At 39.7% G+C, this 128,594-nt stretch overlaps 1 pseudogene; it reads left to right on the top strand.

Moving 5' to 3' along the window:
• The first annotated feature begins 9,971 nt into the window (after nt 1–9,971).
• On the top strand, nt 9,972–111,773 carry LOC141508670 (protein arginine N-methyltransferase 1 pseudogene; annotated as a pseudogene).
• The last annotated feature ends 16,821 nt before the right edge of the window (nt 111,774–128,594 follow it).

Here is a 128,594-nt window from a genome sequence, read left to right as displayed (position 1 = left end):
GGATGCATTCACCAAGGTGGTAGTAAATTGCCTTTGGTATTTGGGAAGAATATGACTACTCATTGTAGAGGTTAGATTCCTGCTCTGGTGGATGATATAGCCTAATATCACAGAATTTAGAGCTAACCAGGATCTTAGAGATCCTCTAGTCTAGCCCTTGATTTTGCTGATAAATCCAGACAGGGGAGGTAATATGCCTGAGACCACAAAGATAAGTCACAGTGCTAGAATTCAAGTCTGGGTGAAAAACTCCAAATTCAATGCTCTACCAACCATTGCCACCTTAGAGATTTCTTCCAACTCTTATGATAATTTTCCTAAAGGGAATTTCTAAATATTGAAATATATGGTGATGTTGGTGGGAGAGAGCTAATAAAAGTAGTGGCTTTTTTTACAGTCTTCATTACCCCATGAGATCATTATGATTTAGTTCAATTCGATTTTTTTTGTTTGTTTTTTGTTTTTAGGCTTTTTGCAAGGCAATGGGGTTAAGTGGCTTGCCCAAGACCACACAGCTAGGTAATTATAAAGTGGCTAAAGCTGGATTTGAAGTCAGGTACTCCTGACTCCAGGGCTGGTGCTCTATCCACTGCGCCACCTAGCTGCCCCCATTCAATTCAACTTCACCAACAGTTGGAGTACAAAACTGTTCAATCTTTTATCTCAGTTTCTTGAGCTATAAAATGGGGATAATATGATCCAAGGCTCCATGATACAGTGAATAGAAAGCAGGTCCCAGAGAGAAGATCTGGTTCCCCACCTCTAATCCATCCTAGTTGGAGTGATTTTGACAAGTCACTTAACTGGGAACTCTCCAGGGCCCTCTGGAAGATTCTAGGTTGCAGAGAAGGTGCTGACCGTCAATGGGAATACTACTACATGTATGTGTTCCCTATATCAATAAAATCATTCTCCCACTACTTATCCCTGCTTATTGTATAGAGTTGTGAGGGAAAAAAACATGCAATGATCTAGAAATCTAGCCATTCTTGGCAGATTCTTTAAAATGACAGTTCCATAATCGATCTCAGTAATCTAGTCTTAGAGAGTAGGTCAGGAGTTAATTTATTAGGAGATCACATTTTCAGGAAGGAACTTTAGAGACCACTGAGTTCAACCTTTACATATTACATATGGGGAGACTGAAGCATTTTTGCCCAGAGTCACATGATTATTACCAGAGTGAAACTTGAACCCACTCTGAACTTGGCTTGGTCTCAATAACCAATTAAGCAGATCTTGAACCCAGGTCTCCCAGATAATAAGAACAATCTCAAAAAGAATCATGGATCTTGGCTAGAAAAGACCTCCAAGGTCTGATCCAAGGGATTAGACACAGACTAAGTGTGGGACACACTGTTGGACAAGCACAAACAAGACTGCTCCAAAGTCACTTAGAGATTAAATTTCAGAACCAGAATTTGAACCCAGTTCCTCTGACTTTGGATCCAATACTCAATATGCTCTTCCATATCCTCACATTAATCATGTCTTTATTGTTACCTGCTTGATGATTATGGATAATGATAGTTAGGATTAGTCCTTCAATGAAACATAGTAGACTTTACTCGGGTTTTCCATACTCTTTGTTTTCAGGATTGTCCAGTGAGAGGAGTCTGGATCGGTCTTTTTCTATTCACCTCTATTTTATTGGTTGTTGTCTTCCTTCTTCCTTTCCTCTGCCTCTTTTCATCTTGTAGATGTGAGGGAATCTGGAAAGGGGAGGAGGAGATGGGGCCCTTACCAAGAAGTAAGTGGGGGAAAAGGATCAATGGAAATCTGAAGCAGTCCAAATGGGGCTGCCTAGTAAACACTTCCTTAAATGATAAACTGGCAGAGCAGGAAAGAGATACAACTACAGAAATCTCTCTAAGGGAGAGCTTTTCCTGGAGGTATCATCATATCTATCAACCCAGAAATGAAGCTGTTTTGAACAAGTACTTCTTAGGGGCGGTGGATAAGAACTTCAACAGTCTTCAGTACCTTAAAGTTCCAGTGTTGAGTTTTCTTTGGGAGGGGAGGGGGGACATAGAGGGAAGGGAGGTAGAATATAGGGAGGGCAACTTTATTTTTGTTTTTCAAACCTTTGAATATCTGGCATGTCTCTTGTCTGATGATAGCTGTAATAATCCCTTGCATTTTTATGACATGTTTAACTTTTCAAAATGCTTTTATATCCATTATCTCTTGTGATCCTCAAAATACCCCCTCCCCAGGGAAGCAGCTAGGGCAGTGATTATTATCCCCATTTGGCAGATGGAAAATAGAAACACAGGCCAGTAAATGACAGACCTGAGACTAGAACCCATGTCTTCTAGAGTTCATTTTCACTAGACCCCAATCAACTATTTGCCTAGACATTTATGTTCACAGCAACAAAGTGGTTTATGCAGTCAGAATCTGTCTCTGCAAATTTTAAGGTTTATATTGGATAGACAATTTTTGTTGTTTTAGTTATTTCTAGTATCTGACTCTTTGTAGCCTTTTTTGTGGTTTTCTTGGCAAAGATTCTGAAGTGGTTTGCCATTAGCTTCTCCAGCTCATGTTAAGGATAAGGAACTGAAATAAACAGGGTTGAATGACCAACTCAGGGTCTCACAGCTAGTAAGTATTTAAGGACAGATTTAAACTCAGGCCCTCTTGACTTCTGGCTTGGTACTCGACCCACTTTGCCTCCTAGCTGCCCCAACAGAAGGATGATAATACAGAGATGAATGTGAATGAATTTAAGTTTTGTTCTCTATCTGGGACAGGATTTTTTTCAAATTATCAGTTAAAGACAGTATGGTATAATGGTCAGGATGCTGTGCTTGGACTCCAGAAGACTGGGAGCAAATTCTATCCAGAAGACTGGGAGCAAATTCTGTCTATGATAAGCATTAGCAGTGAACTCAGAGCAAGTTGCTTAATCTCTAGGATTTATCTAATAAGTCATGGATAGGTTACCTCATATATTTGAAGGAAGGAGTTACCATATTTTGAGGGCCAGATGAAACTATAGCTCCTTCCAGTATTTACAGAGAGATTAGAGGCTAAGTGTTTCATAAAACAATAAGAATGTCATGCAACAGCATATAGCAAAAAGGACTGGAAGTGATAGGTCATAGAATCACAAAATCCAAGAGCTGAAAAGATCCTCTTGGGTGATCTGGTCCAACCTATATCTGACCAGACATCCTTTATGCAACCTGACCAACAAGTGACCATATTTCTCATGAAAACTTTCAAATAAGGGGAAGCCTACTACCTCTCAAGGTACTTCATTTCACAGGGGTCTGGCATATAGCATGTGCTTAGTAAATGATTGATTGATTGATGGGATGGAACTAATTGTCGAAAAGTTTTTACTCTCTTCCAAACTTTCCAATTTCTATGAAGAAGACCACTATCACTTTGGCATCATCCTAGATTTTTCTCATTCCACAAATTCAATCTGTTTTCAAGTCTTAACATTTTTGCTTTCACAACATATCTTTTCACTCATGCAGCAGCTACCCTAGTGCTAGGTCTCATGACCTCACAACTGGATGCTAAATTAGTGGACTGGCTGTTGTCTCTGATTTGAGCAACTTAAGCTTACTCCAAGCTCTCCTCTTCTGTTACCAAAGAGATTTTCCTAAAGTGATTATCTGATCACGCCATTCTTACCTCCCAACTCAATAAACCTAGATAGTGCCCTATTACTTCTGAGATCAAATAAAAATCCTCTGACGATTAAAGTTTTTCCTCCCTTTATTTAAAAAAAAACTTGTTTGTTATATTTTGAATTTCCCATTGTGTTCCTCCCACCCCCCAACCCCACATTAGAGAGGGCCAACAGTGATATATATGTATATGTGCAGCCATACAATACATACTTCCATATAGCAATTCTTTCTTTATATGTGGGTTCCATCTCCATAAGTCCTTCATAGTCAATTTGCATGTTCATGTTACTCAGAATACCTCAATAATTCAGAGTTACTCTTTGAACAATATTGCTGTCACTGTTGACATTATTCTCTTGGTTATGCTCATTTTATTTTGCCCATCCTTACTGACAAGTTTTCTTAATACTTTATTCTTCCCAACTTTGCTGTTTTTTGGTCATGGTATTCCATCTTCCAATTCCATGCCCCCTTTTACTCCTCATTCCTGGTATACTCTCTCTTCTCACCTCTACCTTCTTTCTCTCTTTGCTTCCTTCAAGATTCATCCATTCAGACCTCAGAACTTAACTCAAACAGGAATCTATGTTGTGAGTTATGCAATAAAGGACATTGAGTTACATAATAGACAATCTATTCTACCCTAGGTTTAGAAGGGTCTTTTCTAATCTTCCTAGATGCTCAGATTCCTTGCCTCCTAATTCCACTTTATATATCTTGCACTTAATGGTTATTTGGATAGTGTCTCCCCTATTAGAATGTAATTTCCTTGTTTTTGTCTTTCTTAGTACCTCCTGTGCTTAAATAGGGTCTGATACATAGTAGATGTTTAATAAATATTTATTGACTGATTGACTTATACCAAGCCTAAATCTACTTTTTTCAAATTTCCCCTATTCCTTATCTCTTTGCTCTTAGTACTGTTTTCTAGGGATTAGAAAAACATTTAAAACCTCTCAAATATTTTCAGCCAGCTAACACATCCTGCCCCATCCAGGTAGCTTCTTTTTCAGACTCTAAAGTTTCTCAGTTTCTTCAAGTATTCCTTGTAAAGCGTAGTAGATAGCCTCCCTTACATAGCTCTGTATTTGCTCAAGCTTGTCTCCAACCTCTTTGAATATAGTACCCAGAACTGAGATTCAGATGAAGTCTAACCATGTTAGAGGACAACAGTACTCTTACTTATCTTATTCTGGACACTAAGTCACTCTCAACTCAGCCCAGGGACATTCATTATTTTATCTGATTTTTTATTGTCAAAGTACACTGTTAACTCATACTGAGGTTGCTATTCATTAAAACCCCTGAATCTTTCCCCAAGAAACTGTTCTCTTGCCATGCCTCTAAAAATGGAACAAATTATTATAATATATGAGCAATAAATTTGGTCATAAGTTCACTAGTTACTGAGGTGAAAAAGAGATTTTCCTTTTGCTTTTGTTAAAAACAAAACAAAACCAGAATGTTAATATACTACCTTGTTATTTACTGAGTGATAAAGCACACAACTTCTTCACAGATTTCCTCCACTCTTCACCTCTTCAGAACTTAACTCAAACAGGAATCTATGCTGTCAGTTCTTGATAAAGGACATTGAGTGGCATAGTGGACAATTTATTCCACCATGGTTTTATAAGAGATGCTTTGCATATTTCTCTGGAGATTGAATGCCTCACAGGCAATCCTACCTCTGCAAAATTTCTTTGAGTGGCTGAGATAAGAAAGCTCAGATACTTTGCTTTTCAGTGCCCAAACCTGGGATTATGAGGTTAGGTTTTTGAGGGCAACCCATCAGCCCCAGTACCCTTGGCCATGACCCTAGTGGAATGCTGAGAAGAGATCAAGCTCCACTAGCTAGAAGGAAGAGCTATATGACCTGGCTTCTCTTTGAGTCCCAAAACAACTACTTCATTTGCAGGGCACACCATTTTTATGAAAATCTTTCCTTCACAGTGGGAGAGGAAGCATTTCCCCTCACGAATATGAGCTTGCTGGCAGATTCCTGCCCATTGGCAGAACTGTAGAACTCAGGAGGACTACAGGATGTGCAACATGAAGGGAAGGGGAGCTCAGTTTGCCAAAACTCCCAGGGAGGCCTTTTCATCTCCCTCTGCATTCCATGGTTTGCTCTTGACCTCCTCATTAATGCCCTCTTCCATCTTTTCTGGAGTCACTGCTGTGACAGCCCCTCCCTTGAGAAATCCAGGCTACTGTCCGATCATTCTGACAGCTGAGAAACTTCTCTCTCCAATTCCCAGCCCAGTCAGACTTCCCCTTCTGAGACTCTACCCTTTATTCTGTGACCTCTTAACAGGCTCTGGCTACCTTTAGTTTTCTTTCTTTTTCTCTTCCATCTTTACCTCCCACCTCACTTCCTTCCTCACTTAATTTTTTCTTTCTCTTTTTCTTTGTTCCTCTCTCTCTCTCTTTTTCTTCCACTCTGTTTCTTTCTTTGTTTCTTTCCTTTCTCTCTTCTCTCTTCACTCTTCTTTCTTTTCCTTTCTCTTTCTTTCTCTCTCTCTCTCTTTCTTTCTTCTTTCTTTCTTCTTTCTTTCTTTCTTTCTTTCTTTCTTTCTTTCTTTCTTTCTTTCTTTCTTTCTTTCTTTCTTTCTTTCTTTCTTTCTTTCTTTCTTTCTTTCTTTCTTCCTTTCCTATTCCCCCTCCCCTTCAGAAATCCTTTCCTCCTGTCCATACCCTATAGCAGCCTATCTTGTTTTTGGAGTTACACAGGAAAGGCACTTTAACTCTCCTAATCCTCTTTCAGGATGGGGCCCCCAATTTCAAAATGAATTTTCTGGGCAGAGCTTCTGCTTGTCCTTCTTGAAATAACTCCATTTCTTGCACTCAAGTAATTGTTTTCCTTCCAAAGTGTACATCGATCTTATCCGGATATTTGGCTTATCATGGTGAGTCACTGCATTGTACTGGGCTTTTTTGCAATGTGATACTATGATGAGAACAGAGCTCATGGTCATTTTTCATCCAGAACAAAAAAGATCTTCAGGGATTCAAGGGTTCAGGATGGGAATGCACCCCAGAAGCTTGGTTCTAAGGCCAGCAACCTGCAAGTCACTGTATCTAATAAGCTGGGAGATTGGATCCAAGGAAAACTGATCTTCTAGGGTGGAGATGGCTGAGAAACACCATCAATATTGTCTGCTAGATGGTTCTTCTCCCCCCCCCCCCCAAGCACAGCCCTCAGGTCCATGAGCAGGCTTGTTAGGTCCTCCATGTTTTCTGGGGAGTGTTCTCTGGGGGAAATTGCAGCTGTTGGCAGCTCCCAGCTCAAGCAGGGTTGCTGTCCGTAGTGGCAGAGCTGAGCAGATTCTCTGCTAGTGTGAGTAACTGGGTGGAAAGCAGCTTAGGGCTGGAGCATGAGGCTAGAGCTCTACACGAGCTCTTTATCTGTCTCTTTGTCTGTCTTGTCTGACTGTCTGGCTGTAACTCTGACTCTGTCACTGCTGCCTTTATTTCTCTTCTCTCTGTTCCTATCTCAGGCTTTCTCAGTCTCTGAAAGGACTGTCTTTTCAACTCCCTCTACCCTTCTGACCCGAGTTCAGACCACGCAAGGGCACCTCCTTTCCTTTATCCCAAGAAGAAAAGCGATCCACTGCATCTCCTTAGATGTTGAAGAGGTGATTGGGTGAAAAAGACTAAGTCCAGAAGCTAAGGCTGGGAGAGGGTTTGTCTGGAAGGGGGCAAACCTGCATCTTCACTCCGCCTCCAGGGGAGGCTACGAAGGTTTCTTTGCCTCTTGATTAGGGTTAAACCCCAAAGATATTTGGGGAGGGGTCTCCCTGGCTCCATAGCCTTCCCCTTCCCCCACTCGGCTGTCTAGACTGTCCCTTTGGGACAGGAAGGATGGGTTGGTGGGAAGAAGGAGGGGGTGATGGGAAGTCCCGCCGAGCCCTCCCCTCTGATTCCCCGCTCCCTCTGAGCTCCCTCTGCCTTGGGACAATAAGTTGGTTTCAATGGGGCCCCGAGAGTTTGAAGGGATATAAAGCGAGTCTTTCACGGAGCTGCCTTTGGCCCCTGGTTCTTGGCAGCCGCTCAGTGGCTGGCGGCGGGAGCGGCCTGAAAAGCCGAAGGGAGAAGGGGGCTAGCAGGGGAGGGGGGAAGGGGAGGACGAGAAACGGGCGATTCCGGGGAGATTCGTAAGCCCCGAGTATAAATGGTCTCCCAGCTGTCAGATGAGCTCATTCAAAGGAGCCGGAACATCTTGGGGTGGGGGGCGCGGGAGGGTTTCTTAATGAAACCGTAGTGGGGTAAATCCTTAGGGGGACACTCAAGCTTGGGTCTTGTCCCCACCCAGAGGGAAACCACAGAAACCGGGGGGCCGGGAGAGCGGAGTTTTGCTGGTCACCACTCCCCTAGCTGCCTAGGTGTCTATGGTCGAAGCCAAAGCCACCAGGCTTCACTTTGCATCCCTCCCCTTGGTCTCTGGGTAGTCCCAGCCTTTTCCTCGGCCATCAGACTGAACAACCCGAATTTCCCCTGCTCCTGGCCCTACTCAATTCCTCTCGGACTTGATCTCTCTCCGCTCCCCATCATCCCCAGTCATCTACCCTGAGCTCCCTACTCAGCCCCCCGCCCCCGTCTGACTAGCCAGGTCCTTCACTCCTTGTCATCCTTTAATATCGCACCTGCCTCCCCCTTGCTCCGGTTCCGATGCCCCCAGTCCCTTCTCCTGCTCTCTCATTCCCTCTGTTCTCCCATCCCTCCTCCCCCAACTCTTTCCCCCCAGTGTTCAGCAATTGGCGTAGAACTGGAAGAAGCCATCGTGACCGGGGAGAAGCCAAAATGGGGGGGGGGGGGAGCTAGATACAGAGCTAGGGAGATGGGGGTGAGAATGGAAGGAGGTAGTCAAAATCTGCAGGCAGGGCTGCACCCGGTTCAGAGAAACTTGTTTTCCAGCCAGGTCCCCGATGGTGTGCTCCTTTGGACTGGGGCCGTGTGTTTGTGTGTATGTGTTTGTGTATGTGTGTTTGAACACACGCGCGGGCGTGTGAATGTGTGCCCTGGTGGGGGTGGGGGTGGCATTTCATCTTGAGGGTAAATTGTGCAAATTTCCTGGGTAACTTTCCAATTCTGGCCACCAGCACCCTGGCCCCACTAGGAAAGCTCTGAAAATGTCTGCACTTTGTAGAGATTGGGGAAGGGACCAGCGAGCTCTCTCCTTGAGCTCTAGCCATTATCTTGGGGTCCTGCCCCCCACCCCTCCAACAGAGTGGATCGGGGAAACGGGGGGAGAAAAGGTGGGCAGAGATTCTCTTTTCTCTCCCCTCCCCCTCCCGACAACCCCTTTCGGAGAAGGGACTTGTTCTAGTATCGCATCTTGAAGAACATCTTCGAGGTCCAAGTGATGAGTTCAAGACCCCTCGGCCCCTATGGCTCTCAGATTCAGACATTGTCCTCCCCCCGCCCCCACCTCCCATCCCCGTCTCCATCCAGACCGGGGAGAGAATAGGCTGATTTCTTTCCCAGACAGCATTTGTAATTATTAAATAGTGTGCGTATTGAGTGTATGGATGTGTAAATGTGTGATCCTGCACCTAAACGCGAGTGTGAATGTGAATGGGTGTGTGTGTGTGCAAATGGGTGTCTAGATGAGTGTGTGAATGAGTGCATAGGTGAGTGTGTCAATGTGTGTGTTCGTGAGTGTGGGCGAGTGTGTATACATGCACGCTTGCGTTTCTCAGACGATTTAAGAAATGGAAATTGTCCTTTATGGGTGTGTATGGGGGGGGCGAGAGAGGGAGGCCGAACTTGAGAAGAAACCAGTCCATTTTAAAACAAATACGAATAAACAACCCTTAAGACGTAATTTGTGGTTTATTGTGTGTGTTGGGGGTGGGGTGGCGGCGCCGATAAGGTGGGAAAGCCCTATTGCAGTTCCCCCCTCTTCCAGCCCTGTCCCCTCCGAAAGCTCCCCCTCCCGGAGTGGGGAAGTGGAAGGTGGGGGGGGGGGCGCGAAACGGGCTGGGCGAGTGATTAATCCCCGGGATAATAAAACTCCCCTTTCCCCGGGGACCCTCGGCCGCTGATCCTGCAAAGCCGGATTGGAGAGAGTCATTTTGAGAGCGGAGCCTCCTCTCCCCGAGCCAGCCGAGACTTGGTTCATTCCAGCCGCAGCAGCTCAGGGCTTCCACGTATTAGGGATTTTTCCGAGCAGAAAAAAAGCTCTCTCCTGACCTCCTTTCTCCTCCTCCGCCCGGTCGGAGCCTCAGCCTGCCTTCGCCGAGCCCGGCCCGGCCATGAAGCCCTCGGCGGGATGGGAGCCCAGGGGCTGCGGCGGCCCCGATCCCGGAGTGCGGAGCGACCCCGGGCTGAGGGCTCCCGTGCGGGCTGGAGGGAGCCGCCTGCTGCTGCTCTGCTGGGGGCTCTTCACCGCCTCGGCCACCGGTAAGTGCCAGACCGGCCCTGGACTGCCAGCTTCGGGCGCCGCCAGCCCCGCCGCGCCGCGCCGCCCCGCCGGCGGCCCCGGCCCCGGCCCCGGCTGCAAACCCGGGCAGCGTGCGGGGCGCACCGGGGACCCGCTTGCGGTGCCCGCCGCCGCCTCCCGGGGCTTCTCCCCGGATAAACTTTCCCAGATCTCCCGGTCCCTCAGGGCCTCAGCCGGGGAAATTGCCCCTTGCCAGCTCGGGCCCCCTCCCTCCTCGGGGTATTTCCGTCGCCCCTTTCCCGTCGAGGAGCCTGCTTCACGAGACACAACAAAACAGAACGTCTCTGGGCTCGGGCGCGCTGGGAGAGCTAGGATGGGGGGAACCCGTCTATTCCGGGCTCTGCCTGGCTCGCTCCCCCACCGCACCCCCTAGCCGGTTTCTCGGGAGCCCGGCCGGCGCCCGGAGCGGGCTGAGCTCCCCCAGAGCCGGCGGGAGGCGTCGGATGCCAACCGCCATCCCCGACGCCCTGGCCTCCTGGCCCTGCCTGGCGGGGTCTGGGAAGCAAACCGGAATGTTCAATAAACTTCCTCGCCACGGCCCGGCCCCGGGAAGGAGCCCTCCTGTCATCTCCTCCCTCTTTCCTATCTCCTTACCCCGGTCCCCCCGAGCCCTGCAGGTGCCTTCGGGGGCTGCGAACAGTCTGGGGGCGCGGTGGCGGGGTGAAGGGAGAGGGCAGTAAAGACTTAGTCTTTACTGGGGAAGGAGAGGAGCTGACTGTTGGGGCGATGCCCTGCTCTCCTCTGGGCTGCCGGGCGGGCGCTGGGGCGTCAGGGGAGAAGCCCCTTAGCCGGCGCCTCGCCTTCCCCTCCCCCAGCCCGGAGCTCTCCCCCTCAAAGTGCCCTTTCTCAAAGCCTGCAGCAAATGCTCTTTCTGCAGCGGCAGTACCGGCAGCTGTGAAGGGACTTTGTTTCAGGCTCAGTCTGGCGAGGGCGGGGGCCGGGGTGACGGGAGATCGGGGATGGAGAGGGGAGGGGAGCCCGCTGGTGTCCCCAAACTTTGTCCGTAGCGGAGATGCCGACCCGATTTCCTTCTGTAAGGCATCTCTCTTGGAGGAGAGTGCAGCGCACCGACCACCAGCACCTAACCCTTAGGTGAGAGAAGCCGAGCAGATTTCGTGTTCCCCGCCCCCCACCCCAATATCTGAGGCTAAAGACACATTCTGACCCTAGTTGGAAAGCCCTGATTTTCTTGGACCACACCAGCGCGTTCTCCTGCAGCACCATTTTCGTTCCCCTGGGGCTAACTGGACGTTGTCCGTAGGGACCTGTGAGAAAGCCCTGAGATGGACAGGGAACCCAGAGGCTTGGACTTCTCCGGGGGCAGTTGAACAGTTTCAGATTCCTCCACGCTTTGATTGCCTCTACCTTTGCTCTAGTTTCCTTCCCTGGGCTTCTCTTTCTAACGAGTTTTTGCAACTTAACAATGCCAGGTACCCTCCTCGCAGCCTCACCAGCCCCGCCCTGAGCAAGCTAGGCTGCCCTTTTCCCGCAGAGGCACAAGGTCTCTCCCTTGAGAGTTGCCCCTACAGTCCCCTGTTCCGAACAATGACCATCTAGCTGGATCCCGACTGTCCTCCGTTCTTGCCATCTGGGGAGCAAGGATTTCATCCCGGCTAAGAGAATCCGGCTCCCTCATGGCCTTGCCTCCTCAAACTCTCTCTCCCAAAGAATTTTCCGGAGAGAATGGGCCGCAGAAACCTGAGTCATGGAATCCTGCCGCATGTCACAGTATGGGCTTTATCGGGAGGGGGAGTGAGGAGTAGAAGCTGAGCGACCCAAGGGAACCCAAGGGGCCCAGAGGGAGACAATCTCCTTTACTTTCATCCTTCACTGATGACCACTGGCTTTTCAGCTAATACTTCGCCTAGGACTTTTTTTCTGAGACTCCTTAGCAGTAATGCCTCGCTTTACCCAGAGAGTGGCACCAGAGCTGTATGCATCTCGGTGTCTGCCGGCTCTACCTCCCAGAGCCGAATTCTCTGCCCCCCCCCCCCCGCCCCGGTCATACATTCACAGTATACAGGCACCTAAGGGGCTGCTCGCTGTTTCTGGGCCAGTAGCCCAGGAGCACCCAGCCTTCTCCAAGGAGACCTCGCCGGGGCCGGGATCTGGTGGCTTCCAGCCCTTCGGCGCTGTGGAGATGCTAAGACCCAGCCCGCTCATTGCAGTTGCCAGATTAGCCCTCACTGCAATCAGAGGGAGTGGTTCTGCAAGACCCTGTTGGACTGTTTGAGAGATGCAGGGGCTAGAATTTTCTTTTCCTCGGACGTGTCACACCCCGGGAGAGGAAAACAGAGAGGCAGACCCCCAGCAGAACTTTGCCTTGCCAAGTCCCTGGGGTTTCCTTTCTGTTGGAGAAGCGTTGGCCGGCAAAAGACTGCTGCAGTCCGGGAAGTTCCGGTGGGGAGAGTGACTTCTAAGGCCAATCCTCCGGCTCTTCTTTGTTTTTTCTCTTCAATCATTACTCTGCTGAGCAGTGAGATTTTTACCAGTATAGTAAACAGTGCCCCTGAGATGAATTGGATTACTAAAGGCTAGGTTGAGATATAATAAGCAAGTCACTTCGGAGAAAGCGAGTCTCTTCATTTTTGCCTAAGTTGAAAGTTTATCCAAGATCTAAAACCCTCCCTGCTTTCTCCCCCAAACGGAATTCCCAAATACATACAGCTTGATTCACTGTGTGTGACCTTGGCTAAGTCCTTTTTCCCTCCTCTGGATCTCGGTTTTTTTCATATGTAGAGTGAGGAGGTCAAATTAAATGATCTCTGGAGTCTCTAGCTCTCATATTTTGTTCTATTTTCCTATAATGGGGAAAGGGGAAGGTTTTTGTTTATTGGTTTAATTTCACAACCTCAGTCAAAGTCCTATTAGTGCTTGGGTTTAACTGTGTTTTGTAAAGAAGGAGAATTCTAAATCTAGGCTGCCTTGTATCCCAAGTCATATGCAACCCAATGACCCTTTCTTTGATTGACAATTCTTGTGAAAAGGAACACAGATCTGCATGGCAGACATACAAATAGATGGAGTGAGAGAAACTTAGAGATTCCAGAGACATGAATTTACTGACTTGGAAGGAGTCTCAGAAGGTCTCTCTGTCCTAATCTAATGCCCATCTAACAATGGGTTTAGCCATCCAATCTCTGAAGCTCTTCAGTGATAGGGAACTCTCTCCCGAAAAAGGAAACGGTTGTGATCTGTTCAGGTCAACCAATAAAGTAATTTTCTTGACCCCAGGAAAATCAAGTCAGAAGACCTGAATTCAAATCCAGTCTTAGGCACTTACTAGCACTGTGACTCTGGACTGGAAATTGGGATAATAATAACTCCACCATGCCAAGGTGGTAAGGAGGATAAAGTGGTATTTGCAAACCATAAAGCACAACATAAGCATCATTTAATATGCTATAAAGATCAATTAAAGCTCCTGTGTTATATGGGAGTTCCATTTAGTCACATTCAACAAGCATTTATTTTCCTGAGAACCTACTCAGTGCAAGTCACTGTGTGCTAGCCACTGGGGACACAAAGACAAAAGCAAAATCGGCCCATGCTCATAAGAAACTTATATTTTACTGCAACATTAAAATCAGATCAACAGGTTTTGAAATAATATGATGAGGGGTAAGGTAATATTAACTTGGGAGATCAGGAAGGGAATCCCATAGGAGGAATCTCAACTTCTAAAGGGTAGAGTGCATTGTAGGCCTATAGGAGAGTCTGGGAAGAATTAGTTCTAATTTCCATAAAGAATAACTATAGATAATCAGAAACCAAGTTTTAAAAATCACTGTCAGGGGCAACTAGGTATTGGATAGAGTACCAGCCCTCAAGTAAGGAGGACTTGAGTTCAAATATGACCTCAGAGTCTTGACATTTACTAGCTGTGTGATCTTGGACAAGTCACTTAATCCCATTGCCTCTACAGCAAAAAGAAAAAAAAAATCACTTTTCAACATTGGTATTTTAGATAGGTTCCTGTGAGAAATGTGTATATATTGAGGCAGAGAAGATTTGCCTATGCAGTGGCACTGAGAACTAAGCCTTTCCTACCTCTAACATTGGTATTAGGGGTGGGCGATATAGTGCATCAGCAGCTGGACTTGGAATCAGAAAGTTCTGAATTCAAATTCCACTCCTGGCAAAGTCAGCATGGTAAAAAATATCATTCAGCCTCTGACCCTCAATTTCTTTCTCTGTCAGTTGGGAATAATGATGTCCATTGTATCCCCTTGTTGGGATAACATATCACATGTGTTTTGGAAATAAACTTCTACAAAAATATCAGTTATTATTGTCAGATATTTGGTTATTTTTAAAGACTTTTCTCCTAATTGAAAGGAGATGAAATCTCAAACCAGAAAAGTTGATGGATTAGTCCAAAGTAAAGTTTCTTTCTCTGGGGTCAATGAACTTAATTATTTTTTTCTAACTATTTCAATATAATTGGGTTTTTTTGGTAATCCAATTTATTTTATGGTTTTCATTTAAAAACATTATTCTGAGAAATGTCCTTAGGCTTCACCGGACTTCCTAATAAAACCATGACAACTTGAATTCTAACCTTTGCTCTAAAGCCCCACAGAAAACTTGGATACTACTCCAATCTATCTTTAGCTTTGTTCTTGAGAACTTTCCAAAGTGATTCCTACCTTGTCTTCCCTTCTCTTTTATTATTTTTTAAATGAGTCCATTTCAATTCAATTCACTTTAAATCCACTTCAATAATCATTAAACACCTGCTGTATACTATGTACTTTGCTAGCTGCTTGAGATGATTCAGAAGGGGGATAAGAACTAATAGGAATAACATTATTTATGTAAGTGCATGGGAAAGGGGATAAGAACTAACAGAAATAGCAAATTATTATATGAGTGCATGGGTGAGCTGGGATTGAAAACTGGAGGAGGAGCATTGGAGTTAACATAAGATTGGAAGGAAGTCAACAGGAAAAGATCAGGGAAAGAGGGCATTCCATGAATAGGCAACTGTGTGAGAAAAGGTGTGTAGTTAGGAGAGTGCCCAAGAGCAGATTAGTGCATTTTAGTTGGAAGCATGCAGTAAATATAGGGGAATTTATATAAGGAAAGATTAAGTGGTACCTGGACATTTACTATGATGGATGCAGGGCATTCCAGGAATAGGTAACAGTGTGAGCAAAGCTGTAGACTTTGGAAAGTTCTCAAGAACAGAAATTAGTTCACTTCAGTTGCAGATTAAGAGGGGGTTGGGGCAGCTAGGTGGCTCAGTGGATAGAGCACTGGCCTTGTAGTTAGGAATACCTGAGTTCAAATCTGGCCTCAGAAACTTAATAATTACCTAGCTGTGTGGCCTTGGGCAAGCCACTTAATCCCATTGCCTTGAAAAAAAAAAATTAAGAGGGGGTAGAGAGCAATATCAGATAAGACTAGCAAACTAAGGATGACAAGGGCCTTTAAAACCATTTTTCTGCAGAGAAGTGATAATGGCCATATCTATTTACAATAAAGAGGAGTTTGGCAGTCTTGTGAAGGCTAGATTGGAGTTCAGGGTAGAGAAGAAAGATGAAAATGGGCAGTGCAAGCTCTGGAGTTGGGAGTTTGAGGAATTTTGTTTTTAGCTTTGTCACTTAATAGTTATATGACTTTAGGCAAGTTACTTAGTCACTGTGGGTCTCAGTTTCCTTTCTATAGCAAAGTCTGGGTTAAATTATAGCTAGCATCATAGGATTATAAACCATCATAGGATAATAGATCATCTACTCTAATACACTCATTTTACAAATGAGGAACCTGAGGACCACAGAGACAAAGTGACTTCCCAAGGTCATATAATTAGTCAAAGGCAGAGAGAGATAGGATTAAAACTCAGGTTCAATCCCAGATCTTCTGTCTCTAGCATTAACACTCTCCATTTCACTAGCCTGCTGATGTTCCCTTCCAATTATAATTCTATATTCTGTAGAGGTTAGAAAACCCTTTAAGAGATTGTTTTTTCCTCAAAGTTAAAGGACTCTCCCTCACTTCCTTTGGACAAAGATGGGTCACCGCCTTTAGAGATCAGCCCACTTTCCTCAACACACACCTCAATGCACCAAGGACTTGTGAGTACTTCCCATGTTGCAAGGTCACCCATAAGTACAGACCATCACCTGTATAATGTAGAATCTCAGAAAGTTCTTTGTGGTTCAAAGAAATCAAGTCATATAACTATCAGGTATCAGAAAGAAGATTTGAATCCAGGACTTCTTGAGTTCTGAGCACTTCCTTATCTGTTTTGCTAGGATGACTCATAAAACATTATGACATATCTATGAGTTGTGTTATTTACACTTAAGGCAATTTTTGTTTTATGTAAATATGCATTACACATATTTGACTTTTCCAAAAGAATATTGAAGGAAATCTGCATTCCAAATAAACTTCCCCCAAACTTTTTATCTTTATTGTACAGTAGTGTGCTCTATCTTCACTCCTTCCCCTAAACTCCAATTCTAAAGTCTCTCCACACTCTCCACACCCCCACCACACACACACACACACACACACAAAGACAGCCTTCAAGTGAAAGCAAAAGAATGGTTAGAAAAACCCCCATAATATAGGGGTTTGGGGGAGAAGAGAGGGTAGGGGAATTAATGTCCTGAGACTTCAAGAGATAAGGAAGATCTTGGCTTTGCCCCACCCCTCTGCCTATACATTCATTCTTGCGTATCTGTCATCCATTGGTCAGTGCTTGGGTATTGGGAATCAGTCTGTTCCCAGCCCTACCCTCAAGGCTCCAGTCTTTTCCTGTCTAACTCAGTGTTAGATTCCATGTGTCTGTCCCAATGTTTTCTTCTGTACCAGGGTGTTCCTTCCTCTCCTCTCTCCTCTGCTCCCAGCCCCAGCATGTCTTATTTGTGGGCCTCTTCCAGTCTGCCTTCTTCTCTCCCCCAACTACACAGGCAAATTTGAATTAATAAAAAATTCCTTTCCTTACAGGTCTTCAGTTCACTTACATAAAGTAAAAGCTGACTATGTTTTCTATATAAAGGACAATATTGCTGAAAACATTTATCCTGAAAAGTTTTGTTCTAGAAATACATTAGAAAAGTTTTAATTTTGGAATCTCCAAACTGAAGGCGCCCTTGATGCACACTAACTCCTATGCATCCTTGAAGCAGGAGTCTTTTCTTAGAATGTCTCTAACATCCAGCCTCTGCTTGAAGACTTGAATGATTAGAAGCTGTCTTACAAAGAAACTCATTTCTTTGTTGGCAATCCTAGTCATAAATTCTTTCTGCCCATAAGTCTTTTATCTCCTGTTTGTAACAAATTCAACAAGAAATTCAACAAGGGATACAAAGATTAAAGGTGACATAATCCCTGCCCTCAAGAAGTTTACAGTCTAATAGATAAAACATCTAATCCTTCTTTCTTTCAGATAATCAAGTGCTCCCTCAGTCTTTTCTTCTTCACCCTAAATATCCCCAGTTCCTTCAGCAAATCCTTTTATTTCTTAATCTTCAATCCGCTCAGCAACCTATAGATCCTCTTCAGCCTCCAACCAGCCAAATTAAGTTCCATCTTAAAATGAGGTATTCTGAACTGAAATGCAGCACTCCATATATATTTTGACAAGGGAATTTAGAGAAGGTTCTCTATTAGAGAACCCTCACCTCTCTCATTTGAGGCACTTGGTTTCTCTTATTGAACACTAACAGTCTATTAGCTTCCCTGACTGCCTTGTCATGTTTTTGACCACTGTTAAGTATGAAGTTCACTAAAAAAAACTATAGATATTTTTGTCATGAGTTATTGCCAGGTTTAGTCTCTCCTTTTTGTGCTTATTTGGTTGATTTTTTGAACCTTCATGTAGGACTTTACATTTATTCTTATCTCATTTCCATAGATTGTTCTGAATATAATCAGCAGACTTGGCTGCCTGTCCCTTAGAATACCTTATCCAATAGGGATTGATATTTTTAAAAAGCGGCAAGAAGGCAGACTTAGTCTAGACCTCCCAAAGTCTCTCTTCTTGCACTGTTACCTCTCTTGTGTTTACCCAACCCGGTTTATTTACTGAAGTGAAGTCTCTGGATTGCCCTTCGAGGTTCCTTTATTGTTACTGACCCTTGCTTGTTTGCTTGGTTAATGATTGGAAATTTCCCTGTGGAGTCCTCTGTGTTTACTAAACCACAGCCTGTTTACTGAGTTAACCCCCTCCCACCGTCTCTAATGGCCCCCAGCCACTGGTCCTTTTAGCCTGTAGAGATCTCTTTAGATCACAGTTCTGTTTGTTAGTTATGCTTCCTAATTTCTCATTTCCCCATCTGCAAATCTGATAAACTCACCGTTGATGCTTTCATCTCAGTCAGTGGTTCCTATCCTTTAGGTTCCCACGTAATGTAGATGGACTAAGCTTTCTCTTGATTATGACAATTAACTGGGATAAAAGCTGCTATAGACCTAGTAATGCTTATAAATGAACTTGGATTTTATTAATCAAAATGTCCTCTATATGCATTTGAAAAAAAACCCAGTAATACCTATATAATTTATTCCTCTTCTGAAGGTGTGTTTGCTTATTTATTGCACTGAGTCACTTAATGAGATGGCTGGTACACTAATGGATTCAGCCCTCCCTCCCTCCCTAGGGGTAGAAGGCCCACAGTTAGGAACAACTGATTCAGTTCATTTGCATTTATTAAGCTCTTTCTATTGCCAGGCTGTATGCTGGGGGCTGAGAGTACAAAGACACAAAAGAAACACTCTTTGCCCTCAAGGAGGTTATAGACTGGGCGATGAAGGGAATGGGGGAGTGGTACAACAGATAGGAAGAAGAGTAGATGTTTGATATACACAAAGATTAGGGAGTGATTTCCAGAGGAAGAAAGCTTCAACTGGAGAGATCAGGGAAAGCTTCTGTAGCTTCTCTATTCTTTACTTTGAAAGCAGTTTAGGATTCTTCAAGGAGTGAAGAGGGAGTGCATGCCAGGCAAGGGGTTCACTTAATCCCCCAGTTAAAGGCTTCAGTCTAAGCAAAGCCTTGGAGGTAAGAGATAAGATGTCACACAGAAGATGCCTAAACTAGGTCAGCTTGACTGGAATGGAAAATATATGAAGGGAGTAATATGAAATAAGACTGAGAAACATAGACAGGAGTTATACTGTGGAAAGGGGCTCTACATGTTAGTCTGAAGAGTTTATATTTTTAACCTAGAGGTGATAGGGAGCCACTCCAGATTTTTGAGTTAGGGAATGACATATATTAGGAGTATCAGTTTCAGAACTGAGTGGAGGATGAATTGAAGAGGCAGAGACTGGAAATAGAAAGACCAGTTTGGAAAGTATTGTAGTTATCTATGCAAGAGATGGCAAAGGCTTGAACCAGGGTGCAGGTCTTAGAGAAATGTGAAGGTAAAATCCTTAAGAATTGGCAGTGGATAAGATTTGAGGATTGAGATTGATTCTAAGAAAGACTCCAAGGATCAAACAAAATCACTGGTTAAAAAAAAAATTAGCTGCACTGGACAAAGGAAAAGGTCACCCTCATTCTTGGCTGTCCCCAGAAAACTCTCAATAAATTGTCATCTTTATTGTATTTTGTTGGTATAAAACTTCTTTTTTTTCCAGAGGGAAATGAAAAGACATTTCCATGTCTCCTTCTCTACAACTGCCCCATCTTCAGTTGAACGTACTAACATTATCCCAGCTATCCAAGTTCAGAACTTCAGAAGCATCTTCAACTCTTCCCCATCTTTCAACTCCCATTGCCAATCAGTCGTTAAATCATGTTAATCCTGTCTTCACAACAATGGATTTAGGAGAAAGGAGCAACCAATGCCATTCAAAGTTGTAAAAGGAAAGTCTTGACTATGTGAATCAGGGAAGTTTGGTGGAAGGTGGCCTTTGGGTTGATTGTTAGACAATGGATTGAATTTAACAGGTGAAACATAAGAAATATGGTAGGCATGAAAGTGAATATGTAGGAGAGACAGAGTTGTACAATTCTTTCAGGAAGTTCAAGATAAGGTTTAAAAGGGAGGGTGGTACCAGCCAGCACACTTAACTGGTGAGAATTTTGTGTGTGTCTGGGTTTAAGAAGAACTAATCTCCTTGGATAGATGGTCCAATGAAAGCTTTGACTGCTTTAATCTCCCTTTGTCACTAAGGGAGGGGAGAGTCCATTGGAAGAACACTTCACTCACTCTAGTTAAAAGTCAGTCAACTGGAACCCTTAATGAACTATGTTTATTCAAAACTCTATTGTTAGAAGAAGTATCAAATAACTTCCAACGGAACCCAACCCATATAAAAGATCTAGCAATATCAACTCTGCCTCTTGTTAATTATGTGGCCTTGAACAAGATGCTTCTTTTCTCTACCTCAATTTCTTCATCTATATATAGTAACAGCAGCAGTCTAGATGACTTTTAAAATCTCTTCTAGTTTTGACTTTCTTTGAATCCTTGAAATTTCTAAGGATGTGCCTCAGTATAAAGATACATTTAGCTCAATCCCTTGTACCTGTTTTCAAATACAACCATGGTCCCAGACACATTCATAGTGATGATCCCAAGGTTCATCCAAATTCCAACTTCATTAAGATTTGCTTATGATCATGAGAATGAATGTATATATATAGAGAGAGGAGACATAGACAAATTCCTTTTATTCTATCAATTTTAAGATCTTATCTAAAAAGTTTATTTCAATTTATACCTTTTGTTTTTACATCATCTGTGTTTCTTCACATACCTTTTCTCTCTTCCCTTCCCTTAAAATAGAATTAAAAAATAAATTCAGAAGAACAAACCAATCTTTCAACCAAATATAACACTAGAATAGTGTTCCACAACTGTAGTCTTCCACCTCTATAATGAAGGGAAATGGGTGCATCCTCATATCTTTGGGAGTGAAGAATACCCATTAAATTTCATAACATTCAGTTTTGATTATTTTATTTTTGTTCCGTTTCTATTGTAGTCATTGTGTATATTATTTTCCTAATTCTCCTTACTTCACTTTCCCTCAATTCATATAAATCTTCCTCTGCTTTTCTGGATTCATCACATTTTTTTTGTTTTATATATACATATGTGTGCGTGATTTGTTAAGCCATTCCCCAGTTAATGCACATTTACTTGGTTTCCATTTCTTTGCTGTCATCAAAAAATAATGCTGATAAATATATATACATATATATATATGCACCTTTCATTTTACATGAATCAAAAGAATATGGACATTTTCATCAGTTTTAAACATCATTCTGAATTGCTTTCAAGGACAATTAGAGCAATTCACAGCTCCATCAACATTATATTAATATGCCTACCTTTTCACAACTTCACCACCAATGAACATTCTCATTTGTTATCATCATTGCCAATTTGCTGGGCAAAAGGTGTGAGATGGGAGTTATTTTGATTTATATTTCTCTTATTATTGGTATTTTAGAACAATATTTCCTATGGTCTTTAGTAGTTTGCCATTCTTCTTTTGTGAACATAATTCATTTTCAGTAACAAGACTATCATAGAAAATATTTGAGAAGTGCCTTGAGTGTTCTGTATCAGAGATGTTATCCAAGATATCCCTATTTTAAGTTGGAGTTTGGGCTTGTAAATTGTTACTCCAATTCTGAGATTTTAGGGTTCTAAGAGTTTTTCTGAATTAACTAGGAAAGACACCCCCCCAAGTTTCTCAGTTATTAGTGGACTCCAACTAGAAGCTCCAACATGAATCTTAAAATACCTGGAGAGAAAAAAAGTATAAAGTATAACAAAGTCAAATTGTGAGAAGCTTTCCATGCTAAAAATAAAATTTTATATTAATCCTGGAGATATTGGGGGCCATTGGAATTTATTGAGTAGGGAGGTGACATGGTCAGACCTACACTTTAGTAAAACCTATATTTCCAACTGGGTAGAGGGTGGATTAGAGTAAGGAGAGACAACTGGAAGGCTATTGCCATAGTTCAGGAGTAAGTTGAGAAGAACCTTGATCAGGATGTCTGCTTTACCAGGATGAAAGAGAAAGCATATGAGAAAAGCAGATGAGAGATGCTGTGAAGATAAAAATGAGGTGATTGCCACAGATTAGATATGTGAAGTAAGTGCTAGGGAAGTGTCTAGGATGACATAGGTTTTGATACAGGAAGACCAGGAGGGCAGTGATGCCCTTGTTTGTAAAAGGAAATTTGGTTAGAAAGGAGGGTTTTCAGGGAAAGAAAATGAGTTCTATTTTGGACATATTGTTTGCAATGTCTCAAAGGCCTCCAAGAGTTGTCTTGCAAGACATCTCAGGGGATGGAACTCAAGAGAGAGAGACTAAGACAGGCTGTTTAAAGCTGGAGATCATCGTTGTAAATATGATAATTGAGCCTATAGGAACTTATTGGAAGCAACTAGTGACTCAGTGAATAGAACTCTGGGCTTGGAGTCAGGAAGACCTGAGTTCAAATTCAGGCTCAAAAATTAGATGTGTAACTCTAGACAAGCCAATTAACCTTGTTTCCCTCAGTTTTCTCATTTGTAAAATGAGCTGGAGAAGAAAATAGAAAACAACTCCTGTAACTTTGTCAAGAAAACCCTAAATAGTCACAGAGTCAGATATGATTGAAATGATTGAACAACAAAAGAAACTGATTATAGCTAGGTTTTTGGAGGACCTTACTCAACTCCATTCTGCATAGTTTCATTTGCTTGGAATCAATTGCCATGTTTTACATGATTTTAACTTCAAATAGTGCAATTCCAATTGTGTAGTCACTTAAGGGGATTACTTGAAGGATTATTCAAATGATTGGAGCATTATTTGAATCAGGACCTATCTGTTGATCACTAAATTAAATAACAGAGAAGAAAATAAGGCCCAGGATTTCTTTTAGTGACATCTCGGATTTGTGGGCATGATTTTGATGATGATCCAGCAAGGGAGAGTAAGGAAAGACAGGTAAGAGAGAACCAAGACACAGATATGTCTCAGCTTATGACTCACTGGTGTACTTTAAGCAAACAGGCTCACCACCAAGTTTCGATAAAGTATTGAATAAAGATTATAATAGAAGACACTTGACCTTTCATTTTTGCATTTACTCATGGATTTGTAGATCCTGTGAATACTGAACTGACTGAACTAGCCAGTGGGTTTGGGTACAATGAGAGAGAGAGACACCTGGAATGCAGATCACCACCATGATGCATTAGCCTTGCAGGGAGAGTTTCAGGGAAGGAATGTCTGAATAGTATAGTCCAGAGGCTGGGTACATTAGGATGTACATAAACACACACACTCATACACATACACACACACACACACACACACACACAAATAGTAATCAATGGAAGGGTATTAGGTAGTAGTCCATAAAGGAGGATAGAGAACAATTATCCCTACCGAGTTACATGGAACCTTCTTCCTATACACTGTGTCTATTGGACCATCTCCACTAGAAGAGTGGCCCTGTGCTATTGGAACTTGGGTGTTTTTTTTCTCACAGGGAGGATTATCAGATCACCAAAGCCTATTCAAATGATTCCAGTGTTTCCCCTTTGAATAGGGAAAAGGGTAAAGTAATAAAACTGCTCTCCTATCAATTATGAGGAAGAGACAGGGTCTGCTTGAATAAAAGAGGTGCATCAGCTAATCCACATATCATCAATGGCTAAGCAATGTATCTTTCAGAGATGATCCAAGGACAATCGGTGACTAATACAGGGAAGATTGCAAAGAGCCAACCTTTGTTGACTTTAAGACCTTGCAGTTGCTTAGTCAATATCCTTTATGAATGTGTAGATGTTTGCCAACAGGAGAGGGAATGTTGGATTTTTATAAAATCATGCTTTACCCTGGTATATTTTCTGCAAACTCTCCCATGAAGTCATAGGATCTTGGCATCATAAATTTAGAGCTGCTAGGGGCCTTAGAGGTCATCTGGTATACTCCTGTCATTTTGCAAGTCTGTGGCATAGAGGCTAGAGATCTAATGATGGACAGAGGAAGAGGAAGGAAGTAAGCATTTATTTAGATAATGCCTACTATGTGCTGTGTTTTTTTTAAAGAAATCTCAACTCATTTGATTCTCAAAGCTTCCTTGAGCAATAGATGCAATTATTATTCCTATTTTATGGTTGGGGAGATTGAGGCTGGCAATAATTAAGGGATTTGCCTAAGATCACACAGCTAGTAAATGTCTGAATTTGGATTTGAACTCAGATCTTTATGACTCCAGACCCTGTGCTCTATCCAATCCAGTATCAACCTACTTCTGACAAATACTGGTTATTTGACCTTGGATAAGTCACTTATTGTCTCCACACTATGGATAACTCTCTAAGACTGTTAGTTACAGAAAAGTTGTCAATCTGCATCTAGGAGCTTAATTATGCAAATGAAAGAGCAGCTTTAGTCCTTGTCCCTTAAGATCTTTCACTGCAGAATGATACTAATTCTCAAGAGTGTTTTAAAGGATATTTGGAGCAGGGGAAACCTCATATTTTGTGATTTCTTTTTTTTTTTTTTGGCTCCAGAGGGTGAAATAGTGTGCCTAACTTGATAGCTTCCACTGAATATCTTAATAGCCCCTAAAATTCAACTTCCTCAGTTAATGTCCTTCTTTGAGCTACCTGTCTTTTAGAAGGATGCTGTAAAATTTCCATGTGTTTCTTGGAAGGGATAATCAAAAAAAAAGGCATAAGCACCCAGTCCTGGACTGCTAGAGAGTCAGTTGTCCACATGGCTAACTCTCATTTTGAGAAAAAAAAGAAACTAGTTGTAGGAAAGGTGGATTTTTCTTGATTAATTAATTGATTCTTTATTAACTCAGCTGTTCATATTTCCTGAGAACCATCCTCAACTCTCTAAGGGATACAAGAAGTGAGAAAATATGATTATATTTCCAGAAACTTAAAGGTCTATGGGTAGGATAAGATATAGATTGACTGGGTGACATTTGAATATTTATCAAAGGCAGAACTTGAATTCAAGTCTTCCTGGTTTCAAGTCATCCTTCTGTCCACTATACCACATTACCTACATAGTAGTTGTTTAATTAATAAATTATTGTTGAATAAATGAAGTCAGAATTAACATTTGTTTGAAATTGAAACCTTGCTACGGCCAACATAAAACTTCTTCTAGAAGTCAAGGTCCTGATGATTGATTTCAAGAATTTGAAGGACTGTCACGTTGAATAGCTAGGTAGATGATGCAGTGGATAATTGTGCCAGGCTTGGAGTTAGGACCACTTGAGTTCAAATTTGACTTCAGCCATTTACTAGCTGTGAGACCTTGGGCAAGTGACTTTACCCTTTTTGCTTCAGTTTTCTCATGTGCAAGACGAGAAGGAAATGACAAACCACTCCAGTCTTTGCCCAGAAAATCCGAAATTGGGTCATGAAGACTAAATTTTAGTCAGAATGACTAAAATGTCTGCACAAGGGATTTTCTTAACCTCAAAGAACAGAACTATGAGCACTAAGTAGAAGAACAATTCTATACAAGTTATTTCCCCAATTGTTAAATGGACAAAGGATTTGGACAGGTAGTTTTCAGATATAGAAATTAAAACTATCTAAAGTCATATGAAAACCTGCTCTAAATCACTATAGATTAGAGAAATGTAAATTAAAATAGATTTGAGGTACCAGCTCATACTTATCAGATTGGCTAATATACAAGAAGTGGAAATGATAAATGTTGGAGGGAATGTGGGAAAACTGGCACACTAATGCATTGTTGGTAAAGCTGTGAATTAATTTTGGAGAGCAGTTTAGAACTATACCCAAAGGACTATAAAAATGTGCATACCCTTTGATCCAGGATTACCACTACTGGGTCTATATCCCAAAGAAGTCATAAAAAAAGAGAAAAGGAACCACATGTACAAAAATATTTATAGTAGTTCTTTTTGTGGTGGCAAAGAATAGGAAATTGAGGGAATGCCCATCAATTGAGATATGGCTGAACAAATTGTGATATATAAATGTAATGGAATACTATTATACTATAAGAAATGATGAGCAAATGGATTTCAGCAAAACCTGGAAAGATCTGCAAGAATTGATGCTGAGTGAAGTGAGCAGAATCAGAAAAACATTACATAGTAACAGCAATATTGCATGATGATCAACTATGGTAGACTTAGATCTTCTCAACCACAGTATTCCAAGACAATTCCAGAAAAACTTGTGATGGAAAATGCCATCCACAACCTGAGAAAGAATGTCTGAATGCAGATTGAAGCATACTATTTTCACATTTTAAAATTTGATTTTGTTTTTTCTTTCTCATGATTTTTCTCTTTTGTTTTGAATCTTCTTTCACAACATGACTAATAAGAAGATATGTTTGACATGATTGTATGTTATAATCCATATCGGCTTGTTTGATCTCTTGGGGAGGGAGAGGGAGGGAAAGAAAGTAGGGATAAAAATTTGGGACTCAGGCTTACAAAAATGAATGTTGAAATGAGCTTTATCTGTAATTGTAAATAATAAAATATATTATTTTTAAAAGAGGTCTTCTTTTTAGGTTTGTTTTTTTTGTTTTTTTTTTTGCAAGGCAAATGGGGTTAAATGGCTTGCCCAAGGCCACACAGCTAGGTAATTATTAAATGTCTGAGACTGTATTTGAGCCCAGGTACTCCTGACTCCAGGGCCGGTGCTTTATCCACTACGCCACCTAGCTGCCCCAGAGGTAGTTTTGATATAAGGAAAAAACTTAGATTAATTAGAGCTGCACAAATTGGGGATGGACGGCCTTGGGTTCCCACTCACTGGAGGTATTTAGGAGGAAGTTAGATGACTACTTTGTGAGTATGTTGTAGTTGCAATTATTACCCATCAGTAATTTACCTGATTGCTGAGATAACTTGATAACTCCTACTCAATGCCCTATTTGCCACAAATACTCAATGTGTATCTAAATTATTGAATTCATAGAATGAGTGCCCTTTTTTGGGTTGTCTTCAGAAGGATTGTAAAATTTCCATTTTTTTTTTTCCTGTATGGAATGACCCATAAAAATATTTGGAAGATTTTAAGAATTCCAGTTCTAAGACTCTCTTTGATTCTATAATTCTTTTGCATTATTCTGCCTTCCTTGATGTCTGCCTTCCTTTCCAAAATCCTTCCCTGTTACTTCTAACCATGATCAATCTCCTAGATCCCCTTATCTCTCTCTCCTTAGGATCAGACCTCTTTGTTGCTTGAAAGAGGCATCCAGAGATGTTTTGTGATTAATTCTCAAAGCTTTCTATGTTCCTTTACCCCTAAAATTAACTATTCGCCCTAAATCCTCCAAAGGGGCCCTCATGTAGATGTGCATGTCTAGAGAAGAACCCAGGAACTCAGGTTTTACTTTTCATCTGTCCTCAGCATGATTCTTGACTTCTGTATGCTATGGTATTAAAGAGTGATGATAGTTCATGGAATTACCTCTCTCCTAGTACATTGACACCTTATCTAGACCTTCAATGCCTTCACTTAGAAGGATGACTGATGGTGGTTCTGGGTACTATATCATAGCGGAATGATGGTGGTGAGAGGGATTTCTTAGGTTAGGAAAGGAAGTGTTGATGCCTCTCATAGCATAGGCTCTCTTGGGTTCTGACTCATTAGAAGAACTGGTCTGAATTAGGTAGATCCCAGGTCAGTCATCTAGGTTTCCCTGATGAGCAAAGAAATCTCTGAGTTTGAGTTTTGACTCTTAGATTTAACTTGCTCTGTGACCAAAGAAAAGTGACAGAATGAAATCAGAGCCACATAATAGTTGTATTATTTAAGAACTGAGATCCCTCAAGGATGCAAGGTGACTTCCTTGTAGGATCCTTATAAGTACAGTGCTTTGTAAACTCCAAAGTATCATAAAAATGGAGGTGGCTATTGCTATGTTGCTTTACCCTATTTTGGAGCTCCAGATGTGGTCAACTGAAATGTCATTCATTTATTTCTGGGAAATTCCAAAGATGAAACCCCAAAAAGTTAGGATTAAGCCAATTTTTCTATTTTCTCCTTTTAGGTCTTCCATCAGTTTTTTTTTTTTCCTTCTGGGCATGAAGCAACTAGGTTTCTTCCCTCCACACTTCCCTTATTACTTTACCTGGTAAAGTAAAGTACCCAACCCTAGGACTGGAACAAGGATACAATGCAGAGACTTCTTTTTTCAGTTCAGAATGGGTCCAGATACTCCTCAGAATACTTTTCTGAGGAGTAACCCTAGCGCTTGGGAAAACTTGGCCTCCAGGAGAGCCCCAGAGTACCCAGTGTATGAGAAACCTCATCATTTTTATTTTCTTGCCTTTTGTTGATGTCTTTGCTAAATAAATAGCCTGCAATTGGAAAGTCTGCCCTGCGAGAGCATCATCCATTACAGCCTTGCTGAAAGAGTCACTGCTAAAAATTGGCTGCTTTTCCCAAGCTAAAATATTTCTTCTTAGTGAAATATGAGAAAGGTGCCCTTTGAAATAAAGGTTCTTGATGACTAATTCTGACTAGCTGTGTGGCCTTAGGCAAGTGTCTTACCCTCTCTGGGCTTCAACATTGTTTATACAATGAGGAGATTGGACCAGAGGGTCCCAAAGATTTCCTCCCAACATTTTCTGATTCTAGGGGAGTCATTGACTGTCATGGGGCTACGATCTCCAGCTTCAGACACTGAACTTTGAATGTTGGTTTCTTAAGCAACAGAGGCACAATTAAATTTTCCCTTTCCAATGCTACCCAGAATAAAATGGATTTGATAAAATAAAGATCTCCTTCTAGAAGGCAGGTTGCCCAAGTATAATGAAGGCAGCTCTCAACACTCCTTGACATAGCTTCCTAGTTGGTCTCCTTCCTTGCAGTCTCCAAAACCTTCTTTAGGGAATTCCAAAAACTGCAAAGGGCTGAGGAAATGAAGTTGGGGATATTGCACAAAGACAGATAAATCAACTTTCACCTCAAACCTATTTTGTTTTTCAAGTTTCCAATTCATCCATCATATAGCCACTTGTTTGATGCAGTATTATAAAGACTTAATATCATCTATGGTTGGACCAGATGATCAATGAGGATATTGCAGAGACCTCTTTCCTTCAGTGCAGAGTCCCAGCTGGTTTGGTAGAGTTCAGTCAGCCCAGAATCTGAAGATTCCTTACTATTCTCACATCATATTCCCTCTCTCTATGGAGACTACAACCATTGGTGATCAAGTTTTGAACCTCAAACTCATCCTCAATAGTTTCCTCCCCCACCTCACTACCCTTCATTTATATTTAATCAGTTGTCAAGTCTTATAGACATTTTTTGAGGCCATTGGAATTAAATGACTTGCTCAGAGTCATACAGCTGGTAAGTGAGTGATACCAGATTTGAATTCAAGTCTTTTTTGACTCCAGGGCCTATGCTTTATCGCCAGTGCTCTTCCTTCTATCTGCCCCATGTAGCATTTTCTTGTTCAATATTTCCCCAATATGAGCCCTTCTTTCTGACCATTGGTCACTGTTGATCTACCATGCTAAAAACTACCTTAGCTTAGACTTTCATTATGTCATGAGTTGCCTATCAAAATAGCTTCCTGAATAGTCACCCTGCCACTAGACTCTCCTTTCTCTAAACCCTATTTCACAAAACTGCCACACTGATATTCCCACAGCAGTGGTCTGACTGAGTCACTCCTAAATTCAAAAATCTTCACATTCTCCTTATGGCCCCTAGTATAAATTGCAAATTCCTCAGACTAAGAAGGGAGGAACAGGTTAGGTTATGAAAACTTTGGATGTCAAATAAAACAGTTTGTATTTTATCCTGGAGGTGAGAAGAAGCTACTGGAGTTTAGTGAGTGGGAGAAGGGGAGAGGTAACATGATAGACTTTCATTTTTAGGAAAAACAGATGATTGACTGAATGGAGAATGAATGGAGAATGGATGGAGTGGGGAGAAACTTGAGGGAGGCAGACCCACCAGCAGCTATTGAAGTTAGTTCAGGTGTGAGATGATGAGGACCTTGCAGCAAAATGATGACAGTGTCAGAGGAGAGGAGGGTGCCTATTTGAGAGATGTTGCAAAGGTGAAATCATCAGGCTTTGGCAACAACCTGGATACAGAAAGTGAGAAATAGTGAGAAATCCAGGAAGACTCCTAGGTTGTAAGCTTGAGGGACTAGGAGGAGGGTGGTGACTTCTTCATTAATAAGGAAAGATAGGATAGGGTGAGGGTTTGGGGAAAAGATAAAAAAATAAGTGAAATATTTACTATGTACAAGTACTATATCCTATCTGGGAATTCAGATACAAGTAGAGATAAAGCTGATTCTTGCCCTCAAGAAGCTGCATTCTGATGGGAGAAGACAACACATAAAAAGAAGTTGAAAAGATGGGGCTGGAATGGCAGAGAAAGTAGATAGGGGCATTAGGGGAACCCAGAAAGGAATGAAAACATGGTTGACCTGTGTACTTTCCTTAAAAGAAGCTGGTTGGAACCAATCAATCAGAGTAAGGGGGCCACAGGGACAATTGTCCGTGCAGTATGAATATTTCAGGGATGAAGAGAACTTCCAAGGTTGTAGAGACTACTATGGCTTGCTAGAGAAAGTACAGAGAGAACCAGAAATAGATGAGAGAGAGAGAAATGATTATATGGTTAATTTGGGTGCTTTCCTTAAAATGGAGTTTCTGGGAAGAATTAATCAAAGAAAGAAAATGTAATGTTTCATATAATATATCACAACTCATCTAGCCATATCTCAATCAATGAACATTCATTTTACTTCTAGCTCTAACTTTACCCCATTCTCTCTTGTCCTGAAATGCCCCATTCTACTCTTGATTCAAAAAGGAGTTGTGGACTCCCTAATTTAAGGCCCTCTTGCTGATATAAATAATCAATCTCTTTTCCTTGGTCTCTTTCTACAGCTTAACAAAGGTGTTCAAGTCTTCCATATTCTTTAAAAACAAACACAAATTTTAATTTTATCTACTCAATAAACTGTCATCTCTTTCCTCATTTTCTCAGCCAAACACTAATAAAACCTGTTTCCATTGACTGCTTCCATTTTCTGACCTCATCACTCAATAGAAACTTCTCTATCCAAGGCTAACCAACTAATTGCCAAATTGACAATCTTTTCTCAGTCTTCATCTTTTTTGACATCCCTTACACTTATCTCTGTTAACCACTGTCTCTTCTTCTCATTTGCTGCTACTCCTTCTTCCTTGGGTATTCCAGGCACTGCTGATTTTTGCTTCTCCTCCTACTTCATTCTCATTCCTCAATTTCTTTTAAGGATCTCCATCTATTTCCCACTCTTTATGTGTGTGTGTGTGTGTGTGTGTGTGTGTGTGTGTGTGTGTGTGTGTGTGTGTGTGTCTGTGTGTGTGTGTGTGTGTGTGTGTGTATTCTAGGATTCTGTCCTGCTCTTTTTTCTCCTCTGAATTTTTGATGATCTCATTGTCTCCCTTGGCTTCAACAATCCTCTCTATGCCATCAACTCTCAGATCTAAAGATCTAGTCCCAGTCTAATGGCCATCCACATTCTCAGAGAAATGAAATTAATATATATATATAATATATATATATCATCTACTTTTATATCTCAATATTCTTTACCCTCAATAGAATGCAAAATCCTTGAGGACAGGATTGATTTCATTTTTGCCTTTATACATTTACATACCTAGAATATTGCCTGGTATATAGTGAAAGTTTGGTAAAATCGTTATCTAATGAAAGAATGAAGAAATAACATTTTTGTTGATTAATTCAAAGAAGAAACTCCTATAGTGGGAATATCTATCCATCTGTGTGTATAACTGGGACCATCTGTGTTTTTCACCTGGGTGTGAGCTCTGTGGATGACCTCCCTATAATATGTCCTGTTCTTTCTGGTCAAAGGGAAGAGAGAGTATTTATAGCAGGAACCTCTAAGACTACTTCTATTCCCAAATCTATGATCTGATCTCTTAACCCAGGTCTGAGACTGGACTCTAGTCTCCCTCTGCTAGTATTTTAGGTGAGACTACTTTGGAATCTGAGTTCTTTGGTTCTGATTAATAGAGAGATCTCTCAATGTTTGGACTGACAAATCTTCAGGAAGATAAGTTTGATTCAGAGAGTAATAGCATCATAGATTTAAGGCTGGAAGAGAATTTAGAGGCAATTCAGTTCAACCTGCTCATTTTATAGATAAGGGAACTGAAGCTTGGAAAGTCTGAATGACTTGCACACGACCTCACAACCAGTAAATGTCAGAAAAAGGTTGAAGCCAGGTGTCTTCTGACTTCCAAGTTCAGTACTTTTATTTACTCTATTTTTTTTACACTGAAACATAAAATTAGATGGTTAAGTGCTCCTTGGGGTCCCTCAGTGCTTTCTTGGCCTTCTTGAATGTTTATAAGAGTTCCTTTTCCCAAACAACTGACTTTGTTGAGAGGCAAGAATCAGCTGATCAGTCAGTAAGCACTCATTAACTGCCTACTATGTGGGATACTATGCTAAGCACTGAGGATGCAAAGAGAACCAAAAAACAACCCCTATTCTCAAGGAGCTCACAGTCCAATGAGGCAGATAACATGCAAACATGCTATACACAGAATAAATTGGGAATAGTCTCAGAGGAAAGGGGTTAAGGAAGATTAGGAAATGCTTCTTGTAGAAGGTAGGACCTTAACTGAAATTTGAAGGAGGTCAGGGAAGCCAGCAGGCAGCATTGAAGGGAGGAAAAGAGTTCCAGGCATGAGGGACATGAAAATTAGATGAGTCAGAAAATGCACACTAATCTCCTTGCCTTTTTTTGGGGGGGGGATCTGAGAGGTTGGACACAAGAGACTTTACAAAGACACCAAATATTAGCTAAGGAGAGAGAATCAGGAACAAGGGAATGAATGGAGAGAGAAGAGACCATAGAATCCTTCTTGCCTGAAATGAGAGAGGGATAGGGCTCCATGACTTCTGGACATTGGACAAACTCATAGAAGTTCCCAAATTTTGGCATTTTGATCTTGTGGAGGAAGTCCTGGCCTGGAGAATCAGGATAGCTGGTTTTATGGATAGGATCATAGCTACAGGGATGGAAAGAATCTAGTCCAATGAAACACACATTTTATAGTTGGGGAAATAAGACTCAGAGAGAGGAAGACTGTTGCCCAAAGTCACCCAGCTAAGTGGAAGAGCTAGGATTCCTTCCAAACTGGTGGAATCTAGATGTGGAAGGGAATTCCTTCCATTCAAACCCCTCATTTCACAATTGAGGAAACTGAGATGCAGGGTGGCTGAAGAATTTGCTCAGTTATACAGGTGATGAAATTACAGATCCTTTGAATTTAGACATCGAACTTCTAGCCCTACCTTTGACACTCACTCGGGTGTAGCCAAGTGCCTTCCTTTCTCTAGATTCCAGTTCCTTCCTCTATAGAGATAGCTGCATGGCTCAGTGGATAGAGGGTCTGAGTCTGGAATCAGGAAGATTTGAGTTTGAATCCAACCTCAGACATTTGCAAGCTGTGTAACTCTGGGCAAGTCATTTAACATTTGCCTGCCTCAGTTCCCTCAACTGTAAAATAACACCTCATTGAGGAACAATGAGATAATATTTTTAAAGCACCTACTCACTCCATAGTAGGTACTTATTCCTTCTCTCTGACTCAGTTTTCTCAACTGTTAAATGGGGATAATGGCAATACTAGTCTTTATAAAATGCTTAGCACAGTGCTATATGAATTCTTCTTCTTTTCTTTCTCCCTTCTTCTGTAAAATGACTGGGGTTCAAAAATGCTCATCTAGCTCTAGGATACAATGATTTCTTCCAAGAATTTAAAACAAGAACCAGGCAAGATCAGAAGTGACATTAGAGGGGTCCTGGAGTTTTGGAAAATACAGCTTCCCCCCTACCCCTCTGCTCTCATAATTACTGTTATTTCCTGTCTATTAAGTGTGATTTGTACATGGGGGGAAAATACCTGTTGAAAGTCTGCCTACAATGACGGGTCTCTCACTAACCTATTCATTAAAGTTTGGTGGGAAAACTGTGCTCCCCTTTAAGTCAATTTAAAAGGTATGTGTCCCAAACAGAGTACCTATAATGGGAGCACATTTACAAAGACCAGCTTGACAAAAGAGAAACCACCTCAAACATAAATCCTTAAAATCTATTATGAACAAACCTGCCAACCAGGTGGGCTGTTGGCAAAACTCAAATCAGACCAGAGAGCAGCATTTTGCTCTGTGGGAAGCAGAGTGTGTGACAAATTCCAAACGTAGAGCTCTTTAGAAGAGGGATGCAGAAAATGGGGGCAGGGGCAGAAGGAGATAGGGAGGACCAGGAAGAAGAACTGAGCCAAATCCAGTGGAAAACTGGTATCTATTCATAAGACAAACAAGAGGTGAGAATCTCAATTTGGAAACAAATCTCAGGGGTTGTCTAATACATCTTCCCTCCCAAGCCAAGAAGATCTACAGCATCTCTGATAGGTGGTGCCTCTACCCTCTTCTTGAATCCCCCTTTGGCAGGGAGTTTACTGTCCAATTAGACAGATTTCATTGTTTTTGGAAGTTTTGTTGAACCAAGATGTGATTCCTTCTTTCTCCAATGTGGGTCTTAACCATACATTGGGGAAATTTAAGAAAAAGTTCTGCCAGATGATAGTGGCTAGACTGCTGGCTGATAAACACTTTAGAAAATGATAGTTTGGAATGGATGACATAAAAGTCATGCTACTGACCCCTTTTCAGCACCATTTATCCCATGGGCAATGGGTCTGGACTGCACTGAACCATTCACATTTTCTCCACTGACTCTCATTATAAACAGTGGCATTTGTGGGTTAGGTGGCTGTGACCTGGGCTAGCTATATATTCTGTGGCCTGGGTAGCCCTCTCTCCATTTTCCAGTCCTGAAATCAAACAATCAGCTTGTGCCTCACTAGAGCCATGCTCTCACTACTGAGCAAGACTGACAGAATTGCCAAGTGTCCTGGTTCTTCCACTTCCTACCTGTGTATCTTTTTTTAAATCACTTAATTGATTTGCTCATGATTTTCCACATTTGTAAAATAAGGGAGTTGGACCATATTCCTTTATATTTTTTCTAGCTCCAAAACTGTGATACTATAACTATAAAGACATGGGTATTTTATTTGTAGGCATGACTTCCTGACCTCCTGAATTTTTCCAAGGAAGTCATTATTACTAAAAGATCAGAGTCAGATTTCTAAAGAACACTCTCAAGTTGGGTTACTCAAGGAAGGAATGAAGAGGAATAGTTTGTCTCTCCCTTCCTTCTCCAATACGCCTTATCTAAAATCAAAATCACTGAAACGCTTCCTTCCTCTTTAAGAGGGGTAAACTACCTGAGAGTGAGTTTTGAAGAATTTTAAATGAGATAAAAGAAAATTTTTGATGAAAAATTCTTGAGTCTGCACCTCCTAGTCCTTATGACAGGTTCAAACAAGGAAAAACGCCTTCCTCTTTTCTTCTCCCTTCATTTTCCCCTGGAGCAGCAAGTGGAGATTGTATTTCATTTTAAACGTGTAGAAAATGAGGACCATTTAGGACTATGGACAAGTCCCAGAGTGGCTCTTGTCCCCCCTCGTTAACTCCTTGATGGAAATGGATGCAGGACCAGGGGTAGGTAATGTGGGTTTACTCTATAGATGAAGGGCTCAGATGGAAAAGAATAATTGGCTGGAGGGAAAGGGAGCTGCCTGTAAAGGAAAGGGGTGATGATGAAATGAAATAAAGCTACTTCAGTTATAGGGCCAGGAATTTCTAGAGTTTCTTTTCATCTTAAACGGGTGATAGAGCATTCGTTCTAGTTTAGAAACCCCTCAGAACTGTCATTGTTGTATTTAGGTTTCCTCTTCTGCAAAGAATTAAGGACCTAAAGCTCTTTCCTTATGCCCATATTTTCAAGGATATGCTATATTTTATTTGCTCCTGCTATATAGAAACTGGAGATGAGGGTCAGACCTGTATGGTCTTGAAGATCATTACTCAGAGGAAGAAACAGAGCCCCAAGCTTAGGACTTGTCCAAGATATAACATGGCAAGTCAATGGTAGGCCTGAGACTGGAATTCAGGACTCATGACTGCTGGTCCACTAGGCTGTGCTGCTCTTTTTTAGATTTGTTCTGAAAATAAATGTCCAATTTAGACAGGTTTCTTTTCTCTTTTTTTTTAAGTAGAGAGGTCTGAGGTGAGGCAGAAGAATGCCCCCTGAAATGGTGCTTGAATTAAGTTGTGGTATCTCTCTTTTTTTTTTTTTAAGGTTTTTGCTAGGCAATGGGGTTAAGTGGCTTGCCCAAGGCCACACAGCTAGGTAATTATTAAGTGTCTGAGACCGGATTTGAACCCAGGTACTCCCGACTCCAGGGCCAGTGCTTTATCCACTGCACAACCTAGCTGCCCCTTGTTATCTCTTCTGTTTAAGAAGTCAGGATGATGACAATTTCAAAGAATCTGGGTTCTGGGTCATGGAAACTAGGCTTGAATTTCAGGTCAGCTCCTTGCTATGTGTGTGACCTTGCCTATGTGACTCACCTCCGAAACGATCTCTGAGATTTGACCCAGCTCTAAATCTTTGATCTTAAATCAACGATATTTTTAAGAACTTATCTTTAAGTTGCTTCCAGCCATAGGTGGGTGGCTTGGCCCGGTAGATATATAACCTGCCTGATTTCAAGTCAAGTAATTCAGAAAGGCTAGAATTTCAATTGTGTCTCTGACATTTAGCAGCTGTGTGATTATGAGCAAGTCAACTAACCTTTTTGAAGCTCGGTATCCTCATCTAAAATGAGAAAAATAATATTTATAGTACTTTACTCACAGGTATTTTTTGTGGTGCTCAAATGAAATAGTGTATATAAAATTCTTGGCTGTGTGATCATGAGCATGTCAACTAACCTATTGTAACCTCAATATCTCTATTTATAAATGAGAAAAAATAATATTTATGGTATCTAACTCACAGGGATTTTGTAAAGTTCAAATATCTTTAAAATGCTTGGCAATCCTTAAAGTTCTATACCAATGTCAACTAGTATCCTATAGGGCTGCTAGCTTATTACTTCCTAAATGATTAGAACAGTGGAAGGAGACTGTGTGATCCTGGATAAGTCATTTGACCTCTGGGTCTCTAGGTAACTCCTTAAGGCTATATGCTGCAGCACTGGAAATGGTTGCTGGTCTAGGCTTGTGGTTTCATCTGGTGAGAAAACTTCTTCTCCTTATTCAAATCAACACATACTCTAGTATTCTGAGACCTGAATGATCTACAAGAGGTCTCATCCCAATCTCACTTGGTCATATATTGGGTTCTAATGGCTCAGAAGGAGTATACATAGCAATGTTTCTGTTTTAGCCAGAAACACTAATTGATTTGGGTTTTTGTTTGTTTGTTTTGTCTTTTTTTTTTTTTTGGACTGGGTAAAAGAGTCCATTCTTTTGCCTTATTTCAAATTTAGCTTTAATCACTGAATGAGTGTTGCCTCAGTCAAACTGAGACCTGGAAAAACTTTATCTTAAAAAGGCCAAGGTCTCCCACTGCATCAGGTGCCATCTCTAGGCGTCTTGATTCATGTCTCTCCACTGGACCCACATGGCTCCAGAGGAGAGTATGAGGTGATAATGATGATGTTTGTCCTTCATTCTTGAAGAAGAACAAGACATAAAGGAGGTGATGCCACGACAAACACGTGAATTGGATTTGAATGAGTCACTAGCCTCACTTTCTCTTCCAAGCTTCCAGGACCACATCCTGATTCATATCTGGCCACTAGATCCAGATGGCTCTGGAGGAGAAAGGAAAAGGAGGTGAAGGTGACTTTGCACAGTCAATCACTTCAATTCACTTGCAAGTCATAACATCACTTTCCTGATGTCCTGGCCCTCCTTGAGAACAAAGGACAATTAACGAATCAATGAATTTAGGGAGATAGATAACTCGGTATATCCAGAGGTCATGGGACTTGATCAGGATCACACAGACTGTTGTTATGACTGATTATCATTTGGTTGAGAAGACAAGACATAGGATCGGGAAACAGGTAAGGTCATCCCTAGGTAGGGAAGGGATATTTAGCAACAGCTTCCTAGAGATAATGATTAATTTGGCTTGAAAGGCAGAGTAAGATGTAAATTGAAGTAGATTCCTTTAGCAGATCTGTAAGAATAGACAGATGCCATTTCTCTGGAACCCTGAAAAGCAGTCATTCTTTTATTAAATGTTATTTTATTTTATTTTTACCAATTACATACAAAGATAGTTTTCATATTCATCTTTTTGTAAGCTTTTGAGTTCCACATTTTTTACCTCCCTCCCTCCCCTCCACCCTCTGAACAACAGCAAGTAATCTGATTTAGGTTATATATGTACAATCATGTTTAACATATTTTTCATATTAGTCATTTAGTGAAAGAAGAATCAGAACTAAAGTGGAAAAAAACAATCTGAGTTTTAGAAGTGAAGATAGTATGCTTTGGTCTGCATTAGGACTCTAGTTTTTTCTCTGGATGTGGATGACATTTTCCATCACAAGTCTTAGAAGAATTGTTATCACTGAATAATTGAAAAAAGCTAAGTTCAACATAACTGATCATCACACAATGGTGCTGTTACTGTGTACAATGTTCTCCTGGTTCTGCTCACCTCACTTAGAATCAATTTATGCAGGTCTTTCCAGGTTTTTCTGAAGTTCGTTTATTCATGATTTCTTACAATACAGTAGTACTCTATCACAATTTGTTCAGTCATTCCCCAATTGATGGACTCTCCCTCAATTTCCGATTCTTTGCTATCACATAAAGAGCTGTTGTGAATATTCTTATACATATCGGTCTTTCCCCCTTTTTTTATAATCCCTTTGGGATACAGATCAAGTAGTAGTATTGCTGAATAGAAGGGTATGCAGTTTTATTGCTCTTTAGGCATAGTTTCAAATTGCTCCCCCCCAGAAAGACTGAATCAGTTCACAATTCCACCAACAGTGTATTATAGTTCCAGTTTACATATCTGCTTCAACATTGACAATTTTCCTTTTTTATCATTATAGTCAATCTGATAGGTGTAAAATTGTAACTCAAGAGTTGTTTTAATTTGCATTTCTCTAGTCAATGATGATTTCAAACATTTTTATAAGACTACTTAGCTTTAATTTCTACATCTGAAAACAATCTGTTCATATCCTTTGACCAATTATAAACTTGGGAGTGACTGGTATTCTAATAAATTTGACCAAGTCTCTATATATGTTATTTCATTCATATATATATATATATATGTATATATATATATATATATATAAAATTTAGAAATGAGTACTTTTTCAGAAACACTAGCTGTGAAAATTGTTTCCCATCTTTCTTCATTTTTTCTAATCTTGATTGCTTTGACTTTGTGCAAAAACTTTAATTTAATACAATCAAAATTATCTATTTAGAATTGTATAATGTTTTCTATCTTTTGTTTGGTCATAAACTCCTCCCCTGTCCATATATCTGAGAAATAAACTATTCTTTGTTCTCCTAATTGGCTTATGGTATCATTCTTTATGTCTAAATTCTAAATCTGTTTTGACTTTATCTTGGTAAAGGGTGAGATATGGTTCTATGCCTTGTTTCTTCCATACCATTGTCCAGTTTTCCAGAAGTTTTTATCAGATAATGACCAGAAGTTGGAGTTTGTGGGTTTATCAAACAATAGCTTACTACTGTTTTTCTTTTGTACCTAATCTATTACACTTGATGCATCACTCTCTTTTTAAGTCAGTACCAGTCAGTTTTGATGACTTCTGCTTTATAATATAGTTTAGATTTGGTATGCCTAGGTCACCTTCCTTTGCATTTTTATCATTAATTTCCTTTATATTCTTGACTTTTTTTTCATCCAGATGAATTTTGTTACTCCTGCCTGCCTTGATCTTATAGTGTTACTCAAAAACCTGAAGTAAGATTGGGTATATGATATACCTTTTAGAAGACAAAGTTAAAAGTGTTCAATAAAGTCAGGTTTTATATAAGAACTGGAAGGGACTTTTGAGGTCATCTAATTCAGCTTGGAATTTCATAGAGAAAATGGAGGCACAAAATCAGAAAGACTCAACCCTATGTTTTTAGAACAATAAAGGACAGAGGTAGATCTAGAACCCAGGTCTACAGACTCTTGGTTTGGATATCTTGCAGCCATGCCAGAGGCTTTGCATATCTCTAAAAGTGAGCTTGGCAGCTCTGCTGCTGGTCCAGCTTCAGGAAGAAAGGATTAACTGACATCTAAGTCAGGTACCAAGGGGCAGCTGGGCTGAGCCATGGCAGCAGGAGAGCAATCACTTCTGAACCCTGGCTAGAGGGACAGGTTGTCTGATTTGCCACTTCAAATCCTAAGTCCTTTTTAACCCTCGATCACATCATCAGCTCAGGGCTCTCAGATGTGTAAAGATAAAATCATATTTCGAGATGAAATATCCTGGGGTGTAGAAAATGAAAGCCAAGACCAAAGGAAGATTTCCTCTTTTCTTTTGTGAAGTGGGCATAAAGGGATGGAGGAGTGATTCCCTGATGCAGGCCACATCGCAGGCAAACTAGAGTGGACACAAAGCCACAGCCACCTGACTTGATGGTTGTGGGCAGCAAGGCTCTCCAGCAGCTACTGGCTGGAAGGGAAACCCAAATCCCCAGAAGGCCATGAATCTGAGTACTTAGAGAAGGAAGGTAAGTGACTTGTAGTATGATGTGGATGAGAGCTGTCAAAATTTTGTTTCAGAGAGCTCCAAAATTCTCACCAAACTATAATTGGAAAATGTTTCACAAAATAAATAAGAAATAGAATGCAACATAGGTAATGCTAATATGTGGTTTTCTACCTCAAGATGCTCTGTCAGAAATCTGTTTCTATTTAACACCACTTGATATTAATGATAGAATGCTGGTCTTAGAGGCAGGAAAACTTAGATTCAAACCCTACCTTGGATGCTTACTAACTCTGACCTTGAATAAGTTACTTGACCTCAATTTCCCCTTCTATAAAATATTGAATGATAAAAAAGTGTATCTTTACCCCAGGAGGCCTGTTGGGGAATCAAACACAATAATGAGTGCAAACTTGCTTGATCTTAAAACTGTCTATAAATGTCAGGTCTTCTTTTTTCAACTATCATGGTCTAAGATCACATGGGGGTAGCAAATGGCAGTACTATGATTTCACTCTAACTCTATATCCAGTGATCTTTCCACTTCATCAAGTAGATGATGGCCACCACTGAGATGAAATGGACAATTCCTTCCATCCTCGTGTGTTTGTGACTTGGAGGATGATTTGTAAATTTTACCCCACTCCCCAGAAACTTTACCTCTCTGATCATTGTTTCCCACCTGGGTAGAAGAAATCTGTCATCTCTCACTTGATGTTCCTACAAGCAGCTGACTCGTCTTCAAGACAAACAAGCATTTCCATTTCCTTCAATCAGTGTCATAAAAGGAACTAGGGAAAGTTTCCTTGGAGAAGTGACATTTGAGCTGATCTTTGAAAGATGGGTAGAGAATTACTTGGCAGCGGTGTAGGGAAAGTTTGTTCCAGGTACAGAGGACAGACAGCCTAAATAAAGGAAGATTGGGAAGTATAGGGTGTGTACAACAATGTCAGAACTCTTATTCAGTATGATTTGGACTAAGATGGCCAGAGAGAACTTCTTTACTACTCTGAAATTCTAGCTTGCCTAGAAATTCAGTTTGCCTAGAGCAGGGGCTAGAAACTTGAGGTCCAGGGATATATTGGGGGGAGGGAGGAATGTTTGTGGACTTGGATGAAAAAATTATATCTTTATTTTCACTAATCTCTAATGGATCTTTAGATTTCCCTTCATTTGTTTAATAGCATGATTCTGAGGAGGAATCCATAGGCTTCCCTTGAACTGCCAAAGGAATCTGTGACACAAAAAGACTTAAGACCCTCTGGCTCAGATTGTAAAGCAACTGGAAAAAGGCAGGATGAAGTAAGACTGGACAGGCTGGGTTGTTCCAGGTCATGAAAGGGCCTTGAATACCAGGCAAAGGATTTTTAATTTGATGGCAGACAATACAAAGATATTGTGGCTAGGTCACTTAAGAGAGCAGCTTCATGCTTATTTCTGTGGAAGGACTTGGGATGGAGAATCAGAAGTTCCAGTTCCTCCACTTATTAGTCATCTCATTTAATCTCTTCTAGCTTTGGTTCTCTTAGTTCTAAAACTGAAACAGTTGTAGTTGTATTGCCCACCTTTGGGGGCTCTTGGGAGACTCACAGGAAACTGGTTTGGTAAAGAGTAAGAAACTCTACAAACCAAAAAATTCAGAGAAGTGTCTTTGATGATCTAATGAGTAATGACAGCTCCTTGGTTAGTTTTGGACCTACTGTGTTGGTTTTGGGGGTGAAGGGGGAAGAACTAGAAGGAACCATTTTTATTATATAAATGTTTTATTTGTTTTCCAATTATATACAATTATAGTTTCTACCTATCAATTTTTTGGTAAGGTTTTGAATTTTTTATTTCCCCACCCACCCTCCCTTCCCTCTCCCTCTCCCCCACAGAACACAATCTGATAAACTTTACATTTTTCATGCTATGCATTGATCAAAATCGAATGTGTTGAAAGAAAAAAACAAATCCTTGAGGAAAAGATAAAAATTAGAGATAAGCCAACTTTTAAAAAAATTGAAAGTAATAATCTTTGATCTTTGTTTAAACTCCACAGTTCTTTCTTTGGATACAGATGGTATTCTCCATCACAGATCCCCTAAAATTGTCCCTGACTATTGCACTGATGGAATGAGCAAGTCCATTAAGGAAGTTAAGTCCATGTTGCCGCTAGGGTGTACAATGTTCTTCTGGTTCTGCTCATCTCACTCAGCATCAGTGCATGCAAGTCTTTCCAGGCTTTTCTGAAATCCCATCCCTTCTGATTCTCCAATAGTGGAACCTTAGTGATTACCTAAACCAAATGCTCTTCAAAGCTTTTGTGACACAGATACCTTTGGCAATCTGGTGAAATCTTTCTCAGAATCATATTCTTAAATGCCCAAAATGAAATGCAGAGGAGTAGGAAGGAAATGAATTCTATTTAAATAGAGTTCTTAAACTATGGAATAAAGAATGTAAGTTCACAGACTACAGGTTAAGAACCCCTGATGTAGTCCAACCTATTTATTTTACAGATGAGGAAACTGAAATGCAGAGAAGTGAAATGAAATAGTTCTCTTCAAGGTTAAGGTCCCATCCCGTGTGCCATCTCTACCTGGAATTTTTCTCAACAATAAAAGCAACAACAGCTAGCATTTATATGTAGTTTTGAGCTTTGTCAAGTGCCTGATAAGTGGTCTCAGATCTTCAAAATAAACCTGGAAAGTAGAAGATATTATTATTTTTATTTAATAAATAAGGAAGCTAAGGTTGAAGTGACTTGCCTGAGATAACTCAGATAATAAGTGTATATTGAAGGATTTGAATTCAGGTCTTCCTAATTCCATGTCCAGTATTTTATCCATTAGGCCATGCTGGTGTCAACCCTACTTCCTGAAGTTGTGGTAAGGGTTTATGACTACCACTATCAACTTTTACCACCACAACTGCTATTTCTACTATTACTACTACCACCACTACCATTACCACTACTATTACTACTACTACTTCTACCACCACCACCACCACCACTATTACTACTACTACTACCAGCTCCACTACTATTCCTACTACTCCCACCACCACTATCACTAGAATTACTCCCACTGTTACTAGTACTAGTACTACTATGACCACCACCACTACCACTATCATCACCATCACCACTACTACCACCACTACAACTATTGCTACTAGGACTACTACCACTACCATCACCACTCCCACCAATACCCCCACTAGTACTACTACTACCACCATCATCACTAATACTGCTACCACCATTACCACTAGTTCTATTAGTGCCAGTACCATCACCACCACTACAACCACCACCACTTCTAGCATCTACAAATACTTTAGAAATATTATCTCATTTGATCATCCTGATAACCCTGGAAAGTAAGTGTTATTATTATCTTCATATTATAGATAAGGAAACTGGCAAACAGAGGTTAAGTAATCAGCCCAGGAACACTCAGATAGTAAGAGTCCAAGAAAGGATTCAAACTCAGATCTTCCTAACACCAAGTGGCACACTCTCTCCACTCTACCACCTAGCTGCTTAGTACCAAATGAGAAGATGTACTTAAAGCACTCTGTTCCGTCAAAGCACAATCTACAAAGTAGATTGGAAAGAACACTGTATCTGGACCCTGAAGACCTATGCTTTGGGTCTCTATTGCTTGCTAATCTATCCTATGTTATTTACTCTGTCACCTGGGGAAAGTTGCCTTTCCATTCTGGGACCTCACTTTCTTCCCTGCACCACAATGGAGCTGAGCTCAATGATGCACCAAGCCTCTTTCCTTCTTGGAGTCCTGGACTCTCAGGTGATTACAATGGAAGTGTCAAGCCTTATTACAGAGCTGCCAATCATCTCCTCCTTTAATCCCCTTTCTAGGGGAGGGGGAGGGGTAGTTCTTTTTCTCCTGCAGAGCAGTGGTTTCAATCTCCCCATTTCCTCCTACCTTACAGTCCACCAGCGTCACTAAATACACATGAGGACAGACTGGCCTTCATGTGCAAATAGAATAATAGTGATAGCTGACATTTAAAGGTACTTTAAAGTTTGCAAAGTATTTTACATACATTATCTATTTTGAGCCTTATAATGACTCTGGGAGGAAGGTTCTAACTATTATGAGAGGAAGCAGGGAGATAGAGTTAAAGACTTGGAGTCAGAAAGGTCTGAGTGCAAATCCTGCTTCAAACACCCATTGTGTGACCCTGAACAAGTCTTTTGACCTTTATCTATCTTAGTTTCCTCATCTTTAAAATGGGGGAAATAATGTCACCCACCTCACAGGTTTGTTGGGAGGATCGGATGAGACCACAAATATTAAGTATTTTTCAAATCTTAACATACTCTATAAATGGTAGCTATTATTATCATGGGCAGTTAGGTGATGCATTGGGTCTAAAATCAGGAAGACTCCTCTTCCTGGGTTCAAATTCAGTTTATGACCCTGGGTAAGTCACTTGACCCTGTTTGCCTCAGTTTCCTCATTTGTTAAATGAGCTGGAGAAAGAAATGACAAATCACTCCAGTATCTTTATCAAGAAACCTCAAATTGGTACATAAAGAGTCAGACACAACTGAACAATAATTATTATGGTGCAGTAGATAGAGGGTTGGGACCTGAAGTGATGAAAACCTGGTTCAAATCCTACCTCTAACATTAGCTGTGTCATCCTGGGTAAATCACTTAATCCATGTTTTCCTCAGTTTTATCATCTGTAAAATGGTAATCTATAGAAACCCAAACCCAAACCAAAAAACTCCAATACAAGAAAATTATACCTCAGTGGAGCTGAAATCAATGATGCACAAACCTCTTCCTTCTCAGAGTCCTGGAGTCTTGGGTGATTACAATAGAAATGACAAGCCTTATTACAGAGCTCCAATCATCTCCTCCTTTAATCCCTTTTCTGGTGGTGTGGGGTTGGGGAAGGGGTGACTTACTCTTCTGCAGATGGGAGATTTCAATCTCCCCCATTTCTTCCTACCTTACAGTCTACCTTGTGATGAGGCTCATGGTGAGGTCATGGTGAGGATCATGGTGAAACCCTTGGTAAATCTTGTAGTTAGCTAATGGGATGGTAGGATGATTTAGGAAATACAATTCTAGCCTTGCAAAACAGGAAGATCCAGGTTCAGATTTAACCTTAGATAATAGCTGTATGGTTTATCATTTAAGTCTCTAAATCTCAGTCTCTCATTCTATCTCTTTCACCTCTTTCCTAATTTCTCCCCTTGTCCTTATCTCATATTCTAGTCAAACTGTTCCATTTATGCAGCTTTCCTCACATTGTTCCCTTGGTTTCATCATCTTTAAAATGGGGACAATTTTAACCTCATGTCTAAACTGCAGGTTTTTGTAATGTTCAGATGAGATCATGTCTATGAAGTGCTATGCACAATTTCAAACTAGATATGGCTATCCGTCAGTCATGATTTATACCCACGTCATCACTATTAATAATATCATTTAGCAGATGCTTGTTGATTGATTGACTAATACTACTACTACTACTAATAATAATAAATAATATTTATTGAGTTCTTTAAGGTTTGCCAAGTGATTAGTAGATATCATTTCATGAGGAGACTGATAGAATTTCAGAGACTTAGAGGAAATGAAGCAGTAGGATTCTAATCTTTCTTATTCTAACTATAAAATGCCACAGTCCACCACGAAGAGGAAATTGCCCACACAAACTGTAAAGCACTGTACCCATGTGAAGTATTGTCATTACTAAAATGTTTTGAGGAGAAACTTCAATTAATAAAAAAAACCATTGCAGATTTAATCTTACAACAGGCAGACTTAGAAGTGAGATATGATCCACATGTTCCCACCTGGGTTTTGTGGTGGAGACAGAGACTGAATACTTGTGTTCTTATAGAAATACATCCTAAACAAATAGCTGATGAATTAGCACCACTAACACTCCAGGCAGTGTGTGCTAATGGTAGAGGAAACTCAGATGCCTTTGGATCGATTTCCCACGACAACACTACTGTATTCACTTGTGTGACAGGTACACTTTTAATGCTGTTTGTTCTGGTCTAAAAATAGGAGAGTGACCATTATCCCAATAAATGCAGTAATTGCTTAATTAATTGAAAATGAAAGTGTGGAGCCCAAAGAAAAGTGCAAATTAACCTAAAGGGATATTTAAGCAGTCTCTGCTGTCCCCATGGTTAGTGGGAGGGGAAGGAATTCCTTTTTAATTATATCCTTGTCTCAGGGCTGCAAGATGGATCAAGAAAGGGTATTAGGAGCTGGGATGGAAAGGGTTTGGCATGTTTGGGTAATGTGTCTGGGCCATTTAAATGCAAATATGTCATTGTTGAAAAGTAAAAATAAAATAAAGTTGTTTTAGGGGGAAAATAAAGAATTCTAGACACTTAAAGATTTATTCCTAACCCTCTGATCTTTTGTGAATAATAATAATGCTTATATTGTCCTCAAAAATCTGTATTTTCAGGATGGGGGTGTTGTCTACAAAAATGCAGAAAACAACACATATTTGCCATTCTTATCCTGTGGGACTTCTGAACAGGGTATCCCATAATCCTCAATAGGAACTAGCTGCTCAATAAAAGACAGGTGGCATCATGGATAGAGCATTGGAGTCAGGAAGACCTGAGTTCAAATTTCACCTCAAATACTTACCAGTTGAGTGAGTCTGGGAAAGTCACTTAACCTTTGTCTGCCTCAGTTTCCTCAACTACAAAATGAGGATAATGATAGCTCCTACTTCACAGAGATGTTTTGAGGATTAAATGAGATAATATAGTACAGTGCTCAACATAACCAGGAGAAGAGTTGATTGTTGTCCTTTATTCTCGGAGAGGACTCAAATGACATCAACATGTTAGAGTCGAGGTACAATGTGGCTGACTGTGATTGATCAGACTAGTGTGAGCTTTGAAAGCTCTACCAGAGGTTAGGTGCAAGTGTCCATGTGAACATTTGGTGTAGATTCTCTAAATCTGCACATCTCATATTTCTTTTGAGCTGATGCATTTTTTCTTTGCTCATGGAACACAGAACCTTCTCTGATCAGGGCATGTTATGTTGTGTGATTATGTGTCAGTATCTTCCTTGTCTCTCAATCAATTCCAAAGTTTTTCAGAGAGACTTTCAGACTGTCCTTGTCCTTTTTTTTTTTTTGACCACCACATGAGCACTTGCCCCTGCACATAATAAGGCACTTAATAAGTTCTTGGTTTTTCTTTTTTTCCTACTCCCAAATCCTTTGACCTTCCATTAGCATTATGAAAAGCACTGACATAAAGAATTCTTTAATGTTTTCAGAGTGCTTTACAAACATTAACTCAGGGTGGTGTGGTTGATTCATGGGGCTTGGTATTGAATTCAAATGAATCTTTACTTAGTAGATGTGTGACCCTGAGCAAATCACCTTAACTTTCTGAACTCTGGGTTGTTTACCCGGAAAATGAACACAGTAATGGAAACTTCAAGATGCACATAAGATCCCAAAAGACAATATATAATATCAGTTGTGAAATCACTTTCTCCCTACCAGAACCTTATGGGAGATCACCTACAGTGATCAATATCCACCTCCTCCTTTTTTTTTTTAAAAGCAAATGAAGAAACTGATGCTTAAGGAGATGAAATGATTTGCTTATGGGTGGAACAATCAGTTTTTTAAAATTTTAATCCAGCTCTTCCTTACTCTAAGACCCATGTTCTACTTTGACACCTTTAGTTTATGACACAGAATCCCAAAGCTGGAAAGAACTAGATCTTCTTGTCTTACTTCCTCATTTTATAGAGGAGTCCCAACAAGAAATAACCTGTTGGAGGTCACTCAGTTATTTAGTGGTAGAGCAGAGAGATTTGAACCTGGTACTCCTGCCTCCTCATCTGGAGCTCATCTCATTAGACTCTGTGAAGCCCAGGCAAATGGGCTTAAGTGGCTTGCCCAAGGCCACACAGCTAGGTAATTATTAAGTGTCTGAGGCAGGATTTGAACTCAGGGACCCCTGACTCCAGGGCCAGTGCTCTATCCACTGCACCACCTAGCCACCCCTGAAGCCATGGAACTTTAAAGTGGCCTTAGAGGTTATCACTTAACCCCCTCTGTGCTACTGTTTCTGCATCTACAAAATGGGTCTGGATCAGATGACCTCCAATGCTACTTCCTATCCTCCCATACCAGGTTTCTTGTTATATCTTCCCAGATTACTGGTCAGTATGACCTGGGTCACATCACCTAACTTCAGTTTTACGATCTGTAATATTATACATTTATAGGTTTCTGGGAATATAGATTTCTCACTGGAAGGGACCTCAGAGATCATCCAGTCATAGGATCCCAGTATCACACACTGGATTACACATTCAGAATTGGAAGGGACCTTCGAGTTCATTGAGTCTAATCCTTCCATTTTGCAAATGAGTTAACAAACGCTCAAAGTGATTGAAAGGCTAAGGTCATATAGCAAAAAAGGATGTTGGGGAACAGGGAGGGGATGCCTAAGGATGTCCACTCAACCTTCAACCTACTTCACAGGGTTCTGGTTAGAATCAAATGAGGCAATGTTTATTTATAGCTTCTTTTTTTAATGGTAAGGTTTTTCATAAACTTTAGGGATATAAGAATTTACAATGAAATAATTAACCCTAATTGCTCTACACATCTATCCCCCCTCTGGTCAGTAGGAAGAAATTTGAGGCAGGCAAGTTGACAGGCAGGTGAAATTCTCCCCCTCTTCTCCCCTTCCCCCTCCACTAACTGAAGCACTATTCCCAAAAGACATATTCAAAGTCAGATGCTGGCTAGTGAAGGAAAAGACAGTATCTGTGGGAGAAGTCAGCAGGCAGAATTATTTTTAGATTGGGGGTGAGACAGAGCCCCTGAGACACTGGTACTGAGTCTTCTGCTGGGGAGTCCAGCTTGTAGAGATTACATGGGAGAGATGGGGGAGAGATGCACCCTCAGCAGGTCATCTGGTCAGTTTTGTTGATTCTATACTGCTGAAGGACTGCAAGGACTAAGTACCCTCTAAAATTTTCACCCTGAAACAAAACCCTGATTATTTCAACCTAGTTTCCCTGCAGACCTTTTCTGTCAAGTTAGAAAACCCATTCAACAGCGGCAATTAGGTGGCACTATGGATATAGTATTTGACTTGAAGCCAAGAAAACCAGAGTTCAAATCCTGTTCCAGAGACTTGATGTTTAACTCTAGGCAAGTCAATTAACTCTCTCAGCCTCTGTTTCCTCATCTGTAAAATGAGGATCATCAGAGCATCCCAGGGTTGTTATAAGGATCAAATGAGATAATATATGTGATGTAATTTTTGGATATTGATATATAAATGTTGGCTATTAGTATCAGGAACAAGTCAAACTATGTGGGATATGTTAGTAGTGACCAAATCAGCCTTAGTCTGTCCAGACTGTTTAAGGAATAGGTCAAATTGTTGCATATGCAGTATTTTCATTTTGATTGTTTTCTTTCTGACCATGCCCTGGTATCTGGCACAGCCCTGAGGGCCTCTGTCCCATTTTCCCTGAACCACTTGAGCCTGGTAGCAGAGGGACAGAAGGTGGGTCATTGCTGGTCATTGGATAATCATCCTGCAAATCTATGGATCTGTAAGAATCTGAATGCTATTTTGCCCATGTAAATCTTCTCCATTTGCAGATCAAAGGAGACCTTACTGTCTTGAAGTGAGTACTTGCAAGGACTGGGGTTGCAAAATTTCTCACTCTGAGTCTCAGTCTCCTCTGTTACTAGGGAACAAATGATAATAGATGCACAAGAGTCTCTTAGCTCCATCTCTGGGCCAAAAGGTCTCTGGAGCTACTGGGGAATGCAGGTTTTCTTGTTCTTTCATGAGGGAGGGCACCTGTAGGAAGTTTCAGCTGAGATTGAGGACAGTTGGACTCCATTATGTGAAACTGCACTTGTGGGTGCTGGATAATATTTAACAGCTTAGGACAAAGTAAAGGGAAGAAAAAAGCCTATTAACATGGGAGATAGGAAGAGAAAAATATACAGAGAACCTTTGGCCCCATGGGAAAAACCAGGCTAAATTAGGACCTGCTTGAATTCTTAGCAAGTAGAGAAGGGAGACATTTTCAGATTAGACCAACTCATGTCAAAGGCCTGACAGGAAAGAAGGTTAAACTGTATCAAGTGTTCTAGTCCAAGGTTAGCCCATTGAGAGACAGGAAAAAAAACATCTCCAAGGTAGGCACTTCCTAATTTAATTATCCCTGTTTTATGGATGAGAAGTCAAAGAGTTCAGAGAGGTTAAAAGAAGTATCAGCTTACTCATAACTGCATGCATGAGAAGCAGAGACTGAGCTCAAGCCTCCAACTCCAGTCCAGCACTCATGAGACCATACTGTATTGCCTGTCAGTTTGAGGGGCCAGAAAAACTTTCAGGTAGGAAGATAGAGAAGTGCAGTCTGGAGCCGTCCACAGAGATGGTTAAAAAAAAGACTGCCAGGGGCGGCTAGGTGGCATAGTGGATAAAGCACCGGCCCTGGAGTCAGGAGTACCTGAGTTCAAATCCGGTCTCAGACACTTAATAATTACCTAGCTGTGTGGCCTTGGGCAAGCCACTTAACCCTGTTTGCCTTGAAAAAACCTAAAAAAAAGACTGTTAAGATAATGTGAAGAGAAAATTAGAGACAGAGATAGAGAGACTTAGAGATGGAGAGATAGAAACAATGACAGAAACAGAAGATAAATGAAGAGAAGGGAAGAGCAGAGGAGAGGAGAAGATCAAGAAGAATACAGGGAAAGGAGGGCAAGGAGGGGCACGAGAAGGAGGGAGGAGGAGTAAGGGAAGGAAGGAATGGAAGGGAAGTCAAAGACTGAACCTTGGGAAATATTTACATTTAGGAGCTTGGAAACTGAATAGGAACTAGGGAAGGAAGTAGATAAGGAACATATGGCTAGGTAGGAGAGGTAGGAAATTGAACTGGCTGGTGGAAGTCAAGAGAGAAAAGAAGGAAGAGGGCCTGATCATTAATGTTCAAAGCAGCACAGAAGATAAGGAGAATGAGAAGCAAGAATAGTCCATTAGATTTAGCAATTAGAAGATTATCAGGGCCCTTGAAAAGTTTGTTTCTGTTGAGGAAGAAGCTGGATTGAGAGAAGCTTAAAAAAAGTGTTGGAAAAGGAAATGGCAATTCACTCCAAAAAAATCCCAAATGGACTCTATTGAAATGACTGAAGAAAGAAAAGAGTGGAAGATGGAAAAGTTAAAAGACTTTAACACTTAGCCATAAGAAAAGAGGATGAGGGAGAACAGGGTAGCCTGATAAGATGAATTTGATGCATTGTCCTGTGAATGGAAAGAGGTATTAAAATTACTCTGTATGGCCCCTAGGGCAGATCTAGGAGACATTAGTTTGGAGAGAGCTCCTGAGAGGTTGATTGCTACTTTGTATAAGGAAAAAATGTCCTAGTTTATTAAAGGGATCTCCAAGTGAAATGAGTTGCCTTGGAATGAAATTGGAGGTTTTTAAACAGAAGTTGTTTTTGTCAGGGATACTGTAGAAGAGATTCGTGCATAGAAAGGTGTCCATCTTGGTTGTATTTGGATGCCTACCTCTCCAGGAATATTTCAGGTTGTACCTGTATAGTTACTGTTATTCAGCAAAAACTATAGGGCAGCTAGATAGTTTAGTGGATAGAACACTGAGCCTGGAGTCAGGAGGACCTGAGTTCAAGTCCAGCCTTCAGACACTTAATAATTGCCTTGCTGTGTGACCTTGGGCAAGTCACTCTTAACCCTATTGCCTTAAATAAATAAAAAATTAAAAATTAACCCCCCCCAAAGACTCTAGTATTGGGTCTTGTGCTATGTCCTCTGGGGTGAGGAAGGCAGAAGAGGTCCAGCATTTATATCTAGGGAAGGCATGGCCCACAGGAAGACAGTGAGGATTCCTTTGATTTTAGATTCATAAATATTGTTGATGCGGGAGGGAAATTAGCACAATGAGCTAGAGTCAGTAAAGGAAGGTTTCTTGGGAGAAGGGAAGAAGCTGAACCTTGAAGGATAGGTCAGTTATCAGTGGATATAAAGGAATAGAGAGGACATCCCTGATTGGAGTATCTGAATAAAATGGTGGTGCTGGCAAGGAGCAAGGTGTGTGCTGAGGAACAAATTGCAGAATCATAGAATTTCAGAATTTGAGGGAACTTCAGTGGCCCTGTAGATTAGGTATTCTCTCCCTTCTTCACCCCGTCCCCCAGTCCTTTTTTAGGATTCCTTCCCAGTACACAACAACTCCAAACTTTTGTCCAGGTCGACCCTCAGGCCTGAAAAACTCTCCTTTCTCATCTCTGCCCCTTGGTACTCTTAGTTCCCTGCAAGGTTCAGTTGGAATGCCAGCTCCTGTAAGAAATCTTTCATGATTTCCCAGTTGCTAGTGTATCTCCCTTCCTTCCCTTTTTCTGACCATGAAATTACTTTTATTTGTGTGTATATTTAATTATCTGTGTACATGCTATTTTCCCTCAATTGGATGTTATATTTTTGTATTTTTTCCTTTGGAACCTGGCATGAAGATACATTAATAAATACTTGTTGATTTGAATTAAATACCTAACAAATAGTCATCCAGACTTTTCTTGGAGACCTGCACTGAAGAGGGACAACAACTTTCCAGGATATCCCATTCCATTTGGAGAGAGAATTCTAAGTTTAGGGAGTTTCCCCTTGCTGATCAAACCCAAATTTACCTTAAAAGGCTTATATTCTTTTGTCCTAATTCTTCTAATCACATAAACCCAGCTGGAGCAGAGGGTGCACATTGGGAAAAGGGGAGATGGGATTGAATACTGGCTGTGAGAACTTATGGCAAATTCACTATCAATGTACACCATTGGGATGGGGTTCTCATATTCACACTCAGGAGTCAACATGGTATAGTCAGGATATTCCAAGTTAGAAAATTTGGTTCCTAGTCCTAGATATTTCACTACCTGGCTCTGTGACTTTGGTTAAATCCCTATCTCTCCTCAAATAGTTTGCCCATTTGAAATACAGAGGAGTGGGAATGGGAAGCCTCTATAGACCTTCAACTCCTGATAATCTATGATTTTGCCATTCAGGATGGAATGATAAGATGATATGGATCACTCCTATGTCCTATGGGGCAAACATTCCATTCACACATGTACCATATCAATGACTGAGTCCTTATTCTGTGAAGAACAGATTGGTAGTACCCACATGGTGTCTCTAGCCTTGCTTCTATGACAGTAAATGAGAAAAATGATAGGAGGACAGGACCATCCTGAGGACTCACCAATCACTACTCCTTCCCCAAGTCAGAGTTAAGGTTTAGGGAGACAGGTATGGACTCACAATGTTTAAAGTTTGGCCCTTGTCCAAGAAAACCCAAGTGATTCTGCTGAAGTCCCAGAAGGACACTATAATTCACCTCAGTACCATGATATATTGGCAAAAAGGAATTCTCAGTTTTTATAACAAACATGTGATTGAGACAGAACAGGTACTGATGCTCCCATTTTACAGTGAGGGAAAGCAGAGGGGGGAAATGACTGGCTTAAAGATACTCAGCTTTTAAATGATGGAGAATAGATTTAAAAGCCCAGGTCTTCTGATTTCAAATCTTGTACCAATTACATAGTGTATTGCAATTAAAATAATATTAAGTTGGAATTAGGAGACTCCAGAGACTGATTCACTCTTCACACTTAGTTGTGTGGCCCCAGGTTACACAACAGTTTGAAGCCTCAGTTTACTCATCTATAAAATGGAAATGATAATATTGCCTCTCTCACAGAATTAGTTAACACATGTAGTAAATTTCTCTGCACATCTTTGAATTCTGTATAAATATCACCTATCATCCTTACTGTCTTTTACCCTTGTTGAGTCTCAGTTTCCTCATAATGGGGGGGGGGAGATATGACCTATCTCAGAGCATTAATTGAGATAATCTAGGTGAAGCACTTTCTGATCCTTAAAATGCTAAATAAAAAATGTCAGCTATTTTCCCCTACTGCTCTGACTCTCATTAGAGCGATCCCTGGGGGGTTAGCAGTCCTTTTCCTTCTGGCTTCCATCATCTCTTTGGGTCAACTCTTTCCTACCCTCCCTCTATAGAATCTCAGAAACTGGGTTTGCTGGTAGCCAAGCAAAACCACAGAAACAAATCAACTGGTAAAATTAGCTACCTGTGCAGTGTCTCCTTCTTTTCTCCCCCACCCCCTCCTGACAGCTTCTGTCTGGGGCTAGGGCTTAGTGTCTGCACCTAGCAACTGTGCCTAGCAACAGGGATGCGTCAGAGCCAGTCCCCTTGCAGGAAGCACCAAGCCATCAGTATACTGGTTAGAGGGGTAATTTATAGTGAAAGGTACCTTGGCCTTACTCTATCCTCCCTGAGAGAAGGATGTAGTTGCTGTGGCTCCTTGACCTTCAGCTCTCCTTGGACACCTTCACAGGGCAGTCTAAACAGCTGCCTCCCCCTGATAGCCCTGAAAGCCCTCTCAGTGGGCAGAAGTCTCAATGACTCAGTCCTGCTCTCCCAAACCTTCCAGAAGGCCTCTTGATTTTAACAGGTGCAGTTTGTGCTTTGTGCTCATCCTAGGCTAAGAACTGTGTGGAGGCAGGGGAAGCATAAAGCCTCAAGTAGACATGACCTTCAAGACTGCCTGTCTGCCCCATCCATCTTTGCTTCTTGGAAAGGGAATCTCACCTGATCTTTTACAAAAGGAGAATAACAGGACAGATCCTGCCTTTGGGGATGCTACCCCTTACCATTTGAAGATACACCAGATGCAAGGACCTCTTCCAAGTCTGGAGAGGACTTTGGGGCTTTGGATGCTCAGGTTACTGTGGGATAGGACTAGATAGAAAAAGATCCTTTCCAGCTCTAAAATGGACTGGTCTTGTGACCCCCCCCCCCCCCGGAAGTCAATCCACATACACATGTGCCCTAGCTTAAAGGAAGTTATTATACAAACATTTCAGCTTACGATGCAGCCGAACCTGGGGGTAGTTTATGGACCTTGTAAAAAGACCCTTTGTTCCAAGACAGGATTCATCAAATACTTCTCAAAATAGTACATTCCCCTAAAGCATTAATACAGGCCTGAATTGACCAAAAATATTTTTGCATGAATTTTAACAAGGAACAATCTTTTGTGTAAAGCAAGGTACCACTGACTCATTATTCTCTGCCTTGTGAATGATCTTCCACAAATATTCCAGCCAAGCGACATGGCCACTATCTGTACAATATTACACTTTGTATATGTTTATTGCCTCACCCCTTGGTACCATCAGGGTATTTGGACCTGGGATGAGTAGAATATTTGCTACCTAAGAAGTAAATCAGAAAGAAGACAGGGTAAGGAAGATTTGGGTTTCAGAACTGTCCATGGTACTGCCTCCTTCTCCTGAATAGTTAAGTGAGATTTGGCTCTAATTCAGTTAGATTCAACAATCATTTATTAGGCATCTTTTATGTTCTGGAAACCATGCTAGGCATTGGTAATAGAAAAGCAGTAGAGTTTTTGTTCTCAAGGAGTTTATATTCTACCATAGATACTTAAGTGTTCAGTAATGCTTTGAAAGAACAGCTAGGTGGCACAGTGGATAGGGTGAAGAGGTTCTGGAGTAAGGAAGAATCTTCTTGGTGAATTCAAATTCGTCCCCAGACATTTATTAGGTATGTGAACTTGCACAAATCCCTTAACTCTGTCACCTCAGTTTCCTCATCTGTAAAATGAGCTAGAGAAGGACATGACAAACTGCTCTAGTACCTTTGCCAAGAAAGCCCCAAATACTGTCATGAAGAATTTGAAATGAATGAAAAACAACTGAACAAAAACAATATTTTTAGATATTGGAAGGGTTGTTGTTTGTTGTTTTTTAGTAAAGGGTAGTTAGAACCTATCACCTTCTGAGTCACTGCTCCAATAGGATTTCTCTTCACTTTTCTGTACAGGCTTCTTATTAAATCATTTCTCTGATTCAGAATCAGGGCTATATTCAAATAGTAACCTGCTTGATGTGACTTTACCTTTAGCTACACCTCCTTCTGGTAGAAACCTTTAAAAATTGCTCTTCCTAAAGGATGAAGTCAGAACCGCACTTGCCTAAGGTACTCTTAGTCTTCAGTCATGACTCTTTAGAATTTTCATTAGAATTTGAGAATCATATAATTTCAGAGTTAAAAACAAAAAGTATGAATCCTTTTTATAATATCCTCAACAAATGGTACTTTAGCATCTCCTTTCAGGCTTCCAATTATGGGAATCTATCTCTACAGTATTATGAAGTAGACTATACTAATATGGAATAGTTCTTTAAGTTTTACCCTCTTAGGTCAAGCAGAAGAAATATAATCTATCTTCCTTATGATGAATCAAAGTGAACTTAAGGACAGTGATCATATTGTAGGGTCATAAGTTTAGAGTTGAAGGCACCTCAGAAGTCATCCAGTCCAAATTCCCTATGTAACAGATGAGAAAAGAGACCTCTTGACAGGTAAATGATTTGCATAACATTGCATAAGAAGTAAGGAGCAGGACTGAGATTTGAACCTATGTCTTCTGGCTCCAGGTATAACATTCTCCACTGTGTTATGCTGTACTCAATTTTTTTTCCTTCTGGATTTAATATCCTCAGGTAATTTAGTTGAACCTTAATCTTGAGTAGGGCTTGAGTAGGAAGTTATGAGGTTTAGTGAAGCAGTGAAGTCAGGAGGACCTGAGTTCAAAACAGCTTCAGACACTTACTGAGTGACCCTGGGCAATTTACTTAACTCTATTTCCCTCAGTTTCCTCATATGTAAAATGAACTGGAAAAGGAAATGACAAGCCACTGTAGTTTCTTTGCCAAGAAAATTCCAAATGGTGCTACAAAGAGTTGGACACAGCTGAACAACATCAACAAAATATACCAAATACTGTACTGGGCACTGGAAATATAAAAACAAAAATAAAATTCTCTCTCCTGAAAGAATATACATTCCAGTCAGACATGATTGAAAAACAACAAGGCTTGATACATGGGGAAAAACAGATGCAATCAGTACTATTGGGTTTATTGATTTGCATGTATGGTCTAATTCAATTCAATTCATTCAATAAACATTTACTAAATGTTTTCTCTATGAAAGGATGGATGGATGAATATAAAAGCATTAAAATCTTAATATTTGAAAAGCACTGAATTCCCTGCCTTCAAGGGGTTTACATTATTTTCCTTTAATTCATAAGCATTTATTTTGTCTTTGTTATTTACCACTAAACATTATATAATTGAACATTAATAAGAAAAAGAAAATTAAAACCCTCTTATTTGGTATGAGTCAAGCAAAACAAGTTCTTGCATTGTCCATATCCAAAACCATATGTCTCATTCACTTCTCTGAAAGGAGGTAGGGAGCACATTTTTTCTCTCTTCAGGAATTATGGTTTGTCATTGCTATAATCAGAATTTTAAAGTCTTTCAAAGTTGTTTTTCCTCTATAATGTTGTCATTGTATGAATTGTCTTAGTTCTCGCTTCCTTCAGTACCATTTCATAGAGGTCTTTCCAGTTAAGAAACTTATATTCTAATAGGAAAAGATAACATATATAGAAGACAGTAAGAAGGGAAGGGTGTTTTGGTCTGTGATGCCACAGAAATAAGGAGTGGAGTTGTAGGATAAATAATTGACACACTCTTTCCAAGAATGGTAATTTTTTGTTTTATTAAAGATTTTATTTATTTTGAGTTTTACAATTTTCCCCCCAATCTTACCCCCCCCAGAAAGCAATTTTTCAGTGTCTTTACTTTGTTTCCATGTTGTACATTGATCCAAATTGAGTGTGATGAGAGAGAAATAATATCCTTAAGGAAGAAACAAAACGTATAAGAGATAACAAGATCAGACAATAAGACATCTGTTTTTTTCCTAAATTAAAGGGAATAGTCCTTGAACTTTGTTCAAACTCCATGGTTCTTTATCTGGATACAGATGGTATTCTCCATTGCAGACAACCCAAAATTGTCTCTGATTGTTGCACTGATGGAATAAGGAAGTTCATCAAGGTTGATTATCGCCCCCACATTGTTGTTAGGGTGTACAGTATTTTTCTGGTTCTGCTTATCTTGCTCAGCATCAGTTCATGCAAATCCCTCCAGGCTTCCCTGAATTCCCATCCCTCCTGGTTTCTAATAAAACAATAGTGTTCCATGACATACATATATACCACAGTTTGCTAAGCCATTCCCGAATTAAGAATGCTAATCTTGATATAATTATTGGTCCCAGATTTAAAGGTAGAAAGTAGAACATGGAGGGTGGCTTTTGGAAGAATAGTATAAATGTGGTCAGGTAACACTGTGATGGGTTTGAGGCCAAAGGAGAATTCTCACCAGTCAAAAGTCCAGGGTCTCAGAGAGGTAGATGGAGTGCCAGGTTGGAAGAGGAGGCAGAAGTGAAGATAGGCCTAAGGAATGATAAGAGAATAGACAAAGATGAGTAAGACAGTTCCCATCCTTTTAATCTCTTAGTCAAAAAGGAGTGATAAGACACTTAAACAAATAATGATAATATAAAACAGAATACAGCAGGCACAAAGAATATATTCAAAGCTCCTTGAGGATTCTGAGGAAGAACTGATTTCCAGTTGGAGAAATCTAATAAACAATAAGCAAATTCTTTTTGAAGAAAATGGCAGCTGATTTGTCTCAGTAGGCAGAGAGATCAGGTTGGTGAGAAAAGGGGAAGTGCATTTTAAATTTTAGGGAGATAGTGTGGTTTTAGCAAAGGTTAAGAAGGTGGGAAAATATGGGATGATTTCACAGAACAGTAAATAATTCAAATTTGCTGGAGTGTAGCAAATATGAGTGAAGCAGAGTAATGGAAGACAGGTTGGTAGATTGGAACTAGATTTTGGAAGACTTTAAATGTCAAGACTGAGATGGTTTGGGCTGTGTTGAGTTTTTTTGTGGTTGAGTAAGGCAATGACATGAATAGAGCTGTCCATCAGGAAGAGTCTTCTGTCAGATGTGTGAATCCAGAAGTGACTGAAAGCAAGGAGACTAGTTAGGAAATTATCATAATCATCTAGGGAAAGCATAATGAGCAACAAATATGGTGTCAGTATGGGTGGAGAGGAGGGGATAAAAGTGGATGAGCCCAAGAGATAGTGTGAAGGAAGAATTGACAGTTCTTAGCAACTGATTGTGGAGAAGTCAAAAGATAACTTCAAGGTTTTGACCTTGGATGACTGGAAAGATGGAAGAAAGACTGGAAAGGTGCCTTCAACAGAAATAAATTTGGGGTAAGGATTTTTTGAAAGGATAAGGTAGCAAATAAAAGGTTCTCTGGAAGGCAAGAAGTGTTTTATTCTTGATTCTTAAGTTCCATATACTGACAGGAAATTCAGATTACCAATAGGTAATCTGGGAAGGTCATCCTCATTTAGTATCTGTGTGAAAAAAAAATATATTCTCAATGTAGAAAAAGATAGAAGTTTCAAATATATGGTCCTGAGAAGATGAAATGGCTTTCTATGAGAAGTGAATTAAAAGGGTCATTGGGGGCGGAGAAGTTGACTCCAAACAAAAGAAGGTCTAGTTATGAAGAAGACTGGATCTCTCTAGAAGGATGGAAGATCCTTGAAGGCAAGGTCTGTTTGCATTTTGTTTTTATATTCTCGGTGACTACCATAGTCCTTAGAGATTAATAAATGCCTTGCAGTGAAGTGAATTGAACCAAGACAGAGAGGGTAGTCTAGAATAAGATAAATGGACCTTGCTGAAAGATGGAGCTCCAGGATCTCTAAGCAAAAAGGATTTTTTTTTGTTTGTTTGACATCATGATTCAAAGAATAAGAAACAGTCTATGGTATTTAAAATATCATGAAATCATGTCCTAGACTTCAAGGATAAGACATGGGAACATGTAAAAAAAGTGTTACTTTATTCAAAATTGCAGAACAGTTTGAATGTCAGGGGCCTGACACTTGGTCCTTTTTGAATAAGTATTAGTTAATCAACCTCCCCTGGAAGAAAATGGGATTTTAGGATGGGAAGATCCCAAGGCCACATGAATCCATTTGGATAAATTTCTCTGTGGGTAATTGGGAATATGTCTCTTTCTCCCTCTTAAATAGAAAATAAACTGGTAGTTAGAACATGGGGATTGAGAAGAAGAGCTACAGAAAGATTCAACTTAAAAACATTTAAACACGGAAAAGATGACAATTCAAAGGCTCTTCTATTAAGGCTACTAGTAGGAGAGTACATTGGTTGATTTATTATAGAGTCTCCAACTTCCTGGCTAATCTTCAGAGGTCACCTGCTGACATGATGACAAGTCATTGTGCTTTAGCTGGAAGAACTCCAATGATGGAGAGCTCATTGTTTTCCAAGCCAACCCATTCAGTTTTTAGATAGTTCTGTTCATTAAGAAGTTTTTCCCTAAGTTGAATTGAAAATCTGCAATTTCTCCCCATTGTGTAGCCTTGCCTGCAAGAATCCTCATTAAACAAAACCAATGTAGTCCCCCTTTCATCTTCCAGCCCTTCAAATATTTGATGATCCTTATCATATCTTTACTAAGTATCTTCTCAAGTTTTGAGAGTAGTGATGCAGGGAAGGATGATGAAAATTAGATGTGACAAATGAATGGACAGTTGCAAATATAGACAGAGATATATTGATTGATTGATTTATTGATAGATGAATAAATGCAATGATTGGAGGAAGGGATAGATGGACGATAAATGACTAAATGGATAGATAGTTATGATGAATGAAGGAATGGATGGGTAGATAGATAGCTAGATGGATAGAGAGATGATAGAGAAATGATAGAAATTAACTACTTACCATCTACTCCATGTTGTGCTAAGTACTAGAGATATAAATGCAATCAATGAATGAAAATTTAAGTGTCTGTGATGTGCCAGATACTATGCTAAGTACTGGGGATACAAAAAGAGGCAAAGGACAGTTCTTACCCTCACAGAACTTAAAATTTAATAGAGGAGACAACATGCAAACAAATATATTCAAAAAAGTTTTATACAGAGTAACTAGAAAATAATCAATAGAGGAAAGTCACTAGAATTAAAAGGATTGGAAAATGCTTTCTGTAGAAGGTGAAATTTTGGTCAGGACTTAAGGAAGCTGAGCAGGCAATTCTTGCCTCAAGAAATTTACGTTTTAATTTTAAGAGGGAGGAAGAAAAAAATGCATTAAGGACTGCTAGAATGTGAGGCTGGACAGGTTACCTGAATTGGAGACTCTCCATCCTTGCATTATTTTGTCAATGTTGTCTGTCCCTAAATGGTGCCCAGAACTGAATCCAATACTTTAACCACACTGACCAAAGCTAAGGACCTCCCCTTCCCCTAATATTTCCCCAAACGTCTTGAGATGGAATTTTTTGCCATTATGCTACTCTGAATTCTTACCAGTCTCCAGTTTATTAAAATCTTAAGTTCTTTGTTGTAACAGCAGCATTTTTAGAGCACTTTAAGGTTTTCAAAGCACTTTACAGTTATTATTTTATTTGATGCTCACAACAACCCTGAGAAGTAGGTACTATTGTTATTCTTATTTTAAAGTCCAAAAAATTGAGAATGAGAGATGTTTTGTGCTTTGCCTGGGGGCACATAGCTAGTGTCATGTGGAGGGATTTGAATTTAGGTCTTTCTAATGCTAGGTCTAGCCATGTATGCTCTGCACTACCTAACTGCTCTTTGCACCACAATTTTTTGCCTAGCCACACTTCTATAATGCTGTACTCAGGTGGATATTTAATTATTTTTTCAAATCTTCAAAGAACCCTGCCTTTAAAAAATAACACAGATTTTAATCGATTATTTTGAACTCCGAAGAAAGCCAGAAGCAAAAGCTATCTGCATTGCAACTCAAATTCTCTTTTGATAGCAAAAGTTTGTCTTATCATCAATCATCACCTTTACAAGTGTGCCCAAGAACATTTATTCCCATGTATACATATATACTAGAATGCAATTGATCTCCCTTGGAAAACCATGATCTTCTTCATATAGAAGACATTTAATAGTTACTGAGCTGAGAAAGTAAATTGTCAAGGATGATGACTTGGAGAATGCCCATAATTATTGGGCAGAAAGATTTGAAAAAAATTGAAAGAAAAACAGGAAGGATGATCAGAGAGGTATAAGGAATGAATAGAATGCTCAACATGGTCAAATGCTGCAGAGTTCACGGAAGAAAAAAATTAAGACCGATGGCTTTTTAATCAGTGACATTGAAGGCAACAATTTTAGTTGAATGGTGGAGTTTACGGAGTGAGGAATGACTGGGTGGTGAGGGATTTCTTCTGGAGCTTTGGTAGTGAGGGAAGGAGTAAGATGGAATAGTACTCAGGAGTGGTAGATAGTAAAGTCAAGGCAAGAAGGTACTAGGCTAGGGGAGATTTGAACATGTTTTTAGCCTGAGAGTAAAGTGCTATTGATGAGGGAGAAATGGTAATAGTGGGGACTTGGTGGGAGGGGGGAGGAGAGAGATGCTTGATGCATCAAAATCTTCAGGGTGAAAGGAGTAGAATATATCAAGAACACAGTAGGGTTCCTTTTGGTAAGGCGTCAGGCTACTTCATTCTCAGCCCTTCGAGAAGGAGGAAATGAGTGCTGACATTGAGAGCTTTGGAGGAGGGAGGAGGGAAGATGGGGGAGCTCATATCTGATGGTCTCAATCTACTCAGTAGGAGGCAAGGTCATATGCTGAGAGTGACAGTTGGGAGCTGGAGGAGAATAGGAAAAGGTTTAAAATAGATGCCATGGGAAATCTGATAGCGAGTTGATGAGATAAATAAAAGGATCGTTGAGCAATAGTGAGGGTCTAACTGATAGTCATTGTGTCTGACTCTGATTCTGTCTCTCAGCATCCCTCTCTCCTTTTCTTTTTGTTTTTATGTCTCTCTTTGTCCCTGTCTCTTCTTTTTTCTCCTTGTCACTGACTTCATGTCCTTGTCTTTGTCTGTCTCCTTCTGTGTTTGTCTCTCTCTGGCTTCCTGATTCTCCCCATCTCTATGAGTTTCTTGCTGATGTTCTGTATATTTCATTTTTTTCTTGTCTCTTTCTCTCTGCCTCATTTCCCCTTTATGTGTCACAGTCTTTCTGTCTCACAATCTATGTCTCCACCTTTATCTTGTCTTCAGTTCCAAACTCCTGTTTTTGCCTTGGTCTCTATGTCTATCTCCATTACTGTATTCTCAATTTTCTTCATACTTATGTTTCCATGCTGTGATTCTTTGTGTTCTCTTCTTTCTTTAGCACGGGATCCCTTCCTCTTTCTGACTCAGTCTCTTTGTCTCTATTTTTGTGCCACTTTCTCCTTTCCAGTCAGAACCTCATTTATTCAGTTCCTTGTGTGTTATCTCAAGGACAGGTCCTTCCCTCATGCTGATTGAGCCTGACAGCTTGAGTTGAGGTTGTATGTTGCCTGGGCCCCCCACTGAAATGCAACCTGCTTTGCTGGCAGCCCCAGGCCTAGATCACCCAGCCTCTCTGACTGATAGTGTTGGAAGAGAGAGATTGAGGGAGTTAGGCAGTAGGGCTCCCTATACCATCTTAGTGATATCAGTTCCATGCTAGTTTACAAAGGTGATTGGTGACTGACATATTCCATGATCAAAGATTGACAACTTAACTGTTTAGCTTTGACACCATGCATGTTGCAAGGAACCCCAAAAAACAAATATCACAAAGCCATATTCATGTGCATCAGAGTCAATGAATGGGTGACCTATTGGGTCAGTGAATGGACACCTGGTCAGCCTTCAGTATCTCTGAAGAATAACTTTTGACTAGAATCAGAGAAAACAAGAATTACATATCAAGTTTTTCCAGTCAATTAAAAGGATCATTAATATGGGATCATAGAAGGGACCTCAAAGGTCCTCTCGTCTGACTTCTTTATTTTACAGATGAGTCTCAGTTAGGTTAAGTAGTTTGTCTAAGATCACACTGATAAATTGATAGAGTCAGAATCTGAATTCTGGTCTCAGAATTCCAAGCTCAGCATTCTTTTTTGGAAACATTACACAGATTTCCTGAGAACCAATTGTAGGCCCATCATCATAATAGGACCTATAAGGAATACAGAAAAATTACTATCAGAGTATTTGAGGTAAATAAAATTTAAATAACAAATATCAAAAACAATATAAGGCAATAATACAGTATTTATTCATTCTTCATGTCTATAATAATGAGGTCAAACTAAATACCTGAAATCCCTTTTAACTCTATATCTATGATCATATGAATTGAATGTAAAGGCTTGATATGAAATTTTTGTTTCCTTTGAGTAGATTTTGCTTAAAGTCAGCCTTCAGAACTCTTGAAAACTGGACCAAGTATCCATTCACTGATGTGATATTATTTGAGATTTGACAGAAACCAAGGAAACCCTGAGGTAGAGATGAGGAGGGACAATGTTCCATTTACAGGGGATAGCAAGTAAAAGTGTTTGGAGTTAGGAACGTGTTTGAGTTTCTTGTTGAAGAAACAAGAAGGAAGTTAGTATCACTGCACTGGAAGGTAGGGTACATGGGAGGAAATATAAGGTATAAGCAGAGTAGAAAGATAGAAGGGAGGAATGTTATTAAGAGTTTTGAATGACATATAGAAAATCTTTTATTTGATCCTAGAGGTGATAGGGAGAGAGTGAATTTGATTGAATAGGGTGAATGACATGGTCAGATCTGCACTTTAGGAAGATCAATTTGATTTGATGGCTGAGTTGGGGATGGACTGGGAGGGAGAGATATTTGAAGTAGGGGGATCAATCAGAAGGTTACTGCAGTAACTTAAGCACAAGGGGATTAGAACTTACACCAGGTAGTGGTAGTACCAGGAAGAGAAGGAGGTATAGAGAAGAGATGTTAGAAAGGTAGAATTGACAAGACTGAGCAATAAATTAGATATTGAGTCCAACAGTCCTATTTTACCAAGAGGAAAACTGAATCCCAGAAAAGGGAAATGCTTTTCCCAATCCACTGCTCTTAATTATCTAATACAACACTGTTTTTCCTCTGGAGATACATATAACAAGTCTTCTCTCTTCACCCTCTTCCAGGTGACAGCCCTTCAGAGATCTTATAACAATTGTCATATCCTTGGAAATTAGTCTTTTCCAGAAAAAAAAAGCATTATGACTTCCTTCAGTAGAACTTCACATGACAGACTTTCTATCCATTCCAATGATGCCTATAACTGAGAACAGCACTCAAACCATGGTCTGAGCAGAGCAGGATATAGCAAAATTGGCATCTTCCTCATTCTGACCCCCAGATCTACTGTCTTTTCCACCCTAAATCCTAAATCCCAGGCTCTGACAAATCCATCTGATCAGGGAGAGCTCCTGGAGTAGCCAAGCTGTGGTATTTCCTGCCAGAGCAGCTGGGAGCCCTAGACTTGAGTGAGCCCAGGTTACAGATTTGAAGATCTTCAGCAGGACCATGGGACAGAGTCACTGCTGTCTAGTTTTCTCCTCTTTCATTCTTTCCTTTCAACTAGAGGGAAGGGGAAGGGGAAGGGACCTTAAAGGGGCCTTATACCCCACTTCTGGGGAGGACCAGATTTATGACAGATAGAAGAGTCTATAAACCAAATCACTGTTTCTATCATCCACAATATCATCTAATTTGATTTAGTGAGGCAACAGCCTAGAAGTGATTTTGTGTTTCTTTTTTGGGTATAAGGAAATCAATCAAACAAACATTTCATAAGGACTAGATTCTGGGGTTATACAAGGTAAGAAAGCAGTCATTATCCTCTGCTATTCTAACAGAAGCACTCTGTGCATTCTGTGCATTCAGCATACATGAGGAACATGCCTTGATGATGTTTGTCCCTCATTGAAGATGAAGATCATGACATCAAGGGGGTGATGCCATGACCAGCAATGAATTGGATTTGACTGAGGGGGATGTTATGCTAAGTCACCAGCCTCATTTTCTCTCTGGAGTCATCTGGGTCTAGTTGCCAGATAAGAATCAGGATGACTGGAGATGACCCTGAATGCAAGGCAGTCAGAATTAAGTGACTAGTCCAAGGTCCCAGAGCTAGTAAGTATCAAGAGTCTGAGGTCATATTGACTTCAGGTCCTGCTGACATATAACTTCAGTCCCATGATAGCCTTCTGCTTGATCCTTAAACAAGATATTTCATCTCATGACTCCTGAAATTTTTCCTGACTGTCCTCCATATCTGGAATTCTCTCTCTCTTCTCATCTTGCCTATTAACTGCCCCCTCTAAGAAGGAAGGGCAAACAAGAAAATTCTGTCTTTTACAGTAAGACTTTCACAACTTCTTAATTCTAGTGTGTTTCCTCTGTTGATGATTTCTTATTTATTCTGTATATTGCCATTTTGTCTATATTTGTTTGTTTATTGTCTTCATCATATTTAATCCATTCAATGCCAAACTCCTAGAGGTCAGGAATTTCTTTTTGTCTCTTTTTATTTTCCCAGGGCTTAGCACACAGACTAACACCTAGTAAGTACCTAATAAATGTTTATTGGATTGATTGATTGCCCAAGGTCACATAGGTAATAAATGGCCAGAGTCTAGTGTCCTTCCCGCCACACACACAACACCAATGTGCTTGCCCCTCCCCTCTCAGCACCCTAAAGAAAACAGCAGAAAAATCAATAGGAACTATGGGTTTTCCTCCCCATTCCCAAACACCCAATTTCTTCTTTTTTTTAGATTTTTCAAGGTAATGGGGTTAAGTGGCTTGCCCAAGGTCACAGAGCTAGGTAATTATTAATTGTCTGAGGCCAGATTTGAACTCAGGTACTCCTGACTCCAAGGCCAGTGCTCTATCCACTGCACCCCTTAGCCGCCCCCAAACTCCCACTTTCATTGCCTTTTCTGTGCTCTTTTATAATCTGTACTGCCTCTGGTTTCTGGAATCCTCCCTTTGACCCTTTTAGAAAATCATGACAACATTTTCCCATCTCCAATCTTCTTGCACCTGTTCCCCATGATTTCTCTGGGGTTGCTGATGCTGTTTCAAACTCTTAGCTGAAGTTTTGGGTTTTTTTTTTAGCAATCTGGAAGGGAATTCACCTGAGTCTGGAGATAGGAATTCATTTAAGACAACAAGATGCTCTCTTCCTGCTCATCTGTCTGAGGCTGGACCCTATTACCATCGATCAGGAAAACCTAATTAAGTAATGACAAAGGATAGGCTAAAGAAGAGAATATAGGTTTAGAACTGAAAGGCAGCTTAGAGGTCATAAAATCTACCACCCCTTAATTTTATCTCTGAGGAAACTGTAGACCCAGAAGTTATATGACTTGCCTGAGATCACACAGGCAGAATTTGAATATTCTAGTCCTTTGTGCTATTTCCATTGCAAACAATTGTTCTTAGGACCATTTTTTCCCATTTCTGACAGTGCCCTTGGATGTAAAGCAACTTTTCTGGGTAAGCATAGGGCCTTCCTTGTGTTCTGTGGATCAGTCACTCAAAACCCATAAAGCAAAAAAAAAAAAAAAAATTTAAACCGGTGGTGCAGTGGGTAGAACATCAACCTTAGAATCAGGAGGACCTGAGTTCAATTCTGGCCTCAGATACTTGAATTTTATTAGCTATGTTACCTTAACAAGCCACTTAACTCTGACTTCGTCTCATCCAAGACCATTTCCAGATTCACATCTAGTCACTGGCCCTAGATGGCTACAGAGAAGAAAGTGTGGCTGGTGAATTTGCACAACACTTCCTCATTCAAATCCAATTCACTTGCTTGTCATGGTATCAACTCCCTTATGCCATGGTCTTCTTTGAGAATGAAGGACAAATCATCATCAAACAAACCCACAGACCCTGGATTCAGGAGAAGACTTGGCCCAAACTTTCTTCTTAGAGTCATATACATCATTATGTCTTTGTGTGTGTGTGTGTGTGTGTGTGTGTGTGTGTGTGTGTGAGAGAGAGAGAGAGAGAGAGAGAGAGAGAGAGAGAGAGAGAGAGAACAAAGAAAAGCAAAAAAGAGTCCTTCCCCAAGGAACCTACACTATAATGGGGGAGACAACATACAAACAACTTTGTACAAAGCAGCTTCTGACAGAAGGGAGATAGGAAGAAGCTTCCTGTAGATAGAAGATGAGATTTTAGCTTAAACTTAGTTGTTAATATGGTCACTTAGTTTGTTAAAGTAACGTTTAGTTCCCAGGTTGGAGTTACTATAGAATAGAATGCTATTTGAATAATAGAACATTAAAGTTCAGAGGGATTTTTGTGATCATCAATTCAACATAGAGATGTAGGAGTCATGGTGGACAGAGCACAGGTTTGGAATCAGGAGGGAGTCCACTTCATTAGTTCAAATCTGGCCTTAGATACTTACTAGCTATATGACCCTGGGCAAGTCATTTAGCAGTCTTTTCCTTAATTTCTTCATTGGTAAAATGAGCCAGAGAAGGAAAATGGCAAACTACTTAAGTATCTTTGCCAAGAAAACCATCAAAATGAGGTCACAACAATTCAGACATGACTAAAAACAACTGAACAACAGCAATATGTGACTTGGGGAGCTCTCCTACTAGTGAAGAGCTTCTCATTAAGAGATAAATGGAAGATAGGGGGAAGTGACCTAGGATCCCTTTCTAAGAAGTCCTTATTCAGGGGTAAGAGGATCTCCATGCTTGAAGATTTCCACAGAGATGCGTGAGCGGGGGAGCCTTGGAGATATTCTAGTCAGTGTAAGTAATTACATTCTTTCTGCCGACAATTCCCACCACAGCCTCAATTGGATGTGACATTCTTATTAAATAACTTCAACAGTAAGTAGTAATAATAACCGAGTTTCTCATTTCCTGACCTAAATTGCTTGATGCTGATTCCATGACTTATAACGAGGGCTGTGCTTCAGCAGAGCCATCTTTCGACTCTCTCCATATGTATGGATCAGCATACTCACACATGTTAATCAATACATGAACACATGTATATTAATATATACACAATTATTTGGAATCAGCACCTATATGTATCTTATATGTGTGTAGCTGAATGAATACATAAGTATTTAGTCTTTGGATACTTAATGTTATTTTATTTAGTCTTTGGACAATGGGAGCTCAGGAACCTCAGTACTGGGAGAAGCTGGTAATGAAAGAATAGAAACTTTCAGAGGGCAGGGTCTGGTTTCTTTTGTTGCCATTTGGTTCAGTTTGGTCTCTTATACAGTGTCCTGTACACAGGAGGAATTTGTAAATATTTGCTGGATCAAATTGGTAGGGTCATGGTTAGAACTGGCAGGACTCAGGTTAAATCTCTAGTGACTCCAAAGTTACAGAAAGATTTTTACAGAGGAGATTGGGACTGGGGTCCAATAGGCACAGTGTGAGTGACTGGTGTGAGAGAGAGGGCAAGCAAAGGTAAACAAGAAAGTCAGCCATCTGTCTAACAGAAAAAGCAACAACCAAACACAGAGCAGGAGACGTGTGGAAGGATCCATCTTCAGTTCTTGGTCTGATGGAAGAGAATCATCCCTGCCTTGGGGAGCCCCTAGTCTAAGGGTAAGGAATGGCAAGTTCAAGTGTGCAGGGCATTCTAACAAGGGTAAGTAATTTAGTGCAAGGGGATTGCTTTGGTTCAGGGTGCCAGATACTATTTTCCTCTGAGAGAGGGGTCAGTGAATTACTGGCCATCTGATTGACTGGAATGTGTCAAATTATACCAGAAGCTCTCTCAGATCTCCGGACACTCCCTTTTTGCCTAGACCCTTAGAATGTTGAGGAAGTGATAGGATCTCTAAGGTCTCCTCTCAAACCATCTCACTATGACTGGATGTTCCCTTTCTGGTCCCTCCTTTACAAAAATAGGAAAAATAAGCCCCAAATTCCCTACTTTCCTCCAGTTTTCTAAGAGTTAATACTAATGTTCTTTTCCTTCAGAGGCATCTCCCTCCAGCCCTCATCCTCATTCCAAAGGCAACCATGGAAAAATTTCTGACTTTTGACATCAGTAGAAAAGGAGAAGAAATCTGACTTGATGCTACAAATTCTGTTTTAAGTGGCTACTTCTTGGCCCCCTCAGTCCCTTTCTCTGGTAAATCAATTCAAAGGAGGGAAATTAGAACTTAATAGGGAGTTCTCCCTAGTCCTCCCTACTCTCCACTTTAAAGCAACTCTTTACCAAGAGGCAGAAGCACCATTGTTGATAAGGGCCACAGCTCGAGGTATCCCCCATTCAAATACCATTGTACTCAAGGCATCCTGCAATCTACCTTCCTTGACTCCTATTACTCTCCTCTCTTTGCCATATTTAGCCCTTTCCCACCACCATGCCTTGGTTATTCAGGCCCAGAATATATTCTGTCTCCATTTTACAGGGTCACCAGCCCTTACAATCCTTTATTCTTCAAAGGATGTGACCTTCTCCAGGAACCCTTTATTGAAACCATTGGGAAGTCCTTTCCTTCCTCTCATGCTATTGCAATCTGTATGGACATGAGTAGATAGATATTGTATAGAATTGCTTCTATGTTATGTGTTCATATATGGATTGGGTTTTTTTTGGGGGGGTAAGGCAATGGGGGTTAAGTGACTTGCCCAAGGTCACATAGCTAGGTAATTATTAAGAATCTGAGATTGAATTTGAACTCAGGTCCTCCTAACTCCAAGGCTGGTGCTTTATTCACTGCATCACCTAGGTGCCCCTGTTGTGTGTGCATATATGGATCAAATTTTTCCTATCCCTCAAAGAGTTTCAGATCTATGAAGACAGGAATTATGTCTTGATTATTTTTACATTTCTCTAGTCATTAGCATAACATTATGTTTACAAGAGGCACTAAACATTTTTAAGGTACTCTATCTTTGAACACCTACAGAATATTTGGGCCCCTAGAGCTAATGCTCCTACAACATTTCCTTTCCTCTTTTTCTCCTCTCCTCTCCTCTTCTATTGTCTCCTCTTATCTCCTCTCCTCTTCTTCCTCTTCTCTCCTCTTCTGTTGTCTCCTCTTATCTTCTCTCTTCCTTTTTCTTCCCTCCTTTCCTCTCTTATTTTTTTTGCTCTTCTCCTCTCTTCCTTCTCCACTTTCTTTTCTTTCCTCTTCTCTCCTCTTTCTCTCCTTTTCCTTTTCTTCTCCTCTTTGTATCCTCCCTTTCCTCTATTTTTCCTCTTTTCTTATTTCCTCTCCTCTCTTGTGAGCTCAGCTAGCATAAAGTTATAAATAACAGGTACAGGGATGCAGAAAGGAGGAATCTGCATATTCCAGACTTATCTTTTATCCACTTTGGAAGTTCTCTAAAGACTTGGTCTTGAAGTGGAAATCCAAAAAAATACTTCTGGAAGAATGCTAAGTGTTCAGGTTGAAGTGGGCTTGCTCTGATTCCCACAAAGGAAGGAGTAGGTGACATCACCCAAATTATCTCCAAATTATCTTTTATAGAGTTTGTGTGTATATAATTGTTTACATGTTATCTCCCCCATTAGATTGTGACCTCCTTGAGGGAGGAACTGTTCTTTATTTTTCTTTTAATTCCCAGGGCTAACACAGTACCTGGAACATAGTAGATTCCTAAGTGTTTGAATGACTGATGCTGGATGTCCCTCCCATGACTACCCCTTCCCTCACAGATCTATGTGACTCTGAAGTAGGAAGATTGGGCCCAGTTTTCTCCTGAACCCAGGCTTTGTGGGCTTTGAGTCATTGATCCATAGAAGATAAGGAAGGTCTCATGCTTACCTTTTTTGTGATAGAATTATAGAATTTCCAATTTTTAAGTTATTTCAGTGATTGTTGAAGATAACCCACCACACTTGATAATAAAAATAATAGCTAATACTTATTTAGTACTTTAGAACAATTTATTTTATCCTCTCAAATTTTACAGAAAAGGTAAATGAAGCAGATTGAGGTTAAGTAATTTTTCCTGGTCAAATACATATAAGTGTCTGAGGTCAGATTTGAATTCAAGTCTTCCTGACTCAGCCCTGAAAGATCAATCACATTTTAAGTGCATTAAACCCCTCTATTATATCCTGGAAAATAATCATCAATCTTCTTCTTGAATCTCTATGTTGAGAAGGAACTCAGTTATATCACAACCCACTCTACTTTGGGATATCTCTGATAGTTGTGACATAGTAGCTAAAGAGCCTGCCCCAAAGCTAGAAAGACTCAGGTTCAAATCCCAGTTCTGGTAGGGCTTAATGCAACTCTCTATGCTGGAGTTTTTAACAAAAATTCTAGGTTCAGATTTCAAAAGCCTGCTGAACTTGGATGGGAAAAAATTCATCTTTATTTTCACTAACCTCTGGTTTCCTTTATATTTCTATGTATTTTATGAATGTTAAAATGTTATTTTTCAGTCTTTGTCTTCATTAGACTTGGGTTGGATGGGGATGTCTTTAAATCCAAAAAAATGAACTTCTAGTCTAAGGACTACAAATTGCAGAGAATGTCTCTATCTGTGTTGGCCAGGGATGAAGAAACATCTGGGAGTTCCCTATAGCATCCCAGGTCCAGTCCTTATCCTCATAAAGCTGGTACTAAGTTCAATTTTGCCTCTAAAGAACGTACATAGTTTTAGTCATTTTTTATCAATGATTTTGATGGAGGCATAAATGGTATGCTTGTCAGATTTGTAGATAGAGATGAAACTTAGAGAAACAGGTAAATTATTTGGCAACAAAGTTTGATTCTAAAGAGATATCAGTGAGCTAGAACAATGGGCCAAATTGAATAAGGAAAAATTGTCAAAGGGATGAATGTGAGGTTCTACACTTGGATTCCCAGAATCAGCTTCCCAAATACAAGATAGGGGAGACGTGGTTAGGCTTTAATTCTGGGGAGCTTAATAGTGCCAGCAGTGTGACATGGTTGCCAAAAACAAGCTGATACAATCAGTGCTGCTTGAAGAACAGACTAGGGAAGTAACTGTCTTACTTAATACCTGCTATCCCAGTAAGGTCATATGAGAAGCATTCTGTTCTGGGTACCACCTATAGAAAGGATGTTGGTGTAACCTAGATCGGATTATTTTCTATCATAAGAGGAGAAAGGGGAGCAAGAGAAGGAGGGAGAAAATTTTGGAACTCAAAAGCTTACAAAAAGATGAATGTTGAAAACTATCATTGCATGTAATTGAAAAAATAAAATAACATTAAAAAAGGACATTACCAAGTTGGGGAAAGTACAAAGAAGAATGACCAAGTAAATACTCTGAGATACTAACAAGAGCCCACATTTATTTAACATTTTAAATCTTATGAAGACCTTCTTAGGTATTATCTCATTTGACCCTGACATTTCAGAACTGGTTAAAGGAACTGGGGATATTTTCCTCAGAGAAGACTTGGAGGAGTACATGATATGTATTTTATGGAGGGAAATGGAAGATTGACTTTGTTTGTTCCCCAGAGAGTAGAATGAGAAAAAATGACAGGAAAGTTGTGGAAAGGTTAATTTCAGCTCATCAATTATATAATTATATAATAGATGGAAAAGTGGATTCCCAAGAACTATAACCAGGGTTGTGTTAGTAAATGTTTAGCTAACTCTTTGGAGGGAAATGCACACATATCTTTAAGTTTAATATGCATTGTGAATATTTTCTCCATCATTTTAAGTCCATACAATCAACAAAATAATAAATCTAGCTCAAATTTGTAGTATTTACCAATTTCTGACTTTTAAATGCTCACACTGAAAATTTTAAAATAAGTTCTTTGCCCAGTACATTCCTGACCTGTCCAATTTGAGCTGTCCAAAAGTAGAATGGAAGTAGAAGTAGTGAAGTCTCTTCTCTTAGAGTTCTTCAAGTAAAATGACCACTGGTTGCAGATGTTTTAGAAGGAAATCCAAACCTTGTAAATCATCTTCTAGCTCTAAGATCCCAGGATCATCTAGTAGATCTAAAATATAGTTAGGTGATGAAGTAGAATATTGAATTTGGAATCAGAAAGACCTGGGTTCAGATTCTGATTCAAGTAATAGTTGTGTGACCCCAGTCAAGTCAACTGCATCAGTTTCCTCACTTTAAAATAGGGGTACTATTAACATAATGTCAAGAGCATCAAATGAGGTGACATAAATATAAAGCACTTGGTAAATCTTAAAGAACTATGTAAATGCTACCTTCTATTGTTGTTGCTATTCAAGTTTGCTAATATTCTTCCTAAAATATGGTACCCAGAAGTGACCATACAACTTTAAATGAAGTTTAATCAGAGCAGAATTCAAATAGACTATCATATGCTTCTTCTTGGACACTAACGTCTCTTAATTTAGTCTTAAAAATATGTTCCCAGATGCATCCTAGGGAAAGTCTTCTATAACCAGTCATTTTGATAACCAATTTTCCCAGAAACTGAAACTGTGTATATTTATCAGAAAAACTTAGCAGTGATGAAATATATCTTCAGTTTCAGTTAATGCCTGAAGCTTTCTCATTAATGTATTCCTCTAATGTTTGAGGATGTACCCATTCCAGGGGCTTCTGACAGCTAGAGAACTCCCTATGAAAAGATTAGATACAACATTTCACACTCTTTGGGTATAGCTGTTAAGTCAGTTATAAACTTACCCAATTATACCATCAGTACAACCTATATTTTTCTATTGTGTTGACAAAAATATCATCAGGAACTTTGTCAGATACACTATTGATATATAGATATACTTTATTTTTGTGGCATTGCCTTGATCATTCAGCCTAGAAATGCTTGCACCAAAGGAAATAGGCTTAGTTAGGTGTTACTTGTTCTTAGTGAACACATGCTGGCCGCCAGTGTTCACCAAACTCCCTGCTAAGTGCTTCTAGGCCCTACTAATCTAGAATTTTTTTCAAGGATAGACTTTAAGAAATGAATTAAGAAAACTATACTCCTTGTCCTTCTGACTCTTCTGCACTGGCTTGGTACCATAGTTGATCAGATTTTCTTTAACATCATTGTACTTTCTGAATATGGCATAGAAGAACATTTCTTCCATTGACTATCCTCCTGGGTTCTCCCACAGGATGTATTTTCTGTTTTTACTTTTATAACCAATTGGTTTATATCCTATCTTTCTCCTGGAAGTGCCAGACTTCAGCACAGTTGATTTTAGAATCCAGTGACTCTCCTTCATAGGTGCCAGGCCTGATAGCCCTCTTGGGTACTGCTGGTAACCTTGAGAATTTTTTGCTATCAGCAGAGGTAGTGATAGGATAAAATAAACAAACATTTACTGAGCTTCCACTTCATACAGAACACTGTTCCAGGTGTTAGAAAAGCTATGCTCATGGCAATATAACCAGTTCCTACTCTTTCCCCTAACCCTATTCCTATTTTTATTGATACCTCTCGTTGTTATTTTTTTATTTCACCTTGATATCTAAATACTTCCTTCCTCTTCTCAATCAGCTATTCTTGTAGTTGATTTTTAATCAATGACAATGATTTTTTTTTTAGTTTTTTGCAAGGCAATGGAGTTAAGTGACTGACTGAAAGTCACACAGCTAGCCAATCATCATCTGAGTTCAGATTTGAACTCAGGTCCTCCTGATTCTAGGGCTAGTGCTCTATCCACTGTGTCACCTAGCTGCCCCGACAATGATTTTTAAAAGAAAAAAGAATCAGTTCAACAAAATCAATCTGCACATCAGTATGAAAGAATATACAATATTATACACCCAGAGACCCCCCCCACCTCTGCAGTTAAGAGAGGGATGTAGTTATATTTATTTGTCACAAAATATTTTTTATTTTAAAAAATGCTTAATTGAGGCACTTTGTCTTTATATTATAGGATTCTAGGAAGAATAAAAACTTCACCCCAGTCCAGACTGAATCCTCCCAGATGACAAAGATTAATAATTAAGCAGAAACAATGACCACAACTGAAAAAATACAGTATTCTTTCATACTTCTCTATTATTAGAAGGGCTTAATGGGGATTTTGAAATTACTTCTGCATCATCTAGAATCTATATAGCAGGTCAATCCACCATAGATTGTGTCTCATTCTCAATCGATGGCCATTGTACACTTCTGTGCATACTTCTACCCTCCCCTCCCCTCCAAGCAAACAGACTGAAAGAACAGCAAGAACTGAGAAACAACATAAACAAGCTTTGAGATATTTATGAAGATTTCTCATTTCCTTTATGTAACAGCACATGCCCTGGACCCACTTTCCCAACTTTTGCTGTCACTAATAAATTGAGTGCCCAATAGGACTACTATATTCCTATATGGCTCAAAGGTAAGCCCTGAGAGGTTGAAAGCTATCTTTATAATTACAAATCTCATGTGTCTCCACTGGTGCACTCTCTTCAGGTGTTTATCAATTGATATCAGTTATCCAGTTAGACATAATTAATTAGCTTTTTGAAAATATGATTTACTACAATGATATAGCTGATAGAAGATCTTCTTCCAGAAATCTCTTACATAGCCTCCCAGAAGTATGTACAGGGTCCAGAGGAAAATGGGCTCAAGCTTAGAGAACACATATGTCAAAGGAATAACTCAGAAGTCTTAGTTGCTGGAAGATCTTTTCTCTTATTTGTTAAATGTTGATGTAATTTGTCTTAGGTATGGTATAGCTTTTATTTGAGACTCCTTGTAGACCTTTGAATCTGCCTTTCCTAATGAGTTTAGTCTGTTCTTATCTCCTAATGATTGATGCCAGCCATTAATGCCCCAAGGATTCTACTGGATATCAATAGAAAAGCCCCAACTCTGCCCTAGGTGGGTGGTGGTAGTGGAGCCCATTTGTTCTCCTCCCTGACTCCTAAGTGATTCCTTCTCAGGGGCTTTGATGAAATACACTCCCCTGATTTGCTACTTACTCCAAATCTTTTGAGATTTGAACTAACTCATGTTCATATAGGTCCCCTTAAGGTATGATGAAATTCTTCAACCAATCAGTGAAAACTTCCTATCAATATCATTTGGCTTTATAAAATGGCTTTCAAGGACTTTTTATAATTAGTCTGAAGTTTTTGATTAATTTGATCAAGGCATACTGTCATCCAGTTAAAGGTATCAGGCAGTAGTATCTCATCATTTACTTTGACTCAGTGACTCCCAACCTTACAATGAAACTATTAGGTCCCTTGAGGAGTTGCCCTAAAAACCCTTCTCGAGAAGGAGAGAGTCCATATTAATGGACTCAGTTTGGAGTAAACCTGCTGAGAGGTAGAACCTAGTGTTCTCTTGAAGGCCCATGGAGTTCAGGTCTTTTCTTGGCTTCCATTCCAGAGTCAACCTAGAAAGATCACTGGACTAGAAGATCTATATGTGAATTCTTCTTCTATTCTTCACCATATTAGACTTCTAAGTAGAAAATGTATGGTCAGAATGTCAGTATTTTAACACTGGATCGGACCATATGGATCATTCAGTTGAATCCTCACCCTGCTACCCTGGCCCCAGTTCCAACTTTTTGGATGGCATTGACTGAGGCTGAGATTCAGTGATTTGCCCAAAGTGAATGACCTATAGAACAGAAGAGGCAACCATAGAACCTTCTGACTTTTTTGTTGTAACACAACTATTTTATTCATTATGTGACTAGTAGTATTTGCAACTACAGTACTTGCCTCATAGGATTATTGTAAGTAAAGTGCTTTGCAACCTGAAAATGTTCTACAAAAAGAACTTATTACTATTATTTTTTTCTACCCAATCCTTTTCTACCTCGCTTAGAGCAACAATTGGCTTTTATAACATTTTGTGTGTGTGTGTGTGTGTGTGTGTGTGTGTGTGTGTGTGTGTGTGTATTTTCTGCTATAAGAGGAAACATAATTTTCTGCTATGGGAGGAAACAACAGAACCCACTAGTTTCTGACACATTTTTTATCTTCTCTCACGCCCACTCAGAGGCATTTTTTCCTTTAGTTCATTTGAGCTTTAGAAGAGAAAAAAAGAAAGAAGCAGCAGCTAATTTAAAGAATTACTTAAAGCTTAAGCTTCTTCTAGGTAGAGAATTAGAGAATTCCTCCTAGGGAACCAAGGGTAGGGTTATCATAAAGAAGCCACTAGGTCATCAAAAGTCCATCCCTCACCTAAGCAGATGCTTAGCTCTACTGCCTCCCTTGTTGCCCATTCTTCTAAGAAGTTCTCCCAGATTGAGAGGTAGTAGGAGGCTGGGAAGAAGAATGTGATTTCCTGAGGGACCAGAGAGGAGAATGATGGCCATGATCAGTGGTGAACATTTATATAGGTTTTTTTAAGTTTGAAAAGTGTTTTTCCATACATTACCTTGTTTAATTCCCAAAACAACATTGTAAACTTAAGTGTAGCTGAGGCAGCTAGGTGTTTGCTTAACTCAGTTTCCTCATCTGTAAAAATGAGATAAAATAAAGTACTTTGTAAACCTTAAACTGTCATATAAATGCTGCCTATTATTATTAGTATCTCCATTTTACAGATGATGAAAGATTAAGACTGAGAAATATTAAGGGATTAGTCCAGGGTTACAGAGCTAATAAATGTTTGAAGTCGAATTGGAACTTAAGGGGAAACAATTATCATGCCTTGAGGTAATATACTCTAAGAGTGCTAGGGGTGCAGTGGATTCAGTGCTGGACTTGAGTCCCTGATAATCGAATTAAAATCATATGCATGGATCCATAGCCAGTCCATCACTTATACTGTCTGAGTCTTGAAGGGCTCATCTATAAAATGAGTATGCTAGACCTACTTCCTCATCCCTGGTTGTGAGGACCAAATGAAATTTGCTCAGAAAATTATTTCTAAATCTAATAGTGGTATAACTATAATTATTCCAGGTTATTATGGTGCCAAACTCCCCAACTTTGATCCAAAGAGAACTTGAGTGCTTCTTAAGAGTACTAGTGAGGATCTGGAAGACTTGGATAAAACTATACCTGAGCCAGGACCTGAGTTTTCCTGGGTGAGGAGAAATTTTAGTCCCCTAAACCTGAGTTTCCACTGGGTCAGAGAACATGATTCTTTCAGAAGACTAGGCCAAAGAAGAAGAGTAGGGTGGTCTTTGAAGACAGGACAGACCCAGAAACCAAGTTCAGATCTTTACCATCCCTCTTGGGATCTTTAAAGACAAATGGAGTTTCTATTTGGAAAAACAGGGATATACTTCCTCTTTTTGATCCCTTGGGGTTCTTACCTGGGGTCCATGGACCCTCAAGTGGTCTGTGAAGGATTTCAGGGAATCTGTGAATTTGTATTTTGTTAGTATTTTGATTTTTTAATATGTTTGGTTTTCTTTCTAATTCTATATATTTTATGCATTTTAAAATATCATTCTGAGAGAGAACTCACTAAAAAGAATAAGAATTCCTACTTTGGTAGGTATCCTTCTAGGCTAGTATAAACCCTTTTCAACTAGTAATGAACACAGGGTGGGGGGTTGAGTAAGTGACATGGTCATGTCAGTTTGCGGGGGGAATGTAAGCTACTACCAGTACTATATACTATGGATGATCAAATGAAGGGAAGTGAGATCCCCAGCTGTTGATAGAAGTAGGGAATAGAATGAAGGCACATACTGCCTTCTTCCCCATTTGGTTATGGATGAGTGTTCTACTGGTCTCTCTCTCTCTCTCTCTCTCTCTCTCTCTCTCTCTCTCTCTCTCTCTCTCTCTCTCTCCCCACGCCCCCCTCTCTCTTCCTTCCCCATCAACTTTCCCATTCCACCCATCAAATTTATGTCTCTGATCTATTCCTATGGAATAGAAAGTATCCTCAAATGCCTATTTCACAGGGGTTTTGCTCAAGGCTTAAGTATTGGGCTCCATTCCAAACAGCACCTAACAAGGAATGATAGCCCAATCCTAGAGGTATCCATTGTTTAAGATGTCCAGAATGAGAGCTGTACAGATTGGGCAGACAAAGACAATGATTCCAGGCTAGAGGTATGACCTGGTGTCCTGGAATGAGCCTATTATTGAGTCTCAAGAGGACTAACCCTGGCTCTACTATTAACTTGCTGAGTGGCCTTTGTCAAATCACTAAACTTCTCTGGACCTCAGTTTCCTTATCTGTAAAATGGGACTTGATTTCTGTTCTATCTTCCCTTGCCGGAGAAGCACTTTCCTGCATACGTTCTAATAACATATATGTTTCTGCCATAGTGATCCTGCCTTTCTTTCCCCATTTCTTTGGCTTTGATATTCCTGAAAAAAAATTGATAGTAGATATTACCTGGCTAGATGGATTTATTAAAACTCCTGGGCATTTGCAGACAGACACCCCACATTGATTATCAGGTCACTGTGTTCACTGGTTTAGTATCTCAGAATAGATAAATAGATAATACAAGGAACCTGATCAGATAAGGAGCTTGCCAATGGGTGACAAAACCCTGCCAGGTCATTGAGGGCATGATGATTCTCCCAGACTGGAGAAATCTCCCTAAGTTCATAGCCACAGCAGGTTACTAACTACCTAGTCTCTAGCACAGTATCCCCATGCTTATTGAATTAAATGTAGTTGGAGAGGTCCATCATAGAGACTGAATGACCTGTTTTCATAACTGTGTAATAGTATACCCACTAGAATAGGTTTCATTATTACAAGGCCAACTATTTATCTTAGGTAAGTCATAGCAGCTAGGTGGTACAGTGGATAGAACACTGGCCTTGGCATCAGAAGAATCAGAGTTCGAATCTGGTCTCAGATAGCTGACACTAACTGGTTGTGTGACACTGGCAAGCCACTTAACCCTGATTGCTTATTGGCCACTGGATCCAGATGGCTCTGAAGGAGAAAGTGAGGTGGGTGACTTAGCACAGCATCCTCCCTACTCAAATCTAATTCATGTGCTTGTCATGGCATCACCTCCCTGACATCATGGTATTCTTTGAAAATGAAGAACAAAAACTTATTATTGGATGTGAAGTCAGAAATACCTTCGTTCAAATCTTGAGTCACGCACTTACTAACTATATATCTCCAGAGAATTACAGTCCCTTTAAGCCTCAATTTTTTCATTTGTAAAATGAGGGAGTTGGATTCAGAATCACAGATTTAAGGTTAAAAGATACATCAGCAATCATTTTATCTAACCAAGACCTGCAAAGAATCCGAGTATAACATGATTTTTAAGGTCCCTTCTATTCTAATTTCTTTCATTTCATCTAGCCAGGATATACATGTTGGAAATTTCTTTCATTTCAAAACAATTTAAGATTATAAATTTACCATGTACCAGTGGGGACAGGGAGTGGGAAGGGAATGACAAGTTCTTACCTAAGACCATTCTTAAAAATGGATATTAAGTGACGAATGGTAGACACAAGATGGTGAGAGACACAAATTTTCACTTTGTCAATGCATGAATTTATTTTATCTGATTGTGCATATTTTATTTTTGTTTTTCTTTGTTTTTTTTCTAACTGGCGGAAGGAGAAAACAAGGGAAAGAAAATTAAAGTTTTTTAATTGAAAAAAAACAAAGATTGGTGAAAATTCAATATCTGTAGAGGAAAGGCCTTTGATTGTAACAATGAAGATAGAATTTGGTTGGGTTTGGGGAAGTAGAAACCTATAATTCAAATGTCCTAGTTAGGTGGCAGGAGATAAGGAGGGGCAGGTAAGAAGGATACTGTGAAATAATCAATGTCATCTGGTTATCTTCCCTGATATAATATCAGTACTTATTGAGGAGACTGGAACAAGCGAAAATGATAGAGGGCCCATGTGGCAATTCTCAACTCAGAGACTAATAAGAAAACATAGCTTCCTAAATCATTCCCAGAGAACCTTGATTCCATATGTCAAATTATCCTGTCCCACTGATGATGGAGCACAGGGATCCCAGGAGCCATGAGTATACCTACCATTTTTGTTTTGGACTTACTGTGTTATCTTGGTTCCTTAATGGTGTGCCAGCACCATTCTGTTTCCCCTACAGATTTCTATCCTAGAGTCTTATTTCAAAGTCAGTCAATTTGTAATTTTTTTGGTTTATTTATTTATTTTTTCAATTTGTATTTATTAAGAACCTACCATATGCCAGCCATTGTATTAAGCACTGGACAAAGAAAGGCAAAAACAAACAAACAAAAAACACCCAAACCCAGTCCCTATCCTCAAGGAGCTCATAACTTAATGGAGGGAAGGGATATCTCACAAATGTCATTTTTTTGAGGGTCAAGATTATTTGACATTTTGTCTGTTTTCTGCTCCAGCGGAAAACTTGAACTTGAACAATGCCTAACATAAACAAAAATACTGTAAGGACCTATAATTTCATTAACCACCAATAAGATCACACCTGGTCTATAATGTAATAGAAAATCCTGGAACTTTGGCCTGGGCAGTGCAGAACTCAATCATGGGAATTCCATTGGAGCTATATTGCAATAGATTGAGTGAATGAATGGAAGATCTTTGTTGAGTTGTCAGTCCTCAAACTTGTGATTCCTTCTAACCATTTTGAAACCAGGAAACAAAATAAGGCAAGAGATTTCCTTCCTTCCCTGAGGGAAGAAAAGTCAATTTCCTTCTTTCCTGACCCTTCCTAAGGTCTAGCCTTGTATATAATGGACTAAACTCAAGAAATGTCTATGAAAGTGAAGAATGGAATTGAGGATTTCCCTAGCCGTCCAGTGTTCCAGCAACAGATGAAGTCATTGGGGAAGGCTATTGGATTTGTCTTCTGACAAGGGTTTGAAGAAAGTCATCACAGAAAAATGGAAAGGGCACTGTCTAGGATGAAAGGATGTGAGGTCATAATCTCCTCTCCAATGCCTTCTTCCTTTGAGATTTTAGGCAAGTCATTAATCTCTCTGGGCCTGAGTTCTCTCATCTGGAAAATAAGAGGATGAAAATAGATGGACTCTATGGTCCCTTCTATCTCCAGATCCACAGTTCCATGAATTCAAAGAAACATGGCCTGAGAATTTTTGCTTGTAGCACTTTTAAAATGGCACAGTTTGGGAGGTTGCATAAATTGTCTGCCACATTCCAACAGTCAGTCCTCTTTAAGGAAATTCTCCCTGGGTAAGACTTGCCAACAGAATTGGTCATTTTCATGTTTAATATTAAAGAGAGCAGATGTAGAAAGCATTTAGCAAGCGTGGAATTTACCAACCATATCACTTCCATTTCACAGATAGGAAAACTGAGGCTCAGCAGAGGAACATACCTTAGCTAAGATCACTCAGATAATGTTAGAGTTGAGTCTTGAACAGAATTCTGCTTCCAAGTTGCAGTATCTTTTTCTTTGCACGTTTCCCCTATTCCTTTGGTAGGAGCAGTCTGCAAATTAACAAACCCACTTAATATGAAATTCAAATCCACCGTCAGCAGATTAAAATTTTTTTTCATTCCTTAGTTCATAACAAGATCAATAAGTCTGCCAAATGTTGGGGAAATCAAATTGAAATCTCTGATGGTTTTTCCTCCCTTAATTAAAGAAAGGGGGCAGGGTCTGTATTCCGAGAGTTTGGAATGCAGCGTCTGGTTTCTTAGTGCCAAAATCCAAAGATGACTCCTGGATGTCCTTCTGGCATGGGTTAGGCGAGGAGCACTTGCCTCAGGACAGACCTGAGGAACATTTTTTACATTGGGAGGGGAAGGAAAGCCCTCACCATGGATACTCTGACCTTAAGCTAAGTGATGCAGAAAGAAATCTTTTTAATTTTCTGTGCCTCCAGTTTTTTATCCATGCTCATTGACTGAAAAGTAGCCTACAGGGGAAGGGGAGGGGGTTAGGAGACTTAAAATTGAGCCTTCTATTCATGTCAATGGTGACTGGAGGAAAGAACCCTGGGTTTGGATTCAGAATCCTATCTCCGCTCATTGGAACTGAGTCCAAATCACTTTTTGAGAAGTATTTAAGCTGTGCAAACCTTAATATCTCAATTTCGTCATCTGTAAAATGGGCATAATTATAGTAATACTATCTGCTTGGTAAGTTTATTTTAAGGATTAAATGTAACCATATATGTAAAGTGTTTTGCAAAACTTAAAAGAGTTATATAGATGCTGGCTATTAATTATTCATTATTACTAAGAATTACTTTGGATAAGTCACTTCACTTTTTCCTCATCAGAAAAATGATAGGATTGGACTAGATGGCATAGAAGATTCCTTAGACTTCTAAGTCTCTGATTCTATATCTGGTCCACTCCCAACTATCATATCACCATAACTCTGGCTATATCAAATCACCATGGGACTGAACCAGAGTTGGAGAAGAGACCCATGGGGCCATGACATTTTAATTCAAAGAACACTGAATTTGGAGTTAAAAGACTCTGTACCTGAATCCACCTGTACTATTCCTAACACCTGTGGGATCCACCTGTGGGATCCACCTGTGGGATCTTAGGCATATATTTAGGCCTTAAGTTCCTCATTGGTAGAATGACAGAATTGAACTAGTTGGCCTCTATGATCCCTATGATCTTTTCTTAGGGCTGTCTTTGATTCTATTCTTTAGGGAATACCTCCATTCATCCTATACTTTTCCTGGTTTCTTAGCCTGAGTCTGGGCTCTAGCTGTGATTGCCTGCCTTTTAAAACCCAAAGTAAGGTCTCTTACTCACAATGGCCTCCAGGTAGGATTCCCTCTAAGGATTCTGACTTAATTGGATTTCTGAGATTTATATTAACAACAATCACAGGACCAACAAACAGACATAAATTACAATAACAAAGGGAAATAAAAAGGGGATTGCCACTGAAAAAAACCCAATAACAACAAATAACCAACTTTTCCTGTCCCCTGGGAGGGGGAGGGAAAGAGACACCCTACAGTGATCTCCAGTCTGCCTCTGCTGCAGGGAGTCAGTCAGGGCCTTGCTCAGATTTGGCCCCTTGACAAGGATGCCACAGCCGTACTTCAATATTGTTAAATTAGGTTTTATTTGTGCTGCAGAATTAAGTGACTAGGCTCCTGGGTTGGGAGCAGCTGATGAAATGAATTTTGACTTTGGAGGTAGCCAGCTGATGGGCTGAGGACATGCTGGTAGATGAGGAAGTATTATTAAAGGAAATTGTAGTTTGCGCTTTGGGGCCAGCAGTCGGAACTCGGACAGTGTCCAGCATCTGCAGCAGTACTGTGATAGCTCTTAGGAGCCACCATGGTGACCAATCTTGGCAGGCTACTCCCTAAATAATGAGTGTGGCCAGGAAGTCACCTAGTTAAATTCTTGGTTGTAGGTGATTGGCTTAGCAGCTGTTTGGGATGGCAAACCAAACCAGAGGAGGAGTCTCAGGATGGATATAATGAAGGACGTGACCAGGCTGAAAATGTAATACATTGGAGGAAAAATAGACAAGGGTCTTGTTTTAAAAGCCTTAACTTGTTTGAGGACCATGGCACTGTCAGAACTTGACTTGGGGGGTGCCCAAAATTTGGGCAAGAGGTACAGCATCCCCTGCCCTCAAGCTCAGGTTTGGGGGCTTGGGGGAAGTCACAAATGGGCACAGATGAAGGAGGGTATATAACAAGCTAGAGCAGAGGAACAGTAGGGGACAATAGACCCATACCATTGGTGGATCCTTTAACTGAAACAGAGAGATTAAGCCTGAAGAACAGATGATTGGAGTGATTTAATAGCTATATTTCAAGTATTTGGAAGACTGACATGAAGGAAGGTAATTTGCCTTTTTTCTGCTTGATTCCAGAGGGCAGAACCAGGGGTTATGGGTGGATTTTCTAAAAATACCTAATGGAATGACATAATACTGACAATTCAAGTCATCTAAAAATAAATGGTGGCTCTGTGGATGGAGTTCTGGGTCTGGAGTCAGGAAGCCAGCTCTATCTGAGTTCAAATATGACCTCAGATGCCTACTAGTTATGTGACCCTGGATACGTCACTTTTACCCTGTTTGCCTCATTTTTCTCATCTTAAAAATGATCTGGAGAAGGAAATGGTGAAACAGTCCAGTATCTTGGCCAAGAAAATCCTCAAAGGAGTCATGAAAAGTTGGACACAACTGAAGTTGATTGAATAACAACAAAAATAAAATGATCTGCCTCTAGAGGCTGTGGGCTTTCCGGCAGTAGGGGTGTTCCTTGTTGAAATAGTATGGTGTGAATTTGGATCAAGGTACAACATGGAAACAAAGTAAAGACTGACAGATTGCTTTCTGGGGGGGGGGAGGAGGGAAGTAAGGTTGGGGGAAAATTGTAAAACTCAAATAATATCTTTAATAAAAAACAAAGCAATAGTCAAAAATTAAAAAAAAAAGAAATATTATGGTGTGAATTCTTGTTCAGGAACAGATTGAGCTGGGTGACTTTTGAGGTCCCTCCCTGATGATGATGCTTGTCTTTTGTTCTCAAAGTCCATAACATCAGGGGAGGTGATGCCATGACAAACACATGAATTGGATTTGAGTGAGGGGGCACTGTTCTAAGTCACCAGCCTCACTTTCTCCTCTGGAGCCATCTGGTTCCAGTGATTAGATATGAATCAGGATGACTGGAAATAGCCCTAGATGGGAGACAATCAGAGGGAAGTGACTTCCGCAATGTCACACTGCTAGTAAGTGTCAGAAACCTGATTTGAACTCCTGTCCTCCTGATTCCAAGGTCAGTGTTCTATCCACTGTGACACTTTCCTGCCTTGATAACTTAAACCTTGTAACTCACTCATTCTGTAAAAAAAAAAAAAAAAAAAAAAAAGGTTAGGGACGTGACACCTTGCCAATCTTCTTTTTCTTTTATTCTATCAACTTCCCCATCTGTTCAATGAAGTGAAACAAGTAGTCAATCTTTCCTAGCTTTAAGACTGGTTTCTCATCAATGATGGTTGGTCAATAAACATTAAGAGCTTTGCCTGGTCAAAAATTTCCATCAATCAACCAACAAGTATCTAGTGAGTTCAACTGTATGTCTGAAGTAGAAAGTGAGGAGGGAAGAGGATATGAAAAAAATTCCGTTCAGTTATATTCTGCAACACAACAAAGATAAGTTTGAACAAGTTGATTTACATAGGGAGAAAACAGTGATAAATTGGAACAGGGAAGGCAGGAGAAATCAGCTGAACTTCAAAGAAAGAGAAGGATTCTGAGGGATAGGGAATACATTCCAGAATGGGATGGCATTGAGTCTCCAAAGGCATACAAAGGAGACATAGGACATAGGGAGTGGGAAGGAGAACAATATGAAATAATCTCTAGAGATAGGTTGAGTCAGATAAATGCTAAGCTAAAGAGTTTTCATTTTATTTGGAGACCAAAGGGAGTCATTGAAGGTGAGACAACTTAACCTACAGATAAAGATGAGAAATCAGTCCTTGAAAATAAAGCTCACCATACATGGTCACATTCATGAGTGGCATAGACTGTAAATTATGTTTTAAGAAGAGAGGAATATAGGCTTGGGAGGATTCTTGGAGAGACTAGACTTTACCAAGACCTTGAAGATTGTATGCAATTTGGAGGTGTTAGAGAGTGTCCAAAGAAGACAGTGCCAGGTACAACTGGAGAGAAGTGGGGTAGTAGTCAATTGTGAATTGACTTGAATTCTAGTCTGTTCATGGGACCTGGGGAGTGGAGGTGGTGACCCTTTTCACATTTCCCTGTCTTGCTGCTTCCCTGAGTGGGATTTCCTGTTATTTATCCTGGATTTCCAATTGGACTCTTTAACACTGTTTAAAAACATGTGACAGCTGGAGGGTGACCTTGGAGACTTTGAAAGAGTCATCTTTTTCTCCTTCCCCTTCCCCTCATCTTATTAAGAATGGCATCTAAGTGGCAAGAGACACAAGCATCTAGATCTCTGAAGACCCTGCAAGAGCTTTTTTCCTTGCTACTGCCAGCATGAAAATACCAGCCTAGTCCCTGTGCTCTAACTAGCGGATGGATATTATAATAAATACCAGCTGTGAACCAAGATCTTTCAAGGGTCTGAAAACTTTCATATAAACAAGGTTCTACTGGACAGTTTTCAGTGAAGATGAGGCAAGAGATGTTTTGAATGCTGCCTGATGACTTCTATGGGTCAGTCTTCTTTTTCTGTCTCAAGGCTACAGGAAATGGCATTTCATACAGGGCAGAAAATGATCCCCAGCATTTGTCTATGACTTCAGAGGATACAGGATGGATGATAGCCACCTTCAATTGTTCATCCTCAAAACTGCCTATTTAGTGTGATGAGCAAGGCATAGCCTGCCCCCAAATATCATTTGTTCCACTCACTGTGATGGGTATTCCATTCCTGCCATTAGAATCACACCTGTGCAATAACAAAGGCACTGTCTTCACCAGAAGACTTTTTGAAAATGTAGATGTGTTTCTTAAAGTCAGGAAATGGGGGCAGCTAGGTGACGCAGTGGATAGAGCACCAGCCTTGGAGTCAGGAGGACCTGAGTTCAAATCCGATCTCAGATACTTAATAATTACCTAGCTGTGTGGCCTTGGGCAAGTCACTTAACCCCATTTCCTTAAATAAAGTCAGGAAATGTCTATACTGGTCTTAGAATCAGGAAGACCTGGGTTCAATGAGCACCCTTCTCAAGTATTTTATAACTTTGTGATATTTTTCCGAGGCTCAGCTTTCTCATCCATAAGATGAAGTCAATAGTAATGTCTACCTTGCAGAATTGTCTTGAGGATCAAATTAGATGATGCTCTATATAGTAGTTTGCAAATCTTAAACCACCTTGTCACTGTCAGTTATTCTTATTTTTGTTGATAATCAAAACACTCTCCCACTAGTACAATGGTTTCTCATACTAGCTAATTATTTCCCAGAACACAGAGACTATGGAATATGGGATGGGAAGATTCAGTTTAGAAGAGGAGATGTGTGCTTAAACTTGAGTGGTTTGAGCAGTATGGCTCTGGGGTATCATGTGTTAGTGAAGTAGTAATGGAAAAGAAAGAGAGCACATCTAAAGGGCAATGAACACAAACTTCCCTATTCCCCCTGGAGTAATCTCTTCTATCCTTGTTCCTCCAGCTCTTGAAATTCTGGGATCCTGTGATGTCTGAAGGCTAATGCCCAAGATTCACAGTAATGATTGGGCTCAGGGGGAGAGGGTGTGGAAGAAAACCAAATTATAATTGCCAAATTCGATCAGACCAATCAGAGGATGACCAGAGTAGGTTGTGCTGTGGCATCCCCCCCATCCCCCCCCCCCATAGATTTCTCATCATTCCAGAAAATCTAGTGTTGTAATGTTCACTACTGTACCAGAGTGGCAATTTTTCTCATAGTAAAGTTCCATCTATAGTCCTCTTCAGTAGTCCTGCAACTGTTTTTACGGAGCACCCAGTCCACTAAGGCCATGCCTCAAGGTGAGTCCCAATGATTTCACTTTTTGTTGGTGCAAAGAGAGATTAGTAACATGTGGTTCTTTCATTTGTTTTCCCTTGAATCCACATTGACCAAGGGAGCTTCCTCTTGACAGAAGCATCCTGTAAAGAGTTTCTTTGAACCTGGTTGCCAAGGGAAGGAAATTTTTTTTTGCATGTGGGCATGTATTTCTTGTGAGTGTGTATGTGTCTTGAGTACTAGAGATCTCAAATAAAGGAAACTGAGGGGAATCTTGAATTCATATTGACTAATAGGGATTTCTCTTGACAGGAGAATCCTGTAAAAGATTTCTTTGAACTTAGTTGCCAAGGGAAAAGAAAATTTGTTATGCACATAGAGTTTCACAAGCTTCAAATATGGGAAATTGTGGCCTATTTAAATAAATTGAATGCTTTTTCATCATGAGGACCTAGAACTTAAGAATCTAGAACTTAGAGCATTCCTCTGCCATATTTTTCTATTGACTGGCTATTAGTTTACTAGGTACAGTCAACTCAGTTATTCAGTACCAATGAATGATCAGCTGGGTTGACTTTCAAACATATAGGAAAAAGAAAGCTTACTGTCAAAAGCACATCAGAAGCCCATCTAGAAAACAGAACTTAAGTGCTGGTATTCACCCCCTGGTTTGAGGGGGTGAATCAGTATCAGAAATGTCTCTGGGGGTGATCTGAATCTGATTGCCTGTCCCAAGCTATCCTGGCTTCTCAGGTATGAGAAGGTAAGTGACATCAGGATGTTCTCTTCTGGAAGCATTTTGGGATCTTGCTTATTTTTTTACCCTGTTATTTATGTGTCATTTGAGAACTTCTTCTTCTAAGATTGATTCAGGGAGACAAGGACAATCTGCGTGTCCTAAGGAGAACAAAGATTCTTGGGAAAAGACTGTTAATCTGTGCATTAGGAAAGAGCCAGGGAATTGTTCTGAGTAGTCTATATTGTAGGGGATGACAGCTGTGGAGGAGAACAAGCCTCAACTTCATTAAATGCTACCCTTATAATATTAATAATAACAATAGCTGGCATTTTCATAGTGCTCTAAAGTTCACAAAACTGTGTATGCAATTTTATTTAAACCTCACATCAATCCTGAGAAAAAGGGAGGAAGAAGGAAGAAGGAAGGATATTATTACCCTAGAGCCAGAAACTAGAATTTAAAAAGAGATTATGTGATTTGCTCATAGTCACACAGCTAGACAATGTCTGCATCAGGATTTGAACTCTGGCTTTTCTAGCACTTGCTCCCCCTACTTACCTCTCTTGTTGAGAGCAGGGCTCTAAATATTCCCTTTTTTTGGCATTCAAGGAACTGCCACTGTGAAGGAAGAGGTTATCATCAACATTCCAGGCTAAACAGTAACTTGTACAAGGGAGAGGGAATAATTTTCTTTGGCAATTATAATTTGGGTTTCTTCCAAATATAATGATTGCCCTCTCCCCTGCTCCCCCCTTCCCCTCCCGTTCACTACCACTGTAAATCTTATTATCCTTCAGCCATCACAGGATCCCAATGTCTCAAGAGTTGAGAGGAATCTCATAGACCTGACCCAGAATCCTCGCTAGAATCTACTCCCACTGTGGTCCTCGAATCCTTGATAGACGACCTTTATTGTAGAATTGGAGGAAGCATTAAATCCCATCTCATTTCTCAACAGCTCTAATTTAAGGATTTTTTTTTCCTGATATCAGACATTAGCTTCTATGTAACTTCCCTTCATTGCTCCTTTATTTGTGCTCTCAGGGCAAGCAGAAATGGTTTAATTTCCTCTTAAACATGAGACCTAAGGGGTGGCTAGGTGGCGCAGTGGATAAAGCACCGGCCCTGGAGTCAGGAGTACCTGGGTTCAAATCCAGTCTCAGACACTTAATAATTACCTAGCTGTGTGGCCTTGGGCAAGCCATGTAACCCCATTTGCCTTGCAAAAAAAAAACCCTAAAAAAAATACCCATGAGAGTCCTTCAGATTCTTGAAGGCAAATATCATGTCCTCACCCTTCTCTCCCCTATTCTTCTCTTTTCTCATAGTTAAGTTCCCTTTGTATCTTCAACCTAACACACCTAATCACATGGCATGTTTTCTTGTCCTCTCCCTATCCCAGATACTTTCCCCCAAATGTTTTCTATTTCATACGTGTCTTTTGTAAAATATGGCACCCCAAATTGAAGATGATGACATAGATATGGTCTGACAAGGGCCAAGGGCAGTAGAATCTTCACTTTCCTAGTTCTGGACACTCCCAGACACCTCTGAATATGGCCTAAGGGTATGCAACATATTAGGTTTGTTTTTTTGTTCATTTGTTCCTTTTTTGTCCCATTGTTAACATATAAAGGTGGTAGACATTTCCTAACTTGTGTCAGCAAGCCCTGAATGAACTTTGAATGGTATCTTCAGTAAGTCAGTGCTAATTTGGTTCTTTATCCTAAGTGGGTAAGAGATCTGGTCTTGGATTCCAAAAGACTTGAGTTCAATTAACACACGGTTAAAACTAACTAATTCAATAACAAACCAGTCCAAGCTCTGAAGGGATGTTGGAGGCTTTCACTTCAGGGAAAAGACACACTGTGTGATGGAAAGTGACCTTTGAGGTGGGAATCAAAACCTAGTTTTCCTGACTCCAAGTCCAAATTCTGTCCACTGTCCACTGTCCACTGGGATCATTTTGTTTTGTTTTGTTTTGTTTTTAAAAGGAAGGTGCTGACCAGAGAGTCCAGAGAAGAGGGGACTATCAGACATCTTATGTCCTTCAGACTCCCAAGTTCTGTTTGGGCTTAGGAGAACTAGGTTTTAATTTTGGTTCTGCTGCTCACCTTCTGTGACCTTGAGTACGTCCTTTCCCTTCTTGAGGCCTCAGGTTCCTCAATTGTCAAATGAGGGCTCAAACCCTGAGATCTCCAAGGCCCCCTCTGGTTCTGACATTTTGTGACTCTGTGCCAGCTGCCAGAGAATAAGGCTTATTGACAGGAATAGAGAGCGAAGCAGAATTACTCTTGGAGTCTCTTGGTCCCAATCCATGCTACAGCATGTATATTAGCAGAGCAAAGGCAGTCAAGAAAGGGGGGTGGGGGGAACCGTATCTCCCTAGTCAGTCTCCCAACGGCAATGGCACTACTTATGTTGGGGACCCACCCCTACCCCCACCCCCACCCTTGAGGCCTGTGATTCTCTCAGTTGGGTTTCACCCAGCATTGGTATCTGCAACCAGCTACATCCCAGTTTCCCCTGCCTGGCAGTGTGCATGCTATCCATTTATCATCACCCTCAGCCGCCGGCAGCAGCATTTATGACGCTGACAGGGGCACAGGGGAATGGCTAAGACGCCAGGAGAATGCTAACACTCTGGCACCTCTCCAAGCTGCAGCCCCTGCACTGCCTGCAGAAAGGACCCAGAAGCAAGGGACTTCTGTATGTAGAGAAAACTGGAATTGAGTACCAATAACCTTCCTCTTGTGAGGTAGCAGACCCTTGAGCCTGACTGGGTCTATCTCAGGGAAAATCCTAGGGAAAACTCATTAAAGAGCTCTGGGATTTGTTGGGGGGGGGGTTGATCCAGGTGTGTGGTCAGTCTACGTTGATCCTCTGGCAGATCAACCCCAACTGCCACAGCTTGGGGTAGGGAGGACTTGCCTAGGGCCACAAAGTCCCTTTTCTAGGGGGTAGGAACTGCATTAGTTTCCAGGACTATATGATAATCTGGTTCCCCCCTCCTCCAGAAGGGTATGGCTAATGCAGGCAAGATCATCCTTCTTGGCCTTGAGCTATGACCATGTCTGCTCTCTTTTTGCTTGAATTGATCTAAGGTTTCAGCTGGTCCTGCCATCAAGGTCTAAACTCCCTGAAGTCAGGGACAGGATCAGATGGTCTATCCTGAATAAACCAATGCCTTCAATAATCCTCACACTTCCTTCAGTGATTTCCTTGGTATAGTGCTTCCCACCAATGAAATTCTTCCAGTGGTTAATATTGTCCTCAGAAATGTCCTAAAATAAAGATGCTTTGGTTCAACTAAGACTTGTTCCACTGGAGAAGGGAAGAAGGCTTCTCAGAACTCCCCTTCACTGAGATAATAACAGGAATAGCCAGAGTCCTAGAGATGAGCTATCATGTAGCAAGGGAGATGGGAAAGAAAGTTTGGAGGAAGCCCAGCTGCAGAGTCTGCCCAGCCAAATATTCCTTGGAGGGATGCTCCTCTAAGGCCTCAGTATCTGGATCCAGAAGAGATACTCACTGTAGCACATTAGCCAACAGACAGGATCTAGAGTTCAAGATTGTGCCCATTAACAAAAAGTGCAGATTGCTAATTTGGCAAAAGTAGGTCCCAGAGAGGTAAAACAAGGAAATAGAATCTAAAATTAGGAAATAGTTCAAAAACATTCCAATTTAACTCATTCTACATATTCTTTGAACTCTGGCATTTAGATTTGTCTCTCTAAGAGCCTTTGATAGCTTCAGGTCTTTATCATCACTTCCTCTATTAGAAATAGGTCAGGGTGATGTCAAGAAACATGTGACTATTGAGTTTGTGGTGATACCAACCACCCATTTCCCCAAAAAGACCTCTTCCTCTTCCATCTTCTGTAAATCTACACAAAATTCATATCTTTCATGAAACTGTCCTCATTCAAACCTAAAAATCACAGAATTTCAGAGCTGAAAGGAAACTCAGAGGGCATCCATATACTTCTACCCTTAGAATAACAATATTTTCTCTGTAATATCCCAAATAAGTGCTTATATGCTGTTTGAAGATGTCAAGTGAAGGCAAATCCACACCCTCCTGATGTAATCTATTCCACTGTTAGACAATCTTACTTGTTAGGAAATTTTTCCTAATATCAATCTTACATCTACCTTTTCCTAGATTTCACTTTTTTAAAAAAAGTTCTGCCCCAAAGGAGCAGAGCAGAACAAATACAATCAATCACTCTTCTAAGCTGTAGACATCTAGGCAGTACAGTGGATAGAGTACTGGGCTTGGTTTCAGGAAGATCTGAGTTCAAATTTAACCTCAGTCACTTAATAACTATGGGATCCTGGGCAAGTCACTCAACTCTTGCTTCAGTTTATTCATCTGTAAAATAAGAATAAGGGTTGTTATGAATCTCAAATGAGATAATATCTGTAAAGCAAAATCAGTACAGACTAACAAAGATAGTAGGCAGCTAAATGCTTATTTCTTGCCTTCTTTCTTTCCTTTTATCCTTAAAACATTAGAAGGAAAGTATTATGTCTCATCCTGCCTCAAGCTTTTCTTTTTCTAAGGTAAACCTGTCTAGTTGCTCCTACTGAAATACTCATGGCTGGAGCTTTAATCCCAGTTTTCTTTGTTCTATCTCCTCCTCCTCCTCTGGTGCCTTCTATTGTGTCAGTGCTCTTTTCTTGTGTGGTTTTTGGAAGTGAACCCAATATTTCCATTATAGTCTGACCAGGGAAGACCATCCCTTGAATAATGTCTTGGACACCATAACTGTCTTAACGCATCTTAAGATCACATTACTTTTTTGATTCATTTATACCTAGGACTCCTATTTTTGCTGTTAATCATTTTTCGGTTGTGGTCAACTCTTTGTGACCCCCATTTGGGGTTTTCTTGGTAAAGATATTAAAGTGGTTTGCCATCTTCTCCTGCTTGTTTTACAGATGAAGAAACTGAGGCAAACAGAGTTACATAACTTGTCCAGGGCCACACAGCTACTAAGTATCTGGTTTTCCAGGTCCTGTTCTTTATCCACTACACCACCTAGCTGTCCCAAACTCCTAAATTAAGCATATGTAAAAACCTACTAAATTTACCAGATCTTGCCCTTTGAACTGTTGCCTTTCCCATGTTTTACTTATGACATTTATTTTTTGATCCCAACAATTTGACATTTATCTTTTCAAAATATGGCTCATTCTTTAAACTCATGGAGATGACTTTTTAAAACTTACTATTTTTTATTTTTCCAATTATGTGTAAAATAATTTTCAACATTCATTCTTTTGCAAGCTTTTGAGTTCCACATTTTCCACCCTCCCTTTCTTCCCTGTCCCAATGGCAGTGAGTAGTAATCTGACATAAGTTGTACATGTACAATCGTGTTTAACATATTTCCATATTAGGCATATTGTGAAAGAAGAATCAGAACTAAGAGGGAAAAACCATACAGCTAATCATTTCTTTTCAAAAATTTATTTCTTTTTGAATTTTATAGTTTTCCCCCTAATCTTGCTTCCTTCCCTCCCACCCCTCACAGAAGATAGTTTGATAGTCTTTACATTGTTTCCATGCTATACATTGATCCAAATTGAATATGTTGAGAGAGAAATCATATCCTCAAGGAAAAAGTAAAGTATAAGAGATAGCAAAATTACATAATAAGATAATCTTTTTTTTTTATATAAGAGATTATACTCTTTGGACTTTGTTCAAACTCCACAATTCTTTCTCTGGATACAGATGGTATTCTCCATTGCAGATAGCAATTGTCCTGAATTGTTGCACTAATGGAATGAACAAGTCCATCAAGGTTGATCATCACTCCCATGTTGCTGTTAATGATGTACAATGTTCTTCTGGTTCTGCTCATCTCACTCAGCATCACTTCAAGCAAATCCTTCCAGGCTTCCCTGAATTCCCATCCCTCCTGGTTTCTAATAGAACAATAGTGTTCCATAATGTACATATACAACAATTTGTTCAGCCATTCCCCAATTGATGGGCATTCACCCAATTTCTAATTCTTTGCTACCACAAAGAGCTGCTATGAATATTTTTGTACAAGTGATGTTTTTGCCCTTTTCCATGATCTCTTCAGGGTATAGACCCAGGAATGGTATTGCTTGATCAAAGGGTATGCACATTTTTATTGTCCTTTGGGGATAATTCCAAATTTCTCTCCAGAAAGGTTGGATGGGTTCACAGCTCCACCGACAGTGTATTAGTGTCCCATATTTCCCACATCCCTCCCAACATTGATCATTGTCCTTTCTGGTCATATTGGTCAGTCTGAGAGGTGTGAGTTGGTACCTCAGAGATGCTTTAATTTCCATTTCTCTAATCAGTAAAGATTTAGAGCAATATTTCATATGACTATAGATTGCTTTGATTCCTCATCTGTAAATTGCCTCTGCATATCCTTTGACCATTTGTCAATTGTGTAATGGCTTGTTATTTTTTTTATAAATTTGACTCAGTTCTCTATATATTTTAGAAATGAGTCCTTTATCAGAAATGCTAGCTGTAAAAATTGTTTTCCAATTTACTATATTTCTTTTGATCTTGGTTACAGTGGTTTTGTTTGTATAAAAGCTTTTCAATTTAATGTAATCAAAATTATCTAGTTTGTTTTTAATGATGTTCTCCATCTCTTCCTTGGTCATAAACTGCTTCCCTTTCCATAGATCGGACAGGTAAATTATTCTTGATCTTCTAGTTTGCTTATAATATTGTCTTTTATGTCTAAATTCTGTACCCATTTTGATCTTATCTTGGTATAGGGTGTGAGGTGTTGGTCAAATCCAAGTTTCTGCCATACTAACTTCCAATTTTCCCTACAATTTTTATCAAAGAAAGCTGGACTCTGGGTTTATCAAACAGCAGATTACTATAATCATTTCCTGCTATCTCTTTTGCACCTAGTCTATTCCACTGATCCACCACTTTATTTTTTAGTCAATATCAAACAGTTTTGAGGACTGATGCTTTATAATATAATTTCATATTTGGTAGGGCTAATCCACCTTCTTTTTGCACTTTTTTCTATTAAATTCCTGTAAATTCTTGACTATTTCTCCATATGAATTTAGTTACAATTTTTCTAACTCATTAAAGTAATTTTTTGGAATTTTGATTGGTAGGGCACTAAATAAGTAGTTTAACTTAGGCATAATTGTCATTTTTATTATATTGCAGCTAATAATTTCTTAAAGGATTAGAATGCTCTTTCACATTCATATACCATAACTTATTCATCCATTTCCCAATTGATGGGAATTCCCTCCAATTCTTTGCCACTAAAAAAGAGTTGCCATAAATATTTTTGTACATGCAGCTCTTTTTTCTTCCTTTTTTAAGGATCTCTTTGGAATATAGAGCTAATATTATTAATGCTGGATCAAACAATATACACAATTTTATTGCTCTTTGGGCATAGTCTCACATTACTCTCTAGAATGGTTGAATCAGTTCACAACTCCACCAATGATGCATTAGTGTTCCAGTTTTCTCACCAACTTTCCAACATTGTTCATTTTCCTTTTCTGTCATTTTAACTAATCTGATAGGTATAAGGTGATACCTCAGAGTTGTTTTAATTTGCATTTTTCTAATCAATTATGATTTGGAGAATTTTTTCATATGACTATACATAACTTTAATTTATCTGAAAACTGACTAGTCATATCCCTTGACCATTTATTAATTGGAGAGTGATTTATATTATTTCAACTTTGACTCAATTCTCTGTATATTTTAGAAATTAGTTCAAGGAGATAAGTTTGAATCTTGATTCTAGCACATCATGAGTTAGGTCCCAACTCTGTATCATCTACAAAGCTGATAAAGCATTTCAGCAACAAATATTTTTATAGCAGTGAAAACAATGAACATCTGAGGCTCAGAGACAGAGATACCTAGGTGATTTCACTGTAGAATGACTTACACTTTGAAATAGCAATTTCAATTGAAGTTATTTAACTCTACTATTATTTCCCTCATGCTTCTGTCTTGAATGCAAAGAGAGTAGGAGAGATTTTGTCGAGTGTTTTATAGAAAGTCAGTAATAATGTTGTTGGCATTCCCCTGATCTAGTTGTCTGGTGACCCTGACAAAAAAAAAAAAAAGAAAGAAAGAAAAGAAAAAGAAAATTAAATAATCTGATTTGTTTTTGATGAAGCCAAAACTATTAGTGATCACCAATTCTTATTTAAAATGAACACAAAGGGGTGGCTAGGTGGCGCAGTGGATAAAGCACTGGCCTTGGACTCAGGAGTACCTGGGTTCAAATCCAGCCTCAGACACTTAATAATTACCTTAGCTGTGTAGCCTTGGGCAAGCCACTTAACCCCATTGCCTTGAAAAATCTAAAAAAAAAAAAAACCCTCAAAAAAACCAAAATAAAACACACACAAACTGGTCTTTAATAATGCATTACATAGACATTTCCTAGGAACTGAAGTCAAATTCACCCAAGTCTAAAGTTAGTAGAATTTCCCTAGTTCCCCTTTCCAGAAATGGAGGCATTTGATCATTTGCTAGTACCCCCTCAACCCTTCTAATATTTTACATGACTTTTGAAAGAAAATTGATTTAGCAGACCCATTTTCCAGGTCTCTCATTATCCTGGGACTTAATTCATAAAGTCATTGTCACTTTATGAAGGGTAGCTTTGTGTTCTCTTACTCTCTCTTTACCTATTTAGGTTAAACAATTATTGATATACCCTTGTTAATTCTGGAGTGAGGGAGACCTGAATTCAAATCAGACCTCAAACCCTTACAACTCTGTGACTCTAGACAAATCACTTAACACTGCTCGCCTCGGTTTCCTCATTTGTAAAATGGGGCATCTACCTCCCAAGGTTGTTATGAGGATCAAATAAGATACTATTTTAAAGCACTTAATCCAGGGCTTGGCACATGGTAGGTATTATATCAATGTTAGTTATTATTTTGTTAGTATTAAAAATATCCAACATTTATATAGTAATTTAAGGTGTATATATGTATATTATATATGAATGTATTATATGATAAATGTATATTATCTCATTTGATCCTCAGAACAACCATTTGAAATAAACACTTTTTATTATTTCTATTTTATAGATGAAGAAATTGAAGCTGAGTGATTTTAAATGACTTGCTTGGGTCACACCTAGTCATAAGGAAGATTCAAATTCAGGTCTTCCTAATTCCAAGTAAAGTGCTATAGCCACTATACTACCTAACTGTTTATTCTACCTTTCCTTCATATTACAAAATTCATGTTCTTTGGTAGAAAAGATTTCACAGAAGCAAAATAAAAACTTTCTCTCCACTATCTCATCTTCCTCAAGCATGTGTCCTTCTCTGATATTCCTCCTCCTCCATTCCCACATATTTAAGAAAAAACCCCTTTGGTTGTCCTTAGCATCCATCTCTAGCCTCAATTTATCTTGAGATTTAATCTTCCTCCTAGTATTCTTACAGAACATCGTGTTTCTTCCTTAGCTGTCTGTCCCTTATTTCTATCTTTTGTTTGTCTTCTTTATTCTCACCCACCCACCCTAAGTTCCTTGTTCAGTCACATTTGTCTTTTTAGTTAATATTTCATTGTCTTCTGTATCTGAATCATTTGTAAGTTTTGTCTTCTGAATTTTTTTCTTTGAGAGTTCAAACTAAGGGGATTCTAGGGTATTACATGGTGGATAGAGTGCTGGGCTTGGATTCAGTAAGACTTAGGTCAGATGATCATCTGAGATTCTCATCAGTGGCTATATGATCCTAGTTGAGTCTTACTTTTCTCAGCCACACTTTTCTTTTCTGTAAAATCAGATTAGATTTAATGACCTCTTTGGTCCCTTCCTATTCTAAAATGGTACTCCTATGATACCACTTATTCTTCTGAAACCTCTAAAATGCACATCCTTCTGAAACCTCTAAAATGCACATCAGAGTCTGGCCAACTTTCTATTTCTTCTGTGTTATGAATTTAAGAAGTATTTGCCCCATCTTTCCAAGGATCCCATCACTTTTATTGGTAGATTTTTTTCTTTTCTTTTCTTTTCTATTGTATTCTATTGTATTCTTTTCTTTTCTTTATTTCTTTTTTTTCTTTTTCTTTTTTGGCCAAAATCAGATCCAGAATAGAGATTTCCCCTGTTGCTTCCTCCAATTCTTCAATAATGAAATGATCATGTCAAGACATTTCAGGAATTTATTAGCTTCTCTGCTTTGGCATAAAGAAAAGTTAAGCTGGTGTCTAGGTGATTGAATCTCCCATGCCTCTTCCATTGTACCTTCCTGACAGGTTGTTGAAATCTTCCCTGAATGCCTCTTTTTCCTCCTTCTGTCCAAGTGGTCTATATTATACTTCCTTGACAATGTTGCTTCTCTATCTCTTGGTATTTTTCCTCAACCAAAAACTTGCTACACTTCCAGTTACTTTATTTCCTTACATTCACATATCTCCTTAATATATAATGCTACTCTATCTCTCCTTTAATCTGTTTTGTTCCTTTTGAATAAAGTATAAGTTTTCATAACCATATTCTAGTCACAAGTCCCATCCTATAAAGTTTCAGTGGTAGCTCTGAAGTCAAATGTGTCTGCTTGCATTAAAATCGTTAGCTCAAGCCTGTTTATTACCAGTGCATTGTGCAATTGGGTATACACATCTGAGGCTGTGAGTTTATTGCTGTCTTGCTTCTTAGATATTATCTCCTTTGAATTACTGGTCTTCTACACTGATATTCTTCTTGCTTTACATAGGATATTTTCTGTGATTTCTTGCTTGGAAGATATATATATATATATATATATATATATATATATATATATTTTTTTTTTCTCCACCATTTTCCATTGAACTCCTTCTTGATCAAAGTCACAAGACTCCGAGCAAAAGTGTGTGTGTGTGTGTGTGTGTGTGTGTGTGTGTGTGTGTATGTTATGTTTGTGTGAAATCCAGACTCAGACATTTGATACTTGCTGTGTGACTTTGGGCAAACCACTTAACCCTGATTGTCTCACATCCAGTCCTCCTAGTCACATCTGTTTTCCTCTGTATACCAGCCCTACTGAAACTGCACTGTTCAAGGTCCTGCCTGTGCTCCTGCCTGTGAAATTCCCTGGTCTTTTTTAGTATTCTTCCTTGCTTTCTCCAAATCATTCAGTTCTCTTGACTAGCATTTTGTTCTTGATATTCTGCTCTTGATTGGATATATTTTTGAGTTGTCTATACCTTTCTTCAAAAACTATCTTGTATTCATTTTGTAAATAGTCTTTATATGTTTATTTATGTAAAAGTTGTCCCACCTGTTGGAATGTAAGTGTATTGAGGGCAGGAACTGGTTCTGTTTTCTGTTTATAGCCCCAAGACATAGTGCACCTTCTGGCACATAATATTCATAATATTGACTTAAAGAAAGGATTTTTGATTGATCAATTGCTTTCCTCTGGTTTTCCTCCCACCTCTCTCATTACTCATTATCTTCCACTGGCTTTTGTTCATATTTTCTTAATGCAAGAATTCATGAAGCTTCTACCCTCAGCCTTCTGCCTTCATTTCTCTACATCTCCCTTGGAGATCTCATTCTTTTCTAGAATTTTAACTGGCACGTCTAAGTAGATTCATATATATATATATATATATATATGTATGTATATATATATACATACATATATATATATATATATATATATACATGCATATAAAATGAGACCTCTCTTCTGAATTTCAAGTGTGTGGTTCTTATTGACTACAGAGTATCTCTGCTTGAAAATTTTTATCTCAAAATCTTTGAATTCAAAATGGAACCCATCAAGTTTAGGCTAAAACTCTTTCTGACTTGATTGTCTTTGTGAAGGATATTGAGAGTGGGAACAGAAAGAAGATATGGGGGGGGGGGGGCAACTAGGTAGCACAGTGAATAGAGCACCAGCCCTGGAGTCAGGAGGACCTGAGTTCAAATCTGGTCTCAGATACTTAATAATTATCTAGCCATGTGACCTTGGGGAAGTCACTTAACCCCATTGCCTTATAACCCCCCCCCAAAAAAAGTGTGAAGTGAGAGAATTGGGGAGGAAAAATCAATTAGTCAAGCAGACTCCAAATTTCCAGTCCTTAATATTCCTATGGCCAATGAGATATCTACTGCCAGTTCTCTCATATTCATCCATTCTTTCTATTCCCATTCTTACTACCCTAGTATAGGTCCTTACTACTTCTCACTTTGACTAATACTGTGATTTCCTAACCTTCTCCTTACCTTCAATTTATTCATTTATCTCTCTCTCTCTCTCTCTCTCTCTCTCTCTCTCTATCTATCTATCTATCTGTTTGTTCATTTATTTATTTATTTATTCATTTATTTGTTTGTTTGTTTGTTTATTTTTTGCAGGGCAATGGGGTTAAGTGGCTTGCCCAAGGCCACACAGCTAGGTAATAAGTGTCTGAGGCCAGATTTGAATTCTGGTACTCCTGATTCCAGGGATGGTGCTCTATCCACTGTGCTACCTAGCCACCCCTTACCTTCAATTTATAATAATTATAATGTCTTGTTCTTCATTTTTGAAGAAGCCCACAATATCAGGGAGGTAATGCCATGGCAAGTCCATGAATTGAATTTGAGTGAGAGGGTGCTGTGTTAAGGCACCTGTCTCACTTTCTCCTCAAGAGCCATCTGGATCACATCAATGAAAAATTATTCTTCTTAATACATAACTGTTTACAAACTTTCACTGGTTCTCCATTATCAACAAAAAAGGACTTATTGTATCATTCAAGACTCTCTTGAAGCAGCATCATCTCACATTCTCTGTCCACATTTATCATATGCTTCAGTCAATTTGAGATTCTTGTGTGTTCTTCAAATAGATTCAACATTTTCCTGCCTCTGCACCTCATCTGCCAGAAATAACCTCCCTTGTCTAAGCCTATTGAAATATTGTTGATCCTCCAAAGGTTTAGTCAAATGCTATCTCCTTTATAAACCTTCCTTGACTTCTCAACTAGAAGCAATTACTGTCTCATCTGATATTCCAAGCCAGAAGTCATCTCATCCTCCTCAGATCTCCTTGTACCTTGTGTAGATTTCTCCTTTGTAATTTGAATGAATGAATAAGTATTCATTAGAAATTTAATATGTGAAAAACATTGTACTAAATGTTAGAGATACAAATAGAAAAATAGACAGACTCTGATCTCCTGAAGCTCACATTCTGATAGAAGAAAACAGATTTCAGCTGCAAGTCATATGGAAGGAATCCTTGGATCTTAGGAGGTAGATAATAATGTATCTTCATTAATGCCATTTAACTGAACAAAGCCTTATCCATTTTTGATGAACCTTTTTGTACACAGGAGGTAATTAATACTTTTCTTAAAAATGGTATTCTATTTTGTATTTTTGTACATGTCATCACTAGACTATAAACTCCCTGAGAACAAGGACTGTCTTCTTCATCTTTGCCTCCTTTAGCCTTTAGCAATGAGCAGATCACAATCTCTGTAATATATGGTAGCACTTGGTTTGTAGAGAAATCTCAATTACTATAGTCCATGAACACTGGTATCTAATCATCTGGGATTTCTTTCTACAACCAAGTACAGAAAGAGAGATAATGTCCCTAGAAAATAAAGTGATGTCAGAAATTTTTTTATAACTCAAGATTTCAAAGGATCTTTGATCTCACTGATGTATGAATTCTTTCCAGTGAAGCAATGCCATCCAATCCATGTTTTTTCATCCTAAAGGTTTCTCACCCATGCCCTCATAAATCTTCTGTGGGGGGAAGGGATGAAAGAGATCTATTAGGGCTTTCATCTAGACCATTGCACTCCAGTTTTTAACATAACCTAACCATCTGCTGTCTCTTACCCTGGCTATGTGTCTAGCACATCTCTTTTATTTTGTTCTATAGTTTTCTAATTATCTCTTCTACTCCTGTTGGATATGTATTCATTGGTAAAAAATTCATTACCTGTGTCTACTAGACATGCTCTATGGATAACCAGTATTTTAATTCTTTAGAAATTTTATGACTAAATCCTGGCATGTTACTTGAGTCTGAGAAGTCAAAGGACTTGCTTAGAATAATAGGGCTGGTAAATGCCAGAAGCAGGATTTGAACACATATTCCAACTCTAAGCTCCAAAGTATCCTCTAGGTCACCAGTATTTGTCTAACCATATCTTTTTTTCTCCTTTTCTAGGTCAGAACTGCACATTCAATTTGCAAGGCCCCAATGGAACAGTTGAGAGTCCTGGATTCCCGTATGGTTATCCCAACTATGCCAACTGTACGTGGATCATCACAGCTGAGGAACAGAATAGGATACAGCTTGTGTTCCACTCTTTTGCACTAGAAGAGGACTTTGATGTGTTGTCAGTGTTTGATGGAGTACCAGAGCAGGGGAATCTTCGAACAAGGTACTGACCTTTGCATAAAGAAATTGGTGCTGCCAGTGTGCCATCTGCAGTCTGTGCAGTGATGAACCGCCTGGGTGAAAGGTTTATGATGTAATAAACAAAGAATGGGTTTGGAGAGGGGCATGAAAAGCTCATCTTTCCATTCTTATGATCTCATGGAGTTCCTGAATACTTCCTGCTTGCTTAGAAAGACTAGGTAGATGGAATTTATGAGTTAGGTACTTAGGAAGATTAATTTACATGCAGAAGTATATGTGTGCATATACTCATATATACTTATCTACTTACTGGACTTACTGGACTGATGTGTATATGTATATGTATATATATATATATATATATATATATATATATAGAGAGAGAGAGAGAGAGAGAGAGAGAGAGAGAGAGAGATGTATGCACACATCAGTGTTCAATGGTCTATAATTTTGTCAGCATCCTCCTTTTACAAATATGAAAAGCTGTATCTTTGTTAATGGTCTTTATTAGTTGCTATTGTGGAATCATCCTGTAGCCAACCTGATGATGAGCCTTTTGCCCTTAATTATACTCATCCTTTCACACCAGACACATCAAGTCTGTTTCTTGTACTGTACTCAAAATCTTTTCCAGATTTGTTCAACTTTCCTGAATTTATGCTCTGCTAGGTTTCATCTTTGATAGCTTAAGGTCATCTATAAGCTTCAGTTGAAACATCAGTTGAAACATTCTTCCTGAATGTTGTACCCTCTATTTTCTAGAGAAGATCATTCAGGAAGGGGAAGAAGAGGGCAGAAATAAGGGTGGTTTCTTAATGTCAAAATATCAATCAGCCTGATTCAAGAGAACTGAGTAAGGAGTTGGAAGATACACTCCCATTGAAAATTACACTAATTGCAATGAGGTTGAACATTCCAGACCAAATGTCTACTTTGGGGAGGACCTATTGTGGGGTAAAACTGAAACGATGAGAACCAAGGTTTCTCACCTGAAACAACTTCTGTTACAAAACCCATCAAATCTTCCATCAAAGAATGACTTCTTTAGGATCCTAGACTTCTAATGATCTGCTGTGCAGAGACAATGTGGTTTAGTGAATAAACTATTGTACCTGGGATCATGCAAAATGGTTTTGAAGCCCTTGGACATATCACTAAACCTCTCTTAGTCTTAGTTTCCTCATCTGTAAAATGAGGATAACAGTACCATTTACTTTAAAGGGTTGTTGTGAGGATATGTTATGAGAATATGAGATAATATGTATAAACCTGTTTGTATATTTTTGCTCATTGTTCAGTCTTTCAGTCATGTCTGACTCTTTTTGATTCCATTTGGGATTTTCTTAGCAAAGATATGGAAGTGGCTTGTGCTATTTCCTTCTACAGTTTATATTACATATAAGGAAACCAAGACAAACAAAGTTGAGTGACTTGCCCATGTTCACACAGCTGGTAAGTATCTGAGGTCATATTTGAACTCAGGAAGATGAGTCTTCCTCACATCAGACACTCTCTGTTGTATGCTGTCAACTATTTCAAAGACTATATAAATATTTGTTATTAACTGGTAACCTAGGTAACCTTGCATTGCTAGTGCCATCTCTCTGTAGTTACTTTCATTCACACTGTATATGTCTTATATGTTTAATATTATATTCATGCTAATACACTATTTGAATGGGAGTTCCTTGAGGGCAGAGATAGATAACTTTTCTTTGTATCCCTGGCATTTAACACATTACCTGGGACATAGTAGGAACTTAATAAATTCTTACTGATGACTGACTCAGCAATAGTGGCCAAGTAATTCCTGTCCTTTCCTTCCATAAGTTAGCTCTCCTTATATCACCCTTGTTTCCCCTTTTAATTACCATTTGTGATTATGCTGTTCATGTGACTTAACACAGAAGGGAAAGTTCTTAATCTGAAATTTAGACTTGTTTTCACTCATTTCTTTGTATCCCTAGTACTTAGGACAGCATCCATTACATAGTAAACTCAACAAATGCTTATCAATCAGAACTATGTTGAATATCTTGCTTTTTATTGGGGATCAAGATTAGAGGCAGAAAATGTCATGCAAAGAACAATGGTGATGACTAACAAAAATATAAGTTGGAATCCTAATTCTGCCACTTAATTCCTGGAAAAACTTGATGACTTTCTGGGTCTTAGTTTCTTCTTTTGCAAAATAAAAGCTAAGTTTCCTTTCATTTGGAAATCCTATGATATTGACCACCTGGAGTTCAATCTGATGATATTATAGAACTATATATTACCTAGAGTTCTTTTGAGGTATGTGTTGATAACTCAATACCATTGGATAGAAGCCAAGGCAGATGTGCTTTACCAAACACCCTCTTTAGTCCAATTCATTTCAATGCCTTCTATTGGCATCCTAGTGTTTCTGTTTTTGTCCTGTGGGACCCCCTAGACCTGTCAATTTTCAGCTTTCCTCTTGTGTCTGACTGCCTCGGATTGTCACCTGGAGATTGTGAGCAGTGGTTGGGAGTATGGAGCCTGGAGATCATTGCTGTTCACCTAGGTTCCTGCAGAGGTCTGGTAGTTGATACAGAAGGGAAAAATGATAAGTGGAATGACTGCCAAGGAATGTAGAAACAGGTATTCATTGTAAAAGGAGAGCTTTTGCCAAGAAAGGACTGCTTACCACGCTGGGGACCAGCAATCATTGTATGGAAGGCTTTCCAAGACAAAGCCCACTGACCCCAAAACCAGATGAAAATTTGTCAAACTCTATATTTCTATATCTATATCAAACCTACTGTACCTTTCTAAATTCATTACCCATTATTTATTTTTTAATCTAATTTAATTTTTAATTCATGAAATAATGAAACTACAAATTTGTTATATGCAATTTGTATATCTCCTTTTTTAAAAGACCTTTGCTTTTAACCTGTATTTGGAGTCCCCCAAAACCTGGTGCTCCTTTCAGTCCAAAGAGAAGCTGAAGCTTCAACCCCTGTGAATGGTTATGGGACAAAAACAGAGAAAACCAGAGCCAACCACCAGATAGTAATGAGACATGGACACCTAGCAGTATGCATCAGAGACTCCACAGTTTGGCCTTGAAGACACATAACCATGTTGTCTCTCAAAAAAAGAATGTGACTCACTATTCTTAGCCACAGAGGGCAGAACTAGAACCTCTGTGGGAAAGCTGGGGGATCAAAATGCAGAGTCAGAAAACAGTCATTGGGTTGATAGAGATGTGGGTCAGGAGGAGTGCCTACCAGCCTACCAGTAGAATTGGGCAACATTTATTGAAGTGCCCAGCAAAGCTCATGATCTTAGGCATTAAAGGAGATACAGTCCCAAGAGCAGCAGCCAATTTGAGAACCAGAAAAATCTCAGGATAACCAAATGAACCTGTAAAAGTTCTTCAGTTTTTCATCCTTAGTTTCTCAACAGAGTAGGGCTGCTGACTTCAAAGACCTGCATAGTGTCCTTAGGACTGTCTCTTGGCTGCTAAAATCATCACTACTAACCTATTATTAACTTTTTCTGTTACTCATTCATGCATTATAACAAGAGTAACTGATAATTAAGAGAATGCAACAAGTGTAATGGACTACTTAAGGAGTAAACTCCCCCTGACTGAAGGTATTCAAAGATCCTTAAAAATTAGAGGATCTCTGCTCATGTGTGGATTAGACAAAGGAGCCTTTCAGTTTCTTTCCATCTCTGAAATTCAATTCCTACCATCAAAGATTTAGAGTTGGAAGGGAACTTAGAGTTAACTAGTCTAAATCTTGCATTTTATAGATGTTGAAATTGAGATGTATATATGTTAAGTTGACTTACCCAAGTTCATATAGCTAGTAACAACACCATCATCATCACTAAAAACAATAATATTCATAGTAGTAGCAATAGCAAATAAAATTTAAATAATGTTTTAAGGTTTGCTAAATGATTTACAAATATATCATTTTATCATGTCAACCTTGGAAGGGAGGTTCTATCATAATCCCCATTTTTACAGATGAAGAACTTGAAGATGAGGCAGGTTGAATAACTTGTCCAGGGTGGCACAGTTAGTAAGAGTCTGAGTCTGGATTTGAACTCAGGTCTTCCTAACTCCAGGTCTGGTGTGCTATTCACTGAGACATCTACTAGACCAATGGTAACAAACCCACATCTTCTGATTTTAAATCTAGACATTTCCCATTCCAACCCATTATGAGATTTCATGCTTTCTGATTGCTTTAGTGACAGGCAGATTTTGACATAAAATAAAATTTTTCCAACAATGAGAGCTGTTCAAAATAAGAATGGACTGTTAATCAAAGACTGAGTTCCCCATCAGTGGTCATAATCAAACAGAGCAGGATGACCCTTTGGCTGGCATTACTTTAAAAAGAATTTCTTTTCAGGTAGGCCTTGGACTTAATAACCATTGAGGGCCTTTCCAGCTTCAGCATTCTATGATTTTACTCCATATCTCTCTTGTTTCTCTTCCAGCATACTCCCACACCTCTCCCCATCTCTTTTCTCATTAAACTTTGCAGTCCCTGCCAATGCTGGTTTCTCCATTTCTAGGCTATCAATTTTATGGGTTTTCTCCCCATTGGTCTGATTTCCAATTTGGTTTATCATCTAGCTGCTATATCAGGAGATGTATGAGAATGTGTCATTCATCCAAATGTATGTTCTCTTAGGTGGCCCAAATTAGCTTTGGGAATGGGAAAGGAGAAGTCAGGTCAATTTCCTTGGAGAAAATGCAGTCCTTCCTTCCTTCTTCTTGCCCTCCTCCACCCTGACTCCATGTCAGAATTAATGTGCCAATGTAAAAGAGAAAGCATCTCCTTCCTCCTCATGGAGCTCCAGTGATTCTTTTGCTTGCTAAATAGAGACACTGTTATAAAGGGAAGGTGCAGAGTTGGGGGTGGAGGGGTGAGTTGGAGGGAAAGAAGATGGCAGCAGCAGCTGAGGCCATGAACCATGCCATGGAGGTGTCCTTCACCAAACCTGAGAGCAGTGAGAAGCCCAAAGCCAAGGGCATGACATCCATGGACTATTGCTTCCAGTCCTATGTGCACTTTGGCATTCATGAGGAGATGCCCAAGGACAAGGTGTGGACCCATATACTGGCACTTGTTCAAGAACAAGGTGGTACTGGATGTGGGCCCAGGCATTGACATCCTCTGCATGTTTGTGGCCAAGGCTGGAGCCCACAAGGTCATGGGGATCAAGTGTTTCAGCATCTCCAACTACGCTGTCAAGATTGTCAAGGCCAACAGCCTGGGCCACGTGGTGACCATCATCAAGGTGGAGGAGGTAGAGCTACCCATGGACAAGCTGGATGTGATCATCAGCAAGTGGATAGGCTACTGCCTCTTCTATGAGTTCATGCTCTGTTCTCCATGTGGAGACAAGTGGCTGGTCCCTGTATGTGACAGCCATCAAGGACCAGCAGTACAGGGACTACAAGATTCACTGGTGGAAGAACACCTACGGCTTTGATATGTCCCAGATCAAGGATGTGTCTATCAAGGAGCCCCTCATGGACATGGTTGACCCCAAACAACTGGTGACCAACTCCTGCTTCATCAAGGAGGTGGACATCTATCTACACAGTGCACATGGATGACCTACCTTCACCTCCCCCTTCTGCCTGCAAGTGAAACGGAATGACTATGTCCACTTTTTAGAGGGTCATGTACTTCAACATCAAGTTCATCGCTGCCACAAGCACACAGGCTTCTCCACAAGCCCCCAGTCCCCTTACACACACCAGAAGCATGGAGGATTACCTCACACTGAAGATGGGCAAGGAGATCTTTGGCACCATTGGCATGCAGCCCAATGCCAAGAACAACTGAGACCTGGACTTTACCATCGACCTGGCCTTCAAAGGCCAGTTGTGTGAACTCTCCTGCTCCATGGACTACTGGATGTCAAGACCTGGCCCCTTGGGGACACCACCCTGGGCCCCTCCCTCATGGCCCTACCCTCCCTGGGCCAGGTCTCCTGCCTCAGCCAGCCCACACACCCCAGGGAGCCAGGCACCCTCCTGGGGGCCGAGGGGGCCAGCTTGATTGTTTGAGGTCCCCTCTAGCCCCTTCCCCTGTCCTCTGTCCTCCATCCCCAAGCCCTGCTCCCTCCCATGGGTGAGTGAGGAGCCCAGGGGCAACATCATGACTGTGTTTTTATCATAACTTATGTTTTTATATGGTTGCATTCATGACAATAAATCATCAGCTGTTGGAAAAAAAATAAAGGGAAGGTGCTTGAGTACTTGCTTCAAAAGGACAGAATCTTCCCAACATTATAGTTCCCTACTTGTATTCTTAGTAAAATGAAGGATTGAATGAGCTCCACAGTTGCATTGCCCAAGCAGTTCTGACTCCTAGTGATACAGGGTTGGAAATAAGCTGTCCTTGAGAATGTAGGGAAAATTATCCTAGGCCAGGAAGACAGAAGACTACCTCTTCCCAGAGGTAAGAAGGGAAGGAGTAGACTGTGAATGCTACTGTCTCTAAAACATTTTGTCTCTGTGAATGCAAGAAATGCTAGGAAGTAAGGAATAGATTAAAGAAGAGTTACATAAGGATAGGAAGAGCTTCAGAGACAAAAGAAAGGAATACCTGAAATTCTTAGAATCTTAGAAGAGATCTCAAGGCCATCTAGTTCAATACTTAGCTGATGGAGAAATTCCCTGTTTCCAAATAGTTGTCATGCATACCTGATGTATATAATGATGAGAGACTCACTGCCTTCCAAGGCAGCCCATTTTACTGGGCTCTAATTGTTAGGAATTGTTAGGAATCAGAATTTGCTTCGTTGTAAGTTAAATCTTACATAGAAGCAAATTCTGATTCCTTGAAATTTCAATCCATGAAAGATTTCTTAAGCATTTATTATGATCTATAATTCAGCAAGCATTTATTTAGTGCCAATTGTTTTCCAGGCAGTAGGATAAACTCTGGGCATTCCAAGAAAGATAAAAGAAGCTACAAAGACAAAAGTAAAGCAATCTGCCAACTCTAGACCCCAAGGAGCTTACATTGAGGAAAGCAACATTTTTATAGATGAAAAAGAACTCAGGGATGAGAAATGGAATAACAATGAGTGAGAAACAGCAAGAACTTCACCTTAGCTGGTCATTAGAGTATATAAAGGGGAATAATAAACCTGGAAAAGTAAGCTGAGATTAGGTTGTGTAGAATTTCAAATGCTACTCATAAGAGTCGATATTTTATTCTAGATGTAAGGGAATTGTTGAGATTTATTGATTAAAGAAGTGACATAGGCCAGTGTTTTAGGAAATCCCTTTGGCAGTTACATGGAGATTAAATTACAGTAAGGAGAACCCTTCCCCCCAGCTCCAAATTCTGCTCTCTGGAACCAAGTAGAAATAAGTATAATTCCTCTTTCACATGACAGTCTTTCAAATACATGCAGAGAACAATAGTATCCCCTGTCTCTCTTTCCAGATTAAAACAGGCATAGTTCTTTCAAATGTTCCTTGTTATGTCAAGACTTCCAGTCCCCCTCACCAACCTATTCACCTGCATATGGCTACTACCCTTCAATTCAGCAATACTTCAATATATCTGTGTTCTCCTCAGAGTAAGCATTCTTTCCAGTTTTCCTTACTCATCCTCTGTAATTCTAGTTCATGAATTCTCACAGGGTGTCATAGATCTCAGCTGCTTGTTTCTCTTAAAATGTGGTCTTACAAGGGCAGAGAACAAAGGAACTATCATCTCTTTCATTCTCATTGTTATACATATATTAAGAGTGCTTGGATGTCATTAGTATTTCTGGATATTGCTGATATCAATCACATTGTTGATTCATATGGAGCATTTGGTCCATTAACCCCCTCAGATCTTTTTCATACAAACTATTGCTTAACCAAATCTTCCCCATCTTATAAATAAGGGGAAAATCTTTCAAATAAGTGAGCCTGTATAAGAAACCTGAGAATGTCAGAGATTGACTACCAGGAAATATGAAGTGATAAACTTCTCTTTTTTACATTTCTTTATATCTTAGCTTAGTAACTAATACATAGTAGTCATTTAATAAAAGTTTATTGACTGACTGACCCTTCTCATGAATTCAGGAATTTTCTTCTAGTATAGTCTGAGCTAAGACAGAAACATTCATACTTGTAATATCAAAGTACCACATAGCCTTGGTGGAAAAAGTTTGTTTTGCCTCATACCAAAGCAAGATGGTACAATGGACAGAGTATTAGACTTGGAGTTTAGAGGGATATAGGTTTGAATTCTGCCTCCAACATGAACTATCCATACCACTGTGGCAAAGTCAGCCTCTCTGAGCCTCAGTTTCTTTAGATACAAAACAGAGAAAGTGGTGGGGTCATTGTGAAGTCAAATGACTTAGCAAATCTTTAAGAATTATATAATCAACTATGTTATATATGGAAAATTTCATAATCTAGAATTAGACTTAATTTCCTTTCTTTTATTCTCAAATGGCCCTGTTCTCCTTTCCATCTCTTGGCATGTTCCATTCTTTTGAGCCTTTGTGGTGTCCAAGACATTTCAAGCACCAAAGTGTTCAGTGGATTTAATTTCTGTCTCATGTGTATATATATATTTGTGTATAATATATAAGCATATATATGAGCATATACATATATATATATATAAAATGATTTGATCAATAGGTATACATATGTATACATATAAAGTATATGTATAAATATACATATATATATACATATATATATATATATATATTTGTATAGGCATATGACTTTTCCTGATTTAGAATATAAACCACCTGAGGGCAGGAGCTATTTTATCTCTGTATCCCCAATAAAAATCCTAAGACTTGGTACATGCATGATAAGCACTTAATAAATGCTTGTCTAGTAATCAATACCTTGACAAAACAAGGCTGGGAAATCCTATAGAGAACTGAAGTCCCACAGATAGAGCTGGACAAGGGCAAATTGTGATAAGGACAAAATGAAGGGGTTTTGTCCTATTCTCCATCCCTTCTTTCTTGTCCTGTGGTATATTTCTCCTACTTTGGGCTGTTCCTAGAAGATATCAGGGATTATTTTTATTTATCTATTTGGATCCACTGTGCTTTGCTTGATAATGGTCAGTGATTAATAATGCTTCACTTATTCATTCATTCATTCATAAAAATTCATAAAACTTCACCCTTTACATGGACGGAACCTTCACATTGTCCTCTGAATTAGACCAGACCAACTTTCCCCTATTATCTTATTCCTCCCCCCCCCCCCCAACACCCAGAGAGGGCAGGGGCTGTTTTTGTTTTTTCCTTTCAACTCTAGTATTTGGAAGAGTGCCTGACTCACAGTAAGTTCTGAATAAATGCTTGATGACTGATTGATTGCTAATTCCCCCAGGCTCTGCTCTGATGGTCTTCTTAATGTCCATGAATGGGTAACATATCTGCATTACAACGCTAAATGGATTCTTTTAACCCGGATTCTAATGGCTGGTTGTCAGCTACTGTGGCAAGCTTGTTAGGGAGATTTTTAGGGTCTCTTTGGTACCCCTCTAATTTCATATGTGGTTTGTGCCCTGGTCTTTGTAAGGACTGGTAATGCAGAAGCCATTCTGCCAAAGCAGTCTTTTTGTCCTGAAATTATACAGATCGTTGCCTCAGATCCTTTATTTCCCCTCAGTCTGGCTGGCATTCATCAAGGAAATGAGATATGTGAGCTTCTGTGTTCCAGGTCAGAAAATCCAGGCTGGACAGGAATATGTGTCTGTGTGGTCTCTGCCCTGGAAACCTTTCTCTTTTTTTCCCCTACAGAGCACCCCTGTGCCAGGAGCAAATGATGAAGGGTGTGTAGCCTTTATCAGTACTTCCCCTCCCTTAAACCTCTTACAGGAGAAGAAATCAGGTCAGAGCCACAGCATAAAGATAGGGGTATGGACTGGAATTTAAATTTCTGTATGTTTTGGTCAATCAATCAACAGTGAGAAACAGTTGCAGAAAAATCACTGAACCTAGAGTTCACAGTATCATATAGCAAGAAGAAATCTTAGAGATTTGGAAAGTCACACTATTAAGGCTGGTAGAAGACTCACCATTCTTGAAATCAGGAAGTCATTCCTCTGAATCTAACTAATTTACTAGTCTTTCAACCTCTCTAAGTCTTAGTTTCCCCCATCTGTAAAATTGGGATGTTAATAATCATAGATAGCACTTTCCTTACTAAGTCACTGCCATGATTCAAGGAAATAATGTCTATCAAGCACTTTGCAAAACTTTGGGTGCTATATAAATACCAGTTGCTATTTTTCCAATTTGATTTTCAAATTTCATAGATGAGGAAACGGAGGTCTGGAAAAATTAACCAAGGTCAAATAGGTAAATAAATGGTTTACTACAAAACTCCTTTATTTAGACATTATTTTATGCCAAATATGAAGGATACAAAAAAAAGGCAAAAATGTGATCCCTGGCCTCAGAGTTTGTACTCTAATGGAGAAGACAACATGCAAAAAGCTGTGCCTACAAGATGTATACAGTGTAAATGGGAGGTAATATCCCATTAACAATAACAGTGGATGAGGGTTGGAGGGGTACAAAAGACTTCATTTCAAAAGGGGGAAGTTTTGCTGAATCTTGAAGCCCAAGTGAGGATTCAAATCCAGGTCTCCTGATTCATTCTGTTACTCCATTGTCCATTCCATTCCATTAACCTTCCTCTTGTATCACCACCACCACCACCACCACCACCATCATCATCATTCTTCCCTTCCTCCTCCTCACCCTCATCACCACCATCACCATTACCACCTCCACTACCATCATTATAATCACCATTTCTTTTCCCTCACCCCTTTCCTTACTGCCCATCTCCCCCTCAGTTGGAATACTGACTGCAATATTTCTGCTTCTGGCTGTGATTGCCCCAAGTCCTATTACCCTTCTCCTAACAAATCATTTGCATTCCCAATGTTTCCAGAGATCCATGGGTCCTTACCATCTACTCTGCTGTTTTGTCTGCTAAGCATCATATAACCTTTCCATCTCCATGAAATGGAAGCTTTCTTTATGTATTGTCTCCCTTTCCTTGAGTGTAGAGACTGTCTTGCCTTTCCATTTGGGGTTTACCATGATGCCTTGCTGATAGTATGTGCCTAATAAATGTTAATTCATTTATTCATTCATTGCAGTGGGGAGAGAAAGACTAAAGGAGACAAGCAGAGAGACTGTCATGGTATCAAAGGGAGAGGTCCTGTTCTCAGACTGTGGGATGTTATCAGGTTAACAAACATTCTCTCTAACTGCTAGTATATCCCTAGCTTCCCTAATGAAAATAAAGCAATAAACACATGCACAGAATGAATGTACTGCCATATGGACCATATATCATCCAAATTCTGACACTAATTCTGGTTCAATGAAAGGATTCCTTTTTACCAAGAGTTCATATCTGCTTCTTCCAAAACATTAGACTAAATTTACCAGGTTTGTGTTCTGTTTGTATTGATGTATCAGCAGCTCCTGCTGCTCAGAGAAACAGCTCCCAGAAAGATGGCAGAAAAATGCATTAAACACAACTCTGACACGGTGCCAAAAGACTTGAGTTCTAATCCTAGATAATCCACTTGGGCAAATCTATTCCTGCTCTACATCTCAGGGAATTTCCCTGTGAAATGAGGAGGATGCATTCAATGAGGCCCCTTTTGAATATGACATTATAGAATGTCATGACATTCTCAAGACATGAGAAGTCAGCTTCTCAATGGATCAGGTTTTCATTCTTGTTATTGTACTCCAAGCACCCAGCATAATGCCATGTTTGTTGAATGAAAGAATGACACTATGTTTCTCAGTACTTTCAATGATAGAATCTATTTGAAATCAAATATGCAATGAAGATGGGCCTTCTTCTTATACTATTTCAGAGTGGTGGAAGAGCTAAAGCATGTAGGAATTTGGGGATTTTCCAGGGAAGAGAAGACTATATTAAGAAACACATGGTGTCAAAAATAGGTTAGATGATGGTCCCACCATTCTTTGCTCTGAGCAAATCACACAGGAAGGATTAAATTCACTTTATACAATTTTTGGAGAAACTTGGTCAGTTGGAGAACCTGCATGGAAAGATAACCAAGATTATGAAGGAAATGGAGACCATGGAATACAAGAATCACTTGAATAACTTGGCGTGGTTACCCTGGAGATGAGAAGACTTAGGGGGAAATGTCATGGTGGTCAGAGATAAGCTAGGTGTTGTGGTGTATAGAGTGCTGGACCTGAAGTCAGAAAGATCTGAGTTCAAATTCACCTTTAGATAGTCTCTATGTGATCCTGGGCAAGTCTCTGTCTCATCATCTGTGAAATGTGTGACAGTGTGTGAACAGTGACAATATCTACTTCATAGGGTTTCTGTAAGGATCAAGTGAGATAATATTTGTAAAGTTCTTTGCAAACCTTTAAGTGCCATAGAAATGATAGCTACTATTTGTCCTCCTCCTCCTCATTATCATCATCTTCAAGTATCTGAATGGTGGTTATTAGTTCTTTTCTGATTATTCTCAGAGGGCATAAAAGTAAAGGGTGGAAGATTTAGAACAGCAGATTTTGACCATGTTAGGTAAAATTTCTTAACATTTAAATCTGTCCTAAAATGGAATTAACTGCCTTAGGAAAGAGTGTATTCCTTTATCTTGCTAGTCGTCAAATAAAAGATGGATAGTCAGCCATCAGATGCATCATCAAGGGGACTATAGGTCATCTGTGACTTGCACTGGTTGTCCACTGAGGTTCCTTCTCTCTCTAAAGTTCTGTGACCAGTACTAAAGTCATCCAGATGTACATTATCATAGAGGCAGTGATGAATGTTTGAAACAGAGTCCATAAATCTATTCTCCTACATAATTAAATGTTCTCCCTGGATTGCAAGCCTCCTATTGTTGAACAATTTAATGTGGAACTGAGTTCCCTAATAGAATAAGAGTAAACATAATCCAGGGAGACATTTGCTAATAAACAGCATTGGTGCATATTGGGAATTTACATTGTGTTTGTGATAAGAACAGCGATGTTCGGCCCAGTGAAGCACTCCTTCATTTAGATGTTTAGCACTCCTGTTATGAGAGTCACTACAACTTTTCTCCTCAATTGCTTACGGTACACATTCTGACCGACAGCTGAAATCCTATTGTTCTGGTAGAGAGTATCTGTGGGAGACTGGGATGCAATTTTCATATGAGTGGGATTTCTAATTCATGATTTTGTTGAGCAGGGCCTAAAATAAGGAGAGAACATGGAGATGGAGGCCAATGAGGGTCTGAAAAATCTGCCTGGAGTTAGGGTGGAGGTCTGGGGGTCTTTTACCTTCAGAACCTAGGGAGCATGCCTGGGGGAAGCATACAGAAACACACAGCTTCAGATTTGGAAAGGATTTAGTGGCCATCTAAGCCAAACCATGTCAGATAAATAATCCCCACTACAGCACACCTGACTAATGACCCTTCAACCTTTGCCTGATGACCTCTAATGAGGGTAAAATGCTCTATTATTTTTCATCCCACTGAGGCAGTCATTGTAACTTCTGTACAACTTGATTTTACCTAACATAAAGCCTAAATCTACCTTTTGCAATTTCCACTCATTATTTCTGGTTTTGAAGAAATCTAATCTCTCTTTCCATGACAACTGTTCAAGTGCTTGAGGAGGGTATCCATTACTGAGCCTCCACTCCTCCAACACCCCCCAGATCCTTTCAGTTCTAGGCCCATTTGCCATTTTGATTAGCCCTCTAGTTTATCAATATCCTTCCTTAAAATGCTCAAAACTGATCTCAGAAATCCAGGTGACAGTCCAATGGGACTAGTAATTTCTTTATTCGTGGAAGCTATGCCAGAAGAAATAACACCCAATAGACCTGTGACTCTTATTCATTGTCTTTCCCCAGAGTGGCAATTCCAAGAGTGGTGCTATTGGTAAATTGATGACCAGCAAAACTGACTTGAGAAGAAAGATGAGTGACTCCTTATTCCTTATGACCATGGTTTCAGGGCACAGCAGGAGAGAAAAAGAACTCTATGAAGTTCTGTTCATATTTTCTCTTGCTGAGAAAGTAACACTATGTCCTCACCTAAAGTTGAAATACTCAAACTTTCAGGAAGGATGGAGACAACAGGAAGAGATGTTTCAATGGACCTGTGATCTTCTCCACATGGATTCTCCCTTTGCTGACTATTTCTATTTTGACCCTGGAGAAAATCACCTGTGGAAACAGATGTGAGCATTCCTTCAGCGTCTTAGGTTCTTTCAAGAACCAAGATAAGATTTTCTTTTTAAATAACTCAAGACTAGGACTTTTGCCTCCAGTTCTGACTACTTACAGAGCTTCTTTTTTAGAAACTCAAGCATCAGGAATGCCGACTGATGGCTTGACCCATCTTGGTCACCTCTCACAGTTCAGTGGTGATGATGCTCTCCATGTGGACTCTTTAAATAGTTAAGACTGATGATGGTGACTGAACCTCATCAGGCTTGGGGACTAACTGGGAAAGCCTGAGGGTGGGAGCCTGGCCTTGACCAGTCTGAGTAATTCCAGAGGTTACCTAGCAGGCCAGTCCTTTCAGCATGGAGCCAGTCTTCTGGAGGGCCAGTTGAGTTGAGCCCAGACAAATTGTGCCAAATCTGCTACTCTCTAACACATTGACCTGTGATAAAGCTTCTTCTTGTCTCCTGACTGGTCTGCTGAGCCAAATGGCCATTTTGACTAATCCTAAGTCATTACCTTGATTCAAAATTGTTTACTTCTGAGGTCAGAAAGGCATTTATTCACAATGAGAAAACTCACTTCACAGGGTTGTTGTGAGGAACACATTAGATAAATATGTAAAGATCTTTATAAAGGGGAAGAGAATAAGCATTTATTTAGCTCCTGCTGTATTTCAGGCATTGTATAATTACTTCTTACAAATATTTTCCCATAACAATCCTGCATGACATTATCCCCATTTTACATTTGAGGCTCCTGAGGCAAAACAGAGTTAGTAGTAGTACACAGAAGTAGCAAATGTTTGAAGCTGGATTTGAACTCAAGCTTCCCAACTCCAGGCTCATTACTCTAGCCACTTGTCAACCATTAAATTTCAATACTAGCTATATATATATATATATAGTCAGTTAGTCAGTTAGTTAGTTAGTTAGTTAGTTATTGTTTATTTTGCTATTATTGTGGGTTTAGTTGGGGACAGGCTTGATGACAGGCACTGTCACTTCAGATATGATTTTGAGGTGAAAAGAAGCACTTATAAGTCATTTAACAGTTAACAAAAAAGAAATTTGTTGCTTAGTCCTACTATTGCAAGAATATGCAACAAGGATATAGTAGCACTAATCTCTATGTGCAAGCCCAGCAGAGTGTGGAGACTCAGGGGGTCCTCGGACACCTACCAAGTTAGAGAAGCCCCAATTCCAGGTAGGGGGGACATTGATGTCCTTAAGTAACCATGAATCTAGGTAGATGGAAGCAGATACAGTCCTGGAAACAGACCTTTTGAGGGAAAACTTGTCCCTGTTATGGATAAATCTGATAAATCACAATTGTTATTTTTGTTTAGCTGGGGTGGATTCTTGTTTGTGCAACTGACAAGAGCAAGAATCATGGGAGAATCACAGCAGCCCATAAATCAGTGCTTTCCCAGTTCTAGGATAAGGTGGAAATACTTCTGTGCCTTCTCTATCTTGTGTGGTTCTTATTTAATGAAATGGCAGATGTGGTGGCTGAATCATTATTTAGGATCATTGAAAAGTGATGGGATCAGCCAGGTGACACAGTGGATAGAACATCAGATCTGTAGTCAGGAGGACCTAAGTTCAAATTTGACCTCAAACACTTGATACATACTAGCTGTGTGACCTTGGGCATGTCACTTAGTCCTATTGCTTCACAAAAACAAAAAAAAATGAAAGAAAAGAAAATGCAGAAGTGTTACGGATCTTTACAATGTGAATTTGTGCTTATCAATGTTCTGAAGAAGAACAAATGTTGCTTGGTTTTTCAAAAAAGAGAGAGGTTAGAACCTAAGACTTGTGTCAGAGAATTTTACTTTAATTCCTAGCAATTTCCTATAATGTATTATTCAAGGAGTGGTAACATCTAAGGAAGCAGTGATCCCAAAAGGCCAATGAATATATGTCACATTATAGCTAAGTCATTTCCTCTTTTGGATTGAGTTACTCTATTGATAGGTAAGGGAAATGCTATGTACTCACCCAAATTTTACCAAACTTCTCCCAAAACTTTCCTTATAAAGGACAGAGATTAGATTTGTAGCTCATTCCACTTTGAAGCTCTCTCTAAGATGCCATAGGACAAGATGCTCCCAGCTCAATCTACTATTCCCTGGTACAGGCCTCCCCCCCCCCCCCCACAAATTTTCTAGCTTCCTTTTGCGAGTCCCTTGTAAACTCTCTGTGTCCCCAGACAGCACCAGGTGCTAAACAAATATGTATTATGTTGAATTCTGGTACCCGGAGAAAAGGTAGAGAGGTATGAGCTGTTGATGTTGTTGTTTGTCCTTCATTTTTGAAGAAGACCATTGACAACAGGGAGATGATGCCATGACATGGGTGAATTGGATTTGAGTGAGGAGGTGCTGTGCTAAGTAACCTGCCTCACTTTCTCCTCTGAAGACATCTAGGTCCAGTGGCCATATGGATCAAGATGAGATGGCCTTGGATGTGAGGCAATCAGAATTATATGACTTGCCCAAGATCACATATCATGTGTCTGATGCTAGATTTGAACTCAGGTTCTCCTAACTACAGAGAAAGGGCTCTATCCACTGTACCATCTAACTGCAATGGTAGCAGTGTTGTTTGGAATTAGTTGAACAGTCATAAACAAGGAGAAGTCAATTGTTCATTGTTGATTTAAAAGAACATTGGTAGAGTATCCAGGGGAATCTCCTTTTACCTCTGTGCAATATAATAATTTTAGCAATGACTTGAATTTAGACATAAATGATACATCATCAGATTTGCAGATGACACAAAGCTAGGAGATATAGCCAATGTACTGATCAATAGAGGCAACGAAGTGTCACAGTGGTATTAGAAATGAACCTAGAGTCAGAAAGATCTGAGTTCAAATCTAGTCTTGCACACTTAACTAACTGTGTGACCCTAGGCAAGTCATTTGATCTCTGTCATCTGTAAAATGTGAATAATAATAGATTCCACCCTCAAGAGTTGTGGTGAGGATCAGGTGAGATGATATTTGTAAATTACTTTGCAATGCTAGCTATTATTATGTTCTTCTTATTTTTTTTTTAGGTTTTTTGCAAGGCAAATGGTGTTAAGTGACTTGCCCAAGGCCACACAGCTAGGTAATTATTAAGTGTCTGAGGCTGGATTTGAACTCAGGTACTCCTGACTCCAGGGCCAGTGCTCTTTCCATTGTGCCACCTAGCCATCCAATGTTCTTATTATTTTTTAAAAATCTGGAACGATTCCCATGGTTTTGCTCAAACCAGAAGAAGTTGCTGGGCTGTCCTCCCTAGGGTACATGAGCTTTGGGTCAGAGCAAGACTAAGAAAGACTGAGGGTCCTCCTCCCTTCCCATTCACCTACTTATAACCAGTCACAAAATCACAGGCTGATTTTTGGAAAGGACCAGTGTTTCTGACCAAATCTTGGTCCTATCTTAGAAGGCAACATAATTGGAAGAACTCTAGAGGAAAATCTGAAAGAGCTAGGTCAATTCCTTTTTCAAAACCATACTGGTTGTGTGTCCTTAGACAAATTGTTTCATCTTTCCAAACCCTAGGAAACTCTCTTAGAAAGTTGCAGAAAATTTCTGATCTAAATTGGCAAAAAGATTATCAGATGATGACCACATTATGACCACTCTGATGGCCCCTATAAATGGTAGCATTCTTTCTCTCCACAGCATAGCATCAACTCCCCCACAAAACTATGGATTCATGAGGCTCCTTCCATCTGCAAAAATGCCTGCTTTCCATATATCTTGTCATTCTAAATTTCCCAAAGAATTGGTGTGCTATGGTCTTCTAAGTTAAGTCAACAATTTGGCCTTTCCCTTCAGAAGTTAATGCTGGTGTGTGTTAGATGAACAGATGAAATAAAATAGCGAGTTGAAGCCTTTATTCAAATAATGTATATGTCCACATTCCCTTATTAAAGGAAAAAATGTTTTTGTTGTTGAGCAAAATAAAGAAGATTTGTAAGAAGCTGCAAATGTTCCCAGTTGCTTCAACGGTTTGAATGTATGGGCTAAATACTTTGTTCTCCTTTGCCTCTCTTGGGAAGTGTATGGGAAAAGAAAGTAGCTATTAAAAAAGGAGGGAGGGGTCTGGGGAAGGGAGGCATTCACACTCCTCTTTCCAATTTCTCCTCAAATAAAGAATCATTAAAAGCCCAGGAGGTTTATTGGGGCATCAAACAGCCCTTTAAAAATGTTTTGATGAATTAAGTGTAAACTAATTAGAAACAGGATTCAATTACCCTTGAAATACACAAGGGTTTAATAATTAATAGAAAAAGTACTTGGGGCCAAAGGCATTATGGATTTTATCAAACCCCAAACATCTGAAAAGTAAATATATTTGATGAGCTCTTGGTGCTGCCAAATTTGCCCATCCCACTTAGATCTGTCAGAGATCATTCCCTCTCATTAGTGGAGGCTTGCCAGGTCATTGGTATAATTTGTAAAGAATCCCTTAGACTGGTTTACAAAGCCCAAAGGATTCAGTGTTAGACTTGAATGGGGATGGCTGTCCCAAAGCACTATGTTCTAACTCATCTCTTCCATGACCCCTGAGCTCCTGCTAAATCATTGTGCCCCAGAAAGAAGGGTTCTCAGAACTTACTCCTTACCCCTACCCCCCCAACCAAACTCAACACTTCTGATTATGAATACTAGTTAAAGAGCTCTATCCAACCTGGAGCCTGATTCTTTGCAGTGAGTCCCTAAACATTTATTGAATGCCGACTATTTGCCTGGGTTAAGCACTAGGGATGCAAAAAGAGGCAAGAAACAGTCCCTGCCCTTAGGGTGCTTACAATCTAATCTTGTAAATAACAAAAACACACAAAGAAGTATATATTAGATGCATTTTCTTGTTCAGTTGTGTCCAGTTTGTAATGATCTTGTGGACTGTAGCATGCCAATCTTGGCCATGGAATTTTTCTGGGCAAAGATATTGGAGAGGTTTGATATTTCCTTCTCCAGTGGATCAAGGCAAACAGAGGTTAAATGACTTACCAAGAGTCTGTATGAGGTCACACAGGTCTGTGCCCAAGGTCACACAACTTGACTTGACCCAAGGCCTAGTCCTCTATCCACCTAGCCAGCTAGCTGCCTCCACAAGATAAATTAAAAAATAATGAGCAAAGAAAGCACTAGGATTAAGAGGGATTTGGAAAGCCTTCTTGTAGAAGATGAGATTTTATTTGGGATATAGAAGAAACCAAGGAAATCAATAGTGGGGATAAGGAAGGAGAGCATTCCAGGAATGGGAACAGCCAGAGAAAATGGCCAGAGCCCAGAGATGGAACAGTCGGGAATCTCAGCGTCATTGGATTAGAGTACCTGATGAAGAGCAAGATGTAAGAAGACTAGAAAGGTAGGAGAAGGTTAACTTATGAAGGATTTTGAATTCCACATGGTATTGGCTGACTCGATGTATTCATAGACTATTATCACTAGAGGTTTTAAAGGGGTCAAAAAAGCAAGACTAGGAACTTAGTTATTAAATGAAGTACTGTATAGTATAATGAAAAATGCTGAATTTGGAATTGGAGGACTCATGTTAAAAAAATCTTTTTTGTTTTCCAATATTTAAAAAAAATTTATAATAAAGCATTTATTTAAAGTGCTTAAATGTTTTGTTTTTTAAAAATCTCACTTGCAGAATATTACAGAAGGAAATGAGAGGATAAGGGAATTCTCACAAAGAAGCATTTGAGGAGAAATTAACATACAGAATTTTTAGTACGAGAGTTCGTAATGTAGCTATTATACTTATATGTGACTATTCTAAGAGCATTTTGCTCTGAGCCTAACTTGTCATTTGGTTGTATTGTTTTTCTGCTCAATCAGAGGAATAACATTTTTGACAGGTTAGCAGGTTCTGAGTTCTGGTGACTTTTTATGTTGCTTAAATTTCTCTAAGATAATACTGTTTATCCTTCATTTTTCAAAGAAGACCATGAAATTAGGGTGGTGATGCCATGACAAGCATATGAATTGGATTTTAGTGGGGGGTGCCGTGCTAAGTCACCAGCTTCTCCTCCAGAGCCATCTGGGTCCGATGGCCAGATATGAATCAGTATGACTGGAGATGGTCTTAGATGCCAGGCAGTCAGGGTTAAGTGACTTGCCCAAGGTCACACAGCTAGTAAGAGTCAAGTGTCTGAGGTCAGATGCAAACTCCCATCCTCTTGACTCCAAGGTCAATGTTCTATCCCCTGCACCAACTAGTTGTCCTAAATTTCTCTAAGGAAGAATGAAAGGGAAGAAAAATAATGACAATAGAGACATGGTCTTTAATTTTTGTTTTATTTCTTTTTTTTTTTTTGAGTTGACAACTTGTTCAAATAATTAAGTTTTAGAACTACTATTACTGAACACCAGAGTCCTATCATATTTTTCTCCCCCCCCCCCCCATTTGGAATTTACTGTGACCTTCACTCTAACCAGTCGATGATCTGACTACACACAGACAGCTGATTCTGCCATGGTCATATGCTGTCTGTTAAAATATTGTCGATTTCATTTTTTTCCGTTTGGTATTTGCTGCATCTTCCCCTTCCTGCTCTCTCCTTGAATAAAGAATTCATGATGTGTAGGCATGAGGCCTTTGAATTGTCTTCAAGCCTTTGGACTCTTTCATTTCTTAATCCCAAACCATATTTTTTAAAATAGTTTTCATGGTCTTTCTCTGTTTTCCCTTAAACATTAAAGCCAAGCATGTATCAAAGAGCACAGGGACTTAATTTGGAGATCTTGTCAGTTTTGTTCCAGAATTTCTCTATTTCTTCATCATCAGCAATAGATGTTGGCTCATAAATAGCAATTATCTTTATAGTGGTTTGTTTGCTTTCCCCCTCACCATGAGCCCTGCAAGGATCTATGGCCAAGCAACTAGAGATAGCTAGGTGACCCAGTGGATAGAGCACCATGCCTATGGTCAGGAAGACATGAGATCAAATTCAATCTCAGATGCTAACTAGTTACATGGCCTTGGACAAATCACTTAAACTCTGAAAATAAGAATCATAATAGCACCTCCCAGGTTTTTTTTGACAATCAAATGAAATACTATCTATAAAGTGCTTGGTATAGTGCCTCACATACTATAGACACTTAATAAATGTTGATTGACTGACCAATGAGCATGGAATAATCCCTTCCTTTTTCTCCCAAATGGCCCATGAAAAGTTTTCTTTTGCCTTTGGGCAAATGTTAAAGTCAATTTTGCTAGTTCTTTTATTCATTTCTCTTAGTAGAACTTACAAGTCTCATTCTTCCAGTTGTTTTGCAATTCACTGGTCATTGGAAAAAGACCTCCGAGTACCAATAGTTAAATTAATATATGCAGGTAGTCTAAAACAAGATGACTCTTGTCACATTCTACTTTCTTATCCATCATTGCAAAAACATAGGGTGGCTACCCAGGATGGGCAACCATTTTAGATTTGTGCTTATTCCAGCGGTTACTGTTTCCCATTTACCCTTTGCCTCCTGCCCCAAATCATCATCTGGGACCAAATCTCTAACAATAACTCTTTCCGTGGATCACTAGGTTGAACTGTGGACAATATTCAAGACCTTTAGTCAAATGCTTTGCAACTTGGTAAGGACCTTCCAGAATCTTTATTCTACTGGATGGCTTTTGAGATTTCAGAAAGGAGGACTTTGGAGCTGATAAACTGAAATTAGCAAGGTAAAAATTAGCTAAGATTATTGTAAAATCCCATCCTTGAATTTAGAGAATGAGATTTGCACAGTGCTTTATACCCATGATCTCATTTGATCCTCACAACAATACAGTAAGGTAATGCTATAGGCATCATTCTCTTCATTTTACAGATTAATCAAGTACCAGCTCTTTGGCCAGGTACCTTACTAAGCACAGGAGACACAAGGAAAGTTAAAAAAATAAACAGTCACTACTCTCAGGGAGTTTACAATCTAACTGGGAGACAACAGACAAGTATAAATTATAGAAAGGAAAAATTGGAATTAATCAACAAAGGGAAAGCATTGGAATTAAGGGGTATTGAGAAAATCTTCCTATAGATGTTTGGACCTTATCTAGGACTTGGAAGAAGCCAGAGAAGCCAATAGATAAGACAATGAAGAACATTCCAGGCTGGGAGAAGTTGTCACTCACCCAAAGTCTTAATATGCAATGGGGTCCTTGTAAAGTAGTTAGTTCACTGTCACTATAGATATTCAAAGAGAGACATCAGGGATGCTAAAAAAAAAAGGTTTTTACATGGTGGGTGATAGCTGGAATTGCCTAATCCTATCTCTTCTTTTTATGGATGTGATAATCAACAAGTCTTTATTAAATGCTTATTAGGAACTAAGTGCTGAAGTTCAAGGAAATGAAAATATGGTTCCCACCCTCAAGGCATCCCCTTTCTATTGGATGAGAAAGCATGTAAATTACTAGATAGCATGCAAGAAACTACTGAATAGATGGAAGATAATCTGAAAGGGGAAGGCATTTCAATTAGCAAAAAGAGGGACTGGGCTCCTACAAAAGGTAGAATTTGAACTGAGGCTTGAAGGAGGCCAAAAAATCTAGGAAACAGAGACAAAGAGGAAGAGCATCCATGTTGAGGAAACTGGGCTTAGAATTTATTTTGCTTAAGGTCTCATCTAGATTTATAATTCTATTAAAAAACCCTATACATAATTATAGAAGAAGATATTGGATAATCGAAATTGGCTGTGATTTAGTCCTGATACCCTACATCAAGAATTTCCTATTAGTGCATTGCAATTCATCAAGAGAGTAGGACTTCTGGAGTCAGTGGACATTGTAGGGGGAGGATGGCGGGGGAGAGGGATTGATGGCAAATTCTTGTTGAAATTCCAGAGAACACTCACATGGTTCCCCAATCAGGCTGTTTCTGGTAGATATTCCTGTCAAGATTTATACACTCATTTCCCATTTAATTGTCAATTTATCCCTTTCCATGGGGGGTGGCGTGGAGGGGAAGGGGAGGAACTCTTCTGACTTCCAGATGAGATAACTGATAGAGACCTTGTCCTTTTTATATCTAGGGAAAGGAGGAATAGCTTGAAAAGATTGGATAATTATTGAAACAAGGGGTGTTGAGGACTACTCCTTATAGGTATGAAAATTCTGCCTCAGCTACCCTCAAGTATTTCGGCAATCTTAAGATAGAGATCATTGGTGGAGCAGTGGATAGAACACTGACCATGGAGTCAGAAGGACCTGAGCTCAGGTCCTTAATAATTACCTAGCTGTGTGACCTTGGGCAAGTCACTTAACCTCATTGCCTTGCATAACCAAAAAAAAAAAAGATAGAGATCATTAGAGCTCTCCAAAGCCT

The sequence above is a fragment of the Macrotis lagotis genome, chromosome 1 (assembly GCF_037893015.1).
Source record: "Macrotis lagotis isolate mMagLag1 chromosome 1, bilby.v1.9.chrom.fasta, whole genome shotgun sequence".
NCBI classification, from domain to species: Eukaryota; Metazoa; Chordata; class Mammalia; order Peramelemorphia; family Peramelidae; genus Macrotis; species Macrotis lagotis.
Note: the sequence above shows the minus strand (reverse complement) of the source record. Positions and strands in the feature narration are given on the sequence as shown.